This window comes from Haliaeetus leucocephalus, unplaced genomic scaffold, assembly GCF_000737465.1.
Source record: "Haliaeetus leucocephalus isolate CR32 unplaced genomic scaffold, Haliaeetus_leucocephalus-4.0 Scaffold284, whole genome shotgun sequence".
NCBI lineage: Eukaryota > Metazoa > Chordata > Aves > Accipitriformes > Accipitridae > Haliaeetus > Haliaeetus leucocephalus.
In genome coordinates, this window is record NW_010972720.1 from 7,147,621 (window position 1) to 7,291,799 (window position 144,179).

A 144,179-nucleotide genomic window follows, 5' to 3' on the forward strand; every position below is an offset into this window, starting at 1 on the left:
CTGTGCCTAGACCATCAATAGCTACAATAACATCACCGGGGCACAGGTTGGCAGCTGAAGCCTTGCTTCCAGGTGTAATCTGAAAAAACAAAATTTAACTGCTTAAGCACCACATGTACCTGAAAATTGATAGAGAAAATAAACTTCACCATGCTTCCCTATTTCTTATGGGGTTGGGGAGGGAGTGGGCCTGTAAACAACTATATGCTGGCTAACAAAAAAAGTTCTTAGTTTTGCCAGACCCTCTGTAGTTCCATTGTCAGATCACCACATAAATGCTTTATTCATCATAACTTCAAATCAGATGGAAACTATCTTCACACTTCTGCATTAAGTAGTTTCCACTCTGATTTCTGTAGTTACTGTAACTTGTCTTTGAATCTTCCGTCTCAACTGCCATTGTGTAATTTGCTTGAAAAGAAACAGTTAAGTTTTTCCCTTGCAACTCCAGGCAACAGCAGAAGAGTAGAACTGCTAAGAAATTGTGCTACTTAATGTTCATGTGCGTGATGTGCCATTGATTGGCTGATACAGAAAGCCACTTGTGGTCTTACCACATTTAAGGACAAATATAGCAGTTAGTGTGTTTCTGCTAGCCTGGTCTCTCATGTTGTGTTGCTAAGTAATCAGAAATATGCTAATAATACTGAAATGACATTTTTCTCTTTATTCTTGTCTAATCCAGACCCTGAACTCCTTGAAGTGCTTAGCTTTAAGTTGCATTGCATGTGAATAACAAGGGCCCTGATCTTTCAAGGTGATCTGTGTGGCAGAATTCATACCTCACAGAAATGTACCACTGTCAGTGACATTCACAGAACTAGCTCAAAGCTTATCTTTCTCTGCTTGCTTTTTTTGGTGTCTTGTTGGTAATCTTCTACATCATGGTTCAAATAATTTAAATGCAATACAATTCTGTTTTAAAATAACTATTGCAGAGAGGCCGTGACCTTAGATATTACTAAAGCTTGTTCTAGAATTGCAGGCCTTTTTTTCGCAAACAGGTGACTTGTCATACCACCACACCATTTAAAGAGGTCTTTGGTCACTGAGTGGGATTGAGGTCCCTTAGGTGTGTATTGCCATTTTAGGTGACCTTTGATAACCAAGACAGCAACATGAAATTGATGGATGTAGCACATAAGCTTCTGGAATTCAGCTCTTCTGAAACAGCAGAACAAAGGGGACAGGTTGATTCATCTAAAATAACACTAGCTGCTTTTTTAAAGTAAATGAATCCCAGTGTGGGGACAAAAGTGTCAATATATTCTTATTTACAAGAGCAGTTCTCTGATCTGTGCCATGTATGAAGTAAAAAAGCTATTGGAGATATTTTTTTGTCACCATGGGTTTGGCTACAGCCAAAGCAAGTGCTATCTCAATTATTAGAAGTAATTAAGTGTTATGGGGGACTGGAAAACATGCTATGGAGGTGTTCAACTCTGGTGTTTTCCAGTTTTTCAGCAGAGGCTTTTACCCCCTCACCCTCCAAAAGAATGGACTCGTGTAGTGTGTGCTTAACAAAGTCTTAAGGTGCCTGAATAATCTGTTTGAGTATGAAGCGAGGAAGTTGCTCATAAATTCTAAGTCTGAAGTCTCCAAAACACTCTGTTTCTCAAACTTCAACAGCTGTTAGTGTAAATGAACTACACTGAGACCACTTACATTACTGTAATTAGGCAGGGGCAGAGGTATGATCATGCTTCTCCCTTTAACCTGGAACGGCTCCTGACTTTGCCTAGCATGTTGTAGATGTGTGGAATGACAAACTGCAGCAGGATTCCTAGTGTTCGAGTGTGACTGTTGATGCTCTAATACCCAAAATGGGCAAACCCAGCCATTCTTGGTTCCCTCCAAGAATAACCTTGCTTGAATAACCCTTATATAGGTTACTCGGTAGATTATGCTTTTTACATGTCACAACAAAATCCTCTGCTTTATCTGTGGCATACTGCAGCGATGTACTGACGTAATGATTCTGCCTTACAAAGTAGCATATCTGTCTAGCATGGTATGTTCCCCTGCAGCTGTGCTGCTGGTAGGACCTAACCCATTCTGTGTTGCTGGTAGTAATGCACAATCCCTTGGATTTTCTTAGCATATTGTTACCAGCTGCAGCGGTACCACTATATGGTTCAATGGGGTTACCATTGTTTGGTGGGAGCAAGGAGGGAAAGGGCCAGGAGTCTGTATTTCCTATTCCTTAGCTGAACTGATTATTGCCAGGCTTCTGGGATGTGTCTGTTGGGCCTTAACACCTTGATGGGGGTGCTGAGCTCTACCTGCCCCGGCCTTCTGGGGTGCAGAACTACCTGCCCTTTCCCTCATCTGCTCTTCCTGGGCTTGATGGAAAGAGCTGGAGATCTGCTGCTAGGATAGGGTAGGAGGAACGTGGCTGGGTGCCAGCTCTTCTCTCTTAATATTTCAGGGGGGAAATCTTGACTGTTGCTTATGGGCAAGAGAGGCAGACAGACAAAAGTACTGCAGCCTACGTTTTATAGAAAGGGACCAGGTTGTGCGTTGCAAGATTACACCACATTGTGGGTATAATACTGATGTTGTGGGTACCTCAGTAATGTAAGTAATACTGTTTCTTAAGGAACTTAGTGACACATTAAATGTGTATTGTGAACACTTAGCATCGTATTATGACTGTAGTGTTTGTTGCTTGCTCACTCTAGCTTCATGAGGTAGATTCTGCGGTGCTTTGAGAAAATTTTTGCCTTTCTCTTCAGGACGTGTCTGTATGGTACACCTGTTGCTCCTGTATCCTAGGTATCTCAGATTTGGATAAATACAAGGATATATGTTGAGCATTCAGATGTTGTCAGAGACCAGATAACTATTTAACCACATGAGGGGCACTGTCTCCTATGAAAACTTTGAAGAAAACCTCTCTGCATTTGTTAATAGACTTATGAAGCTCATCATGGCACACCTTCATAAACATTTCAGGTTCTGTGTTTTCTAAAGAGAGTTATGAATGTCTGCAGAGTGGCTAGATATAAAATTGAGTTAATATAAATACTTGCATTGTGACCTGTAAAGGTTTATATTAAAATAGAACTTAAATCTAGAGTTGATAATATTTCACCCTTCCCTCCAAACTCTACAAGTTTCAATTGTTCCTGTAATGCTTTATTCAATATGACTTAAATTCCAGGATTGCATTCCTCTAAATGCTTAACCCAAAAGGTTATCTTCTGGTCAGAATAAACTGAATTATTCAGTTTCATTAAGACTAGGTTTTTGATCAGTTTAACTGATGTAATTTCTTTGTATCTATGTAAAGTTCCAAGGATTTCAAGACATTTTTTCATTATTTCTAGTTAATTCGTTGTTTCTGACCCTAATAGAATCTGAGTATGTCTATTTTTAGTCCCCTCCTGTTCTTCCTACTTTCCCAGTGATTATGATCTGTGGGTTTTGCATTTGCTTGAAACGGTCAAAACAACAGAACAAATCGCAGATGGGTTTTGGAGATGACATCTGTTCTTTAGACAGGTGGATGATGATGTCTTAAGTTGTCTGTCTCTCTTGACAAGTCCTGGTAAAAGCTTTCTCTTGTTGAACAAGGACTGTAGCCAACCAAACTCAACACCTATCCAATTATTTTATTCAAAACGTGTTTAATTTCTAGTTATTGTTTTAATGGCTAATAATTTTTTTCTTGTCAGGACAGTTAAGCCAAATGTGAACGGGCTGCTGGTGATACCTTTTACAAAAGGAACACCTAGGCCCCCAAAAGCAAGGCATATGGATCTTGCAAAATATTCACTACTACTTAAGGAGTACTGCATGAATACTTATGTAGGGACTCTTCTAAATGTATGCTTTGGCAACAAAAATATTAAACAAATCTACTATTAATATTCTTGAATGTGAGCTAAGGAAACTTAAACATGCCATTTTTCCCTATAGATACTACATTTCAAGTAGAACTATGAAATAAGATTTTGAGCATTTCTGTAATATACTAGAAAGCAATGGCTTATGTCTTGTGAGGCATTTGCTAGGTATGAGTCAATTGCAAACTAATTCATTCTTTAGAAAGTTACATTTATAGTAACGTCCTTTGTTATTGCAGTTTTAAACTTCATTGCACTTAATCTAAACACAAAGAAAATACAAACCAGACACCGCTAAAATATTTTTCATTAGAGATAATGGAAACTTTTTCTTTTGAAGGCCCATAAAAGGCAATGAAGGCCCCAAAACATACAGAGATTTTTTTTTCTTTTTAATTCAATGTTTTTGTCTCCTGTTTCTCCAAAGGCTTTGCTGTGTCCTATGAATATTTGTTATGAAGCTACATACAGTCAAATAATAGCATTCTGGTTTACTTCTGTTTAAAATAAGTAAAATATTTTATGCTTATATGAATCTGGAATAAGTGATTAAATGAAACCAATTTTTACTAGTATAATATGTGAAAGGTTGGTCCTTAAATTTTCTGCAGCCTCTTGTTTAGAAGCATGTTTACTGCAAGGCTTCACCAGTGGTATCATCCTTCAAGGCTCTTGACGTTTGTTTAATACCAGGCATAGTGTATATATTGAGTCATAGTGCAGGGCTTTTTAAAAAAAAAAAAAAAAGGCATTGGTGGTTTGGAGGCTCATGGAACACACACTCAATGTGTCTGAGGTTCTGAAAAGCAGCAACAATATAGGGAGAACTAATTCTAGTCTGATGTGCACTGAACACAATTTTCAAAACATACCAATTATCAAAATACGTATCCTGCCTTTTGAGTAGATCTATGTCTGTAAATGCAGAGCAGCAGACAGTGTTTTATATGCTCCATTCATTGAGTAACTGGTTCCTTAAATAACTTGCAGTTAACAGCTCAAGATCCATGAAAAAAGGAAGGCTTGGATTCTTGCCCTTTATTAGGGGGGTAAGGTAAATAGGCTCTTTCTAAATATGGCAGAAAACACCAAAGAACTATCTTCTTCGTATTCAGGATTGGGTAACTTTCTAATAATTCACTGACTGAACATTCATGAAAGTGAGAACCTTTACATATGTAAAAAAAGGCGCTGTTGCCTTTGCTGGCAATGATCAGGACTTGATTTAATTAAATAAGAGTCCGATTAATCTTGTAAAGTTGGCACAGAGTTTGCAAAGCAGAAACTTCCAGACGTGAGGAGCTGCTGCCAAGCAGTCTTCTCCCCCAGCGATCACAGAGGCTGGTCGTGCAAATGATAAAAGTGGGGTCTGGCCTTTAGTAGGCTCGAAAGTAATTTTCTCATCTGAATGCCTGGGGAAATCACGACAAAGATTTTCTGCAGCCAAGGCACTTGGATTTAATTTTTGAGGCATAAGTAGAAATGCTGTTAAGGTATTTTAGACCGATGAAACGATCCCAGAAACATGTCACGCAAAACTTGTAACAACTGTTAGCATTCAGCTGGCTCTCCTCAGAACTAGCAGCTACTTGCTAATCTACTCACAGCTTCATCTGCATCTCTGAACTCCAGAAAAGTAAAGGGCAAAAATCTGCAACAACTTAAAAATGTAATAACTAGAAAGGAAACGGAAAGAATACATACCCTGGTTATGATTAAGGGTTGGTTAAAATCTATTCCTCCCGAGAGCCTGAATCCCCAGGGTGCCGGTCCTTGGAGAACAACATTTTGTGGCATTGTGGACGTTTTTTTTTTTCCTTGGTTACTGTCCTTTTTTCCTTAGGTCTGTGTGAGGAGCCAAGCTGTCGGAGGAAGGGTGCTGTCAGCAGAGCACCTGCCGGACGGGGCAGCCGACCCTACACACCTCCTAGGAACTTTTACTTGTCCCACAGCTGCGGGCACTGCACTTATCCCTGCTTTTTGGGTGACGTCAGCCAGTCCCTCGGCTTCCCCACCCACAGAGGGGAGTATCGGACTCGGACAAATAAAGCCTGAATGCTGGAAAGTTTACAACAAATACTTCAGCTTTATCTGCTGCTGCAGCGTCCCCTCAGCCTGACAATCAGTAAGCTTCAGGATGCAGTGTCCTTCTGGTTTCTTAAAGCAACCCTGTTGCTCATTTGATATGATGCTGATTGCATTGCTGGTGCTTTTTCCAGCAATGCACTGCATTGCTCTTGACTTTGTACACAATTCTGTTTCATGTAAACAGAAATACCGATAGGGAGATCCCCCCCTCCCCCCTGCCTTTACATCTTGTCTTATTTGCAATGTAATAGTTTATTGCACCAAAAAGTCCTCCCAGCTCCCTTCAGCTGAGTTTTTCAGCTACAGTCACTTGAGACCATGGCATGCATCAACTCTAATGCCTTGAAAAATCTGGACTGATGTCATGCATATTTCTCATACTGAGGAAGAGAAATGCAGCATTAGTTGATGATGTCTCTTCTCCCTGTAGAAATCTTAGCTGTTTTTAAGGTAGTTGCAGATACCTTCTGTAGGTTGTTGGTGTTACTGAATAAATACTTTGTGTTCCTTTTGGTTTTCTTGCATCAGCTTGATTAGCTTTATTTGGACTTCTGCATCCCTTACATTTTGTTCAGAAAGAGATAGAGAATTTTGCAGTGATGGTGTACATGTTCACTCACTTTCTTATCATGATGTTACAGATTTCTCTTTATATGTGATATTAGCAAAGTTAATATGGGCGTGGGTAATGTCCTTTAAGCATCTCTTTGCCCAAAGTTTGGCCTGTTCTAGGACAGTATCTACAGCTCTCATCAGACAGTGTGGTGTGTTGTGTGTGGGGGGTTTTGTCTGTTTTGTTTTTTTTTTTTCTTCTCTCCCTAAATGAGTCAACAGCAAGTCAGTGAGAGCTTGGAAAGAATAAAAACTGATGAGGATATATATTTTGGTGTAACAACAGTGCCTGTAACTTTTCTAGCTTTGAGGAAAGTTTCTGGTTGGTGTTTGTGTTGTGGTTTTGCTGGGGGTGTTTTGTGGGCTTATTTTTGTTTTGGTAGGGTTTTTTTTTGTTTGTTTCACTTTTTTTGTTCCTTATGGTAGAGGATTTACCCACTTTTGTTCACTCTGTGCGCTTTCCTTTCTTACTAGCTGTCACCTGCTTAGAGTTTCTGGACTAGAGAGAGGCAGTAAGTGAGAGAGAAGAATAAAATGCAGGTTCGTAGCATTCATATAATTTCTGGTATGGATAATTTATTTATCTGTAGATTTCAATAGAAAATTGGCTTCCACCTCTTACTCTGACTTATTGAATGTCCTTATCTGTGTCCGCTGCTAATGCATACATGGTTAAAGTCCTTCTCAGTAAGATATCCAGAGTTTTGGTGGTGTTTGTTTGGGTTGTCTGTGTTGTTTTTGTGTTTTTTTGTTTGTTTGTTTTTGGTTTTGGTTTTTTTTAGCACTCTGAAGGTTAGCCTCAGAATTTTTTTTCTTGTGTTTGTCCTTTACTTATGCCTTGCTAGCAGATAGTAACATTCATCATAGGTTTTTGTATTTGCGTTCTTGTCCAGAATATTTCAAAGACCCTCTCTATCATTAGAGTATATTTCACAACCTGATTGGAATAAAATAAATAGTAGTAACTCTTTCACGGTGAACTACCAGAAAACATATCTGTATCACAGAGAGCTTGCAGTGTGACAGCTGTTGTGAGCTTGTGGGGGCATAGCTTATATTAGGGGTGTTGTGAAGGACAATAGGCACATTTAAAGAAATAATGCAAGGCAGGCGTTTAGGTCAGGGGTATCTTAATCTTGGTAGCTCAAATATTTTGTATGTTTTGAAGTTGAGGGAAAAAAAAAGTCCTCTCACTGCCTGTGAATAGTGTATATACTCTGATATGTTCTGACATGTTTTGAGGTTGATTCAATATATGCCTTCAATATATTGATGCTCTATGCGGTTCATCCTGCCAGATTATATTGTGTGTCCAAGGTCAGAATTTATCACTAAGTAGTACTTCAGTTTCTTACCTTTTCTCTTCCTCCCTGATACCAGTTTTGAGTGAAAACACTCTCATGTTTGGTACCCTTTTTTACCCCTCTTTTTTTCTATTGAATCCCATAATGTCTTTTGATTTGCAGCTGGGAATGCATAGCTTATTAGATGTATTCATTTAAAGAGTTCCTTCATGTGCAATTTGCGTTTTCTTTTTCATTGAGTAATGGCAATTTCAAATAGTGAATCCTTCAGTGCACTTCAGTAGAAAAGGATTCAGAGATACAAGAATTTCTGTATCAGGTCAAACCCATGATCACGCTCTGAGTTTCCAGTGTCAAAAATTATACTTGTATAATAACTTGTTCACTTGAGAGGTTTCTTCCAAATTCCCGTTAGTAAGTTATTGATTTATATCTTAATACACAGGCTTGCTTTTGTTTTTTTAAGAAATCCTAGGGATTGCTTAAATGTCTGTAAAGGTTGTTCATGTCTCTTTACTATTACTGAGATCTGCTCATATGTCCCTTCTAATCTTGTTAGATGCATGTAGGGGGACAGCAGACTTGACTTTTTTCTAGGCAGGCGATTGCTCTTAATTTCAGTGGAAGTTGTGTGGCTCTATGAGACTGAGCTCTGGATCAAAGATTTTTTTTTTCTGCCTGGTTTACTGGAAGGGTGACTTGCTCTCCAAGGTGCTGTTGCTCTGGACAGCAATTTCTAGATCCTGTTTTATTGATGTATCATGGGTTGAGCTTTAAGTCTATAATTCTCAAAAAAAAAAAAAAAAATTTGAAAGACAATGTTGACTTGATACTTGTGACATAGCCGTTTCCTAGTTTCTTTTCAGTGACTGCTTTTAAGAAAGTCCTTCACCCATTTACAGAGTATGTACACTTTTTGTTTTACTTCCCTAAAGCACTTCTGTTTTTTTCATACTAGACCAAAATGACGAGCTAAGCTGGACTGAAGCTAGAGCCTTTTATCCACTTAATAAAGGTATATTCCCATCAGTGAAGTAAAGGCTATTTTCTTTTCTTCTGTCTGGTTTTAAGGCATCATACATATAAGAATGCTGTCCTGGGACAGGCTTTGCTAGGCATACTGAGCAGCTTCTAAATAAGCAACCTTGAAATTAAGGATTCATTGTAATGAAACAATATGAAACTGAGTAAGGTGAGTCTTCTAAGATAATGATAGTACAGATTTCAAACTACATACCCATATAGCTTTCTCTGCTCATCACCTTGGCTTTCGTAATAGTTCTAGCTATGAAAATGGAATTTTGTAAATATGTAGCAGTGTGACATTTTGTTTTCTTTTTTTCTTGTGCTGTTGAAGCTTCCATATAAGAAAACAATTACTTTTAATAGATTTTCTTGGTTTATTGTACTGCAAGATCATTGGTTTTACAACTTTTTGTACCTGCAAATATACATCCTCTGAATTTAATGGCTGTGCTATGAATTTATGTATAAAGTAGCCTCCTCAGAACTGTAATATAGTCTCTTTGTTTGTAGTATTACTAACCATCATGTTTGAAGCAGGATCTTGCTCTTTATATTGGTATTTCATTTGATTTTTGTGCCAAATGTTATCTTTCTACCTAATGCAATCAGAAAGAGTACAACCACTTTTTTTTTTTTTTCTTTAACTGAACCAGGGCCCAGAGGGAAGTTGTGTCAACTTTATTCATATCACTCAAGTTTTGAGGTTTGGGGGGGTGGGAGCACAAATTAGGCATCAGAGTAGTAGCATGATGCACAAATTTGTCACTGCATACCATACCACCTCACTAGCTTCGGACAAACTCCTGTGCCGGTGGCATGGCATCATTTTCCCCTGGAGTTAGTGAAAGGTACGCTTCCTAACTCATGTCAGAATATTTCTGGATGTCAGTTTCCTATTTTCTCTCCCAATATGTCCCTGCCTTGATGGAAAGAAATGTTCTTTTCCTGACAATATGGCAGACTGAGAGTTGAAAACTAAGTTATAAGTAGCAAATGTTTAAAACCAATTCATCCTTCTGTAAACTCGTGGAGTGCTCTGCTTCAGGCTGCAGAACCAGAATAAACTCTGGTAGAGGCAGAAACAAAAAAAAACCTCTTCAGAGTGTGCATTTCAAGCCATAAACCTCCTGTCCTGTTTCGGATCTTACTCTCTGTCATGATAAACTGTACTGGACTAGGCCACTGTTTGTGAAGTTCAGACAGCAACAGCCTAGGATACTAAATGAAGCTTGAAAATCACTTGCACATGTGGAACAGCATGTACTTAAACTGGTTCTCCAGAGGTGAAAGGCCAGAGTGTTCCCTACTGCACAGCCTGTTTTCTATTTCAAAATACATGGGTATATGGGAAATCTTCTTATAATAAACGGTCTTATTTTAAAACAGTTTCCCAAAGCAATAAGATATGACTGTTTTTGTACAGTTTGAAGCCTTTCCTAATTGCACAGTCAGGGAGCAGGAATGGTTAATAACTTGGATCCTGGTGAACTTTTCATACCAGCTTTTGGTTAGTCTGATAAATTAGCAGTACCCTTAGTTTTTCCTGGCAAAGGAGAAATCCTCTTTCCTTTTCCTAGCTGGTATGACAAACAGCTCTGGTATTCTTCTCATGCACCTGGCAGAGAGAGGAGGAGTGGGGCTCTGGTACTGTACCCCTCTCCAGGCATTAGACATTTCCAGGGCAGGAGTACGTGGGAGGTGGAGAAGGACGTTCCTAGAACAGCTCCCCACCTACCCCAGCTTTGTAGTTGTTTCGAAACAGTGATTTGGGTCAGCTGTCCTCTCATTTTAAACTTTCTGTTATGTGAAAATGATAGCTCTCGTACTTTTCCCTGCTGTTTGGGTTCTGAGTAGCAAACTGCAGCTGATAAGCATCTTAAATTTTCTGTCTGCAGGCTCAGGAGGCCAGGAATGTTCTGTCTTTTTTTTTTTTTCTTAATCTTTCAAGAGTGATAAATTTGTTCTGAGAATACTGCAGAAACTGAAGACTTGAACCTTCTCACCTTCTCCAAGAAGCTTCCTACTTAGCAAGTGGGGAGTAAGTCTTAGAGCCTTTTAAAGCCTATGTTAAGGATCTGATCTCAATTAACAAGCAAATAAGTGGAAAGTAAATTTTTTACTGAAATGGTATATTTCAGAACTGTTTCATAAACTTCTAAGTAAGTTGGAAGTAGAAATTGAAATCTATTTTTAAACAAACTTGTTTAATTACAGATGTGCTTGTTTTCATTTGAGTTTTCATCTTATCTGGAATTTGTGTACTGATTTTCTTGTTTTCCTTTTAATTTTCAAAAAATGTAAAGGAGGAGTTGGGCATATATAAAATAATGACTAATATTTCAAAAAATCTAATGAGCATAATGAATGGAATGAGATACTTAAGTCACATTAAGGTATTGAAGGTACTGTTCACCTTCATTTTGAAAACTCATGTCTGTAACTTGTTTGCAAACTGACATGTGCATGTATTGACTTTCCATCTGTGTTGCTAAGATTGTGATTAGTGCATTGGTTACATGAAGCGTTGCTTCTGTCATAGTATTTCTACTGTGCCTTTGCCTATTTTACGGGGGTTAGATATTATTGTGACTAGGGAAGAAATTTGTTGTCCTTTATTGGTTTCTTTGTGAGCCTGACGTAATGACAGCTCATGTTTTAATTGTGGTTCCTAGCCAAAAACTAAGTTGCAAAGCACTTCTCATTTTGTGCTTAATTGCTGTACTTCTCAAATTTCATGCTTAATTACTTTTCTGAGAGTTGAAGGTTTTCTGAGAGGATGTGTTTTCCTGTTGTGTATGGAAAAGGGTTTGCCCTTCTGTTCTGACAGCCTGTATAAGTTCTGATGGAGAATGTTAAAGCTAACTGTGAGGAAGGAGTTTTTTTTTCTTTTCAGCTCATTCACTCATCAGTAGTTCTGCTCCCTTTAATAGCTACAGTCGAACGTCACCTCCAAATTTGGCAAGCTGATGCCTTATTTGGTTTAAAGTTAAAGCCTGTTTTTGGCACTGGAAACTGAATAAGTTCATTCCAAAAGAGTAAAGTTGGAATGAAGTTAGCAAGGCTCTGTGCCAGCAGGTAAGTCCAGTATGCTTCATAAATTAGCACACTGACACATAATTTTTTAAACAATATAATTTTAAATAATATAAAATTTTAAACAATATGTTTAACAATATATCTGTTAAACAACTCTCTGAAGTGCTTGCCATTCAACATTACCTGAACAAATAATGCATAGAAATTGTTAGATTTATGAAATCTATTTCATAATACATATTATAGAGCAGCATTCAGGAAGTGGTGGAAATACTTCATTAGGTGTGTAATGACACGTATCTACAAGAACCATTAACATAACTCTTCAGACACTCAGCATTGCCTCTAATAAAAGCAAAGTCTCATTTTGTATTTCTACAATAATTAGTCCTATTTCTTGATTTAATCTGTGATTGTATGCAGTTAGCTATTGCTTAATCCTTTTTTACTACATGGAAACTTTAACCTCCTTGTCTTTTCCGGAGAAAAGCTTATCATATTTATTAAAGGAATAGTGAAGAGATCAAGTGGGATCAAGAGACTTATCTCGTGTTCTTTCCAAACCATGGGGTAAAATGTGAACATTACCACTAGATATTACCAATAGCTGGTGACGATTCTTACAAATGAGCTTTTCTCTGGCAGTGGCTACAAACAGGCATGAATGTGTGTTCTGACAGCTTATTGCCCCATATACCACTAACAAGCAGATGTTGCTGCCTTGCCTGTGGGCCCTGGTAGAAGCAGGAGTGCTTTTTGGTGGCTGTATTACTGTTTGTCTGAGACACTTTGCAGTACTTGGGGTAGTTTCTCCACCCTAGACATCTTGGGAGGGCAGAGACTGTAGAGCATCAACTATTGTTATGCTTTTCCTGGGTGTGTGGGCTGAAAATGGGAGGGGTGGCTGTGTCTGTGTAGGCCAAACTAAATGTATGAGTGCTTTTGGTATGCCAGTAGTAGCTAACCATAAATCTTTTCTTGTGCCGGGTTACATGATACAAATCAAGTATTGGCAATGCACAGAAGAGAGGAGGCTATCCGGCCATCCTCCTGGAGGATGCAACGTGATGAGGATTAGGGAAACGGGCAGTGGAAGTGGTGGAGGTAACATCAGTTCTTCTGAGGGGGCATGTTAACTTGTAATTCAGAAAATAACAGTAACTTTAGGTCCTTAGAAGCTGTTGGCTGACTGTGTTTCAGATGTGACCCAGTTAGCTTCTGCTGTGTACATCTTGCTTAGACATTGATTGCATCCTTTCTTTTTGGACATGTGTTTTGTCATTGCTATCCAAGTCTCAGTCATGGGATGTGAATTACTGTATCCACACTATTCAGAGACTAAAACTGGTACAGAATGCTGTGGTATGTCCCTGCAATGTTAGTTTATAGGAAAATATGCTGTAATTGTAAATGTGTGATTTTTAATGTGGAGTGACTACAAGCCCTGCAGAATTAGCCTTCTTCTACTCCTTAACTAATCAAGATAAAAGGTAAATTACAGGAAAAGGAATGTTTGTGTGGAGATTACCTATGCTGCTACTGGAGAAGGAGGTGATTTTATTCAGCAGCACTTGACGTGACAAAAATTTCAGACAATTTTGCTAAGTTCAAGACTTTAAGACAGACTCATAGTATCATTTGTGTGACTAGAGAAACCTGTCAGGCAGAGGTAGTAGCAGTGCTACTTTAGGAAAAACTGCTTTTTGAAGAGATTAACATTTCTTCTAGCCTTTACCGGATGATAAGAGAAAGGTTACTCTTCTTGGAGTGGTAAAACTGTCAGCTCAAGATCCTGTGTATAGTGTAAGTATGTCTCTCCCCATGGAAACACTTGTGTGTGTGTGTATGTTTTCTCCCTTCTAGTTTATTTTTGTCAGTGAAAGTTTATATCTGGAAAAAGATCTGAATTGAAGTGTCAAGAAAAGAACAGTGATTTCTTGGTAAAGAAGAAAACACTCATGTTTGTATGGTTGTGATTTGTACTTTATTCCTGGTCTAAGCTTTAGCCTTCCTCTAGATGATCTTTAAAGCAGATTTTTTTCTTTTTCTTTTCCTGTCTATAATTTTAGAATTGTTATCCTACTTTTGACTTATTGAGAATGCCTTCTGTTGTAAATAAAAGCTAACAAAATTCTGGGGATGCTACTGCTATCTACAAAGTAGCTTTATGGAAGACAGAATAAGGTAGGAGGCAAAGCTGCCCATCCCGTCTGGGGCTTCTTCTGAAGTTTGTGTCAGTTTTCATTCTAAGCAGTTCTTTTTAGTCTATACCTTCATCCTCAGCTGTAAAATAGTGCTCTTTGATAGGGCTCTTCAGATTTAGCAGAACAGAGCAAAGTGCTTATACACAACTGTACTCCCACAGCATGAATGCTATTGAGAATGTGTGCCTGGTGTTTCCCTTGGGCTTGCTGCAGGTTTTTGGAGGCATGTAGGCAATAAGAGACCGTAAGGACTTGGAGTGTGGTCCGTGGTGGCTTATTCTGTATCACTGAAGTTGACAGGTTTTTATGTCAACTGCTGCCTCTGTGTTTGTGCGCATTTCTGTGTGTGAGAGAAAGATACCTTTAGTAATAGCTATTTACAATTGTTTTGTGTTAGTCTACTGACCCAAAACCTCTATCTGGGAAGCTTAGCAGGAATAACAATAAAAAAAGTTTATTCTGCCTTAAACCTGAAAGAATACATGGATTTTTCTAAGTGCAGAGCAGTCCAGGGTTTCTCCAAAGCATGTGTCAAATTTTTAGATCAATACCTTGATCTGTTTTGTCATCTCCCAAGAGATGAGACTTCATACACAAACAAATGATGAGATCACATGTAAGGCCACAATCGTTGTCTTGTGTTCTATGAAGTACTGTATTCAATATCTATTTTTCTTTAACCTTGTGGCTTGGGTTTAGCATTTTAACAGCAGTTGCTATGGAAGAGTTAGCCATGTTTATTGGGTCATTACAAACGGCAACAGCTGAAAGACAAATATGGTATTCTGTTTTAAGTATAAGGTGGGCTCGGAGCCAGAGATCAGCAGCTTCAGAATGTAGCTAGCCACAAAGCTGGATCCTAGGGTCCTGACGCACGCTGTAGTTACTCGGGCGTAACACTTAAATTTAGCTTATACTTTAAGTATTTTCCTTGTTACAATTTTGATTTCTTTCTGCTTGTTAAGAGGACACTGTCAGCTTGTTCATGGCCATGAATTAGTTTCTTAACAGCAAAAGAAAACACTGAATGGAAGTATATAATTCTGCATTTCACACCTTTTTGCTTGCTTTTGTTTAGTGAATGTAGGAGTAAGTGCACAGGTTTAAGAAAACATTTGCAAAAGTTGGCTGTATTGTGAGAAAGTATACAACTGCATCAGGGACAAAACCAGCAGAAACATAACTAGGACAAACTTCTCAGTTTTATTGATGTGTAATTACTCGATCTGAAATGGTCAATGTGAAAACTGGCAGATATGCATATACACAAACAGACTTAAAGCTGGTATTCATACATCCACTATTGCTATACTCCAGCATGTGGGGAGTTGTTATAATTCATACCATAGTTGGGAACTTTTGCTCTTGAAGTTTTCTAGTACCACAGAAATGCAGGCCAGAATTTGAGTGTAATCCCTCCACAGTTTTTCAAAGGATAATCCTCTATCTACAATGTGAAGACGGGTAAATCGTGGTATATACAGCTAGTGCTTTGAAATGTGAGTAAACCTCTCCCAACAAAAATCTCTCTGGAAATAAAGATCTGGAAACTGTCTTGCTTACAATCCTTACCCCCTCTCCCCCTCCGCCGCACCAAAAAACCTGAAAATAAAAAAACATTCAGAAACACAAAAAGAGTCTCCCTGAAGCTTGAGTTTTTCTTTTGCCTGTCTGTTGCACTTCAGCAATTTCTATTTCGCACTTGCCAAAGCTTAAAAGTAAAACTTCCCAAAGTCTCTTCAGGTGAGGGAATGTCAGGATGTTTAAACTCGGTACTCTCTAACCAACACTGTAGTTACGTGCTGTGGGAGCTGTTAGCTAGCATCCATTTTATGGCCTGATGCAGGAGACCCCTTCCGTCTTTGGAAGTTCTGGATTTTCAGTAAATGATGACCAAGATGCCACAGGTAATGCTTTTGGGACACCTCTCATAACGTTATGGCAAGAGCCAGAGCGCAAGACCTTGAATGGGATAAACCAGAATTGCAGTGTGTTTCAGTTGTGAAATGTTCCGTACTTCCACGGCTAGCTGCCTTTCCTTCAGCAGCCCTCTCGCCTCTGGGGCTGACAGGAAGAGAAAAGCGGTAGAACAGGAGGGAAAAGCAGGACAGGTGGCCCTTCAGGGCGGGCAGTCAGAGGCCCACGGAGCCTGGAGAATTTCAGAAATGGCTCGACTCCTGCTGAGCTTGCCATAGCAGTTTCTATCTTCCCCTGTTGATACTGCTCTTTTCTCTTCCTAGCCTGGTCTGACTCTAACAGTTGCCTTTTGTAAGGCTCTCCTGGGGAGGTATCATTTGTGGAAGCACAGGGTGTGTGTGGTGAAGGAAGGAGGTTGGCAAGGATGGCTCCATGAAGTAGGCCAATGTTTCCAGGGCCTGAAACAGCTCTCCCTGGTCTTGTCTGCCTCTGATGTCCCAAATGGATTGCTCTTTCTCCACCAGTAATCACCCTGCCTCTCTGGTTTTGGGTTTTACTGGGGGGTTGGTTTGGGTTTTTTTGGGGGGTGGGGAGGTGGAAGACTAACTTAACCTATATTTCTGAAACATCTGCTGTTCCTGTATCCGAGGTACAGGATGTGCCTGTGAATATGTGTCTGTAAGTGACACAATTTATTTTAATCTAGTGATTTTTTTTCCCCCCTGTATTAAGGCAATGGTTAAGACCTTAAAGGACCAAGGACCTCTTAGCATGAGTGTTGTACAAATAAGCTGCAGAAGGTTGATTCTTGTCTCAAAGCCTGTACTGTTTATGACCATGCAGTGACATAGACAAACAAAGGAAGAGTGTGTTGCAAGAAGTGGAGAGGGTTTGGATAGTAAACAGTAATTTCAGGATGCTACCGTTTATCAGTGATGTGTGCTACTGAAATGTTACTTTTCTGTAGCAGATTTAAAACCCAGCAGTTTTGTAATTAACACTGTGATGATCAGAAATTGTTATCTGAGACTGATGTAGGTTTGGGCCAGTTTCTTTCTCTGACCACTCTTCTTTAGAGCTCCTTAAATGGTAGGTACAAAAATTTTGTACCCCTCTATAGCAGTCTGCTTGCTTCAGCACATACGTATGGATTGGTGGCTAGCAGAGGGGGTTTTTTTTGTGTGTCCTAGATGTTTCCCTGTGGTTTTGATTGCATATGGCTTTCATACTTTCTGCTTCAGATTGTGTGTAGTGCTGCTTTGTGCCTTGTACCTCAGAGTTGGCTGCAGGAGCAGATGAAGTAAATCTATAAATAGTTCCTAGAACTCTTCCATGGCATATAAGTTTTGCCCTGTACTACCTCAGATGTAGTGGGCACATTCATTTGTTCTCTTTTATGGTTTTAAGGAGGGAGGGGTTGATTGTCACCTGTTCAAATATTTCCAGTTACATGTGAAAAAAACCCCCTATCTATAACAGATGAATCTGTGGTAGTGTAAGAAAAGCCTTTAGCGGGTCTTAAGCCAGCCAGTATTTGTAGATGTTTCACATTACAGTTTGGAGCGTTGACCCAGGGAAGCATGAGTTGGGTCACTGCATGCTTGGAGTTTATCTAGCAAATCACAGTGACAGAAGCAGCATGATGACCCACTTAGAACGACATGTTCAGTCTCTTTGGTGTTCCCCGTCTGTAGTGCTGGTTTCAGTTGTATGCTTAACTCTGTGTCAAGAAAAAAAAAACCTTGATGCAAATGACTGAAGGTTTGATTATTATTTTAACATGACAGTCCGTTTCCGTGGTTCTGAAGTGGCACTTGTAGAAAGTCTTGAAATAAAATGGAAGCATTTTATTTTAATGTAAGACAGCCAAAAAAGTCATAAAGGACCAGATCCTTTAAGATATTTAAATAGCCAACTACTGTTCAAATCAGTTGGACCTAGAACTAGGCACCCAAAGTGGACCCACCCTCTCTTGCAAAGGGGAACAGTGGCTTGTGACAGAGAAGTGTGTACCCTCCTTTTTGGAGGGAAGTATCAAGAGTCACTTTGTGTAACTCTCTGGTAATTCTTCACTGGTAGAATAAATAATTACATTATTCTTGGGGTATTTTTTAAAGTGGTTTACTGATTTCTCGATGGATGGAAAATGTAGGAGGATTACTTTGCTATGCATGTATGTGGGTGATGAAATAACGGCTTCCAAGTTTGTGTTGGCAGCAAGAAACATAAATTTTTGAGGTGTGAGTATCTGTACTGAGCATAAGCCTAGCAACGCATTTCTGGTTGTCAGTCAACATTTCCCCCTTGCCCCCCCCAGTGTCACTTGTGATGTAATGCCATTCTGCTGAAGCGGAACCCTCTGTGGACCCGATCTGTAATTAGATGTGACATCGCTGTACAAAGGCTGCTCAAAAAATTGCTATGAGATAGTTATTATAGGCATTGGAGCTATTTTATACTAAGAATGCTTTCTACTTTCTGGTAATATTAAGTAGTCTGTTAACACAGAACTTTGCTCCTTCTCTATGACTCTGGAAACAGAAGTTAAATACTAGAAGGCATAATTCTGTAATGCTTTATTTATGGGATTCATATGGATGCAAATGAAACGGGAACTGGGAATTTTGGGTGCAGGTGCACAGTGTAACCAACCAGCAGGATTATGCTAAAAATTGTACCTGCAGGATTGTTCAGGCTCTTCCCTGGCTTCGTAACTGCATATTAACCTAGAAACTTCTGTTATTCTTTTCATGTTTCAGAGGTGACACAAAATACATGAATGAGAGCCTATATGTCACCAGCATCACTTTCTTTGGCCTAAATAGTATCTAACTCAGGGTAGTGCAAGCAGGAATTCATTCATTGTTTTGTTTCCTTTTCAGTGGATCTCTGTCATATTCTGCATAGGTATATGTAAAAATATTTTTAATTTTCAAAGGAATGTAACTTCACTATATTGATGAGAATAACAGAATCTATTGGGCAACTTTTAGTTAGGACTTAGGAACTTAACTATCTGGCCAGAGCGGGGAGGATAAAAGTAAAATGGCATTTTTTGCATCCAGTCAAATAAATAACATGATGTTGGTTACCTGTAGAGTTGCAGAATAAAGTCTTATTAAATTCATCTTCCCTGCATTACTGTGTATGGACGAGGTACCAATTTCTACATGTTGGTCTGGCAAGTTCCCTGCTCTATGAAGTGGGTGGATTCAGGTCTTGGTCTGGTATTTGTTGGATTAACAAAGGGTTCTGCTGTGTAAACATGTTTAAAAATTGAATTATTAGCCCTTTCAATACGCTTTTGCAACTTTGGAGCCACATACAGTTTGACTTTAAGCTAACTTGCCAGTTAGGTACTAGAGAAGGGAAGTATCTGCTGTGCTGTGTAGTGGGAGCAGTTAAAGAAGTGGTTTCTGGTCTCTGCCTGCACTCATACTTGTCAGTATAATAAAATCAACCCAAACTGGACATTCAGTTGCTTCAGTGCTTCTCTCTTGTGCAGTTTTCTTTTCAAGCTAACATAGAAACTGTATTACCAATACTGTGGGACCTGTTGACTTCAATGGAGCTTGCTGTTAACAGGAGTAAAGGCTGGGTTTCGCCATGTAACTATAAATGCTGTAAGGGAATATACTTAGCAATGACCTAAGGTCCTTCTAGAGCTGCTGACTTCATGTTTCTAGCTTCCCATTGGCTCATGCGTTGCTTTTTCAAATGCACAGGAAGCACCTCGTGCTCCCATCGGGGTTCTGTACATCAGCATTTAGAAGCAACTAGTAAATACCAGGCATCGCAGAATGACAACATGCTTTGCTTTGGCACGGGTGACAATATTAAACCTGCTAGGGTGACCCTTCGCTTAGTTTTGGATATAGAACATTACTCTGAACTGCTCATACCTCGGTCTCCTTGGCTTGCTGGTGTCTTATGGGCTTTCTTGTTTTAAGAGGCCTTTGCCTCAACAGCAAATGCACGTCTTGCTGCAGGGTAGGCACTGGAATCTACTGTTTTTTACGGACACTCTGGTTATGTTACCTATTATCTGTAATGTAGCACAACTATGCAACAAACTTGACCTCATGTGGACTGACACAGACTTTTCTTAGTCTGCTAACATAGCTGCCATGTCATAGCATTAAAAGAAAATCATAATAGAAATCAAGATGCAGGGAAATTGGTTTCATACATGATTTTCTAGAAGAGTCTGTGAATATCTGAGGCTTTCAATTGATTTGTCCTGGTCTCTTCCCAGATATTAAACTGACTGGCCTCTAATTCCCCAGGTCTCTTTTCCTCTGGCCATAAAGACAAAGCACCACCTAGTCCTGCGGGGTCTCCTTCATGAATTTATAGGGGTGTATACAAGGAAGCTCAAAAAAATTCCTTCAGTCTGTTGCTTAAATAGCATAGGCAGGATTTCAGCGAACTTGGCAGATCTGAATATATTTGGTTTACCTGGATATCAACACTTCTCTACTTTTTGACTAAAACATTAACACTACAGTTTTTCCTGAAGTGTCAATGACTTGTTATTCTTACTACAATGGCCTATCTCGTCCCTTCGTTCATTCCCTCTGCAGTTAGCAAAGAGGATGCCATTTCACCCCTTAGGCACTCACACCATTAACCATCCAGAATTTCTTTATATTAGTGAGACTACATCAAGTAGTTGGTGTTAGGAGGCTAGCTTTTATAGAAAAAAGACTATTAAAGCACAGTACTTTGTAATTCTTGCAGTTCTTACAGGTATATGGCACAAAGCAGTGCTTCAGTGATGTCCCAGATCCCACACTGGGTTACCCAGCAAATGGAAAGGACAAACCACACATTCGATTGTATCTTCCAGTATTTGGTTATAGGGCTGTAAGGAGAGATGCACGTGGTGGGTTTAAGCTACCTTAGCATAGGAAGGGCACATTTACCTCAGTGATAATAGTACTGACTAAATTAGGCCTTGTGCAAATTGAAAGCATTCCCAGCACCAACAGTGTTTGTGCTGATAAAGGAGTTTACCTGCTGGAATTTTAACAGCAGTCCCTGGTCGTAACCTTCCTGTAGACAAAGTTAACATTTTAAGCTACATACTCATCTATTTATTTAGAGGTGTCGGTGGTTTTGCATTTTCCAGCCCAGCTATTGTAAAGACAAAACTGAGCATGAATCAGACTTGAGGAAATCGATGATTCTTGTGCAAATGCAGGTTGTTGTTGTGCTGCATTCTTCACTGGTAGAAATACGGCACATACAGTGTTTGGGAGAAGGCAGCCCAGCAATTGCAGCCAGTGTGGCTTGGAGCAGAAGGACCAAAGAGCTAGTCTGAGGTACCAGCAGTAACCAGTGAAAAAAAACAAACCAGAAACCACCAAGCTGTTGCTTGTTTGCTTTGCTTCTTGTTGCAGGTTGTTTTTCTTTGAACAGTTGTTCCCTGCCAGACAGAGACATTAGTATGGGGTAATTCAGTTTTTCAGGCAGAGTCCCAGGTGTAGGATGCTCCCCAAAAATCTGTTTTCATAGAATGGTTTGGGTTGGAAGGGACCTTAAAGACCATCTAATTCCAACATCCCTGCCATGGGCAGGGACACCTTCCACTAGACCAGGTTGCTCAAAGCCCCATCCAGCCTGGCCTTGAACACTTCCAGGGATGGGGCATCCACAACCTCTCTGGGCAGCCTGTTCCAGTGCCTCACCACCCTCACAGTAAAAGGATTTTTTTCTTAATATCTAATCTAAGTCTACCCTCTTTCAGTTTAAAACTGTTACCGCTTGTCCCATTGCTACATGCCCTTGTAAAAAGTCCCTCCCTAGCTTTCCTGTAGGACCCCTTTAGGTACTGGAAGGTTGCTATAAGGTGTCCCCAGAGCCTTCTCTTCTCCAGGCTGAACAAGCCCAACTCTCTCAGCCTGTCCTCACAGGAGAGGTGCTCCAGCCCTCTGATCATCTTCGTGGCCCTCCTCTGGACTTGCTCCAACAGGTCCATGTCCTCCTTATATTGGGGGCCCCAGAGCTGAACACAGTACTCCAGGTGGGGTCTCACGACAGCAGAGTAGAGGGGCACAATCACCTCCCTCAACCTGCTGGCCATGCTTCTTTTGATGCAGCCCAGAATGCGATTGGCTTTCTGGGCTACAAGCACACATTGCTGGCTCATGTTCAGTTTTTCATCCACTAATACCCCCAAGTCCTTCTCCTCAGGGCTACTCTCAATCCACTCATCACCCAGCCTGTATTTGTGCTTGGGATTGCCCTGACCCATGCGTGGGACCTTGCACTTGGCCTTGTTGAACTTCTTCATCAGGTTGGCACAGGCCCACCTCTCAAGCCTGGCAAGGTCCCTCTGGATGGCATCCCTTCCCTCCAGCGTGTCGACTGCACCACACAGCTTGATGTTGTCAGCAAGCTTGCTGAGGGTGCACTCGACCACACTGTCCATGTCGCTGACAGACAGCGCCGGTCCCAGTACTGATCCCTGAGGTACACCACTCGTCACTGGTCTCCACTTGGACGTTGAGCCATTCTGAGCCATTGACCGCAACTCTTTCTTTGAGTGGGACCATCCAGCCAATTCCTTATCCACAGAGTGGTCCATCTGTCAAATCCATGTCTCTCCAATTTAAAGACAAGGAAGTCTGCTAGAGATAGGAATAACCTATTTTCCTTAAATCTTGCTTCTATGCTCTCACTTTACAGAGGAGTTCTTGTTTTGCTTTTGTTGAAGGATTAGGGTGTGGGAACTTTTGCCAGGTATAAAGGGTTCACCATTGAGTGTTTTACCTTTGTGCTGCTGGAGTGAAGGGTGGCTCTGGTAACAGAAAAATTATCTATCTATCATCTCAGATTAGCACAGTCAATGCAGGAAGTCCATAGTATTGCTCTTGCAGTCAAGTGTTTTAGGGATGACACTGAAGTGGAACAACTGATTGCTGTGTGGGCAATGCTAGTTGCCCACCTATATAACCAGTGTATGCTTGGTGGTAGAAAAAAAAATCTCTGTACAAGGCAAAACTATTTGCATATAAGCTTGAAGAGTTAAGTAAGTGCTTTGCAACACTTAAGTAATACATTATTTATATTTTGAGAAATAATGGGGGAAACAGTTGTGTACTCCAAGCAAAATTTATTAGAAGTCTATTCCAGAAAAAAAACCACAGAGACCTTTTGCTTGTAGGAATTCAAAGTCAGTTACCTGAAAGCCAGGTATGAAAAACCTGTATTTTTCTAAAATCAGATACAGAGTAGAAACAGTACTTTTTAAATATCACAGGCAACAGATATTTAAGTCTTCAATCATAAATGGCATCAAAGATAGGTATTAATCTCACAGCAAAGCTGCATGCAGATCTAGTTTAAAATTGAAAGCCTTTGAATATAAAGCTTTTGCCATGAAATCTGCAATAATAAAGGTATGCTGCACAAAGATGTTTCTTTACCTTTGTCTTAATGACATTTCTCAGTAATAAAGACATATGTACATTTAGATTTGGCTGGTAAACCATATTTTAATTAATAAAATTTTGCATAAAATGCTATCTTACAGAATTGCACTATCCAGATGTGCTTATGGTAAATAGAGCAAGAAAAGAAAAATGCAGTGAAGTGTTCTGTATGTGAAGAGGGCAAAGATCAAATAAGGAACTTAATTTTTTTAAAATCAACAACCAAATGGCTCTGTACAAAAAAGCAAACATATGTACAAAATGCTACAGAGACTACATACATTTTGATAATTTCAATCCTTTACCCATGAGAAATGCAGTAGAAGCTTTTGCCATCTATAAGGTGCTGAAGAAACCAAATCTGAATTTTTATTTTTATAAAGCCATAGTCATTATCATCTTGTGCCTTAATTTCATTTGCTATTTATGCTTACCTTTGCTTATGGAAAATGTATGTTTTCAAATACTTGTTTCATTCAGGAAAAAAAGAAAAACCCACCTCTAAAATGTATCAGTTTTAATACTTGTGACTTTTCTGTACTAAATTCCTAAAAAGAATGTGTAACTCAGGTTTTGTTAACATATATATATATAGTGAAGTAAATCAGTACATGATACTTTTGTGAATATTTTTCAGGTGGCTATGTTAGGAAAAAAAAAAACAACCCAAACCAACAACGCTTTGCACTAACACTGTTTACTTCCTGCTTCTTAAGATTCCTGATACGTAAAAACACTAACCTCTCAAATTTCATGTTGCTTACTATTACAACATTTTGATTACAATCATTTAATGTCAGACATCAGTAGCAGGTTATTATTGTCTATGCTTATATCATTGTCTGTCTCTTCATTAAATCCTCTTTCCCGAGGTTTTATGCCTCGTGCATTTCTTGCCTTTTAACAGAAAACACTACAGCTTTATTAGGGGAAAAAAGAAAAAAAGGTTTAGCCAATACCATTGCACCCGTTCAGAACACTTGCAGTTCTTCCATTTTTTCACTACGCTTGCTGGAGATCTTACAATCACTGTGCATATGTTACAACATACAAGTGCAGGCAAAAAATTTATATTGTAATTTGTCATACATTGTAAACCAGTACAATAGGCAAACCTGTGATACGGCAAAGTGAAAGCAACAAATGCTGCCAAGCTAATAAGAATGTGGAAACTCAAAAAATTTTTTAAAATACAGTAAACAGCAACTTCCCCCTGTAGTACATGCATGCTGAAAAAATCCCATCAGACTTCATGATAGTACCACAAATGTCCAAACCCAGAACAGTTTCCCACCCTCCCATGGCAATTCATCTGTGTACCTGTCATCAGGCTTTTCCTATTGTGTTTCAAATGAAAAGACTTTAAAGCAGGGAGTATTTAAATGTTGAAATGATTCCTCTTGTTTCAGAAAAGCTTAGTTATTCACACCGTGGTCGTTGCTGTAATACTGCTGGAACGGTTTGGCGGGTGGGATGGGATGAGGATGAACTAGATGGCCTCTATCTGAGACTGCAAGCAAGAAAACAGAAGGCCAGCGTAGCATGTTTTCTAGCAGCTTTATGCAGATGTGTTGCAGAGATGCAGCATAAATAAGTAGAAAAAAAAATTCACAGCCTCTTGACATAGTTTCCAGGGAAAGTACCAAAGAATTTGGTTCTTCTCGAGGTTCCTGAAATTAGAAGCAATAGATGAAAGATGGGAATAACAACAGGAAATCGCTATGTAAGCATGGCCTTTAAATTTTTGCGTTTAATATTGCACAAACAGAAATATCTACAGTTCTTTATACTATAACTTCAAGAAGTTATTTTGAATTTCATTTGTGAGTTTTAACCAATTGTAGCTGCAGGAAGGAAAAAGCAAATAAAGATGCATATTTGATTAAATTGTTAGGCCTGATTAAAAGCTGTGCTAAAGTTTTGACTTGGTACGTAGAAATCATTTAATTTCAACAACATCAAGTCTATTTTAAATAATCTGAATTTTTGAAATGCTGGGGACTAGTTAGGTGATTAAGTTAGCCACTGTGTGCATGAGGGTTTATGGAATGATTAAGCCTAGTTACGGAATCTCTGTTTGTTCAGCAATACTTGGTTCTCACAAGCAGTCAATTCTGTAGATGTATTCATGCAATTAAGTTTTACATTACCTGGTCTTTATGAAGAGAGCCTTAATACATTGTCCATTTTGTGTCACATGAGAATGACAACAGTGCTGTACAACAAACTGGAGACACATGTCAATTTGTGTCCATCAATTCCAAAAGACAAAAGTGTAAAATTGCCTACTAATTTCAGTGGATTTTGGTTGGGATTTCTCCTGATAAAGCCAGGTTCAGGTTTATTACACTGAATACCAAAATTTACTTTGTTTGAAAGGCACGAAGCAAAGAAGACAGCAAAGGTCAGGAAAAAAAATCCACCAACTAAAATGAAAAAGCAACCAAATTAAAACATACCCACAAACCATCCATCATCACATTTTTCCATCACATCAATGACATCTCCCTCTTTGAGCTCCAATTCATCTTCGTTCCTAGGAGTATAGTTATATAGAGCCTGAAACCTTAAATAGGACAAATGATGCATTTTAAAAAGAAGTAAGAGTTCTTTGCACCTTTGCTGAAGTAAAGGAGCTGGTTTAAACATTAACTAGTAAGTAACACTTCTTGCAAATATAAGGGAAAAGGGTTTATTTTGCCTGGTGGACTTCAGGGCTAGGTACTTATTATAGTAAATAAACAAAACTGTATCGGAAAGGTAACTCATCAGACATTAAAGGCTGTGGGGACTCAAGGCAAGCCTGCTGGCTCCTCAACCAGTTGCTTTGAACACAGAATTCTAGTATTTTTGTTTTAGCATTATTTTATAGTTGAGTCACCAAAACGGAGGACTTCTAGAGGGGAGTCTGCAGATGCACTAGCCCCTTAACCTGCTGTGATCAGTACCTAAAACTGGCTCTGCCTTTAAGCTCTGGAAAGCCGAACCTAGTGTTCGCATTCTCTGCCCCAGCAGAGCAAAGTGCCGCACAGCATTAGCGAGGTGCCAGGCGTCCTTCGGCAGTCGGGTTGCCCAGGGCTCTCCTGGCTCACGCGCGCTGCCGCTGGGACGGGGGGACCTCCCTGGGCACCGCAGCAGCAACTGCTGAGGACGGGCTTGGCACTATAGGAGCTCTGCATGTCAAAGAGGTGCCCTCCTCTGTGGGGAAGGTAGCAAGCAATTGCTGTTTGGAAACATACAGCTGTAACCCCTTCCCTGGTTAAAACTGATTATATAAATATCTCTGAGACTGAGGGAGAGGCTTGAATCGAATCAGGGGACATAAGGATGGAAACTCAAAACAGTATTCAGACACCGACTTGTACCTCCACCCTGGCCAGGGGCTGCAGATTGAAGGATGTAAGGTGGATAAATGGAATGAGGTGTGAGATTACTAAATCTATTATCTTTCATTCCTTGTCAGCTTTTAACTGAGTTTCTTGGAATTGAAAGAATGGCAATAAACTCTTAATAGGGGTAACTGAAAGTGCTTGGGCTGACAGCCCATGGGAAGATTGCTGCAAAAGGCCGTGAGTTCTGCAGAATCAGAATCTGCCTTTTTTTCTAACCATCTGTGCCCCAGCTATGACCAACCACATGTAAGATGCAGGGTACAACTGCAGAAATGGTACAAAGGAAATAGTTTTAATTTCAAAATATCGAAACAAAACATAATCACGTCCTTCCTTCCCTCTTAACAATTCACTGACTTTAAAACCTTAATGCCATTACAAAACTCCCCCTTTGGTGTGTTGGTACTGAATATTTCCATTAGCTCTGTATCATTCAGGCAAAGTTTCCATGGCTTAAATGGGATGTTTATTTCAGTAAAAAAAATCCTGCTTCTGAAAGTCCCCTTTGAAAATCCTCTATACACACTGGTGCTAGGGTTAGTGTAATGATGGTCACCTTGAATAAGCTACACTTATTTTTCACATTGCTGGTTTGGAGAACAAAAAAAAAAAAAAAGACACTGTTCCAAGAAAAAAAAAGATTTTAACTTAATTTCTCATGATTGGCAGTTATCTCCCCAAATCTGAAATATATTTTAATCACACTAACAAAATGGAACGGGACTGGTTATTTAAGCAATTACCTCTCATAATTTGTGTAGCAGGAGAAAGAACAATCTGTGCAAAAAATTACATGGCAATAACATTTTCTGTCATGCTTATCATTATTCCAGGAAAACAGAGCTAGGATGATATTCCAAAACTGATTAAATGCAGCTTCCAAAGCTACAGGAGTTGCAGATGTAATGTGTCACGAATAGGATTCAAGCCAACTACTTTACTCAAATACAGTAACAAGAACATCCCAATTAGCATACTTCGTACTTTAGAAATCTAACATTAGTCATTTCTAGAGAGTCCATTTTAATAACTTCTTTGTAGTAATTTCATTCTTTCTTTGCTAATCTAAGAATTTCTTAAATATGAAAACTCCACTACCATTTATAACACTAACAGAATACATATTCAAGACAAAGAATGGTTGGTTGGCAATTTAAATAGATTTCTATTTTTAATTTTAGGAATAAGTAAATTTAGTCATGAACTATTTAAACTATATTGAACAACAGTAATTAGATGATTATTGCTTACAAAACAGAGTTAGGTGCTTCAGTATGCTCAACAAAACCAACAGGAGCTCGTGGTTTTAGTGAGATTGAAACCCAAATGTCCAATTTTCATAATATATTATCTGTGGTATAGTTATTTGGTAACTTTTTGCCCCTCTCTCCTCTCTTGCCATTTCTTCAAGTGACTAACAGGTAAACTTTTAAATATTTTTAGATGCAAAGCCTTAGTTACACTTAGGAGAATTCATCTGTTAGGGCATACTCCACTGATGCTAGAGGAAGAATGGCTACTGGTTTCAATGATCACTGAAGCAGGACCTGAGTGCAAGACTTGGGGGGGATCAAAACAATCTTACAATCTTGCACAAATAGCTTTATGTGTTTTATCCCAAGTGCTTACACTGTTTGTAAAAATAAGACTTGAGATCTAGGTTCTCCAGCTTTCAGAAAGGCTTTCTTGTATCTAATTTTTAAATAGCACGTGTAAATTACATGAAAAAGTGTGAGCCTGTGTTCCTATAATCAACATTATCAAGTTGTTTTTTTTCTCTCTATTCACATCCAGAACTGTTTCTGAATAATTTGTGTCAAGTCAGTAAAGCAGATGAGTTGAATTAATGTTAAATCTTTAACTGGCATTCTGCTGAGATGTAAAAATGGAGAGAATAAAAAAAGTCAAACTTTATTTTTACAAAATTATTATCCCCTTTAAGTATAAATGATGAAGAACTAAGTTGGCATGTCTGTCTGAATCTGATGTAAATTAAACAAGGCTTTACCCTCTGGGACTGTCTTGGATATTTTCCTACGTCATGTGGTTATCTGTAAATTTCTGAAGTCTCTTTATAATTGTACTTGGCAGGTTAACAAATTATTTGATGATGTGCCGGCTATTGCTTAAATGTTAGGTTTTGGTTTAGTAGACAAGAAGTATACTTACGGTTCCCCCCCACTGTGTATGTTTTCATGAGCAAGCACAGGGCGCTGTGGCTGAAATGAAATGATTTGAAATGTAATAAAGATTTATAGTCGAAGGTCCAAATAGCTGGATAGGGGCATGATACATAGTTGCTTGAGAGTTCATATTCTACCTTGTGTAAAACAACACTCCCTCCTGCCCCCCCTCCAACTCACAATAAATTCTTAAGATACATGGCAAGCAACAGAATCTTGGCAAGTTTAAAGATCTGATTTTTGGAGGACATAAGAAAAAATAAAACAAAACTGTGAACTTTATCAACAGTCCATTCTATTTATAGTATAGTATAAAGTTGGAATAGAACCCTTCTGCCTCTTCACTGTGAAAGAGAAATAGCATTAGAAAACTCAGATGCAACTGATGAACATTATGCATTCCTTGGGTGAAGCATATTTTTAGACAAGCAGAAATAAAATCTCCTATACTTAATGGCAGAATTTAGAATATTCATAGACAAACAACATACCAATTTACATTACACACACACAGAGTACTAACTTGGCAGGCGTAACATGCTATGCTTTAATTAATTCTGTTTCATCTCAAAGGGGAGCACAAAGCCATGCAGGCTGTTGGGAGGTAAAGAGCAGAAAGAATTTTTGAAAGAAAGCATGTAATTATGTGAAAACAACAATTAACACTTTTACTTCAGAGGAAAAAGTAGTTTGTATTTCCAGTGCAAAGCTTTATGAAAGCAACTACTCTCCTTCTTAACGGAGCATTACCCACCACTAATAATCCAATAAATCTGGATGCAATGGAAGTAAAAAATATTAACCTCCTACAGAAACTATATCTTTATTAGAAAGACATTGACTTAAACCGATTAGAATCTGGCTGGGGCCAGAAACAGTGCAGGAGCAGCTGCTCGGGAGAGCTCTTGATGTGAGCAGTGATCATGTTCTCTGTTGACTGAGGATGCCCTATGGTCATGCTGTAGAGACTGACAGTCTGATACAAGTCTGGAAACCGTATCTGTTCTGGGAGTGTGGATATCAAACGCAGCTCATAGCACTTTCTTTCATGAATTGAGTAAACTGCAACCTGATCTTGAAGCCACAGGATTTGTCTTATTGCTCCATGGTTCTCTTTTTTCTCAAGTTTGACTATTTCAGTTCATATTGCTTCAGTTTACTGTTGAAGATGATGCGGTCTTCCATGGGAGAAGGCTGTGGTAAATAACCTACAGCCTGATGATATCAATTGAATGAAAAATGCACTGTGTGTTCCCCCCTCCTTCCCCATAACATCTCCAGATGAAATTGAAGTAGTTAGATTTCTTTTCATCATGTTTATATGTGTACATGTAGAAAATATTGTGAACATTCTCCACTTCATTTTTACAGTCTGTCGAGTATAATTTTAAAAAGGTGACTAAAGATGCAGGCAGGTAGATTACAGGAATTTTATTAGTATTAATGACAGCTAGGTGGGAAAGAGGTTTTCAAAGTAAAAAAAATTTCTTTTATACTCTTTGACTCTCTTCTCTCCCTCATTTAACTCTCCTCTGCCAATGTACAAGAAAGATGGATAATTTTTACTGAACAATCCAATAATAAAGACTGCAAATCAGACACTTCAGTTCTCAGTAAACCCCCTTCAACAGTTGCCTTGTCAAGTAAGAAGAGAATATTCCACTGGGCAGATTGCTTGGTATTTGGATTGGAATCTGACCTTACTCTCTGCTAATCTTTCATCAGGTCCGTAACTGAGCTGAATGCCAAAGATAGTCAGAGATGCAAGAGAACTCAACCAAGGTTAAGGATTTTTCTTGCAAACAATAAAAGTCAATGTCCTAAACAATATTACAAATGATTTAATGCTTTGAACATATACCAAGCCAGGAAGAAATTAGATAGGTCAGTATTATCTTCTTTTTCTGCATATGCTTCAATGCTTTAAAATGTTTTATTGCTAGTTAACTACTGTAGAAACAGATGATAGAAAATCAAGGTGAGTGGAAGATTTTCAACTCTATGTTATTGTTACAGAGAAAACTTTGACGGAATTAGAATCTGGGAAAACCAGGGTGAAGTAATCTGTGGGACCTCGGAGCTTGTTCTCTATGCAAATGCATTTGTCAGTAGTACCGTGGCTGACATCAAGAAGCTTTCTCCCTGTTTTCTTTCCCTAAGCTCTCATTCCCATATACAGTGGCATTGGCTAGAATGGGGACTGTTGCAAGGTCTGGCTAATTGTGCTCAAGAGATATCATGAAATGCATCACCCTCTTGGTAGGTTGCTCTTGGTGCTTGGGATTTCTAGTTTCCAGCTATGGCTCAGTTCACTACACTATCGTGTTTGCTGGGAAAAAATGTAGGGCCTAATCCCCCAAATATTAAAAAGTGTGGAGTCAAGTCAATGGTCCCAGTTGTACACCTGATTTTCATGCACGATAGATATGCGCTTGCATATAATAGTTCTGTATAGTCCTGAACATGCAAATTAGGTGTACAATGTGCTCTTGTAGTTTTGGAATTAAATACACAAGTGCACTAAACACTGACCAATACAGTCCTCTTGATACATTGATTACATGCCATTCATTTGGGGAAACATGCAAAATTAAAATAAGGCTTAATCCCCTTTTTTATGGATCTTATTCCCAGTTGGATGTTCTTTGGGATGGTGTTGATCCGCTACTACAAGAATCCTGGCCTTCCTATGATTGATTTGTCTCTCTTCAGTAATGAAGAAAACACTGTCCCCTCATACCTGGTAGCAAACAGAGGCCTGCCAAAAAGCCAAGACTTTGAGAAGTTACACAAACCTGCATATATTAAATTAAAATTCAAATTTTAAAAAGGGAACCACCAGGAAAGACTATAAACTAAAATCAGCAGCAACAGCCATGAAAACAGTTCATCCCGTTATCAGTTTTAAGAGCCAAATGTTAAGAAACCAATGCAAAGAATAATTTAGTCCTAAACTGAAAGTAAAACATAACCCATAAATTCTCATTCTCATACAGTTTAGGTTGGTTTTTTTCGTAATTTAGATCACCTTTTTGAGTGAAACACATGTAAACTCTACACAATCTGACTTTCTTGCTAGGTAAAATTGTTACAGTTATGTTACTGTTATACTACAGATATGAAGGGAAAGGCTAAAGAGTATGACAGTCTGGAATAACAGTGCTTGGATAAAGAGGGAGAGTGCTGAGTGAACATAATATAGCAGCAACAAACATTTTGAAAAGAAGGGCATGGCTTCTAAAAACAAGAATTCAGCCTGTATACATGCAATGAAGGATAAATTCTTGACTCTTAGAAGCTGTGATTTTAATAAACTAGAAATGCTTTGAAACAGAGGAGTAATTTAGGAAAAAACAGGCTAAATATGAAGAACTTTGATCTCTCAAATCTTGTAGCACTGGAAATACTATGCAGTACTGCAGAGATACAATACACTAATGGATTTATGAAAAAAGTTTTGGCACACACAGACCTGTTGGCTTTACTCAGACATAGCACAGAAGCACAACAGGAAGAAAACACGGCATACTGATAGTATTGAGACACTTGGGCAAAAGCAAAATACTGAAAGACTAGACATTGAACTCCTTTTCTATGGAAATGCTGTTATTGCACACTGGGCATCCAATACCATACCCTGTGTGAATAGCTGTGACCTCTGACAGGTGAGCTGCAGGATCTCTTAGTCATCACTGGGCTACGAGGAGGTTTACCCATAACAAATATCTCTCTCTTTAAATTAGCCTAGAAGAACCACAAAAACTGAGTCAAGTAAGAGTTTAAGGGTGAAGCATCATGGGATTTTTCTTGCTTCATTCATACATGCAAACTGGACATGCTTTTCTTGATAACGAAAACCAATTGTGTTACAGGTGCAAATAATGGTACTATTAGTCTATGGTATTTTCATTGTTGCCACTATATCTTTTTTCCAAGGGTTTGCTGCTCTGGCACATGCCCTTACACATTACAGTTAAAAGATTAATCACACACAGTGTATGCAGTTGGAGTAAGAAAAGTTATTGCAATTGTACCCACTGAAGTAGCTCAGCTAATAATATAGAAAAGCTCAACAGCACAGAACAGAAAAACTATTTTCGAGATGCCAATGACAAATGTTGTAATTCCTTGCTGTTAAACAGAACATGGACCTTAAATTTGCATTTAGAAGGCAAGTAAATACTTGATGGAAAGTACTTCAAGGAAAGATCCTTGTTTTGTTAATATCACTATAAATCAGCTAAATAACTGTCAGAATTTGGCTCCTAAGGGTGCGTGCGCAGCAAATGTGAATTCTTAGGGGCAGGGGTGAGTTGGGGAGAATGTGAGAGGAGTGGAGTGCTGACACTGGAAACCTTTTCTTTGTTATTTGTGACTGTTTGCCAGTAGAATGTGACAAGACAGAAAAGCCCCCTCTTAGGAGCTGAGAGGGTGAATAAAAAAAAAAAAAAGGATATCAAGGGAGGCCAAGGAGGCAGGAAAACATCAGCATTTCTCCTTGGGAAGTGTCTTCAGAGTTCTTCCTTTGGAGGACACATCCCTCCCATCAACATGGAACAAAGTGACACTTCCCACCCATAGCTCCTTGTATTCTACTGCCCAAAGCCCTAGTCATGCTTTAGATTTGAGCCACATTCCAAATATATATGTACACATATGCATATATGTGTGTGTATTTTTATATCAACAAAAATTACCAAAGTATCAGTATACAGTTTCAAGAACTCTCTGAAGAACTTCCCTTCACTTGTGATACTTGAGTCCTGGAAATGTCTCATGTTCTTTCTGCTGTTGCAGTTGAGAGCAGGCTTTAATCACGGACAACATGCACAAAGAGAAGAGGATAGGAACTGTCCTTCCTTCTCAAGTCCAGCCTGTAGACTAAGGAGCAAGAAATGATGACAGCCAAAACCTGGCTACACTTACTTTAATCCAACTCTCTATCCTGGCAATGCAGTCAATGTTGACTGCTGAAAATGGTTTGCTTACACTTGGGAGGAAATAAATCTTGATCTCATTTTGGAAATATTGTACAAAAAAATCTGTCGTTGGTAGGACTGTATCTAATAATTTCAACAATTTTCAAATAGATAAGTCTGTACTGATTAAGTTTACAACGGAATCTGTTCCCTAGACTTAAAAAATAATCCAGGTTTGAAAACAATAATTAAGAGCTAGAACTCTGTAACAACCCCCACCCCAGACCTCTAGTTCTTCTCAGTACTCAGGCTCTTGTGTCTGCAAGATGGAGTCATCTCCTTGGTTGCTTAGAGTCTTCCTTCCTGCCATGCCCAGTGGAGAGCAGTACACTGTCTAGGAGGTTCCCAGGAGCAGATCTTTTAACTCTCAAAACAGGTATTCCTTCTCTCTCTCTCTTTTTTTTTTTTTTTTTTTTTTTTCCCCCGCTGGGATTAACATGCCTTGCTCAAACAAGGGTCCGTAGTATCAGGGTCACCTAAAAAGAATTTCAGTGTAGATGAGGAATTTTCTGAATTTTGTTGGTTAGGCTAAGCAAAAAGTACCTATCAAAAGGACTGCACAGCTGATAAATTATTCAAAGTTGCAGAAATGAATGCATACTGTGTTTTAACCCTTCTTGAGGTGAAACATACCTAAGTCCGTGACAGATTCATGCCCTGGAAAGAATCCTTATGGCTCTCCCCTACTTCAGAAAGAAACCAGCAGATCTGGTGGACCTTAAGTCCATTATGTCTGGGTTTTCCATGAACATACATTGTAAGATGTGGTAAATGAAAAAAAAAAAAAGGGTGTTTTTTTTTCCATAAATGTAATGATCACTTCTTCTAGGATAGTTTCTCAAACTTTTTACATGACTTGTTCTCCTTTTCATGAGCAAATGGACATTCTGGAAGTCAGCACTGGGAATTGACTTTGTCTGTCTAGAGCAACTTTCCAGATTATTCTGCCACAGAGCTGCAATGCTGACACAAAGTGTAGTCCTGAAGAGGGAATAATCTTTGTCCAGTCCTTGACTGACAGAATTGGTATTTAGAACATGACCCTCTGCAGTGGTGCTTTACTGTGAAATTTACGACTGTTCTCCCAGGCTTTGGATTGAAATTGAAAACACTTTTAAACTTAGTTTCTGCTTACTTGAATATGATTCTGTTTCTTTCAATTAAGTAAGAGTTGCCGATGTCCTGGTATGGACTTGAAACTGAGTTGAAGGCTTTCTGCTTTCCTGCCTGCTATCTCCTTAAGCTATTTCATTGTATCATAATGGTTACAGCTTTACTTTGTGTTTCGTTTGAAGAAGGCCTATCTTAATACTATGTTATTTAATATTAGTAAAGGAAACAATACACTGGAAAAGATCAAACTCAGTGTTAGCCTTGCAGTAATTTAGTATACATGAAGATTTGCAACAATCCATACTCAAGATGTGCAGTTACCTTTAAATTTGGTGAGTCTTTCTCCTGCTGATGTAAGGGTTTAGAAAGGAGAGGGGGTGAGAGGGAAGCAGTAGACGGGGATGTTGTAGGAACAGAGGGAGAAGTTGGTGCCTTGGCAGAGTGAAATGGAAGATTAGAAGAAAGGTGGAAAGGAGGATCGGAGTCTCCTGATGTTCCCACAGAAAGTAGAGCTGGCTTAAATGTTTAAGAAAAACAAGAATTGTACTATGAAACCAGCTGTGAAGGACATAAAATACTCAATAAGGAGTCATGTAACTAACCTGAACAGTCAGAAATGTGATGCTAATTTTATTATTAGTCAGTCTACTTTTCTGGATGAAAATTCTTCCCTCAGAAATCAAAACAAGTTGCCATTTGTGGCCGTGGACTTCATCTCTATTCTTAGGGTTTTCTCCTGTGTTTTTCAGGTCAAGTAACAGTAGAGGCAGCCTGCAAAATCTTGCTAATTAACTAGCTTTACATTTGGCCTAAAACATATTGTCCTAAGCATCTGATTTACACGTTTGCATGTGCCAGCCAAAGCAACTGCCTGAAGAGTCTGTTTAAATAAGTGCTGGACAGAAAAAGTCTGTTCTAAAACTTTGCCTAGAAACCACACAAACTGTGTAGCAATATTCTGCTATTTAATGGCTAGCACACATTTGGGATAGTTCAGTGTTGTACTTTCCCAAAGAGGAACTGGGGAGGGCTTTAGGGGAAGCATTTGTTTAACTGCCAAACATAATCTGATCTGTTATTATTAGTCACATTCTCATAACTACTATAAATATATCAGCTGGTGAAGTGACACATGTGAAGTACAAACCGCTGAGTCTCTGCAGGAAGCATGTCCCTCCCTCTGAAGGTTGTTCATAGCATTTGCTTGCTGGGGCCTCTGGCTCAAAAGGGGTGGCATGTAATGGGCCAGTGAGGAAAATGGTTCACTGGCTTTTCACATCAGAAGCTCGATGGCAGCTAGCAAGGACAGAAGGGAAAGGACCAGCAGAATTGATACACTGTAGAACTTACAATGGTGTATATGCCTGCTTCTGAGAAGGGACTATCCCCTAACACTGGCAATTTTTATCGAATACAATAGTATCAAACTGTGCCTGTGCGCAATACAAACGTAAATACAAGAAAAGGCAGAGAGTAATTATATGGAGTAAGCTATCTGAACACAGAAGCCAGGTTTTTCCAAAATTGAAATACCTTATCAGTATTCGGTGAAGTGTATCCTTCATAACATACCATGGAGTCTCCTCCACTTGCTACTGGGAATTCTAAATTGTCTTGTCCCAGATCCTCCTCTATATAGAGTCTTGTCAGTTCTTCTGTTGTGTCTTGTGCTCCTCTGTAGAAATCTGGTTCTTGAGGCTTTGACTGATCCCCTGTATTAACTGACAGATCTGCAGTACAGATTTCCTCTTCATTTTCAGCAGTTGCAGCTAGCACTCTGGAGACGGAACCACCTTCATGTGGCGAAGGGATGTTACAGATAGCGCCAACATGTTCACCTTCTCTTGTAATATCTGACAAGTCTCCAGGTACTTCGATAACTGAAGAGTCAAGTATACCTCTCAAGTCTTTATCTTTTCCTGGTTTGGTATTGCTGCTGGTATGCTTACATGCTATGTCATGAGATGAGCTGGCTGAAGATGAGACAGAGGTAGACAGAAGAAAGGACAGAGGAAGAGCTGTAGGAGAGCTGAGAGAGACCTCTGTATTTGGAATAAAGTGATCATCCTTAACTTGGACAATGCTGTTACCTGGGGAGATTGCTACAGATCGGGGTATTGTTAATGCCAAAGAATTGAGTTCTTCTAAGTCACAAAGAAAACTGTCTGGAAATGGTGGAGGAGGTAAGATGCACACGCTTGAAGGTGAGAAACCAACAGTCCTTGAAAACCAGTCACTAGTGGCAGCCTGGAGAATCTTTTGATCAGTGTGTGACCAAGAGGAGGAAAGGTGTCTGGAAAGTGGGGACAGTGCTTGGGGAGGCAACTTCAAAAATAAGAAAAATATGGGAATTTAAATAAATAAATAAGCACGACAGAGAACCAGGGTATGAGTAGACTGGAAAGAAAAATGTCTGTGCCATCATCTGGATTATAGGGTATCATTTCAGTGAGCACGGGTGTCTGAAATCATTACTACATGAATCAGAACAGCAGGAAAGACATTTGAAAAATGAAACTGTATCAGGTTCTGGCTTGTGGCTTAAATGTCAAACATTAAGACAGATCTGAATCATTACATTCATGAAGGCAACTTGCATTTGACCTGCTAAAGTTATGTTACTTATGGTGCTCTGTTATTGAGCCTGTCACAGGTTATTAAATCATACAATTAATATTAATGTAATTTTCCCCAAACCATTACTGATACTTTGAGAATAGCATTTTCAGAAGTACAGTTCAGGTGTCATTAAGTATTTCTTTTAAACTACAAGAACTAGAGGTGATTTCTAATTATCCTAATGTTAATACTTCTACTTTTTCTTAGTACTTCTGAGTAAATGTTTAAGAAACATCTTTAATACATTGCATACTTTTATTAAGGCATGAGCAGCTACAGAATGCATTTTTTTTTTTTCAAAAGTAACCCTATTAGTTCAAAATGACATCAACATTTGTGAAAGGTACATTCAATTCTAATTGAATGTAGGCAGTCAACAATGCTTTTAAAATAGTGACAGCACAGTACACAGCAGTATATTTTGAGTACCGTTACATAATATTGATTGAAGTATCCTTCTGGTAAAAGAAACGTCCTTTTGTAAGAATGAGAGACTGGTGAGTCATACGTACACAGCATCAGTAGATATCCATTGCTTCAATAAATACTGAAAATGCATTTTTGTTACTATTAATCCTCAAAATTAAAATTGAGTGAAAAATATTTTGATCTCATTGTTAGAATTATCCAGAATAATTAGATGTACATCTCTCTAAGTAATCTGGACTACTTTAGACTTTAAGTATTACTCTAGAATAGGAAAATAATTTCAAAAGACTAAATTAATGTCGCAGAATAGGAAGGTTAATTTACTTACCTTCTGCTTGAGTTTTCTTGAAGCAAATAGCTTTATTTTATAGTTAGGAAAACCTTTGTTACAGAGTCTTCTGTACCAAAGTAAACAGTATAGACTGACACAATGCAGTCTGCTAAAACATAGCTAGGCTGTTACAAGCAATACTTAATCTCTTTCCCTCAACTTTCCTCTTGAAGAAGGGCCTCTAACCTGTGGTTTTAAGGTCAATAATACTGCTGAGGAGACATTGCCGTTTTTAGTTTCCTGTGACTACAGGCTGCACTAGAGCTAAAGATATAGATGGTCTAGGCCAAATTAAGGAGAGCAAAGCTTGCTCCTGACTTGTGTTACTTATTTATTTTCATTGCCATTAGGCCAGGGAAGTTTAGTGCAATTGCTCTAGCACCAGGGAGTGATACGTGCTAAATAACTCCAAAAGAATAGGAAAAGTGATGTCAGTAATTGTGGTAAACTCCAGAACACCTTCAGGACTGCTAAAGTCCTTCTAGTTAGTCAGGAACAAGATGTCTTCTTACATGGTATTGACATTTCTGAATATAGCTGAATTCAGAAACAAGATGTCTGCTTAGGAGTGTCAGTAGAAGCTTTTTTTTTTTTTTTTTGTGACTTACGCTAGAACCAGATGATTGCAAAAGTTTCCTATGTTACAAAAAAGGCTTCTTCCACTTTCCTCCCCTAGAGAACTAATTTAGTAATAACTAACCTAATAATAGTGGCAGGACAGTTCTGTAATCTGAATGCAAATGCTCTGAAGCATCACCTATGCTCTACAAAGGTTATAGGGGTTGCACAAACACCAGCTTTAGCTGCAGGAAGCAAGCCTGCTCCATAGAAAATGGGGAGAGAGGCATCTCCAAATAGAGAGAGGCAGCTCCATAATATGGAGCACCTAAGCTGCCTCATACTTTTGACTTGGCTTCAGGAACCTTTAGGTTCCTGTAATAATAAGGGGCCCTAGCTTATCAATACCTCAGTCTGCAGCTACAGAATTTGATGCTACTTCAGTTCAACAGTTTTGTCGGAATGGAAGAGAGAGGAGCTAGTTCTCTGTTGTGACGTGTTCTGGAAAACCAGACAAGACCTGTTCTAGCAACTGTCCAAAACCAGTTAATATTGTTTAGTCATAAGCAGTATTTTCAGACGCCACTGTTGTCTATAAATGACATCTTTTGGTAGCTGTCTCCAAAGCTGCAAATAAATGTGGAACTTCTCTCAAAGTTGAAGCACGTAAATGAGCACCAGTATGCAAGTATATGAAAGTAGAAAAGGGGACAAAACCAAGTGAAACAAATAGAGATTAATAGCAGGATAAGAAGTTTATAATTGCACACAAAACCCACTGCCCATGCTGAAGAGATAAACAACAAAGGTAAAGAGGAAGATTTAGAAATGTTTCCATCTTGAGTGTTCAAAATCATCAATAATATGTTAATGCTAATCACAGTTTGTATGCAGAAACTTTCTTAGTTTCTATCACTGCCAAAAAGGTTATGTTCTCCGCACAGGTGACTGTGAAATCTCACAAGTGAATGATAAATTGGAATACAGGAAATCTTTTTGCAACATCCTGTAGTATGATTTGTGGTGGTTATATAGCCTAGGAAGGAAAAGAATTCAGAACCTACAATGGACATTTGGTGTGAAAAATTACAACTATAAAGGTCTGAATCAAAGTTCATTGACAACGTGATGACATTTGCCTCACTACTAAATGAAACAAAACTGTCACTGTTGTACCACTCCGAAGAACCTTGGTTGTACCAACAAGCCTCCTTCTAAAGTGTGAATGGCAAAAGGAGGAAGGTTATAGTACAGAAGCATTAGTTGCTCTCCTTTACTTTGAAAGGCACAGAACTGGTCTCTGCAAGTTGTGTCCCCACGCAAACTGCCCTCTCTTGCCCTCTGCATGCTTATGGGACTGCAGGCTTTTAGGACAACTGTGTTATGGGAATTTCTCACATTGCACTACGAAAAGTCTGCTAGACATATCCTTAATGCTTAAAATGCTCAAATTCTGTCTAAGATTCCCAAATAAATTTTGTTCTGTCAGCTTGATTCTTCTGCCCAAATTTTGCCTGGCCCTACTCTCAATAATGTAATAGCTAATGAAGAAAAGAGCAGAAGTCCCGGCAGAATGTAAAACACAGACTCGGCTATTAAAATACTTTAAAAACAAGTTAGTAATGCAATTCTACCTACGCAGGAAAGAAAATGTAGTGTACTTAATGCATAAATAATGTATTATGTTATCAAAAAAAACTGAGGTGCTTCTAAGCCCACTCTAGGGGTGATAGCAAAGAAAAAAAAATCCTTACCTTTGTTGAACTTAAATGGTGTATTCTATCACTAGAATAGCTTTGGGGTATTGGAGGATCAGGGTAGTCATCAACACTTTTTGATGCATTCTTTTTGATGACTTCTACATAGGAAACAGGGAAGATGCCTTGTCTGTTGGTTCCTGGTATTTTACCTTCATACCAGTTTTGATCAACTCGCTTAAGAAGAATTACTCTGTCTCCCTGAAATGCATTATGAAAATGAGTTATCAGCAGATACATTGTAAGTTAATTTTTTGAATAGTAGATATTATTTTAACACACAGTATTATTTTCCCTGCAGTGCTGTTTCCCATCAGTCTTGAGAGTTGTCTCCATTTTCAGATTTCTCCTCCCATTTATAATAACCATGTATACAACTACCATTCCAGCAAAATGGGGGGCTAGTCATGGACTGCAAATGCTATTCTTTTATCAGAGGGGAATCTCATGTAGTCTCCTACTCTTGGTTGGGGCATTAACATTAAACTTTTCTTTGGAACATAACCTGGTCTAATTATTGGCCAAACTACTAGCTAACACCCTAACTGGAATATGCAATAGTGACTGCTATGCCCATTTTTCCTTAGAAGTGATAAAAGTTAAACAACGAAATCCATGCAAGTGCTTTGTTATCAGTAAAACTGGAATAAGTGGAGGTAGAAAGTTAAAAGATGAGTTCATGGGAAAGATGAGAGAAGGAAGTGCTTTTCCTGTGTAAAAAAGATGGGCAGTAGCTCACTTACTGTTTTTAGAGAGCTTAACATCTGAAATGGAAAATAGCAATTTTCTACTCAACCTTTTCTCTGTAGTGAAACTTCATGAGCTACCCACTTTGTTTTACATGATGTGCTTTTTACCATGTGTCTTTATGTAACAAATCCTTCCCTATTAGTTTTGCGTTCTCTCAGGTTTCTGTAATTTTATTTCTGTAGTTGATTCGTGGAGTACCCAAAAATGATCTTTAGTGGGATGGAACAAAAGAAAATCAGTGCAAGGTAACTTTTGAAAACAAACCAAAACTGGGCTGTCAAGGTTATGACCACCACAATAAGCACAAAAGATAATTTTAAGAAGAAATAAATCATCAAACTATCCCCAACCCCTAGTTCTCTAAGTTCCCATTCCTGATTTTTTTGGTAGACCTCTTTGATGTTTACCAATCTCAGATGAGTGGAAAACCACCCATTATCTTCAGTGATGCTTGATTAGGCTCTAGATCAGCATCAAAAAACTGTATCCTTACTCTTATTTCAAAAGAAAAACAAACCACTGGATAACTTCTATGAACTCTTAATTCTTAAAAAAAAGGTAAGAGGCAGAACTTCCCCACGGATAAAAAGTATATATTGCTTACAACTAAGTATATAATACCTGCAATAATAAAGTTCCTCTACAGTGGTAATATTCCAGTGTCTCACAAACCTCAGTAATTAAACATTTATTTTGCTCCTGTGCAATAAAGTATATCCACCAGGATGTGCATAGGAAAGATAAGAGAATGTTATAAAAGCGGACTGTTATTAAATGAACTATTTGCAAGAACTGGTACATTCACAAAAATGTCTCTGAGCCTTTTTTTCTGTATCTTCTATTTTCTGTATTTTTCTATTTCTTCTATATTAAAACCCTTACCATGATGATTGTGACAGCAAGAAATAATTATTTAAAAAAGGAATGGATAATTGAAGTGAAAACTAGAAATTTAGGTGGGTGGTTAGCAGATGTTTGCATTTGTCAATCTACCACAATCCAGTTTACATGCACAACATATTTAAACTATTTGCAGGTAGCTGTGAAAGACCAAGCCAATAAGCTACTATGTTTGTACTTTCCTACTATTACATTGCTTCGTGCATAGCAAATATTGAATGCAGAGTGCACCAAAGCACAGTATTTACCTATATACTAATTCTGTGTAGCAGTAGACACTATAGCAATATTTTGATAAAGATAGTTCTAAACTGTACCTTTCTAAGCGATAACTCCACATTTGTGTCTGCACTGAAATTATATTTGGCAATAGCTTCTCCAATCTCTCCAATCTGTGCAGGGGGAGGTGGCCTGGCAGGCTGTGCTTTTTCTGGGGGAGAAAGTTTCTAAGGAAAAAGAAAAAACACAGATTTTCATCATTCTCATGCAGTTTGTGGACCTATTACCCAAACTAATTCAAGGAATTAAAAGAGAGAACAAACCTCGACATAAGAAATTGGGAATATTCCAACTCTTCCATGGTGCTCACCCTCATACCAGTTTTGATCAATTTTCCTGAGGATATAGACAGTATCTCCTTTCTTAAAGGACAGCTCTCTGTAACAAATTTATTTAGATCAAATGTTTACAGCTTTACATTTAACTGTTCTACCTGCATAGTTTCTGAGATCTTTACAGTTCAGAACTGAAACAGAATGGAACAACTAAACATCTGAAGAAAAAGTGTCACAGCTGTGGTACATTTACCAGTTGATTACACCATATAAAATGAAATGATTCACATATATGGATCCCAAGTACTATCTGTAAGTTAGAGAGGCCTGTTTTACACTGATTCCAAGGAAGTATTGCTAGTTATTAACAGAACACTTAGTATAGGGTCTGCATACAAGTATCATGTCTTTTAGATGGCCTGTTTAGATGCTGTTTTTATGACAGGCATCTGAGGGGTATTTGGTGTTCCTTATGGCATCAGGAGGGAAAACTACAGAATATATCCCACGTCTCTGTGGCCTATTACTACCTTTTTGCAGCAGCACAGGTTGGTGTGCTCCTGCTCTACACATTTTTCTTTCAAGTCAGCTGTTCAGAAGCATGAAGAACACAGGATTATGTTCTCACCATTTTTGATACTCAGGGCCTGTGATATGCTTAATGTTGGATACCAGAAAAGGGAATTATCCAAATCATTAACAGTATTTTCAGATCCTGGCCTGCGAGTTCATTGCTGTATCATCCATTTGGGTTTTCAAGAGCTCATCTGCTGTTCTGATAATTCAAGTTGTGAGTTTTCCACCAGAAGCAGCTAATGTAATTCTAGTGTCGATGTTTGGCCATATGCTAAAAACTGTTTAAATGCCCCGGATCATCAGAACAACAGCAGGAATGAAATACAGGCACTCTACTTGGACTCTCTCGTATCCTAAAACAGTGTTTCCTGATTTTGTTTTTCTTAAGGGCCACTGTGGTTTGTGTTGGTATTGGACATGTCACATCCTGCAGAAAGCCTGTGTGTGTTAAGACAGACAGGAAGATGCTGAAGCATTATACATAATTTTGATAAGCACACTATCTATGATGGTATTTTAAGCAATGTACCTTGTGTACCTTAAATACAATTCACAAAAAATGAGGAGCATTCAGTAGGTGACCCTCAGGACCCATGCTCTAGAAGGCTGAAGATGCACAGCCATTCATGTATTTAAACAAATACAACACAGAATATAATAATTGAAGACATTTTTATTACAAAATAACTTCTCACACAGTTTGCTAATGCAGAGACTACTGTGACAGTGAGCAGGGTCCTCTGCTGTTGAAATTGGCTAGAACAGCAGTTAGCTGCCACAAGTGCTAGAAAAAGTTCTGTTGAATTAAGAATTCTTAAATGAACAAAAGTCTAGTACTTACTTAGAAGTCTGAGCTTTGAAGTCATATACAGCTCTAGCTGGCAGTTTCTGAAAAGCAGGCAAAGTGATTAATATATTCAGGTAGTATTACTATATGGTAAACATGTTTCAGCTTTTAAAAGGTGACCAAGATCCAAAAAGAAAAGGACGTGTGCCTTACAGCAGTTCCTGCAGTAAGAGGCAATTAAATACAGAGCTTCCTTTTTCAAGGCAGTTAGGTGTTTGGGACTTGGTATTTTAAAAATATTCTATTTTAAAAAGAGAAACAGCAGCTAAATTTTAATACAGACTGCTTTGCAATTTTATGTTTAAGAGAACTACAAAAATAAAAAAAAAAGATACCTAAATGCCAATGTGACTTGCAGGCAACTAGATCTCTAGGTACAATTGAAATTCACATGCTTAATATTCTCTAATACTTTAGATGCCTCTTCTGTTAAACTTGTTATCTTCAGGCTAATTTCAGCTGCAAATACTACATCACATTTTATATATATGTATAAAGGAAAAATTACTCTGACAGCTGGAAAACGTTGGGAATATTTTAAATTTGTGAGTCATCTGTGCAGCTCTCTTGCTATCACAGGCAATCACATCATGTCATTCCTTTCATTTATTTATAAAGTTCTATCACCAAGTATCTGTAAGCTCAATACTGTTTCAAAAATAAAACTGTAAAACAACCCTACCTCTCCTCACCTGTGTGGTTGACAACCTTCACTGCTTTCAAAGCTGTGCTGAAAACACGAACTGTCATCTGACCCAAGAGCCTCACTCATCTAGTGTTTACCTCTGACAGACAACCAGCACTACATACTTCAGAGGAAGGTGCAAGAAATGATTAGCAGTATTACGTGAGGATATTTAGTGAAGTGATCTAGTCTTTCTCTGCAACTACCTGCACATATGAGATTGCTACATTTAAAAAAAAAATCTCTCTAGGATATACTAGTGACTAGAACAAGCTGATAACACTATTTCTGAGAGATACTATTTGTAATGATGTAAGGGTGCACATCTTTCTGTAAGAGGAATAAAAAGGAACACTTGTACATTTTGCATTTTACCTTTCTTCCAGGCCAGATGTTCTCAACTGGGTTCCCTCCCTTCTGGTCATCTAAAGGCTAGCAAATTTAGCATACCTAGAGCATTGTCTTCGCTATAATAAAAAAGTCCCCAAAGTTATTACAGGGATACTGTTAACATGCATTTTGTAATACTAATACAATTTTCCATTACAGGTCTCCTTCAAATAAGATAGCCTAAATTTAAAAGCATTTTTCTGTTCCCTGCTGTTGTTAAAAATAGTCTTTTAGATGGGAGGGGATATTCATACCATCAACTGTAGCTAAGCCCTTTTCACTCTTTCCTGATTTTGGTACAGCTGGTACTGTAACTACTAAAGCAAATAATGGAAGAAGGGAGATAATGTTAAAAGAACAGTGGAGCTGATGAGCTGATTAAATACAAAATTCTTTGAAATGTACAAAATATACTGGAAATAGAAAAGTGTTTCTTCTTTCTTTTTAAATTACAGTGATGTTAAGAATGGCTTGTTGTGTAAGTATTTTACGTATTTTCAAATTGAAAGATGACTTTCAATGTCACCAAATTCTTTAAAAAGAACACACAATATGGCCTCTGGAACTTTTTTAACCTTTATTTCGTAATAAGCAGTCTTTTCTTGAAATCAGACTCTTAATCGAATTGCAGCAATATAACCATGTCAGTGGGGTGTAAGTGGATCTGAATTCAGATCCTGTAACCAGTTCTAACCTGTACCACCATTTAACAAGGTAGATGGTCCAGAGCAAAAACTTAAATATTAGCAATTAAAATATAGTACTCTCTTATGCTGCCATTGTTTTGTGCAATATTTTAATAAAAATCAATGGAAAATGTTAACAATCTATGGTCTGTAGATGTTGGTTAATATAAATGTACTTACTTTATGATTGAATAAAATCCCTGAAGCCTGTTTGGAGAGCATTTATAGTTCTAGATCTAGAAATATGCTTAAGATACTGATTGATATACTCCATTTTTCTGTGTATACTTTTCAGTGATACTTTGTGTTACTTTAAAGGTTGTATGCCTGCTTCCATTTCTTCTTCCAAAGCATTAATAAAGCAATCTGTATATAACTACAATCACCAACTGTTACAGAAAATAGAGACTGCCCTTAGGATAAGTGGTTTTGTCTAACACACTAACAGCAGTGTTTGTGCTTTTTCTGAACAAAAATAATGGTGAAATACAGATGTTCTTTGTTTCGGTTTTGAAATGACTGAGGTATCTTCTGTGCAATGCTCTGGTTCTCAAGAAAAGCCTTTCCCCAGTCACATCTGCTATTCTTCTTTGTCCTAATCACCCACTCCAGTCAACTTTGACAGAGCCTGTCACTGACTAGTAAACTTAAGTCCATTATCTATTTAAACATAAATAGAAGATACAGCTTATCTTAACACAGCTTGATATTCTTTCAACTTCTTGAAGTACCAATCTCCTTAATGAAAAAGAAGGATGCTGTCTCATCTGATGATATGATAAGTAACTGTTCCTTTGGTCTGTATCATTACAGTGTCTTAAAACCAACACAAATCTTGCCTCAGATATGTTACCAATTTTCCATATGGATATTCCTGCATTATTTATTGTTTCACTACCTCTTTGTCTGTAGTTCCTCTTCTCTCCCTTGGAGTACATCGTCCCACATCAGTGAAAGCAGAAGAATAGCTTCCAGGAGACTCCTGGTCTACTGAAAACAGAAACTATGTGAAACTACAATAAATTAAACAAAACCATTCAAATCTGTGATGCTGCTTGGTTTCATTTAGGAGAGTGAAGAGATATTGAAATCTATTATTTTACCTTCAATAGAAAGAAAAGCACATGATATGATGAATAAAGTGCACCTTTACAGAAAAAAAGAGATACTAACTCTCAAGCAAAGGGAAAGGCTGACCTCTGATCCACAGCAGAAGAATACGTGAGAGAGGATCAAGCGAGCAAAATTATGCCTCACTGTACAAAGGGATGCCACCCTACTGGACCAAGGGGAAGACATGACAGCAGTACTGGGACTTCACAAGGTTGCATGAAACTGTTTTGGAATGCCAACAATATGAACACATAATTACATGCACAAAACATGATGAAAGCATGCTTCAATGAGAAAACAGTGAAGAAAAATTGTTTCCTCCTAAGTGATCTAAGATGCATTTCTACTTTACCAGGGGCACGTGTTAGGCAGCACAAGGGAATTTAAAAGGATGTTGCTTCATAAAAACAACTCTGTTTTAAGAAACGGAGTACAAATCATTAGTCACCAATCTATGTGGCAGATTTTCTCTAAAGCACAGTTTACTGATGGTGTATTATAGTATGGTGAATAAAATCAAGATCTTACACTCTTTATAGCTCTGCAAGTTGCCAATATGAAATGAAAATGGAATTATTTCAGACCAGAGGATGAAATAAACTGCCTCTTGACTTTTGAGATTTACTATTTTAGTCTCCTACTGCCACAGTAATACCTGCTAGTGGACACATATGACTGATATTTGTCTTCCTTTGACTTCGTTCACACAATCTGTTCTTTACCAAGCCCGTACATTTCCACAGAAGTGGAAAAAAAAGAACTGAAAGCATCTCATCCGTTATGTTGGGGTCTTACAGAAGAAGGATGTAAATAGTCTCCAGAGGGCTCTGTTGGCCAAGCCACAAAAACTTGAGGCTACTGATAAACACAGTGAAGGCAGAAAATGAGATAATTGTATTATTTATATCATTGGTTGCAAGCATGTCAACACCAACAAGTATATTGCAGTCCCAGTTCTGGACAGCTTTCTTGATATGGCCTGTGTCTGTGAAAGAGGATCTATGCTCACTGTATAAAACTAAAGATATAATGCCTCCAAACACATCTGGTTTGTTTTGTTTTTTTTTTTTTTCTTTAAACTCTAGCAGAAAGAGAAGGACATGGGAGGGAAGGAGTGAAAATGCAGAAGCTTTAGGAAGAACAATTTCCTTTGTTTCTATACAGCTCCTTATGCAGTCAATATTGTAGTTTTCAGTGTTTTTTTGCTATGACTGTGGGGTCTCTGTGTGGATGGTGGCTGTTAGAGACACACACAGATCCAACAAAACATGTAACTTCATTAGAAGTAGAGCGCAGCCGTGACTGGTGCTGATAGAAGTCAATGGAATATTCTGCTGTACTCATTCTCCACGCTACTTTAGGGATATTAATGCTGACAGACTGTACCACTTTCTGCATGCCAGGCTCTTTCATAGCTGCAGAAGCTATTAGGAATCCATGTTTACTCTGCACTGTGGATTTCCTTATTATCAGGGACTGGAAAATTCTCATTTAGCAACTGTGATATGTGACCAGTGTAATTTCCAACAACTCCAGTCTCATTGTGTAGTACTGCGTGCCAGGGTTAATCATCATCAGGCCTCAAGATTACTAATTCAATTCTGAACTGCATTTTATAGCTTTTTTTTTTTTTTTACCAAATTCTCTGTTCTCAATATGTGTATTTTAACTAGTTGAGAAGAGATGGTAACAGCATCAGTTCTGATTTCTCTTGAAATATGTATTTGCTAGTGTGGTACTTGCAAAAGTTACAGAAAAAGATGTGAGGTTAAACATAAGTAAGATAGGCCTGATCAAATATTGCATAACTGATATATTAAAGACATTCTCTCTTACATCCATTAGTGATTTCAAGAATAGCTTTGTAATGTCATTAAATTCTCAAAGATGCTCTGTCAGAGGGCCGTATGTCTAGAAGCAGAACGCTTTAACACAGAAATGTTACCATTTAAAAAGAGAAATAAATTACAGCCTTGCCAAAGACATTAATCTAAATCATCTAGGATACACCTTTGTGCACTCCTGCGATGAATCTAGTTTGCTTCTTCTAACATTGCAAGGCTAAACTTTAAAAACATTTTAAGCTCAAGCAATTTTTTTTGAGAAAAAGAGAAGCAGAGCAACGAACAACTCAAAGTAGTAACTTTAAAACCAGATCACTGTCAAGACAGACTTTTAAAAAAGTTATACTCACCCTGACAATTTCATTCAAGTTTTGATTATTGAGAATTTCCCTTCTAAGAGGAAAGGAAATTACTCAAAACTTCATAGATATATTAAAGTTCTATGAGAAGAACTAGTTTTACTGCCACAGAAATTGGAAATTGCGTTGTTTGAACGGTGGAAATGGAAACTTCCTAAAATGACCTTAAGGTCTATTCACAAAAAGTAATATAAAGCAGTAGAATTAGTGTATTTTCATTAGAAAACAGAATCAAGCTTTCTATGATACTGGCAGAATTAACAGCAGTTTTATCACTTACATGTAACAAAACTATACAGTACAACATGTTTTAGATGCAGATTTTTTTTTAAATAATAAAGAAAGGGCTATCTGCGTACTGTTTTCTGTTTGACCAGCATCTTATGATGCATGCATTCACTTTCTGTAAGGTCATTTTCTGGGGGAAAAAACCCACATTGCTTAATTTAATAACAACACTGTAATTTATAGCACTAATAATCTTTTAGTTGAAATACACCATTACTTCAGTTGTCCAGATTACTGTATTTTGTGAATAGACAGCAAATCTATCTATCCTCATGACCTATGTAAAAATGACATCCTTCATTAAGAATTTTGTGGGATGAAAGCTTCTTACAGATGACACAAATAAAAATGGAATGAGAAAGGGTGGGAAATACAGGGAGTAAGGCTGGATAAGTAAATCACAAGGATAGAGGAAGAAAGTTAATCCACCTTGGAAACACAGTGCGCTATCATTGTTGTTAGTTGCGTCCATGTCTGGAAAAGAGGCACTAAGAGGTAATCTTCCACAATCATTCTGGTACAGTGGGCAATGGATAGCACCATCTTGAGGCAGTGGATGAAAAGGCTGGTGCATGGGACTCCTTTTCAGAGCTTTAAGAGATGAATTCCTTTCTGGAATGTCTGGAAGCAGCTCAGTAATAAGTCTGTGTAATATACTGTTGTCAGGCAAGCTTCCCCGTCTTTTTTCAGCTTTAATTTGGTCACAGATGTCTTTAAGTGCAGAATCTAGTGCTTCAAATACAGATGACTTGCATTTTTTCTTTTCAGTTTGTTTTTTAGGAGCTGCACTTTTTTTCCTCCGGAAAGGCACTGGACTGACTAGAAATGCTATCTTAGAGAGGCCAGATTCTGCTTCCTGTCTCCTTGGATCTTCAGTGGTTTCTTGTTTAGCCCTTTCATGTTTTAGCATGGTGGTGAAGCGGGTGTAGGATGCTGGGCATCGCCCTTTGCAGGAGCTGATGAGATGCCGGTGGTGGTGGTGGTGGTGGTGGTGGTGATGGCCTGATCCATAAAAGCTTTCAGATGACGTGAAGGAAAAGTGGTCAAAGTCACTTTCACTACAAAAGGATGAACCCTCTATCTGTATAAAGTCACTGAGGTCAGAAACCACTCCATCTTGATCACTGTCTGAAAAATCCATATGCGATCGTTGTGGCTCATCACTGGTCACTTCAATATGAATTGGCACCAGGGTTTTAGACTTGTAGCTCCGTTGTACCTGAGAGGGATGTCTGCCTTGATTTTCTTCTTCCAGCAACGATTCGATAGAAAATCGCCTCTTTGGACATAAGCCATTTTTAGGAGGCTCTAGCGTAACAGCTGACAACATTTCATCACCTAGGTTCGGCATTGATTTTGACTTCTGAATTAACTTTTCAAATTCCGATATTCTGGTTGGCACCATGTCTCTGGGCACCTCTTCAGTAGAAGACTCTCTCCAGCCTTGAAGAATACCTTTGTGCTGTTCTTTTTCATACTGCAGTATTCTGGACTTCACGGAACAAATCACCTCAGAATTCATCAAGTCCTTGCGATTGATACGGTGCATCTTTTTGTACATTTTTAGGAAACCTGGGGCATCATGTGCAGATCTGTGACGAACTCTTGACCTACTACTACCACGGCCCTCAACATATGGGGAGGCCCAGTTCATTGAGCAAACTTCTTTAGAGTCCTCCTCACATAACAGAGAGCCCATGCTTTCAGACTTGGCCTGTGCATCAGGAAAGCTATCGCGATCATCTGTTAACAGATCATCACAGCTACGAGATTTTCTCTTTGGAGAAGCAGTTTCTTCTGTGCTGCTCCAGACTTCTGCATTTTGACGAGTCATTTGCCAGCCATTCTTATAGCTGATTGCCCTTCTTGAATCATTTGGAACAGCTAAATGTTGTCTGTAAGTGCTACAGTAATCTAATTCATTTGAGGTGTTGTGGTTGTGCATTGAATAACTTAAAAGGGATGGATATACTTTGCTAATATCCCCACCTTTATAATCCATAGAGCAGCATGGTAAAAAAGAGACATTGCCAGAAATTAAAAGATTCAGAAAGTTGGAATTAACATCAGTAAGTATTAGAAAGACTAGAAAAGAGACAGCAATTAATGCATCCATCAACTTAGGCCAGTACATAGGTTGCTACAGCCTGGGGTAGCACAGCTAGTAATTAAGTTATTTTCCAGCTGTAGAAATGTACTCATGATAATTTGAACATCAAAAAGAATTCCTTATGAATTATGGAGATGTTACCCCCCTGCATCCCCCACCCCCGCCAAAGCAATGTAAGAAAACAAGCATTAACATTGATTTTGAAGCAGGTCAACAGACAATAAAAGCTGCAAAGAATTTAAAGATGAAGCCAAACAACAAATCTAGACCTCAGTCAAATACTGACTGTTCTACCTGTGCATTCTGAACGAAGCTGTTCAGAATTTTTGAGCTGAATAATGCTTGGAGAGTTCGCAGCAACTGCATATTCTAAAATAATTAAGATAAAGAGAAATCTTTATATAAGATCAAATGGGAAACTTCTCCCAGTTGTTCCTAGGTAGCCTGTTCTTTCCCTGTGTGATAGCACTGAAGGGCGTGCTGTTTTCTACAGCTTACGGAGGGCAGAACAAGGCGGCTGAGGAACTGCTATACAGGTGTAAAGGAAGATGTATCAGTTTACTGAGCCTAACCAGCATGTAGAAGAAACAATAACCCTTAGACTGACTTCTAGAACAAAGCCTGAGTTTTCAAGCAAGTTTTAAGACATATTTTTATGCGGATGCTAGATCTAGAAGTCACTATGAGACAAATTTGAGACTGTGGTCTCAAGTGGCAACATTCAGTTCAGGACTCATGCTTCAAACAGCTCAATCTGCTTTCTAGAGCAATCTGAATCTGGATCAGAAACTGAAACACTTGAGTTCAAAATCCATGCTGATCAAACAGCTTATAGTGTGCTGCTGCTTTGACAAAATGGTTAATTCCAAGAAAAAGTAACATTCTACTAGGTTTCATAATGCTGGGAGAGAATGGAGTGAGACAGCTAGGTCACCTTCCAAAAGTTAATTAGCTGTAGTAGATGTTCTTAAGGGAAAGAGTTTCAAACACAAGAAGTGTTTAAGTCATGGTAAGTGCTCATTATCGGTGGTGTAGTCAAAGGCAAATGCAGGTAAATGGATGTCCTGGTTTCGGCTGGGATAGAGTTAATTTTCTTCCTAGTAGCTGGTACAGTGCTATGTTTTGAGTTCAGTATGCGAAGAATGTTGATAACACACTGATGTTTTCCGTTGTTGCTCAGTAGTGTTTAGACTAAAGTCAAGGATTTTTCAGCTTCTCATGCCCAGCCAGCGAGAAAGCTGGAGGGGCACAAGAAGTTGGCACAGGACACAGCCAGGGCAGCTGACCCAAACTGGCCAAAGGGGTATTCCATACCATGGGACGTCACATCTAGTGTAGGAACTGGGGAGTGGGGGCAGGGAATTGCTGCTCAGGTACTAACTGGGTGTTGATCGGCGGGTGGTGAGCGATTGCACTGCGCATCATTTGTACATTCCAATCCTTTTATTATTGCTGTTGTCATTTCATTAGTGTTATCATCATCATTATTAGTTTCTTCTTTTCTGTTCTATTAAACCGTTCTCATCTCAACCCACGAATTTTACTTCTTTTTCCCGATTTTCTCCCCCATCCCACTGGGCGGGGGAGTGAGTGAGCAGCTGCGTGGTGCTTAGCTGCTGGCTGGGGTTAAACCATGACAATGGAGTTTACCAACTTTTCACTGCCTGGCCTGGTACACCAAATGGATGAGTTTACCCACTTTTTAAATTACTGCTGTAACATTGGGTTTAAAATACATTTGCTCCTCCATCACTTCACTCTTAATATTCCTCCCTGCTTTTTTTTGTCTGATGGATTCTGCTGCAGCCTGGATATTATGTTCTTTTCAGTGGGAATTTACTTTTACAAAGGTTTATATAGTCCCTAATACAGCTATAGGCTGATCAGCATAGCTACAAAATACAGCAATTAAATGAATAATAGTAACTTAAACAGGAGACATATTGTATACAATATTCCTCTGTATATTACTTCCATCTTAATTTTTACTGGAAACCTTTTGTCTTGCTAAAAAACCCCCACGCAAAACCCCAAATCAACACCTGATTCAATTATCTCTTTTTCTAGAGAGACAAGGAGAACAGTAAGAGAGTGGCCAGTTACTTGGAAAAAGAAGCTAATTAAATTGTATGTGCTGTACTAAATACTTCAAGGATTTATAAAATCAAAAATCAGACTATGGATGTTTGCTTGATTAAATTAGGTCCTGATGACTGACAATGTCTAAAACATCAGCTATAGATTTGAAAGGTCTACTATCCTGGAAACACATCTTTAACCTTATATGCTATTTGTCTTGATTTACTTTCTGTATATACTGAAAACAGTTTCAAAATCACAATAGTAAGAGAGTAGTGGAGTTAATAAAACTTTAAAGGTTTATATGTTGTGGTACAAATCATAGTCTTCATTTAGTCAATTTTCTTTTGTTGGAATAAGGAGTTGAAACTCCTTGGAAAATCCTTGTAACAAATCCAGCTTTTCAGCTTAAAATTAAACACATAAGACTAAACAAGTTAGCCTTTCATGAAAGGCCCAAAGCAGTTGCTTCCTATAGTAAATCTCCCAGTGAAGTGCACTGAGCAACAGCAGACAGTTGCATTTACTACCAATGTATTGTACAACACATCATCAGTATTTTTCTGCTAACAAATATGATCTCCTCTTACCTTTTGCTCTTGATGGAGAAGAAGGAGATGAGCTAGTTAAAGGCTTTCTAAGGGTGGTATATGGGCCTTGCATATCTGTACGGCCCAGGCTAGGCCTGTTTGCGTTCTGATCACTGAGCACCCTCTGATGACTTACAGCAGGTTCCGACTTCCTTCTTTTTCTGTAGTCACTTGCAGTACTTGCAGAACTGCAGAAATAAGCAGTATTAGCAGCAGTCTGAGATCAGAATTCAGGTATTTAAAAAGTAAGCTCATAATTATGTTATTGGTTTATAGATTAAACAATGCCAGAACAAATAAATCAAAAACATGTAAAGGGGAGAAGCACTGGTCTCAGACATCTTACAGCATATTTCAGAGAGAAAAGCCGAATTTCTTCACCTGATTGTTTTAAAGTTTTATACAAAATTGCTATGTCATTTTCATAGTGAAGGCTTTGAAATAAATGCATCAAGTTTTTTTACACTACTGTTTGGTACTAGAGGTTCAGTGCAAAGATAGGAAAAAGACAGAGACTGAGAACAGATGAGGTAGCATGCTTAGGGAAACGGCGCTGGAAGTGCTGCAGGCAGTAAGGTTAAATGACAGCTGCAGTCGAGACAGAAGCTCAAAGGTGTTAGTGGAAGGACCCAGAATACAGTATGGTTTAATTTGAATGTGAACAATTAGTCCTTGTAAAACAGAAGTAAAATCTACACTTCAGTATCAAAATACGAACACGCTCTCCATGCATCTCTCCAGTTTGTCAGTAGCTCGCAAGGTGAATGTTAAAATCTGACTCTTTGCAACATCTGCCGGTTTCAGGTCACAAAGAAAACCCTCAGCCGGTATAATCTGTGTCTTCTGAAATCATATATTGTATTTCTTACCTAGAGGGCCTGTCCAGGCCTTTGTCTGTTGAATAGTGATGATATAAGGAAGTCTGTGAAAACAAATATATCAATCTGTTATATGTCTGTATTTGAAAAAAGGGGTGACAATTTCTGCTTATCATGTTTATGCTTAGTTACTCTCTGACAAATCCTATAAAACAGCCTATGATGATTAACATCCTGGGCATTCTAGCATAGATACTGCAATGTTTCATGAGAACAGTTAGGCAGTTTTTAGAAGGCATCACTAGATTTCATTTCATATTCTACTTCAGTAATGTTTTTTTCTTTTGAAGCACTGCTAAATAATGATCCAGAGTCACTCTTCTCTATACCCTTTTCAAAAACAGATACAGAACAGCTGAAACAAACTTCTGCTATAAAAACACAAAACTGAAAATAATTCCTTCATGCACAAGTGACGTCTGCAGAGCTTCTCCTCCCCCCCAGTTACTCACCAATATCCCACAATCAATTATAGCCAGAAACTTTTGTAAATCCCATGATGTTTGTGGCCAGTTGCTGACCACCTTATATTCCTGGTAAGAACAGTTCTTATCACAGAACATTAGTCGTTGCTTATGGAGTTATGGAAGTAGCTACTGCATGAACCCTGGAGGATGGAATGGTGTACTGCTCCATAATTTTATTAATACAAAGTCAACCTTAAATGACTACAATTTAAATCAACCATTTCATACATTTAAAGCCTGTAGTCAGAATTAAGTAATACTACAGTTCTTATAACTAGGTATGAATCTAGAATGAACTGCATGGTCCCTGGGGTATTTCTTCATGGGTACAAAGCAGTGTGGTTCAAAAGTTAAACTTGAAACAAGCTCCTGGCATTTCATTTCAGAGTCAACCTGATGAACTAGAATAGAAATAGAACTATCATACAGATTTGTAAGCTGCAGGAACTAGTTTTCTCTCTACAGAAGCCTTCTAGACTTTTTCTCCGTATGGAAGAATCTTTATAGCCTTTCCTCTGTACAGAAGGACTGCAGAAGTAATAGCACCCATAGCCTGTGTAAGTGCTTTTTTTGTTAGATATTCTTTTTTTCAGTGATTTGAATTGTAAGTTCATGAATAGGACTTCACCCAGATTTGTTAACTTACGTATACTTCTAGAAGTCACCTGTAGTCTAAGAATATTTGGGAACAGATTTCATGGGACTGTATACTTTAAATGACATTCTAGAGTAACTATTTAAACTGCTTTTACATATGGGGCACTATAAAGACAATATGATTGTTCAGTTAGAGTTCATTTGTCAGTAGGCTTTTTTATTTAAGATCTGCATCATATACCAAGTGATCCCATCAGGACATTAACTAAAGTTTTAATTTCTGGATTATACTGAAATTTATTACACTGTGAGGCAGGGAAAACCACACAAACATGATACAACAAGGAACAAATGTTATCTAAAACTTGAGCTAAGATCATTCCAATTTTTTCAGTAATTTTTAACTGTAGTTTAATTTAAATCACATTAAAAATCAGATAAAAAAACCTTCTGGCTTTTGGTAAGAATGGCAGCTGAGATATAAATGATTAAAAGATGTTAATAATTCAAAGACTTTAAAGTTACTTTCCAGAGAAAATAAGTCCTCTATAACTTATTTAAGGTGATCTCTGCATAGGGTTTCAAAATGTTTATTTCTTCTAAAAAGAATGTTCTTTGCTTTGTGGACAAGTATTCAAGTACTTCTTCTGTGTTACTACTTATTACTACTATTATTCTCACCGTTAAATACTGTTATGTTCATAAGCTCCAGTTTGGATCAGAATAACATGCTGTATAAACACAAAGGTAGAATCCCTTCCTCAAGTGAGACTACAAATCTGATAAGTGATCTATAAAGAATATGCTCACTGAAAAAAACAGTAACGTAAACCTGACCACTAGAAATGGCAGAACTAGGTTCCCGATACTTCTCTCAAGTCATACGTGGCTCAAATTGTAAAACGCTGTAGCCCAACTAGCTCTAACACGGATTTCTATTAGATTAAGCATTGTGAGTATGAGCTGTATCTTATTAGTAGCGTTTGTGCACAGCTCTTGTTCCTCTTGATTTCAACAGAAATTTTGACGGCAATGAATTTTGAAAACAACATTTTGGTTGTAACATGGGCAAACAGGGTTACAGCAACTCTGATGTTTCACCAAGGGACAGCATAGGAACTGGTCTGTAATTGAAGGAATTTAGTTTCTGGCCTATTTCAAGGCTTGTTGGTCATCTCGGACAGTTCAACGTGGCATCCCACAAACTCTCACACGCTTTTCATTTTGGGGGAAATCTCAAAGTAAGCACATGTCTAGGAAAAAAGGAAACCCAAGGTTTTGGTTATAACTACTTCTCTGTTTTCTTACAATTTATTTTGAAATGGACTACTGGACTAAATCATGAAACCATGAAGATTGTTCCACTTCATTGTTTTAGTCACTTATGTGTTTAAACTTGCTAGTCTTTGCCTCAGTTCAGAATGGAAGCAATGCAAGACTTGGGTAATACCTCTAAGAGTCACGTGCTCTAGGAGTGATGCATCTTTGCAATTTAAAGTCTCTTTTTTAACATTCTGTCACCCCATTAGAGGCAAAGCTAAGGCAGTTTCTCTGCTGCTGCTGCAATTCTTACCTGATGGATACTGTTCAATTGTTCCTGTCAGAGCTCAATTAGCCCCAAACCTCTGAAACGGCTTCCAAACAACAAATGTCATTCTATTGTAACGTGCTACATTGTTCTGTATGACAATATTTTGTTTTGTAATAAAATGGGAAACCAAACAAATAGATTTGCTCTTTTTCTCATCCTTATCCTTCCACTGCTGCACAGGATCATGGATTTTCAGGTTGTGGAAACTGATGCTCTACTTCTGGCTATATACAACTGTGCTTCAGTGACTTACGCTATGGACAAAAGAGGGGAGCTAGAAATAAAAGCTCCAAAAATTACTTTAGTGGTACGCTAAAAAAAAAGGGCTACTTGTCATGCAGTCATTTTCAGCTCATCCAATACAACCTCCAGACACATTAGAGGAGACATGATCTCCTCTATTCATCTGCATCTCATTTACAGTAGAGAATGACATACATGCAACCCACAGTGTGTGCACTACAGTAGGAAGGAGAAAGTGGCATTAAAAAAGTATCAGTGGCAATATGTCCACCTGCTAGGAATTACTATTGTGTTTATTCTTTGTAAATTAACATGTCCTCAAGCAACACTCATCTGCAATTTCCAGCCTGTGTATGAGAGATCGTCACACAATCTGGGAATTAAGCTGTTACCAGGAGGAGCAAGGTAGCGGGACGTAGACCCTGTTCTCAAGGAACAGGGAATTGTGCATCACTGATGTCAGGAGGATGGCGCTGTCAGTGGGGCAGGTCTGCTGTAGCAATGGCCTGTTGGAAGACTACCAACTGATCACGTGCCCAGCTTCTCCCAGTGTTAGGTGTTTTCATCAGTGAAGGTTTGCCTCACTCATACAATGATGTATCTATCCCTTTCCCAGGCAGGTTTCTGTGCAGTGGTGCTCCACAGATGCTTTTTTCCATGATGGGAGAGTACACAAGACTGTGAAATACAATCAAGTTTTATCACAGCATCTGATTTTTATTTGCTGTATTTGCTAAAAGGAACCTATTTTTCTGCAAACAAATGTGAAGGTATTTCTTACAAGTTTCATTTTCCTAGCAAAACACAGATTTCAAGGTTTGTTTTTTTTTTTTTAATCTTCTATCATTGCATTGTTCTTAGGTGATAAACTATGTATGCCGCTTTAAAATAAAAACTGATTTGTGGATTTGAATGTGAAGAACAGAAACAGATACTTATTGACTGAAGTATTTTAAGTACTGTAACCTAGCTCATAAAGTCAATGGACACAAGCATTAGAGACAAGGATGCTGTGAAACAAAACCATACCATCTGCTCTGGGAAAGGAGTAAAGAATCAAACCTCCTTTCCACAGGCAGATTAAATAGAAGCCTGTGTTTTGGAGCCAGTTCTGTTAGGGAGGAGGTGTGCTGATGATGATCAGATGTTCTCAGACAGACAATAAACCTGCTATTAGCACTTAGGAAATTATCCCTATTTTATTTCTCAGTATTTGGAACGTGTATGTCACGGTGAGTGCATTATTGTTCACCTATTCTGTCTAAACAAAATATCATGCTATTTGTTTTTAAAAATATATTCTGAAGAAGGTATTTATTCCTGACTCTTTACTGTCCATACGGTTCATATTTTCAAATTTTCCCACCACTACCCAACTTTAGTGATTTTAAGATAAATATCTGATATTATGAGGTCTGTCTGCAATAAAACCATAGAACCCAGCCAGCAGAGTTGCTCACACCAAGAGCTAGTATAACCACAGTTCTCCTTGCATTTCTACACAACAGAGTGAAGCAAAGGTCTCAGGTCTGTGTGCTTCCCTACACTATCCACAAAACACACATTGAGCCTGTTCTGGAAAACACCAGAGTCTTACTTCAAAACTGGCCACAACTATCAACCTCATCTTCGTTGACCATTCACCACCACCGTCCAGTACCAGTGGAGGAAGGAAACTCGCGCTCTGTTAGAGCTGGTGCAGGAGGTGATACAAACATTGCAGATTAATTGTCATTGTGGGGTTTCTTGCACAGGTGCCAACCCCTTCCATTAGAGACTGGACCAAGACCATCTGTCACACGATACTGGCCAAACAGCCATAAGGCAGTGATTACTTTCCACCACTTGTAATGGCTCCATGGCTGTACTGATCATGATGTAAATCCCAAGGGCGGTGTAGATCCCCATTGCCTCCTATGGAAGTCAAGGGGTAAATCAGACAACTGAAAACAAACCAGAGAGAACTTCTTTATCCACAGCATTCCCCAGGCCATAAATAGTGTGTTAGTGATCAGCCTAAGACAGCAAGAAGTGTATGTCATGCCAAAATTGACTGCTGGGTTACTATATGGCTTTTGCTTTCCGTCCTTTAAGATACTCTTATCACCTTGAATGTAACTTGCCCTTTTGCCTTTCCTTTGATGCCTTCTTTGAAGTTTTTTCTATATCAAAGATACTGTATGTTGCATATTCTACAATACTAATTTTTACCACAGGTATACATTATCATATATAGGCTGTGTGGAGTTTGTACCTTCTACCCACAGGTAGAGCCGCACTGATTACGGCATATAGAGGACAGGTGAATGCAAACAGTGGATATGGTTGGTTTTTTACTGCTAAGAGTGGGTACCACTGTTTGTAGCTGTCCTGTCAGCTCTTGGACATTTATTGACCCATGATCCCTCCAAGCCACTTCCAGGTGGCCCAACAGAACAAACATATCTTCCCCACTCCCCCATCTCCAAAGCTAATTAGGCATCTTCCAGAATATTCAGCAGTGCCCTCCCTATATGGATAAAGGCTGCCTGGCAAAAAAATTAAATACTGGAGACAACCACCCCAAACTACCAAATACAGACTTTGTTGAATACTTTGATTTGGTTCTACTAAAAAACCCAGATGTTTTCATGTATCCAGGCTTTAATGGCAACTGAAAATGAAGTTAGGAAAAGCAGACAAAAGTTGTAAACAACAAACAGGCTTATTTGCATGATGGTTCTAATACTTTAACAAGTTACTTTGAATATTCTCCCCCCCAAGAATATTTAATTTGCTGCAGTTTGTGAACATGACTCATCATATTCAAAGATTTAAAGTTTCAGAATAAAAGATAAATGTCTTTGTAAATTAAACAAAGAGAAAACCACTATTACTTAATAGTCATTTTACCCAGACCTACTGAGCATGATAATATTTCAAATAATCATGCTAGGGCTTTTAAATTGTCTTCCTCAATATATAGAGTACTATCAAATATTAGTGAAGGCCTAGAAGCTTCTTGTCTCAGAGAACTGGCCCCAAATTTCACAACCATGAAGTTTTTCCGTATTTATAGAGCTTAAAACCAAAGCAGAGTAACTTGCAAACAGTTAACAATTTAAGGCCACAATTTGCATTTAATTTTTTGAGAGACTACTGAAGATGAGAGTGAATCACAAATACAAATGAAGTAAAGCCACCATATGAAGTAAAGTTGTCATTACAAGATTCACTGACTTTTCCCCTAACACTCTAAAAATGGGGAGGGAGGGGAGAAAGGTGAAAGCCTGAATCTCTCCCACTCAGAGTAGGGCAATGACAGCCCACTACCTGATCTTGATGCATTTTATTTGGAATAACGACAGTGACTGTCAATCCTGCAGCTAAATTTACAACAGGATTATTAATTGCTCTTTTACGTAATTAGCAACCTTAGACATAATTACTTAATTGGAGAAATGATAGCTTAGCCACAAAGGCTTTCACTTGACATACAGAATTTGCAGACAGATATTTAAATAAAAAAGTACTACTGTGCTGATGTATTAATTGTGTCTGAAAGCAATGCACTTGCCCAACTCTGAAGAAGTGGGAATTTGTCAAAGAGTTAGAGACACATGGGCTGTTGTGTAATTCTGAGTGTTAATGTCTGAGAAGTTTGGGGGATAAGGACTCACAGTTCCTAGGATAATAAGATCAACATCCAAATGCACTAGTGATCTGGAAAGATATGAAGACAAAGATACAATGATTGTGAATTAGAAATGTCTCACAGCTATCAGAAGGAAACCACTAAATTTTAACAAACTTCAGACATAAATGGCAAGCACGCCAACCCTTCTTCCCGAGAGAATCATCTGAACAAGAATCATTCATTTACCTCATTGGAAACACCAGAAGAACTGTCTTGAACATAGTCCAAAAGCTTTTTAGGTGGCTGCATCATAAAAGCAGAAGTGTAGAGATGAAATGGAGTAGAATCAATGGCAGCAAGGAATGAAACGTGGAGAAGGTGACACAGTTAGAAACTAAGTGTTGACAATGTCAGATACAAAGAGTGACACATATGGGCAGAATGGAAGGAAGAATGTGTTACAATATTTTTCAAATTATAAGCATCTTAATAAAATGTTAGTAACTTTAGGTGTTAAAATTTACAACTGGAATGGTTGAATCAATTCTAGCAGTTTTTCATACTGATGAGACAGAAGAGCGTAAAGCATCACAGTTATGTTCTGCCGGGGAAATCTCAATATATTTTATCTTACAGGAGACACTATTCTCAGGTTATCATTATCAGTAAAATATTGTTGACATATTGTTCATCAGAAGAATGTATATGGACTGCTTCTGCCCACCTAGAGAGAGGAATGACAAAACAGCTTGAATGGCTAGATAAAAAGACATAAAAGGTAATCAGTGAAAATGTGATACATTATAGACCACTAGACAACAAATTAAATCCAGGTATATTTAGCTATTTTTTTTTATTATTTTCAGGTGGTATTCAATGGGTAATTTTTTAAATGTTATGATTAAAAATGTTTTAAAAGAATGTATGTGGTTTGCTTTCTCTTCTGCTCTCCCTGAAGTAGCTGGGAGTTCTGATTTTGGCTTACAGCTAGCTACAAGAAGGGACTAAGGTACCTGGTTCCCAGAGTGCTCTCCAGGGGCCTGTATCAAGTACTCGGGCTCCTCGGGCAGTCCGGCATGTCAGTAATTAGCATGCTGAGAGGGGCTCTGGAGAACTGCTAGCTAACAGGGAAAGGTAAGAATGGGAATGTTTTAAATCCTGATACTCTCAAGCTTAAATGCCATGTCTATTTGGGATTTTCTGCCTGCGGGCAGGTGCTTTTGCTTTTTTTCCTCAAGCTGCCCAGGATCCTGGGGAGCTATGAGAATACTTAACCAGACTGAGGGAATGCTTGGGTTTACTTCCCTCCTTTTTCTGAGGGGATTTGAACTCCTTGTCTGGAAAGTACTCTAACCACTGTGTTAGACATTCTTCTGGGATGAAGACTTTTGTTATCATTTTTCCTGAAGATGTTAGAGTATACAGGAAAGAATTTGAGCTCCATGGAGCCAGGGAGGGTGTGTGCAAAAAGCATGAGCAGGTGTATCTCCAACGTAGTTGTTAAGGCACCGTGCAGGGAGGTGGTGAAACCTAGTTCTCAGTCTCGCTTCGAGGACGTTGCTGTTTTATCCTTGTATAAAAAATATAAACAGCCTTTGGTGCCTACATGCAATTAAGCCTGTGGTATTTGCAGAAGGGTTGCAAGTGCCTAGGCAACCAAAGGTGAAAAACTGAGATATCTCTGACGTTTAGGTGTTTCAACCAAATGGAGCTCTCAGGTTTATAATTTTAAACTTAAATGCTTGCAGTAGGACTAAGGTAGCATCTGTTTGCCCAAGTCCCTTTTTTTGGACCTGGCCATTTGTGAAAATCGGAGCAGAACTGAAGTCCGTCTGTTCAAGCAGGTGCCCAGCTTGAAAACAGAGCAAACCTGTATCTCTGTGTTCAGGTACAAAATACGTATTCTGCACGTATGCATATAAGAGAGGGGAAAAAAGGAAGAAAATCTCAGTATTTACTGCCATAAGCAATTTGTATATGGTTGTGTGCATTTAAATTTAGACACATTCCTTCAAGTAAAATATATGATTTGTAACTTAGCATCCCTAACACAAACTGACATATTTTTCTGTTCTGAAAGACTGTTCAAAAATAACCCAGCCAAATGCAAAAGATTTAGGGAGACCAGTAAGCATCCCTGTTTAATATGCAATTTGTCTTGTTCTTAAATATTTACACACTACTATTTGTCTAACATATAGTCTGTATTAAAGCTAGTAAAGCCACTACTCTGGCAAGTTAAGGGTCCACTTGAAAAATAATAGTCATATGTATGAGATGACTTTACTGACCTTTCTCAAAAAAAAAAAAATCATATTAATTTTACTGGCATATGTTTGCTGAATTTGGTAATTTGTAAATTCCTCATTATAAAACTATTTTCCCTAATGTTTAAATATTAATATTCTGTCCTCACTTACCGGGCGTCCAAACTCCAGTTCTGAAAAGAATTTATACCAGGGTTCGTTTTCTAAATCTATGTCATCTGGGTTTATGCGATCAGTCTGGAGCAGTTGTGAAGGAAAAGGGAAGGAAAAGGCACACACTGAGCAAAGTGCTAGAAATGCCATGTCACTTTAACAACACACACACACAAACACAAAACAAATATGGGGAAAGGAATGGAATAAAATCAAAGAATGAAGATGGTAATTAAGATAAAGACTATTCTTGTTCAAGAGCTGTCATTGCCTGGTAGCTTTAATACTTTTCTTTTTGTTGCTGTTATTCCAATGACTAGAAGATGTTAAACATTTTAAAATTACTCTTTAAAAGCTAAGAGAGCTCTTTGACCACTTCCGTAAACATCACTCTATTACTTAAGTACATTTAATGCTATTAAAGATTCCTTGTTAAGAAGATGGTTTAAATGACTGTAATCTTCAGCATAGGCAAGAAATTGCCTATCTGATCAGCAATAAAGACATAACTTTATCAGTATTACTTTTGGTCTTTCCTTGCCTTCTCACAAAGCATGTTAATTCTGGATCTTGCTGTCTTGAAGCAAGCACTGAGCAGAGATAAGGAATATGCATCATGCAGACATGACTATATTAAAAAGCCACTTTAGCATATGAAATGGAACTGGTATATTTTAAATCCTATGGTCAAAAACAGGGAACAAAAAATTATGCATTCCATAATACTCGTTTTAGCAGTATTTTGTAATGCTTTATCTCCCACAGCCTTGTTGACATAATGAAGCATTTTTTTCCACAGTGAAATACATTGTTTTCATCTGAAAATTCTCACAGCAAAGGGATAAAGTCGCAACTGAAGATAGCATTAAGAAAATTCTTCCATGAACAGAAGAATAATTGACAGATTTATTCAAGTAGCATGAAAACACGACAGTGCAAAACAGTAGAGCTCGCAATGGGATATCTAATGAACTGTAAACTTGGCTGCATTAATTATTTTCTAAATAGCTCCAGTCCTTTGTAAGATCTGATGTAAGCTGTCATGCAGCACAGAATTACAGTGAACTGTTGGCTTAAAGATCTCTGAAACAGAGAAAGCCTCTTGTTAAAGATATTTCTGAATTTAAAATTTGGTCCTCCACAACTGTAATTATCAGAACTTAGACACTAATTATGGTGTGACCTAGAAAGCAATCCTCAAAGATGAAGACAGCGTCCTGCATAACGAAAGATACTGGCGATTAAGTATGTAACACTTTTTCATCCTGAGTCAAGCTGTCACCAATACACCAGAGCAATCACATACAGCTATTTCTGTTTTCTGCAAGAGATAACACCGTGCTCTTGACCATTTCAGGTAATTAAACATCTTACAGCACTTTTCTTGCTGCCTTTGATGTTACTGGAACAGACTGCCAACTTTGCTCTATTGAAAGGTCAACAACCCTTTTGAACTACCTTGGTGCTCTCATATCTACGAGCTGTTCATGCAATATCTGGGCACCAACTGTTGTTTTACAGATTTATCTTCACAATGTCCCTTTCAAGTAAGGGAGGTATCATTCCTGTGAACAGAGTGGGAAGTGAATGCCAGGGATGAACAACTTGCTATGCTCCATAGCAGGGTTAGGAAGTGAAGCTGCTCTGGAGCGTTGCCCTTACACTTCCACCATCCACAGCCATAATTCAGCACTACTAATGACAACTGTTTCAACTCAACTATATGTACCCATGTCTTTAGTAGAAAAGCACCACTGAAATTAGTTTCATGAACTAAGATTTGTGACCTTAATAGAGACTGTAATTGATTTAAGAAAAAACACGTGATTCTGTTCTACAGAGAGGTGAAGGCATGAAGACAAAAAATGACAGATTCACAATGCAGAAGATAACTTCATTATATATCAACTTGATTCCCATTACAGAGAATGCTTGGCATATTCAGAATTTTTTCCTTACGTTAAAAAAGATCCACAATTTAGATCGGGATAATCTGAGAAGACAGTACTAAACAATTGCTTTTTTCATCATTTCTCCAAACTCAGTTACAGTGTGTTGAAATACTTACAGCATGTTTTCATCTTTATATTATACCAATGAATTTTCACAGAAATCTGAATATCCACAATTGGTTTTATCAACATTAAATAAATAAGTAAATAACCCCCTTGAAATGCATATGGGTGTTGAAATTGTGGAGCTGTTGGCAATACAAATCCAGGCCTACTGACATTACTTGCTTGGGTAGCAAGCATCAGCCTCGTGAGCCTCAAGGTCCCCTGGACAGCAGCAGCCCCACACCTACGTATTGATGGACCGGTGTCCTTTCTTGCAGGGAGCCAGAACACACCATCAGACCAGCTGGGCTTCCACCCAGCTAGCCAAGGAGATAAAAACGAGAATGGGAGTTGGCTCCCCTTTTATCTTCAAATACTCTTTCAATTAGCTGAAAGCTTAAAAATCCCCGCATTTCTGCTTTTAAAGAAAAAGCTAAGAATAGCGTATTTTATGTAGTTTCTAAGTTTTTGAGTTCTCCTCATGTAGTAGCGTGCAAATAAAATGAGCGTGTAAGGAAGTGTGTAAAGCTAACTCCATGCATACAAATCCTACGTTGATTTACAGCTTGAACCGCAGAGGGCAGCAAACAAAAAGAAACTGAGCACTGAAGTCTGCAAGTTCACTGCTGCCTGGCAGTTCTAGAGAGGACTCTGCATTCCCCGTGCTACCAAGATCAATAACGCAGGCAATCGATTTCGCTTGCCTTTCGGATTCAATTTTGCTGATGGACCTTTTTCTATTATCTCCTCTTCTAAGAGACTTCAAATGAATGAACAAATCATTTTGATTTAAAAAACTGAACTCTGCTTGGTCTCACAAAGTAATAGAAACTAAAAGCAATAAAGTAAATTAAATTCCCTTTTTATGACTTGTCAGTCAAACCAAGTCACGTTCCTATACTCTATGCTTCATGTAGTCATTTAGTAACATTTTCATTACTTGTTGAAAATATACTACTAAACACCAGTAAGTAACTTTTTGCCATTTGCATCAGATGGTCAACATATCACTGCATCAACATACTCAAGTATAGAAGAACACTGTCATTTAAAAAATTACATCTGTAGTGTTGCATGCAGCTTTGCCTGTGCTTGATTTGATATACACAGCTAGACATTCACAGGTAATAACCAAAAATGTGCATTTAAACTGGTGAGTTAAATGGTTCTTACAACAATCTGCATGGTCAAATTAATATTTTGCATTTGCAAGTTCAGACACGATACTGAGGCCTCTTTGGAACAATGGACTGAGATGTCTGTTGTAAATTTGGCTTTGGCATTTCATTAGCTCTAGAGTTTGCTTTTGCTTTTCCTTTTTTCGGACTACTTTTAAATAGCTGTTGTAGCTCCAAGTCCACTACCAGACTGACTTAGTCTCTCCATATCTTTATGAGAAGACATTTTTTTAATGTCATATCAAAACATACCTGCATGTAGAATTTCTGATTTCTTTTTAAAACACACTGAGAAATTTTTTTTAGTTGACAAAGTGTTACTCAAGTAACTCAACTAGCACCAAGCAGAATATTCTGATAACCAGCTTGAGATCTCAAAGGTGACCAAACTTGCATATTCTAAAGAAAATTTCAAATTTTCCACTACAGTAAAAAAAACCCAAAACAAATCAACATATGTACATCATGGTGCAAGCCCAGTCTATTTCTGGTATTTGACAAAACAGTAATGTTTTTTAACTTGTACTCATCATGAAATCCTGTTGCATATAATCTCAGTAGAAAATTTGTATACTGAACGTATATAAAAAAAATCTAGAACTAAAATTTAACCTGACAGTTTTATCTGACTAGCACATGTGTACTTTCATGTTTAGACTAAAACACCTAATGAAAATAAAGGCATCCATTGCTTGTCCCAATTTTACAAAGTCTTTCCTTACAGCAACACTAAGATTTTTCCTTACTTGCTTTACTGCAGAAATAGAGAAATGTACACATATGAAGGAATCACTTCACATATACAAGGTTGAAGCTAGTAAAGAATAAAAATTTAACTTCATATTCATACAAGTAAGATTAAATTATTACACTGCAATTTACTTATTCACTGAAAGTAAACATCCATTTTAGGAAATAAATCCATGGTTCAGATGATATTAGAGAAAAAGAAGAGTGTTTTATTGAACTGCAGTCATTGGAGATGGAAACATACATCAAGACAACTTATGTATCACCTTATCAGTGCTATGTTATTAGAATAAATGGTAATGTTTTATGGGCTTATTGAAACAGGAAGAAAGGAGCTGCCACATCATTGCTTGGAAGACTATTCAACAGCTTAATGTCACTTACTTTTAGTTGTAGTCTCAAAGGACCAATCCTAAGCCTCTCCTTTTTGTTGATGTTTTATACTCTTACAAATTGCAGAAGAAAACACATTAATTTCCTGTTTCATGACATAAGGCTGCTACATGATACTGCAGCTTGAAATTACACTCATCTTTTTATATCCATAACAAAGATAATCATCCATCCCTAACCAATCTATCCATTTAATGTTTATTACTAGGTCATTTTTTTTTAGGTTTATTATTTCTCACATTCTTTTGACCTACTGAATAGGATCTACTGAATAATATTTCCCACTAAATGTTAGTTTTACATTGAATCTCATTTTATAATATTCTTCCCATGTTTCTGATCTCCACATTAATCACAACTGGTTCCAATGTAGTACCTGCGTCAATAAAGGAAATGCTTATCTTTCAAACCTCACCTGCCCTGTTTATTATCATATAAGGAAGCTGTAAGTATTTCTTCTTCCTTTTTTTTTTTCCCCCAGATCATTTTGCCAACAAAACTGCAATCCTGTAGACATGGAAATGATTTAATTTCAGCAAAAAATTTTACGATTTGGATTGTTGGAGAAACTCTCTTTGACTTTTTTGGTTTTGGCAAAACTAATAAAGTAAGAATTTCTAGTTCAGGTGCTATAAATGTCCATCTTTCACAATATTAATGAACTATATTTATTTTTATATTCCATATTTTGATTAATATTTTCTTTCAGTATGATCAGAACAATTTTTCAGACATTAAAAATCAAATCTTTTGAGATTATCAAGATGAAAGACTTAACTCATGCAATACTGACACAGTTGAGAATTTGGAGTTTTCATCTGAATTTGGAACTAATGCATCGTTTTCAGATGTCAGCTTTTCCTACGCACACAGAAAAATCTTGTGACCTACTCTGCTGATCTCCCTTTAAGAAGTTGTGAGTTTTGCTTTCAATACCCCATTCAACAAACACAAGGAAAGCAAATGCTTTAGTGAAACCAAATCTTTTTCTTTTTGTAATACAGTCCAAAGGAAGTATCTACATACATAAAGCTAAACATCATCTTTATCAACAGCAGAAATTCCAGACTGGTAAAACTTCAACTATTTTTATATCAGTTAATAACGTTACACTAGTGTCAGCCCAACTTTTATCTCTTGTATCCTACATTAATCCCTGTTTTCTGATCTTTTACAGCTCTGAATCGTACATAAACATAAAATCTCTTCATTCTGTCCACAAATATTATTTCCTCAGCTTTTAAAATTTATTCTACAAAGAGATATTTCCTTGTATTTACATCAGCTAAGTCTAAACTTCTAGTCTGAGCTTCAGAGGATAAAGTGTAATCTTGTCCTTGACTGATGCTGCTCAGTAAGTACAACGTGACTAGGGGTTTTCTCCGTGAAAATATATTAAGGACCAAACAAAGCTCAAAACCCAACCTCTTGATTGAGAACATAAAAAATAAAATGCATAAGGAAGTTAAAAAAAAAGGATTCAGGAACAGTCAGCAAAGCTCACTTTTTTTGTCATTTCATTAGTTTGCTAAAATTGAAAAATTGTATCTATGATCATTTTCATTAGCACTGCAATTCTTATATGAATTGTTTTTTTCATATTACATTAGTAGAAAATGTAATTTATTAGAAAAGCAAGGCCACTCTTGAAACATCACTGTAATTTTCTTATTTTTAACTTGAATCTGCTGTTATTCTTTGGCATTGGAAAGGCTGGTAAATGACCTCACTGTGTATAATGCAGCCATGGCAATCAAAAAAGTGCTCAGAACAAATGCCATCACCTTTTAAATAAAGTTATTTGTTAAGTTCATCTTCACAATAAATACTAAATCCCATTTAATTATATTGATTAATTAGCCATTCCTACAGAAATGCCAATTTCCTTTTTGAAAAATGCATCAGTTCTGCAAGAACTTAATTTGGCAGAAACCCAGCTTAATATTTTCTAGCTAATGAAAATTATAGTCCTGTGAAGACCACAAAAACGCAAGGGAAAGGTGCTTAGTACAGGTGTTTCACACTGTTGACATACTACATATTCTGGAATTCAATTATTTCCTTAATTTATTTTAAATGAGTAAAATAAATTCTGTGTACAAGCATGTAATGCAGTAACACAGAAGTAAATAATAATCCAGTATTGATTATATAAACCTCTTCTTTAAAACTGACTCCCTCAACCATTTCAACCTCAAAGTAAAAGACCAAGAAAAGAAAATACTGCCATTGATACATAACAGTTTTCCTAAAACAAGGAAGTATTGAGATAGCACAAAGGTAAATTAGAAAGGCTGGGTGAATGTGTCTTTCAGCAAAGGAAAACTTCCATTAATGGTCATTTTGCATGCATTAAGCATAGCTTTATCAGACATGCTTGTGAAGAATTCCATAATTGCAATCATTATTCAGAAAGCAGGAATAAAGACTTCGAATTATACATTAATGTATACTCACTAATCAGAGAGTAATTGAGGCTGGAAAGGACCTCCAGAGGTCATCTAGTCCAACCTCCTGCTAAAAGCAGGTCTAATCAGATCAGGTTGCTCAGGGCTGTGTCGAGGTGAGTCTTGAACACCTCCAGAAATGGAGATTCCACAGCCTCTCTGGGCAACCTTGACCAGTATTTGACCAAAATCTCCTTAGTTGTACAATTAGGCACATCCTGAAAATGCAAATAGTTTATTTTTATGCGCTAATTAATCAGATATCATATGTGCTGTTAATAATACTGAAAATGAGTGCTGGAGATGCATGCCAATTAGAAAAAAGCAGTTTCCATTAATTCACAGTTCTGTTCATCATCCATTAGGTTTGCACAGTGGTGGTTTGATTTCTTGGAAATACCAGAAGATCTAAGTTTAGCAAATAAGCCAAACCCACATTTTCAATACAACCGTCAGGAATGAGCAAAGACAAATTGCTGCAAAATCATATTTGAAAAAGGACCTTCAATATTCATCTAAGTAGTTATATCAGTAGTAAATAATAAAAAGATGACCTTTCACCAAACCTCTTACTTTATTACCTATTTCACTCACGTGTCTTACCGGTCTTTCATGTTCAAGGATTGATGACTTTCCCGGCTCATATTCAAAAATACTTCTTGGTTCAGAACGGAACTTGCGGGTATCAACCTTTCTGTCAGGGGGATCCCAGTCATTTCTAAATAACAAATACAAGCAATTGAGTTAATTTACTGTCATCGCCATCTGCTTTACAGCTCCATGCTAGAGAAACACACAAAACCAAATTAATTTCAGCACCGTTTCTCTTGCCAGATTTCAGTTGTGAAATGTCTGGCCTAGCATCCCAATGTTTTAACCACTATATCATCTATACAGCAGGTATATTCAGTACAGCAGGAATAATACTAGGGATGTCCAGCCTATGTGATAACTCACACTTTTGTTATAACTGGTAGACCAGTTTAAAAACATCCCTGACATACTGTGTCAAAATACCATGACGTGCCTTCTCAAATTGCAAATTTTCTATACTTGTTTTATACACTATACCAATATAGGCAAGTGGTAGATATTTTTGGTATCATACAGTAAGATAGCAAGTCCATATTGAAAAAGTTACAAAATTTTCTGAGACAAAAAATGAGGAATTATTTTAAAAGACAGTGTGAAAATCTAATAGATGCTTTTTATCCTGATCTGTAGTAGAACTGCTCCTGAATATCCTTGTAAACAGTATACTGTTTCCTTGGAAATCTGAATAGGTAAACAAGAGCAAGAATTTGGCAGTTGACTTTGGGAGGGAAATGTATCCATTTTCTCTAAAATTATAAATTTGCTTTAAATTTAAAAGTGCTATGCAAAGAAGTAACCCCTACTATATTTTTTCTGTAATTTACCATGTTATATTAATAGCTACCTACACATTTTGGGGGGATAGTTAGCTAGTTACTATCACAGTGAGAGTTACCTTTTCGTGGCAGTTTTTGTAGTTACTACTCACATTGCATTTGGAAAACTGTAGCTCATACATCTTTTTATTTAGCTCTGTGTAAAATGACCCACTAGTAACTCAAAGAATGGGGGAAAGAAAAGGGGAAATCCTATCAGCTGTTGTCTACATTTACAATAAGAAAGAGCATACACTGATTAAATTCTATCAGTTCTATCAGCCTTTCTGATGTGACTTGGTTTGATGTGACCTGACATAAGGCACATCACGTGCCTTAAAAAAAAAAAATCTATGGGGTAGCTTTTGTTTACAGTATGTTTGTGAATGCACAGACACATCTATTTATAAAATGCCCTACATTTCAAGGGAAGTAGTTCTACATGTCTCTATTGTTTACTTTCACTGAGGCAAAAATCAGAGCAGAAAAGGTTTTATATTAGGTATTTTTTGAGAATGAACAGGAAAATGGAAGTGTTCTGATCAAGTTGCATTATCCTGCAAGTCACTGAAGAAAAAAGGATGCTACTAAAATTCTGACTCACACTCGGTTCACTTAATTTACAACATGTAGCCCGTAATCCCTTATGGACTACGCTAATGCAAACCATATCTTGCCTCCCAGTTATAAAACTGTGATACATGTGGACCTAAGCCTCTTATGTGAGATTTTAAATACTCAGGCTTTATAGGCAATTAAAAAAACACTCTCCCAATGGCAGGAGAAGACTGACAAGCTATAGTTGTCAGCAGCAGGCAAAGCATAACTAACGTGTTTGGCATCCCCTGGCCTGGAGAACATAGATTTCCACTGCCTGTCTTATCATGCAGGAGATTAAAAGGAGAGGCTACATAAAAATTCAGTGCTGAAGCAATTATTTTCAAGCTTGACAAAAGGAACGGTAACGGGCCTCAGTTTCTGTGACCAAGGCAGTTGGCTGAGCACAGGATGATGACTCACATAACTTCAGAGATCAAAGCTAAGCAGATGCACATTTTGGTACCTTGATAACAAAATCCACACCTCCGTATGACTTGCTAACAAAATTCAAATCTCATGGCCTTTGGGAGGTAGCCCAACTCTAACCCCTAGCATTTCCTCATGATAGCCTGCCTTCAGCAACCGGAGTAGCCAAAATCAGTAACCATTGAGCAATCTCATTTTCCTCTGCAATATGTGTATCAGCTGGATTACCTTTTGGATTGCCACTATCTACAAATTTTTAAAAAAGCCATAGTCATATTCTTAAACACTTAGTGTGCTCTTTTCTCATAATCTTTTATGCAAACTGCAAATTATTTGAAACTGCTTAATATAATTCAATTCCTACATACAAAAACGTTTACAATGTCCAAGCTGACAAAATGGGCAAATTCTGTTTTGTTGCTTGAGTGTAACCAAGAGAGGTGGTCTTGTAGCCACAAATGGAACAGAAAATGACCCTTTTCATGTATAAAATATATACATACATAGATACACATACATATATAAAAGTGTAATAACATAGTATTATATTAACATGTAGCGTTCATGAATGTAAACACTAAAGAAAAAGCTTTTTGCTTGCTGAAGAGTCTACAGAGTTTGTGCACAGGGCACTCTGCATGTTTTTATCAGAAGGATAAGCATTTCTTTCCTGAGTTATTAAGTATTAACATCTTCCAAACTGGACTCTAACCACTGGGACCTGGTTTTGCGCAGCAAGTTTGAAGCTGGAAAACCATGAGAAAACTGAAATGCTCCTTTAATCTATAAACACCTTCTTGGTCTACCAAAATGGAGATGGAGATTTTAAAAAATGGGGATGTAAAGTACTTCTGAGTTCTGGGGATTGACTGCCATGCTCTTACAGTTTTGCTCTTCCTTGAATTTCAATTTACAACATCATTCAGATCCTTTCTCTTTGCTACTGGATACCATAAATGGCGTTTCCGACTCAGAGACTAACTATTCGGGACAGGTGCTAGAGCATGGACTGTTCTGAAACACAACAAGCAGGACAAATGCTCGTGATGGTATCACTTGTAAGAATAAGCACTTCTTTAGCACATTGAAAAAATGGCAGCACCACACGATACCTACGCTACTGATAAAGATTACCCCTCATCACTTGACTGTCCCTTGAATAAAGCCCTTGAAGTCATATTATTCTATAGCTGCTATTTTTTCCTTTGTGATACCCTGTAACTGGATTACTGTACATACCAAGAACACTTTTTGAAACTATGCTAACTTACTTTTCTGGGGTAGACCTTTCCCTCAGACGATGTGGTGGTACTGGAGGTGGCACATGTGGAGGTGGTAAAGGGGATGAGACCTTAAAGGCATCAGAGCTACTGTCAGAAGCGCTTTTAGACAATGGTCTGTATGTCTGCGTCTTTGCAGCTGGGTGTGCTTGAGCAGAGAAGGATGGACTGTAGCTACCTAATATAAAACAAACCCAGAAACAGTCACAGCATGAGAATGAGTTTTAATAAAACACACCACAGAATGCTACAAAACCCCACAGTTACTCAATAAAGCTGCACGGTTACAAAAATATGTAAATGCCTTTTTAAATGTACGTTGCTGTATACTATGTAGCTCATTAGAATCTTTTAATATATTTTACATAAAAGTAGAAACACACAGATAAAGTGCAGTATAGTTAAAATAAATTAATGATTAATCTGAGGGGGTGGGAAGTTAATGGCTGTATGTATCCATCAGAGTTGTTAATGACAGCCTGTTATTAATCCCCAGGCTCATCCTGCCTCTCAGTTCTACGTTTAGAAGGAAGAGGCAGGAAATGCACTTTTTTCCCCCTTGTTTTAGTAATTATTGTTAGTCTAGGACAACTAGGCAATAGCGTATCTTGAAGAAGATCACAAGAGTCCAAACAGATCTTGAACAACTGACCCACAACAAATGCTCTCAACAGTACACAAAATGCAGTATGAGAGCATGTCGAATGCGACAAACAATGAAATGGCAAAATTTTGAAAGGTATTTTCACAAAAGGCACTTCATTGGGGTTTTTTTTTTGCACATATTGTCTTTCACACTTTCAGTTTTGTTCTTTTAAATAATTTTACCACATGGTTATAAACTTCTGAAAGACACAACAATTATATTTCTATTAGAGGAATATGTCTGTCTTGGCGCTAAGTAACGTCAACACCAGTGCTTATAGCAAAAATGAACAAGATCATAAAACAGAGTCATCTTTATTAGGCACTCTTACTGCATATTTTAAAATGGTGTTTTCAGTACAACCTTTTTGTCTTCCCATCTATGTAATTAGCATTTGTAGTTTCACACAGTAACTCCTGTTTCATTTTGCTAAGGAAAGGCTGCCTTACTCACAATCACTAGTGAAAATAAATGCAACATAATCAGAAACTACAGTATTACAATGTATCCCATCTGCAGTAAGAGGCCCACAGCTGCAATTCATTTCTGTGGTAAGAATGAAACCAAAATTAAACTTTGTTTCATTTGGGAAAAAAGGGCATGAAAAAACACCAACTGAGATCAAACAAGACAATAAAAAGTGTTTATATAAGCATTATAAAACCAAGCATGAATAGTTAACTATCCCTGTTACTTGCTGACATTAACAAAAGACTCATTTTGAAGGAAGGGAATAATTCCTACCAGTACTGTATGCATATGCAGTATTATACATGTCTGTGTCGTCATCTACAAAAAGAAATACACAGGTTACGTTAGTGCAATATATGCCAGTTTATCACAGCAACGCAGCTTTGTTTTTGCAAATAGAGACAGAAGATTGGTAGGCAATCAAGTGCTGGCTGTATTTCTTTTCCTCATCTCAGAGGTGTTTTCTGAAGACTCTCTCTTCCCATTGTACTTACCATAGGCTATTTTTACCATCTTGTTGGTAAAATGGTATGTTCTTGTCATGTCACCCATATTGTGTACTTGCTGGTTAGCACTGAATTGCACATTATCGCTTTTTGTCTGTTCTCCTTTCTCCAGGCTCAATTTCTTCCCTTTGTCAGCAGCTCTCTATTAGGGACTATTAAGTTGTTGTTCCTATCACAAAAAGCAACCTCAAATATCTACTACGTGACTAGTGTTCAAAATAGATCCTGTAAGCCAAAATTTTCCTGCTTACATTTTTAATTCTCCCACTAATTCTGTATGACCATACTGAATGCAAGCCCTACCTCAGGTGAATAATCTCCTTCCTTCCAGAGGTGTAATGAGCATAATTGCCATTTATACGGTTTCTTGACATCCTTGGTGACAATCATGATAAAGGACATGAACTCTAAAGCTAGTAATGTCACCAAAGCTCCATTTCAACAAAACCAAATAAGACATTCTATGAGAAAAATGCAATTCAGACACAAAATGTATCCTCAAAACAGTCTGCTTTCTAGCCCATGCTGTTCTAACACGAGCTCTCCAAAAGAAAGCTGCTATGTCGGAGATTTACAGCAGCCAATTTCTCATCCCTCAAACTAGAGACAAGGATCACTTCACTGAGCTCCCCAGTGACATGGAATCATACTGGTTGCATACCTATTCTAATCACTTCAATTTTTATTTCGTTTTAGTAACAAAATAAATGCATTAGAAATTTTCAGCCTTAGCAGAGGAAAATAGCTCGCTCTGCAGTGAAATCTATCATCCAATTTGCCCATTTGATTTGATTAATTATCTGACACTTGGTGAACACTTGTATTTTCACATAGCAGACAATCAAAATACAGAAAAGCACATTTTTTTAATACCACTGAGAACCACCCAGCCAAGACAAAAGTATACTTACCAGGCTTATGAACCATATGGATTTGCTTGAACATTGTCTTGTACCAATCCTTCGGCCTGTCAACTGTCTAAATAAAATATAGTTTTAGCCATTAACAAAAAAAACAACCCCAAACCTGTGTGCACAGATGTGATCAGACATTTAATATTATTCTAGACACAAAATCTATTATCTGTTTTCCCCTATTTAATATAATCATTTTCATACCATCTATTTCAAATGGTGGATTTATGCTTTTCATCTAGGAATTCCTCTAACGCATTCTGGAAAACACTGAAGACTGAGTCAGCTCTGGACTTTGATCTTGGAGGGTACAATGGTTAGGAGGAACGTAGGAATTAGTGCCAGATCAAGAGTTTATCTTCTTAGTGCCCTATATTTGATGACAATGAATGCTAGATACTTTACAGGAAAATACAAACACCTTAATAATTACAAGCATGTACGAAGAGATTTTTTTGAACTCCTGGCAACTTAAAGTGTCTTCAAAATGTAATTTTTAAGTAATGCAGAAAAACTCGGGAATACTACCAAGAAAAGAATTAAGACAACACTATATTTAAGAGTTAATGTTTGGATTGTAAACAGACAGTATTTCCTTTTATCAGTTTTAAATTCCCTTTCCAGGCAACTTAATTTTAACTTATTTTTCTATTTTGAGAAAAGCGAATACAATATACCTTTCAATAACCACTCATTAAATTATACTTATCCTTACTTTTGTAAACTAAGCAATCCCAAAGTTCCCAAACTCTCCTCATATCAACACTTGCTCGTGCTTCTAATTATTCTTTTCTCTTACCCTTCTGCATTTTCTCTTTTGCTGCAATTTTCTTTGAGATAGGATGATAGTATTTCAGAAAAGGAGATAACACAAAGGCAAACATGTTTTCAGTATTATTATTCTTGGATCCTAAAATTTTACTTGTTCCACAGTAGTCAGAAAAGCAAAAGTTTTAATACAGACGTACAAAATTATCTTCAAACCTCATGGTGCACAGGGACAATTCGAAAGACCCCTCTTGATGTGCGTTATCTTGCATTACCTAATACTAAATCTGCAATCACTCTGCCCACTCCTCTTTACCATGAAAAGTGAAAATCCACAAACTCTTCTCTACAAAATAACCGTCAGATCTGAGTGTGTTCACCTGGCTCCATGCCATCTTTACTGAATCACACTTTTGCCCTAAATACTTGTTACAGTTACTGTACATAATTAATCTGTTTTGTTAGCAATGGTGAGCTCTTACTGTAAGGGACTAAGCAGAAAGTGCTCCCTTCTTCTAAGGAATCAATATGAGTTCCCACAGAGTTACTACTAAATGACATACTAAAAAAAATTGTTTAAAAGAAGAGCTGACAGTCAACTGAAGAACTCAGGGATCTGCTGGGGAAGAAAGACATTTAAGCGGCAGGTGATGGTTTTTACCCAGACCTGCTTGCAAGAGATGAAGGAGATACAGTTTTGCATCAAGATCAGATGCCTTCCCCTACCTACCAGCATTCCTGACTTCTGCCAAAGGGAAGCTATTCAGAAGCAGATTTGGACCATTTTAACATTGTTTCCCTAAGGTATTAAACATCTATAGTAGCAGAACTCTGGTAAGAATAATTTAGCTGGATTTGAAACAAGTATGCTGTTTGGTGCTCCAAGATCATGTATGTTCAAACATTTACAAGGAAGTTCAGAAGGTCTGAAAGAATTCATGCTGATGGGCATAACCTCCATGGTACTCCACATTTCCTACAGCACTACAAACCTGCGATGGTCCCATGATACTGCAACTGCCTTTCTGATTGTATTGGGCCAAGAACAGACTTCCAGCAGAGCTAAAATCAGTGATAGGTGAATAGATTGGAAACTGCATAAATGTTACTGCTATGACCCCACTGTTTGTCAAGAGACAAAGGTGCATAGATATCTCTTTGCCAAATCCTCCTTATCAGTCAGGTCCTCCACAAATCAACAGGAGGCTTCCACATATAGATCAGGTATGGAGAAGCTCCCACGTGACCAGAAAAGAAGGTCTCCCAACATCTTTCTGGACATTTGAACGCTTTTCTCTCGTCATCTCCCCCTTAACCCCCACCCTGGGGTTTAAAGCCTCAGCCAATAATTTGGCTTTACATTATAAACCAGATAGGATTAGTTAAGGAATAGAATAAATTAATTTAAAAATACATTTTCTCAATTTATATTCACTAATCCCACATACCAACACTTGTTTGAGGAATTAGCAGTATTCACATTGTACCAAGCCATTCAGATGCCTTCCTGCTTTGCATACATTATAGTTGTTGCAATTAAATTTTGGAACATGGTATCATCATATGTGAATGAACAATCAGCCAAATAGTGTGAAGAGGACATAAGAAGTATCTGCAGTTGGTACTTAGGAGAGTCCATAAACATTGCAGTATTCTAATAATCCATCAGAAAGTATGCAATTAAAGGAGGCATTTATGACTTTCGGTGGACCTTCTGTCGTTTTTAATTCTAGCTGAAATATTACATCACAAATTATGGAAAAGAAATCTGGTGGGACTTGATTTTTTATTTTTTTCCATTCTTAGTAAATAAAGGCCTTTTCAGTCTACAGATTAATTTTGATAGTTAGACATGAAGCAATCATTTTGGATAAAGTAGTGCAGTCATACTGCTTTCTGTGACTCTGTTTTTTCCTTTCCTAGGACCCTGTCGGTGGTAAACTTCGGTGGTGCCATTTGACTGAATGCTTTTCTGAGTGAGCAGCATTTTACCCTCTCTCTTCCAAAGACTTCATTTTTAATGCCTTGGAATTTCACCATCTTTGGGGCAGGGCTTGGCATGGTGGCAAAACTTAACAATGATCTGAATTTTCAGGCTTCAGACTTGCACTTCCCAGAGCTGGCAGGAGCTCAAGTGGTATGGAGGGAACATGCTAACATGGGATGGAGGTTCTGAGAGAAGGGAAGGCTTTACAGGAATCCTTCCCCTCTCAGCAGCTTTGGACAGAGAGGGTTTGCAGGAATAGAAAGAGAAGAGAACATCACTGCTTTCCTTGGCTAAACAGCTGTCACAAACCATGTTCTGAGAGTAAAGACAAACTTGGAGGAGATAAGCACAGCTTGAAACTCTCTCTACTCCTGAAAAGCACTCCAGAACTGAAATACAGATACTCCCAAGTTCTTATTTACAAGCTTACCTTTGAGTAGCACAGTGTTTTGGAACACAGCGTGTATGTTACCTATCCCCCATGAATCTGCGTTTACTGCTTTTTTGATAGATAGACTGTTGGCATTTTCATAAAGATGGAAGAATAAGAAAATTTTAAACTTTGCATGCAACGATAAACTCAACTTATTCAAAAACTTCTTTCTCTCTCCAGATGGAGTGAGGCTCAATTTTCTGGGAGAAGATGCCTATTTGGATTGCTCACTGACCTTGGAGAAAGAGTGAATGATATATCCTACCTTCTACTGTTCATGGGAAATGCAGTTACAGCACTTTTGCATGTTTCTGCATAGTACTGCACTTCTGAGAGGTGTCAAGGTGCAGCATATTTGAGTCTTTTGCTGACAACTACACCACCTCTATTCTTACACAACTGGGGTACACAGGGCTCAGATATACCCACGCACATTTAAAAGGTAATCTCAAATCAATATCTTGAAAACAATCTGACTTCCAGGTAAGTCCTAAGGAAGCAGAGTAAGGACACAAAGTGGCACACGAGACACGCACTCACACACGCATGCTAGCATAATCTTTTAACTCGTATCTCATTGTGAGAATCATTTCTATAATACTAAGTTTTCAAGCTATAAGATATTTTGAAATTGAAACATAAAAAACCCCAGAGCAAATCCAGCTGAAAAATGTCCTAATTCAAATTACATTATGTTTTTAGGAAAAGATCTGAGAGACTCGGACCATACAATCCAAAAGTTAAATATAGGCTGGCAGATTGCCAAGTCTGTTAAGCACACTTGAGGGTGATTTCTGTTAAAATCTTAGATAACTGGTATGCACCCTATTAGATCAATCTGCTACAAAAAAAAAAGAACAAAAATAATTACTTTATCCTTTATAAAGCATAGGGACATATTTACTTAAAAAGGGGGTAGGAAGCTAGAGCATTGTTGCAAAGAAATGTCTTCATTTTTAAAAGACTCTGATCGTATTACTTTTTACATCAAAAATAAAGCAAGAAATGCCAGAGTTTCCCCCCATTCTTATAAAAATCGTCCCCATCTTACCACTTATTCTGAATTTTTCCTATTGCTTTTCTCCATCAATTCCTGATTTCCCCCCTAATTTTTCAATCCATTGAAGCAGTTCTTGGCAATACAACACAGCCCCATATGTCAGTATTGGCAGAGAGGATACATCCAACAGCTGCTACCTCCTTGCACCTCCCAAAGACTTCACCTGCAAGGGCTCTGCCGCTTTCATCCTGGCTCCCACTCTTCTTACTCTTTCTCCGTCTAGCACAGCACTTCTTCTCCGGCTGGGAAGGCCAGTAAGCACTTCCTTTACAGACCTAGCGCAGCTGCCACTGTCCTCTCTGGACCAGCCAGAAGAGGCTGCCCTGACAGCAGAGTGGAAAGAATGCTTCAGCATAGTGAAAACAAAACTCTTCAGTTCGACATTCTGGGACCACTCAAGCAGCGACTAGTGGCAGATGATCAAAACTGGGCTAGTCACAATGAAAGGGCTTCCACGCTATTCGTCTACGTGTCACTCAAGGGCACAATGATTACATATTGCACTTCCACGAAAATGCTAGTCACTTAGATTATTATCAGAACAAAACTATTCATGTCTACACTACTCTGATTACATGAGAACCACTGCCCCCAAAATGCAGAAGCGTGAGATTTTTATATATACATGCACATACGTATATATGTATACTTACATACATGCATACATATAGTATGTATAAACTTTATTTTAGAAATAACAAAACAAATGCAATTACTGCGTATCTCCAAAAGGTAAGAACTACAAGAGGAGCAAGAAAGACACACAAAGTTTTGGCTACTTCTAATTAAAACTAGAAACATGAGGTTGCCCAATTATGCTCCCATCAGCATTCTCCTTTTCCGTCAACACACAATATTATATTCATGAGCTCGCTGATTACGCACACTGTATTCCACATTATATAAGACTAGAAGAATGTGAAAAACCCATTACCAACAATTAATTCATTGTATGAGTTCATACACAGATTCCCCAGAATTTCCTACCGTTCTAATTGCTGTAGGGATTCCAGATTCATCTACCGGGCCAATCCCTGCATAATGTGGAGCTTTAATGACTGTAATTTTTTTTTCTTCTTCTGAGGATCTACAGATTGGTATTGTACTGGTGGTTGTGGTGCTGCCAACAGTCTGAACATGCTGTGAGTATGTCTCTGTGGACTCTGTAAAGATAACATGACAGAATATTGTATAATGACACAATAATCATACTTGGCAGTTATAACACGCTTCCCCATTTCAGTATGCTGTACAAAGACTGACAACAATCTTAACTGCATATATATACAACACTTCAAAAAAAAATAACCTTAGCTGGGGCTTTGCCCTACTTAATATTACATTAACAGAATTATTAACTTATTTAAGGACCAGACAGGCTATTCAACTCAGATCTTCTTAGATTAGAGGTACTTTTTCACAGCATCTTGCTCACAAAAAAAAAAAAAAAAAAGAAAAAACCCCCCACAAACCCAGCAAAAATCTATTGAGAAATAGTGGCAGCAGCCTTTTTCCTATAAATCAGACTCTTGCGCCTTTTCTATCCATTCCTTGAAACTAGTGATATAATTTCAAAACTTCTCCCCTCCCGCCCAGTCTAGCAAACCATAGAAAATTGATGTTCTGTAAGCACAGCAACAGATTCCAAACAGCCCTCCACAAAGGCTTATATGTTATCTGTTTAGAACCATTGAGTTTTGATACATGAATATTTTTAAAAAACAAATTCCAACATACAATTTTTGTTCCTCGAAGTTATGTTTGTACATATAATTCATAAAAATGGACCTCAGTAACTTGGTATCTGTAGAGCAATGTGATGATCCACCTACAGTACTTTAGGTGAATCGTGCAGGCTGCTACTGGTTTGTGGTGACTTGCAGTATTTCTACCCCTCTCCCCCAAATCTGCCTTTATAATTAATGAAATTAATATGTCACTATTACCATTTCCCTCTAAAATTCAGAGTCATTTATTTAACAAAAAACACCCCACTGCTGGGATGTGTCCTGTGAAAATTTGTACTGCTGCAGATGATGTACTTCATTCCCGTACACAGGAAAAAGAGCCCTACTCCTTCATGCAGCACACTTCAATAAATTAGTGGGCCGCTATGACAAAGCATTTTTTTTTTTTTTTTTTGCAAGAGCAGGTACAATGCCTGTGAGACATTTCTACTGCAGGATAAATGAATATAGGGAGTAAAAATAAATATTCTAACACTACAGGTGAAGATCACAATTGCCTTTCGTGTGACATTAACATCCGCTGATTCTCCTGAAGCAAAATATTTGAATTGTAATATAAATCAGCAAAATAAGCTCTTGTGACTGACAGCTCTAAGTTTAATTGAATATTTCTGCTCACTCCTACTGCAGAGAGCTGGATTTGGCATGGCTATTTTAGCTGTTTACTCAAGTTTGAAATTCTGTAAATAAACCAGTGCTACACATATATGGTGAGGGGCAACTCTGCGTGGCAAATGCCTGAATATTTGGGCCTTCTTCCCAAAATGCATGATGTTAAATTTAGAAAACATTTTGGATTTGATCTTTCAGTCTTCATAGGCCTCAAACTGAGGCCATCAGTGGGATTTTTACGTGAGCAAAGAGAATTAAATCAGGCTGTTATTGTGGAACGCAGAACTTCAACATCATACAAAAGTAAAAGTCATGGGAAAACACTTCACTTATTTTGGGTGTATCCAAAACAGAATTGATAGGCCTTTAGATCAGTGAACTGGAAGCAATTAAAGAATCTAGAATTCTGTGATGTGGAGAAACCCATATATACAGTTTTTGTCCTTATTGCTATGATAAGAATAGCAGCATTTGTCTAAGCCGTAAGTCTCAGAGCGAGAACTGTCACCTAATAACCCCGCATGCGCAACAAAAAAGTAACCCCCAGAATCACATTTAAATTATTTTGCATGTATAGTCTTATCTGAACATGCAAAACACTGGTAGATAAAGCAGCAAGCAAATGATTGTTCTGGCAAAACTGGTTTATACTGGCAAAGTGCCTTTCTAAGGCTGGTCACATATTAAAAAAAAATAATTAACAATGCCCTACAAAAAAACCCAACCCATAGACAAATTATAGATTGACATGGCTTTAGGTTTTTAAAAGCCCAGAGCCCCTCCCTTTGTTGGCAGTGTTTCTACTGAAGATTACAGAAGTTGTGGGGAGAACCAATGTACAAAGTTAGCCCTTGGTTTCTTAAAGAAGGCAAAATCTGAAGGGGCTGCACAGGTTGAGCTATTTTGATATATGCTCTTTCCTCAGTAAAGCTAGTAGAAAGGTGGCAAGAGGTCACTCTTGCACAAATAAGTAATAAAACTTAATACTAACTCCAGTTCAGGATCACTACTGTATCTAATAATAAATGCTTTTTTTTTTTATTTTATTTTATTTACTTCCCAAGGTAGATGAATAGACAATACCTTCATTATGGATGTGAAGCACTCTGCAATTGTTTGCAGTCTTTGCCACATGAATTGGAATATGTTGTGTAATGTATAAAGCAAACGTTCTGTGTGAGGCTTACCCATCATCCTGCCATGCTGCATGATAACAATGTTGGAATTGAGTGAAGCTGGTGGAGGGTAAGCTGAAGAAGGGGAAAAAGGCCTTTGAAAATGACTCACTGGGCTGGCAGCAGTGCCAGAGTTCCCATTCACTGTGATCTGAGCCTGAGAGAAACAAAACAATATGCCATTAAACTACACACAAAGCCCTCCCACTGCCATCCCAAACAAAGAGTAATGCAAGACTGTCATCCACACAACAATTACCAGTTGTCAGGTACCTAGCCATAATGGCATCTGCATTCACTGAAATACAAAACTCATCACAAGGGGAGCAGAATGTGTTCCTTATATACCTGGTACCTCCCCCCTTCTCTCCTTGTATGTGCTGTCTGTGAAGCATGCTGAAGTCATGGGAAGGTGACAGAAAGACCACGGTCAAGGCAACGAAGATGGCACAGACAAGGTCTGCAGCAGTCTGACAGCAATATAAAACGAAGATGGCAGTAAAAGTTCCTCTCATTGTGCAACAAAGACTGCCTGCCACAGATCACTCACTATTCCCTTAATGCACATGCTCAAGCCCTACTGATATTAATAGGAACTTCTGTGCAGACTGAAGGGAGAAGTCTCATTAAGATTAGCTAAAGAGAGTGAGCCAAAGCTTCTTTAAAAATGGAAGCCAGCTGGAGTGATTACGGGATGCTGATATGTAATCTATCACAATAAAAATAAATAGCACCAGTGAAAAAAAACCCAAACCCCACAACCACAAAACAACAGAACAAAATCAAACAAGTAAAATGGGAAAGCTAAGTAAACTGGCAGTATATAGCAGCATCACAAGCCATCTAGGCTTTAGTCACAAGAGGTACTTCTGAAACAATCTGCTTCCCTGCCCCCAGTTTAGAATCCCCACATCTGAGCTGTAGCACTTTTATGGGGAGTATTGCAAGGATTAAAACAGATACTAAGAAAGCATTGAATGAAACACGTGGGTAGTGAATATTTCAGCAGAAAAGGGAGGGAAGCTCTCTGTAACATCTCCTTTAATGCAGAATGCCTCTTTAAATCTGAACAAAATCAGAAGTGCTACAAATTTGCTCAATTTTATAGAACAAAAGAGAAGAACTGAAACATGCTGTAAATGTAAAACATGAGACTATCTGAAGCAGCAACGCATAAATAAAAAACATATTAAAAAGTATGTTATTTCTACATTTAAAAATGAAATGGTTCATGACTTCTTGTATACATTTGTATTTTGGAGATTACTGATCTGATTTTAAATTTTTAATGTCTCTGCCTCCAATAGCTGAGAGAGTAAAATGAATTCTGGCTCCTATGCAGACATCATGTGAACTCCTAGATGAATCCAAGGCATTCTCATTTTAAGGATGCCTGTTTTCAGAACTGAGCTGAAAAGTTTGTGTTGTGGTGACGCCTCCATTAAAACTTCTGTGTTTAAACGTTTCCTCTCTTAATGAAGTCAAGAACCAAAATGTAAACTAAGTTGGCTTTTCTCACATCATCCTCCCCTCCAAAAGAACTTGGAGCTGTAGGGAATACAAAAGCTACAAGAGCTCAAAGATAGCATTTCAAGAGGTATGAAGCCACGTTTTCAGATCAGGTTCCTAGATGAGGCCAGCCATTTCTACCCTACTTCAGGGATTCACCCATTCTCTTTTCCTGCCTATTGTCTTTTTGGGAAAGCTTGTTTCTAAGGAAGACAGGGTGCAACTACGTCCAGAACCTTACACCTTCTTACTCATTTACTATGGCTTTTGTTTCTCTGAAGAGAGGAGCAGAACTAGTGTGAGTTCTTTGTAAAGTGGAAAGCTACTCCTATGAATTTCTGTAATAAAAAATTAAGATATTCCTGTGATGGGCTTTACCAAATAGCTGGGTTAGACAGTAAGGCTCTTACACTAAGTAGTACACAATATAATGAAAACAAGACCCACACAAGTAGCTGATGGACATCAGTCATAAATGTGTATGCGGCGGGTCCATATATGACATTATTGGGTTTGCTTCTGAAAGTTTTAGAGAGGATATCAGCTCAGCTATAATTTCTTAGTTCCTAATGACCTTCTCTTTGAGGAAAGTTTCTGTGAAGGTGGTTATTGCATTTGTTCATCTGATGCATCTTGCACTGGTGAGAGGGTTAGCTATAAAAGATAGTTTTGTGAAGTTTCAAGTTCCAAGGGCCTTTCCTGCCCTTGGAATCATTTGAGAACTACTGACATTTCAATCTGAGAGTGTGATGCTTTAGTTCCAAGTGACAGAGTCTGTTCCCAGGAAGTAAAGGAAGTAAAATCTTTAAGATGACTATTTGTGAATTAGACCTTTTACTTTCCTAGGTAATTTCCTTTGTGGGACAATAAGATGATACAGAAACTACTTCACCAAAACACACCTATTTTCCAGTTTAGTGGGAAGATAATCCTCATCTCTTTCTGTTGTTCATTTCCCTAGGCTCCTCCATTTATTTTTTTTTCTCCAGTATACTTCACCTGTGCTCCACTGCTAGCAGAGCCATCTAATTCTCCTGCTAGGTAATCAAACTCTTGTAAAGATTCCTCCTAGGTACCATGTTTACATTTCCTTTAATTTGCCTGAGCATCAGAAAAAGCAGCTCTCTCGACTTCTGAATCACAGCAGAGAAAAACATCTATTTGAGACTGGAGCTGCTTTCTAACTTTCTGCTGAGGCAGGCAGCAAAGGGACAGAGGTCCCATTATGGAGGTCTGAGCAGTTTTGTGCAACAACGCTGCACAGCACACCCCTGGCCTCAAGACGTTGAATTAGGCTAAAATACTCAGGATCAATTCTTGCAGCTTGAGACAGTCCTGGAACTCGGGAAAAGGCAAAAACCTAATGTGTACTTCCATTTCCAAGTTTCCATTAGATTCCACAATTTTAAACTACATAAACAAAAAGAACCCACAAAAATTACTTTATAAGGGAAATGTTCATAATTGGAATAGAGTCAGAAAAAATAGTTTCCAAAACCAGCTCTTCTCTGATTTTAACTCCAATTCAAAGCATAAGCCCAAGTAAGAATTAAAATTCTCATGCTTCAGATTTTCAAAGAATCTGTAATCTGTGACTAAAAGTATGGCCAATTAACCACAGTTTTATGTTTAGCTCTGCCTTTTGCCTGGAATATTTTACAATTTTGTTGATTCAGCTCTTCTTGATGTTTCTTCTTCTCATAAGATGTGCTGCAAAACCTTTTTGCCTAAGCTCTTATTAAGGACCTCAAGAATAAAGAAACAACCCCAACGTCTTTGAAAGCGTGGTTCTGTCTTATGTGGGCACAATGCTAGATGGCACAATCCTGTATTACTTTTATTGTTTTCTCAGCGGTTTTCATCTACAAAACCAACAGGACTCTCCTTTGAGAATGAAGATCACTATAGAAGTAGAGCCACTAGCAGCACACGTGTGTGTGCCACCAGCTTCACCATCATTTTCTCATTTCACTGATAGATTTATAGTCATCTCACCCTCCTCTACAGAGGATGGGAGACAAAGACTTTTCTACACTGTAGAGGTGGGTCTTGCCAGCAGTTTAACTTCTGTGGGGCTCTTAGGACTGTTTGGGCATTTATGTCCTTTGGTGGGAGACTCATCCTTTGTCCATTAACGGTGAACAACTGCTATGCTCATCCTTGCGATGTCTAAGAGAAAAAGTGGCAGTCAGATCTGACCATACCATATACCTCTACAGGGAGACTACCCGAAAAATGGAAGAAGGAAGGATTGTTCGCTTCTGCTTACAAAAATGGTGCTCAAAGAAAACAAACACAGTTAGCTAATTATTTTAGGTTAGAAGAAAATATAAATGTTCCATGCTTCCCATAGCTAGTAAATGGTCACGTAGTGATTGTGCCTTATTTACAAAGACCAGTCTATATTGATTACGGTATCTGCTTACAACTACTGGGCTGTATGCAGATTCACAGTACTGATTCTTTAAAAAAAAGAAGTTTCAGAGCTGTGTTACAAGACTTAGGAATGACAGCTTTTACATGCCTGTTATTAATATTATTTTTTTAAACAGCATCCAGAGCCCTGACAACAGATCGTTGACATTCCAGGTGACTATGCGCAAGTTTGGTCTCAAAATACTTTTTATAAAATATACATGAAACTTTAAAAATACATACACTGTTTGCTCTTTTCAGACCTGCAAATGATGGCATACTGAAGTATTTGTACAAAGTTTGAACACTGTTGTGACCCAGTAAAACTTTGGTTTCAGAACATCTCTGTTTTGTAATTCAGCAATGAATTGCTCTATCTAAATGAAAGCTTTGTTCTGACTCATTTTAATGATGCAGATAATCTCAAAAGAAATAAGAAGTGATCTGGATTTGACCCAAATTCCATACCTTCTTTCTACCATATGGGAGTGTACTAAGGTACAGAAAAGTGAATGTACATATAAAATGTCTAATAGCATGCTGTTTTTTCCCTTGACTTAACCAAGAGAAAAATAACAGACACTTGGGTACTACAAGATTACTTATGAAGTTCACTCCTGTAAGAAACTGTGCTTAGGAGAGGAAAAGGTTAGTTAGAGGAGAGAAAAACAGTTTCGTGCAGTCAGTGGTCATGGCTGGGGAAAAAAATGCGTTAAATATTGCAAACATTTACTATGAATTTACAAGTTATACTACTGAAATCTGTACCTCAGTATAACCCCAAAATGGTGGTAGCCCAGAGGCTACAAACTCCACAAACCTGTACGTTGCTAACAATATTTTAAACAAATCTCTTAAAACTCTACAGACCGCTTGCTTTTAATGCATTTGGAACAGATATTTATTGAATTTATTTTCATTTATTTTAAGCAAAGTGTTTGATACACCGTAGCTGACCATACAACTGTGCAACAACTTAGTATCATTTTCTTATTACCAAATCTGCTATGCCAATGATTTTTTTTTTAAACAACTGCTGCAAAACATACTGTCAGACTGTGAACACAGAAAACTACTAATGGCATACTTGTCTGTGTAACAGGATAACAGACAAGTTTGAATTCTTTTCCCCTTTGACAACCTGTTTGAACAAAATGGAGGAGGAAAAAAGGAAGCATAATTACATGAGAAGTGGCAGCAGTGTTGGTTAACGTGGTGCCATCTGACACAGCAGACATCTGGCTCAAGGTTGGGGAAGGTGTTTCAGAGCAGTCAGTAGTATCATAGCTACAAGTCTGCAGCTCATCTAGAATGGCTGTGGAGGACTCACTCACTGTGCGGGAGGAGCACTCACTCATGGCAGAATCTGTGCTTACAGAGGCTGTTTCATTCCTGTGGATAATACCTTCAGAAGCTAGGTATGGGCATTTATATGAAAACTGTGAAAGGGCTGGGGTTTTATAAAAGCGTGAAGGCAAAAAATCATCAAGCGTTGGCAAAGAATATGGTACTAGATGGGTGCCACTGTCTGGTGAGAAAGAGGCTCTGTTAACTGGTACCACAGGAGGAGGAAGAGGCAGTGGAGAAGCTTCTGTTGCTGTTTGTCTGTGTGTCTGTGAAGCATTTACCTCCATCACAGGGGCAGTTACTTTCTGGTTTCCAAGCTGAGATTTGAGGAAAAAAAATAAGAAAAGAAACAGATTACCAAATGAATAAAAAACTTTTCCCTTTGCCTCTTGCTGTGTGTAGGAGAATTACAAAAGCGTAAGTTTTTCAGCAGCCCGAGGAAGTTCACATTCACATGGATTAGGAAATGAATCAACCACGCTCTATATTAAAGTAGGAAAACATGAAAGAAATGAATGCATCAAATACTAGTGGAAGCAATGCCAGAAACCATAGTGTGCTGGGGATGAATATCCATAATGTACTGCATATATTAATGATCTTAGTTGTGCATCGAGAAGGTTCACACTACTTTATACTTCACATAACTATGAGGCTAGAGAATGTCATGTTCATTTTGTTTGTAAAAGGAAAAAAGGATCTGCAAGTCTAATCTCTGTAAATGTTGCTCTCTTTTTTGTCAAGGGGCAGGTATCATTTTGAAATTAAGTGTAATATACAGATGGGCAGGAGTGCAAGCTAAATGGAAACACTAATATTGAATGTTCATATGATCCGCAAGCAATAGGTTGGGGACTTTTTTGCCCCTTGTGACTGAATACATCTTCTCCACTGCCTCTAATAAAAATGTTTGGATGATCTTAGAATTTCCAAGCACCCTGGAAGCACCCTGTCAGCCTACTGGATAAGGTGTACGCATAGCAGCCTTTTCGACATTAGAGGACACAAGGATAGTTAGGGTAACTGGTATAAATCTGAGGAACAACAAAGACTGGGAGCACAAGAACAGGACAGGGATGACTTCATACTGAAACAAAACACACTAGTTGTTTGGCTTCAGTGTAATTCCTTAAAAGTATAAGGGAACATCCTCATGAGAGGGCTTCTGAAAACTGCCACACCATATATGAGCTTTATGTTCTGTTATTTCAAATCAGTCACAGGACACCGGGTTTAAACTAGTCCTGACACTGGCTTTTTGCATCTACAACTTGTTTTTGAATTATAGATACATGGAAAGCATGTTGCCATCCAATCTTCGTTAAACAGCTGCACAAATTCTTCTACACTGCCTATTAGCCACAAGCTTTCAATCCATTCCTGAAGTACATCAAAATCCTGTCTACTTCAGCACTAATGGTTTCATTCTTGATAGGGCTGAGGAACTCCAGAATAGCTGCAGGGAAAGAGCATTTACGATTTTAAATTTATGTAAAATACAGGACAGTAATATACTATATGCAGTAATTACTACTTAAAAAAGCAACATTTACTCATAGATATCACATTGTTACCAATAATATTATGGTTATTTCCTATGCTCAGAATAGGCAGATGTCTTTAACTCTAATCATTCAAAAAATGTTTCAAGCCATCAGATTAAAATGCCATTTTGGCATTTTAATACAAAATCTGAAAATATCTTCTAAAGCCCTTATGGAAGACTTGGAACACAACCCAGTTTGTGCTACTTATGAGGTCACTGGGGGTCCAGTTCCATAATTCTTGCTGAAATCAACTAGAATTTACCCAAATAACCTTACTGAGGTCAACGGGACCATCCCTATGAATAAGCATTTCAGAAAAGAATCTTAAGCATGTGAACAGATATCCATCACTTGTTCCAAATGGTTCAAAAGAACTCTTTGGCATTACTGGATCTCTGGGGTACACAAAAATAGCCAGAAGCTGCTGTTAAAATCTGCAGTTAAAACACTGATGAGACTTAGTCAAGCAGCTTAAAATCCAAATCTTATTCACAGCAATGTTTCAAATCTACAACTGAAAAAAACCCCAAAACCTTTCCATAGAGTAAATCTGAACAGATTACTTCTTAATCAGAAAATCAATGATTGACTGTATGACTGTAAAAGGATATGATTTTTAGAGATAACTAATTTGACAATGGAAACCTCAAAAGAACAATGGAATACTATTAAAGTAATTTCATGAAAAGCAATCAAACGCAGATGTGAAACAGCTGGTTATACAGCACAGTATATCAGGTGTTTAAGATGTGTGCATTTACGTACACATATAAGAAACAGTAATTTCACTTCACAGATACATAAAGGGAAGACAGAACCATCATTCATGATGAATTTCATCATCCATGTCATAATTCAAGATCTCCAGCAAACGACATGAACCAGGAGATCATAATGCAATTATGAGGCAGAGCCAATTTCTTGAGACCAGCTATCCTCTCAGCATCCCCAGAGGAAAAGTTACATATGACTGAGCCAAAATATGTAAATTGATCTCTAAATTGTTAAAATAACAGGAAATTTTGGAGACTTGAGAAACCTAGTAAGCCTTCTGGCTTTGAACTGAGAAGATTGCCTGCATGCTTGAGAAAAGAAGGGATGGACAACACAAGAACAGATATTCAGGGTGCATCCAGAGAGCTAGTGAAATTGAGTTCTTAAAGAATTAAAATTCATTGTGTTTGGCAAATAATAGCTGATTTCATCAAGCCAAATTCTTAAAAAGAATATAAAGTTATCATTCTTACAATGTGGGTAGAAGGAATGCGGCAATTCTAGGTACTGATTCCTAACATGAAGTTTCTCAGCTTTGTAGAGTAAAACTTAAATATTCTGCCTAGTTCTAGAATTCTGTCATAGGTACAACCATCACTCTGGGAAAGAGTGGCTGAAATGGTGATTTAAAACAGCATTATTTTTGAAAACTGATTACACCATTTCAAAAACATGGAAAGTTGGTAATCTTTAAACAGATACATTTGGCTACTACTAATCCATATTTTTCATCACTGCAAAAACTATGAGAAGGACAAGGCTGAATGCGTTCCAGAAAACTTTTAATACCAGTTCCATTCAGTGTGCTTCAGATTAGGTTTGTTATTGTTATAGCACAAGAAACGCTAGCAGAAATCAGGCGGATTAAATGCCAAACAAGTACTTAATCAATTAGAATGATGAAAAACTAGTTAGACTACATAATTATCTTGGGTTGTGGAGCAACGCTTGAGAGAGAGAGAGAAATGTCATCACAGTCCTAAAGTGAACTGAAGGTCTGAAGCGCAGCTTCCTGCTGGTCCTTAGAAATGTTCACCTTCCATCAAATAGTAAAATGTCAGGCCTGAAGAATACAATTGCTACCCAATTCACATGAAGTAGACATGTGACCCTAGTACGGGTTTCAAAACCAGTCATCTACCATTTTAATGCAAGATCTGTGGGGAGTGATGTGAGATTGCTAATGACACCAAAGTGCTGGCCTTGCTTCAACAGTCAAGACACAGATAAGGAGACTCAGAGATAACTGAATAAATCCATTTTGTTAATACACAGCAGAGTTTAGTAGTCAACAATCAAATTACACCCATACCCTTGCACAAATGGGTAAAAATACCTCTGGTTTTAATTGTTAAAAGCTGATGTCAAAATCTCCAAACTGACACTGCAAGTTATATCCTATGCTCACTTTTACTACCTAGTCTTCTTATTCTAAACTCATTACAAGGAGGTGGAGCTCAGCCCTTGTGTAAAACCACGCTAGTGATACAGAACTTAAAATGAAAATTATGTGCTCGATTTTGCTTGCCATCTGTCCCCCAAACATTGAAACCTGTCTTCTCTCCCTTCTACATCACTCAATGTATTGTCAATACCTAACAAACAGTAATGTATTAGATAAAACAATTCAGAAACAATTTTTCTAATTTCAGGGTTATTTTCCTTGATTCACTTGTCTGCAGCTATAAGGCTGGCAAAAGAAACACTTTCATAAACATCTAGTAGCATAGATTTTATTCCTCCAGGACACCAGGACTAAACCAAGTGTTCACTCATCTATGGAATTCAAACAAACAGGACAAATGTTTTGCATCCTCAGTTTTATAGAGCAGTATCTAGAACAAGAGGATGCTTAGGTGTTTATTTCAGAAGATGCAGCTCAGAATTCTTCATCAGTTTATAACTTTTTCTTATTAAGAAATTTGGACAACAGAATTTACCTCCATCAGTCTCATACTAACAAACACTAATTTCTCTGCTGAAATAATTAGGTTATTTCTCCCATATCTGCAGTATGGTACAGAAGAGCAGCAACTCTCGAGACTATAATAATGAAAAAAATTTGAGTAACTTGAATACTTCTCTTTTCATATATATTTTTAAGGGGTTTAACCTTTCTCTGAGTAGGAGTGTTTAAAAAATGTCACTTGGTGAGTCATAGCACACTTCTGCTTGCTCCTAAAGTTTCAGCAGATAAGCTCTGAAATGAAGCACAAATAGGAGCACAAACATAACAAGATACATTAAAGAATACTGCAAAATTGTTATGCATGAACTTGGAGCATACAAGCTCTCTTTTGGCTGTATTTTTCCAGCTTTGTGACATAATATAGTTGTACGTATTATTCCCTACACACGTAGATACCCACACATGCACAGTATTTCTCATTCACCACATCTTAAGAAGTGATGATTAGCCAATCTTACCTCATTCTCCTCCACATACATAAACCCAGATGCAGAGGGAGAGTTGTTTGTTCTTACAGAGCCTTTCTAAAAGTATTTGATTGGATTTTGAGGGTTTCTGTGGTGGCTTTGAACATTGCTGGTGGGTCAGATCTGCAGTCTAAGACCATCCCTAGAGGATATAGCTTAACATAACACACTATGATCTCCATATACAAAAGTATTTTAACTGCTGCACAAAGACCTGTAGCGCTTGCAAATCTAAAACAATTTAAAAAATGAAAGTACTATCATGCATAGTATACTGAAAGTTAATTTGTCTGTGCGAGAGAAATTGTGAACTTTGCAAATACCATGAGATACAGCACTAAGGGGGATCATAATTTTTAGCATTAGTTAGAACAGTTCCAAGATTTCAACCAGAGATGAGAGTCAGAAAAGAAATCTTTTTAGACATATAGCTGTAGCCTTTATTGCTAACTGTAGCCCATGGCATCTTGGCTTTGGGACCTCACCTGATGCAGAATTTTACACCACCTCACATGCTGATTTGTGCTTTCAGCTATGTGTTTTCAGCTATGTGTTTTAACACAGAGCTAGGAAAACCCACTGGTTCCATGAGTCGATTGTGATGCCAGATACACCTCTTCATACTAATGTTTAGAATTTATTTCAAAGTTGAACATCAGGGAGGATGTCAGCTGAATTTTGCAGGCAAGAGATCAATAAATGGATGCAGTTTGAAAAACTGGCTACATTCCTTAATGATCCCTGTGATCAACTGAAATTTTTATCATTTTATTCAAAGAAACCCAGCTGCCAAATTTCTGATCATTCTTCCCACACACTGAAACCAAGGTGAAGGCAGAAAAATAAGTGTAGAATTGCCAAACAATTCACAGCTACTTTTCTGACTTTTGTCAGCTCATAGTGAAACTAAAACAGATTCTAAAATAAAAAGAAATTGAAAAATTAGTTTTGACTTTTAAAATTCTAAAAAAAAAGTAGCTAGAAGATAAATTATTTTTAGTTATTCTGATTAGAGTTTGAATATTATTCTGGATCATAAAAAAAGGTATTTCCCCCAATTCTTGTTAGCTGTCATAAAATCACTTTCTGTTTGAGAGACACTTTGATTTATCTAAGCATATATAAATGAATCTTATTGCTAACAGGCTGAACAACTATTTTTAAATGAAAAGAAAACGTATGACACAGAAAGTGTATTGGCCACACCTACACCTGTTCTACTATCTGACCGTATCCCTTGATGCCCATATTTAAAAGGCTTGCAAGCCTGCCTCCTATAATCTTCATACCTACCCTCTCTACCAGAAAAAGCTCTTGCTCAGCCTTCATTACTGTTTCTGACATGATTTCTTTACTGTGGCTCTTGCTTGAACTGACTTGTTTTACTTGACAAAAATCACTGTTTCTTCTCAAGGGTAAAGCGACTTGTTTTTCTCAAAATATTCTAAATTCTATGTAGCCTAATAGAAGCGTTTAAGATGATAGTTTTGTCTCTAATCTTGAAAAGGACAAATGTGATTAATTCTTCACTGCTCCCATTTGTTAATGGAGTGAATTCAGAAGGAGCATTGCAAATTGTTGCCGTGTAATTTCACACAGCTTTGTTCTGATCAAAATTTTTATTTGGGAGTTTGAAGGGGGGAATTGACATATTACAATTTGTAAAACTATCCTGTAGCTAATGCAGATACTTGTGGCTTCCAGAGTAAAGACTTGGTTGAATGTGATGCTTTAAGGGAACCACAGTCTGAGAGAACAGATGTGTTACTAGTATTGATGATAGGGCTGTCAGCAGACTTTAAGCTTGCAAGATTGTGCCATATTTACTTCAGAGTAGCCCCACTGATTTCAGCAGAACTAGATGAACACAAATACATCATGATGGGATCCTCACTCAGACAAAGCTTTGAGGCAGATATGCCTAGACCTATAGCAATCCCTACCTCCAACTGAAAAGCTTTCAAACTCAGATAAGCTGTTATATTGGTAGACATACTAGAATAATTAACTTTTTAAATAGAAAAATCTTAATGTGACTAGGTAAAGCAGAGTAGAAATAACAAAGTTTGTTCAGAGCTCTCCTTTTGCCTAGTATGTATTTGCTGCTGCTTTATTGCTCCCAGGCTTATTTTATTTAACTCAGTAACTTTCTGAATGGCTATAAATCTTGCTCAGACTCCTCTGGTCCTACACTGTGTGCTTGATATACCCATTTCTCCTAGATGACATCAGTATAGTTAACAAAGAATTCTCATCTCAGTAGGCATAGGGTATAGGGGAAAGAGGGACTAAAAGTTCAGTGCCTTGTGATGCTTCGTGTAGAGGTGGTTGACAAAAGATTTTACCAACCCATTTTCTTTAAAAAGCGCTATTGCACAGGACACATAGGAGACAGCAGTGATTAGCCTTGCAGAAAGCACTGACTGACAAAATATATTTTTGGTGGCCCTAGAAAACTGGCAGAACTGCATTTATAGAAATCCCCCAACCCCACCATTTTCTATCCATAGTTGATCCTTCCAGCACCTGCGGCAGCATAACACTAATGCAACCCCCTCTAGGAAGAGCCACTTAAGCAGATGCATCACCTACAATTCACTGATTTCCTATTGTGCATTTGCACTCTATAAAGTGCTCACAGAGGAACAAAGAAGTCAACCTTCTAGCTCAGCTGGGTTAATGTTTCTTTTTTTTTTTTTTTTTTTTTTGCAATAGCCTTCCAAAAACTTCACGTTTTGTTCAGTTCTGTTTTGATGTTTTGATCCATGTGATAGGTAGTTTTACCCAGAAAACACAAGGTCTAACTTTGATAATGTAAGTATAACTAAACAGACGGTTATTAAGTGATTTATGAATGATCTAAAATAAAAGATGGAAAAATTAAATATACCACATGGCATTCTGCAGCCTGTGAAGAAGGAAGAACTGTAGACTTTTGTCCCAAATCCTTTGAAGACATCTTTGAAGTGTCTGGAGAAATACTAGGTGGATGTTCTTGGATTTCAGGCTCTGCTTTATTGTCAGGGATGGGAGCTATCTGAATGGAAAGAGACGCTGTGTGTACCTCAGGCACAGGGTTACAGGCAGGTGAGACAGGCCTTTGTGGAAATACTGGCACTTCAACAGGCTTGAGCTGTTGCTGTGTATTACAATGAATGCTACTCGCTGGGTCACGTGTCCGGGTTAATTTCAGGGTCGATACCCTACGTTTTTGAGACTGTTGCCTTTGGCCTTGATGGAGAGTAGTACTAATACCAGCTACTGTGCTTGTGCCTGCACTGGAGATTGAGGTCAGTGGTTTAATGATTTTTTGTGCATAGGACACACTTGTGTTAGATATTTGAGAAGACATTGTCTTCTGGACAGACTTCTCGTTAGTGTAATAGGCAGTATCTGTGGGAAGGTGTTTAGCTGGACTGGTTGTTACTGCCTCGAGATTAATTTCATTCTTGTGATTAGTTACTCTTGCTTTCCGAAAGCTTTCTTTTCTAGGGGGTGGCAGAGGTGCCTTATTTGCCAAAAGCATCCACACACAGCAAAATAACATTAAAGAAGAAACAGAAAGAAAGTAAATGTTAGCAGGAGATATAACTCAATTTGACTTTTATCTTTAAATAAAGAAACTAGCAACTTAAGGGGCTTCATCCCAACATTACTCAATTCAATTGAAAATTGAATTGGTCAGGTTCCCACCACCTTTTGCTGTGCAGGACTGTATGGCTTGTGTTTAGAAAGCCAGATGTTCCATTTGCTCAGAGTAAACTGGGATCAGAAGGGAGCCCACAATAGTCCATTTCCTTTTAAAAAAACAATTATTACACTGAATAAGAATTATTACTGCGAAATTGTTCAGATATGTAAGTAATTTCCAAAATGTACTCCATGATCTTAGATAACAAGCTATTATTCACAAGTAATACACATACATAAAACACACAGAATTGAATTAAAATAGTAACAAACAGTATTGACATTTGTATGTTAATCTTTTTTGGACAGATAAATATGTTTCCAAGTTAAGTGGTTTTTTTTTAATGTGCTCTAATTATATTGTTCTGCAAAACAGGCAGCAACATTGCCTACCTTATAATTAATAAACCTTTATCTTCAGATATTATTTTGATGACTGATGCATTTCTCCAAGTGTAAAATACTAATAAATACTCTTTGAAGTCTGACAACACTCCTAGAAAGCTTTTATTGGTGTATGACCTACTTTTATTTAGCTGGCTGTCTTGTTCATTGAAAGCAATTTCTGGTAATTAACCTGGAGGCATACATCCTCTGTGGAGTATACTTTATCTATGCAGTAGAACAGTTTGTAACGCCCCATATGAACAGGTGATTTGCACTATCGGAAAGACATCAGGATGATGTTCCATTGAGGTATCACATCTATGTATGCTCTCCCCCAAGAACAACCCACACACAAATACCAAAGCATGAAACTTGGTGTGTTCAGTTTTACCTGAGTTGGTGATTTTTTATCCTGCAGATTTGGCCGCACGCTCCTAAAACCTTTTGCTGTAAGAGATGAACTGCTAGCATCTCCATTCAGTGTCTCTCTACTTCCATCATTGTAAGATCTCCAAGCTTTTGTGAGGAAAAAAGAATAAAATAGTTTTGGTTTTTTTCTTTTGTGATTAGTAGATCTCTATATTGCTATCATCATAGCAACTCCGCTATTAAACAAACTGTGGAAAAGTTTAGCTACTACACAACTGACATTGCTGCTGGTATAATCATGGAAGTTATAAGAACAGGGCTAAAGCTACCACTTCACAAAATATTTATCTTTAAAATTTAGAAAACTCAAGCATTAACAATACTGCCATTTGATATCTCCCCACAACATTCATATATACTATGGATTTTAACCTTGGGAGTCCTTTTGAGACATTGGTGCTTCAGCCCCCATATAAAGCAGGCTGAAGTACTTCCACAGATTAGGTTCTTGAACTTCACAGCTGCATCAGCTTTTGAAAAACATCCCAGCTTGCTTAAAGTTAGTTGGTCATGGCAGTTTCACCAGATTTCACCACAATACCTGATTAGTTGTTCCAATAATGCATCTTATTTCCAAATCTGAATGACCCCTCAATTTTCCAACCAACTAACCATGTTTTGTCTCTATTCTCAGAGCCGAAGGGCCCCCAGGGCATTGTCCAAACATAGAGGAAGATACTATCCTACCTCAACAAGTTACAGATTTGAAGACAAAACATTGTAAGAGGCTGGGAAAAGTAACACATTATGTGAGCAGGTTGCTAAGTGAGGTGGGCAGAACTTGCAATCCTGAGTAAGGGAGTAAAAATAAAATAGCAAGTGCCACTGAAGCTAAAGGTGGCAAATTAGCAGTCTGTATTCTCCCACACAATTCATTCTCTGACAACACATACGGTGTTATAGGAAACACTGCTTTCAAATGAGACCTGAATTTGAGGTCTTAACCACTTGCAATTATTATTACAATTTCAGTGATGCTTTCCTTAAAGAATGTGGATATATGGAGTAATGAAATCAAATAAATGGAAGATTTTTATAATTCATCCACTTACATGGTATTACACGGATGCATAAATATCAGTGTTTTATTTACCTGAATCTGGAGACTGAGAATCAGAGCCTGAAAAAGAAACATCTAATATTAATTTGTGTCAGAAATAAAAACATGACACAACTTGAAAAATATTATGAGTCCTTTTGTTCAGTTACCTAATTCCCTCCTGTTATCTAAGCACACCTCAGAATATTAGACCATAGGTAACTGTGCAATGTTCATTGCACAAATTCTACAGGTTATAGTGTGCTGAGAGTTACTGTTATTTAATCACTGCTATTTCAGACAGCCAGTAACAAAGAAATACTTGCTGTGGGTTTTTTTTCTAGTAAATAATGTGATATACTATCATCTAAAATCTAGATAGCAAAAGAAATATCATCCCTTTAAGATGAGCTGGAAAGGTTTAATCTGAAACCAAGAAAATGCCTACAGATTCTGTCAGGATTTTCTCTCCCCCTTCACACCAGAATGTGTGATGCTTTCTTCATCACTTCAAAGCAAAACACAGAAACCGATACATACATACTGCCAGCACAGAAAAGATTTTAAATTCTGGTGGTTTTTTGAATTACTTGTAGATATATTAGTGGTTTTTTCTCCTAAAGAAACTAAAATAACAACATCTCTAAACAAATTAAAAATATTTTAAATGTACAATAATTATAGTACTAAAAGCACTCCTTATCACTTGCAACAAAGCAAGACATTAAGAGATATGTATCACATGCTTAAGTGATAAAAATTTGTTAGAAGGGTTGCTAAGAAATAAGAACCCAATGTTTTCTTAAGTTTACATACATGCAGTAATCCCAATAATACTTCCACTATCCTTACAAAGAGTAGCAACCAAATTTTTAATTTGCTTCATAAATTCTAACAGTTCTTATTCCTGGGGATTAGTCTTACCCTTGAGAAGATCTACAAAACAAAGACTTTATCTTGCAATTATTTTCTGGATCATTCTTTGTTCACCTTCCTGCATTATGCTTGTTTGGTGTGAACACTGCATGTTCAGATTGGTGTAAATTAGTCTACATCACTCAAGATTCCTTACTGATTTATACGTACAACTACCTAATTCACCAGTGAACCTGGGCAGCTGATATCCGTTAAGATTAAATTTTGCAAACCCAGACATGAGTATTGCTAAGAAGCTGTTCTGCCTGTGTACTGAATATTCTGCATGTTTTTATTGTTTTAAACACTTTTAGGAAAACATGCTTGATAAATTTTTTTTTAAAGTTAATCTGGCTTCTGACAATCATTTTACAATAACATTCAGATTCTTTTCCTTTGAGAAGAGTTTTTAAAGCAAGTTGCAATAAACAAAATTTGTAATAAACAAAACCTACTTTTCATGCTATGTTATCTTGAAAAAAAACAAACAAGGGACATAGCACTCAAAGGCAAAATTAATTAATAAATAACTGATTTTTCCTAAGTCTTCCTAATTTTTTTCATTAATGGCTACTAAGCATATGCAGAGAGAAATTAAGACCACTTTTTAAAGAGCATTGTAGAAGTAACAGACCTGTCAGTGGAACAGAAAATACAGTTACCCTTCTCCTTCTTGCAGAGTAATATTGCAGGAATGTGTAACACTATAGAAAAGCCATTCAGGAGTATTATCGCACTGGTTAGGGGTTATACCTGAGGCCAATAGGTTTGGAGAACTCTGAACTCTCTTCACAGCTGTTAATGTGACAGACATTGCAGCACGTTTGCGAGCACACCCACCGCTATCTGGAAGCACAAAACAATACAGACAGCAGCCCCAGACAAAGGGAGCAAGCACATGCAACATATCACAGTGTGAGATACACCAAACATATGTGAAAATAAGCATGCAGTTAGGGAACTGCTGCAGGAACGTGTAAATTTACAAGTTTCACGGATTAGCAGAACACATAAAATTTCTCAAGCTTTAAATAACAATAAACCTCACAGAAAATAAGTAAAGAAAGCAATATTTAATAGTTAATCCACTAGGGAAATATATACATTCTGTTACCTGAAAGACTGCTTAATTATAGCTAATTAGTAAAAAAACCCAAGTAATCAAGATGAAAGATTAAGCATTCCAGAGTAATATTAATCAGTAATCTGCACTGTAAAATAATTTCATTGTATGCATTAGAAAGACATCATTCATAAACTAAGCTTATGTTTGATCAGCTGACAAAGTGCTTTTGTTCAGTCTTTTGGATCCTTTAAGCTCAAGAAACAAAATTACTAAGGATGCCATAATTTTTTCGTTGTTTTGGTGGAACACCCTTGCTCTTCCTCCCCCTCTTCTTTTTTTATCTAACAGAAGATTAAAAAATATATGTCTGGAACCCAATAACATCCCGAGGGAATGACTAGAAATTTAAAATCACTCTGAACAACCAGGAATGGAAAAAACCTTTCTTCTGGACCTTGCATGACTCCTTTCTTTCCTCAGTCTCTACTCTTCTCTCACTTGGAGCTCTCATTCTGTTTTATAAATACTTTGTTACTATTAGAAGGTAGCTTTCCCAGAACTTAGCTTTTTAGCAACTCTATCATAGTTGTAAAAGCAAGTTAATAAATATTCTTCCTGACTATATTTAACTAGAATATTTTTCTGCTCTTTACTATAATAATTATTTTAATTTTCATATTTGATATTACTGAAATTTTATACAGGGCCCCACTGAAGTAAAGAAGAACCAGAACTACAATAGAGGCCCTAACGGTTTTTATATCTGCGTCCTATGACAGGGAGTTTTATAAAATTATGCTTAAGGAAGATGTGCAACCTATTAGTAGAAAGTATTTCCTATGATAGCAGTAATTTGAGCCACAGAGACATCTTTAGCCCACACCTGCAAGAGAAGTGAGCTCCTGGTATTTCTTTGCCCATTCCAGTATTCCCCCGAAATAGCAGAGCCCTCTGGCCACAGGTCTGGCAGGATATGCATTAAGTAGTTGTTAACGTTGGCAAGCATCAGAGCCACTGCCCCAAGTTTAAGCAGTTCCAAAGACTGATTGCCCATTCCAAGTCTCAAGGCAAAAGGCCAAATGATTTCAGTGAGCAATAGTCAAAAGCAATGCATCACCCACAATTAATTACTGGTGCTGTACATGTGAAACAAAGACAATGGCTATCAAATCTGCACCTTTGTTTTAGTCTGCCTATATAAATATAGAATGGCAATGGTAATTAAAACCACATTTTCCATTCTTGCATTCCCTCCCCCTGTGACATACACCAGAAGTAATTCCAAGGTGATTTGATGATGTGTTGATATTGAGGTTCTGTTCTTATCCGAATATTGGCAGACTTTTAACAACATACTTTACTTGATTAATACAAGCTAACAGGCAAACAGTTTTGTTAGAAGATGTTAAGATGTTTGTCACATCTTTTATTCAAACAAAGTGACGCTTTATTTGTATTTTTTCAAGAGCTACCTTCCTGAATTTCAGGATAGAGAAACTGAAGTGGGAGGAAAGGAAGACGACCAGAAAACTGACTACAAATATTTTATCATTGTAACTTCAAGAAATTCGGCTTCAAATTAGTTTTTAATGTAACTGAACTGAACCAGAGTTTTATACTTAGTGGACCCATTATCTAGCAAAGTGTTTGACATGACTTCACACAAGATAGCTAAAACAGATGTTGTAACTGACTATATACATATATGCATACAACATTTACCCCTATATATAGAAGCCCATACCTGCAATAACATTCTCAGTATCTGTACAAAAGAGTCAATTAGCACTCAGTTAAGATGTAACTGCACAAATATACTATATTGAGTTGTGCAAAATTTCTAATAAAATATGAATGTGTGTGGGCAAGCACATATTTATGCATGATGGACTCTGTCTTCCCATCTTTGTTCAGGTCAGGCTCCCATTAAGTTAAGGGCATCATATCTGAATGAGGATCAGAAGAATCTGCACGCTGCCTCAAAACAGGCAGTTTTCAAACTGCTTCCCTAATCTCCATGGCCTTACACAGCTGAACTTCATGAGGCTTATCCCAGCCTGTATTTCTTTTTCATATCTCTATCAAATTTCCAGCAAATACTAACTATATTCAATCAGATTCTTGAAGTCCAAATGACACCAAAAAGCTCTAAGTCTAGAGAAGAGAGAACTGAAAAACAGTAAGGGAGGCTGAATTAATGATTATCTGCTCATTTCACTTGCAAACTATAAGGAATTAATATTGCACAGCTTTACTCAAGGAACAAATGAGGATATGTGAAACAATTCTATACAAAATGTATGCATTTATATAAAATGAAATGTGCGCAAATATGTATACACATACACACAATTCTCTATTCGTTTTGACATGACAAATTCTTCAGGAGTGAGAGTCCTGTCTTCCTAGGTATTGTTTTAACATTGAAGCAAAGGAGACCCAAATCGGCTAAGGTCTGCAGGCAATAATAGAATGTGAAGTTGGGCAATAATTCACAATCAAACCAGCTGCCTAAAATGCGAGTCCAGCTCAAATCACGACTTAGCACAGTTGGTGCCTAGATATTCTTCTGCAAACCCTATGTACACCCATCAAATCAAGAGAAGACAAATAGGCATCCTTAGCAGGTCCTGAAGAAAATGAGGGAGACGGGGGAGGTAAGGATTATCTGGTGAGACATGTTTCTGACAGTATCTTGCAGAGCAAGGGCTATATAGGGACGAACTCCTGAATGCTAGGATCAATGTTGTAGACTTACTTTTAAAGAGAGAGAAAAAAAGAGCCACTCACTGACTGGAAAAGACAGGCAAGGTGGTGGCTTGCCCTCCAGCTAGGAGGATGTGTGTATCTGCCTATGTACCCTAACGCTCTCTGCAGTGGGGCTCTGGATGCTCTCTTCCTCTTGTTAGCTCACCATTCAGCTCCTCTCCCTTTGGCAGCTCCTCTCCTACAATTTTTCTCCTCAGCCTTTCTCCATTCCTCACTTCTCTCTCCCTCCCATAGTTCTGCTTCTCTCCACAAATAAGTACTTTAACCCTGCCCCCTAAATCTGCAATCCCAGCAACTGCTCCCACTACAGACAGCATCACCCTAAGTGAGCTGTAGCTCTATTTGACAAATAGTCTATTGGTCAGGTCCTGCTCCAAAGCAGAATGGAGCCAATTCAAAACACCACCACTTTCATTTAGGAACATGGGGTGGTTTTTCTTTGAAAAGACTGTTTCAGAGAGTCAGTAAAAGCAGTGGCATAAACCAAGTTGGCAAAGATGAAAGGACGGTGACCTCTTGTGAAGAGATGAGAGAGAGCAGCCAGGGGGCAGGAAACTTTGAATAAGCTCTTACAGCTCAAAGAAAAATGGCACCCATACATCATGTTTGCTGGTCATTTTATTCTATCCACTGTACTTGTGAACGGTATCAATTTCCACTTTGTCTGCACAGTGAATTCAAGTTTAGAAGTCTTTAGATCAGGGATTCTTACTCCCTATTTGCATTCTGGCCTTCTGAGGCAAATATATAGTGCTGGATCCAACAGTCCAAGACAGATGAAGCTGCTGCCTCTCTATGTCCCCAGGTCCAACCAGTAGTGAGTCTGGAGATGTGTTCCCAGCAGACACAAGCACAAGAGCACATGTATACACCACATACATACATGGCTGGCCACGGAGATCACAAGGCTCTCCTGGGACAGTTCTCAGAAGGGCCTGGACAAGGGAGGCCCTTGTACCTCCCTTCATTCCTTGGGACTCCTTAATTTGGGTTCCTGCCTGCCCTTGTGCCCCATACTCCTCTAGGCTTGTGGAGATGGGTCTTTGATGGCTCCTGTGATGGGCCCGGCAGTAGCCTGGCAGTGCAGGCTATTATTTGGGCTTCCCCTCCTACCACTGTTTCTCTGAGCTCCTTTGTGGGTGTGCAGACAAGCTTTTATCACATATGACTACTTATCACATACTGACATTGACTACACAGGTGAACCTGAACCTACTATTATTTGGTTCTTTGATGCTGCTAAATTACAATAAATAGTGATTAAAAAAGTAAACTTTTGGTAGAATGCCTGAGACACTCAAGCCCATCTAATTTGCTTTAGTGATCTAAAAGTGGCTTCACAATCTATTCAGGAACTCTGCAGGGACTCAAGAATTTCTATTCTTGTCTCCCAGACAAAATGTAAGAGATTAGTCCATGTGATGACTTCCATTAATAATTTTAACAAACACAAAATATTTGCAGTCTTCCAGAACTGCATACTTTTTCACTCTTGGCTGCTCTTTATGTGCTTCATCTAATGCAAACAGCTAACTTGTTTAATAGTTTAAAAATTAGATGCATTTATCAAGAATTATCTGTGTGAAACTCAGCCAAAATATTTACGGATAGACACTAAGAATCTGTTTTATCATATTAACTTGTATCCATTCATTATTCCTCAATGCAATTACCTCTCCCCCAACATCAGCTATGCATGCACATATGTAGTATAAACAATAAGCACATTTATCCTGTGTTTTAATCTGATGTGAGCTTCATGGGTAGCTCAGGTTTTCTGTGACTTAGTTTCTCAAAATGTCTCACCAAGTTAATGATGTTCATCAAATCTGTAAAGTACTTGAAGTCTTGTTGATGAAAACCTATATATAGTTTAAAAAGACTGTTCTGTTGATTATTGCTTAGTCTGGGTTTAAAAAGGCACACATTCTATTAGAGTACTATTTTTAAATTATGACAGCATTTGAACACCAAAAGGAACTATGAGCCAAAGTACCTTTGGTACTTCTGAAAACCTCCCCTATATCTTACGTCTATTTCTTTGCTTTTGCTAATATGTTTCATTGCTGTATGCTGTTGAATATTCCTTCCTAACATGTGGTACAGAATTAACATCAAATGCTAAAAAATCCTACCCATATATGGTAGAGTATTGAAACCCAAAGCTCTTCAAAACATTTTCTCTGTAGACAAAAATATCTTCCACAGGGTTCGCCGAGACAGACTGCCAAGTCCGCAGCCACAGGGAACAGTGGATTAGAGGAGCCCACTCTAAGCAGTAGATTTACTTTTTATTTTTAAAGCTGCATATAGACTGGCTTTGCCACTTCAGGAGTTACTGGTATCAAACTAGGGTGCTCATTTATGTGCAAGAGTAATAAATGAAATGTATATTTTTAAACCAAACTAGTGGCAAGTCAATTGTATCTGATAACCTCCAAATGCATCATGCACAAATTCCTGTTGTAAAGCAGTGAAATAGGAAAAAAAGGGGGGGGGGGGCGCACTCATTTTATGTTCAAAGACAACACAGTGAAGAAAAAAAAAAAAAAGAGAAACTAGACCAGAACACCATGCAGAACAGCTTTCACCTTAGTCACTCTCTTCCTTAGTAAAGAGATGCCTTATTAACAGATAGGTGCAAGATGTTCACTTATACACCCTACCCAGTGGATATTTTATTTTTTTTTTTACAGTTAGGAAACAATACACCAGTAGAACTGACAGATAATGCCACGTTTTTTGTCAACACCTCCTTTTAGTGCAGCTGGTAACATGCACATTAATAGCAAGCACACACAAGTTGAAAAATGTTCTCACTGTGTAAGTGCAGAGTAGATTACAGTTCAGCTTAGAACCATGATATCCTTAGGTAACTGGAAAGGATTTCAGGTGTGTTCAGGTCTTTTAAGTCTGTTTTCAAGGCTCCTGTGTGATCAGAAGACTCCCAATCCCCAACAGAAGTCATTCAGCCACATAGAATACTTATATCTTACATCTATTTCTCTCAAGAATTTCTAGTTTACATTAAAAAATCTTAGTACAACATAGAACAAAGCCATACTTCAGAGCTGCAGTAGCACAAACTGGCAATTTACTGCTCTATCTGCATTTTTCAAAGTAGAGGCTATAAAATGACATCTATCATAAGATTTTAACTCTCACGATTGCAATGCACAATGTAATCACAGTCAAATGCATGATGATTAGCTGAATTACTTCTGAAATTACAGTTCTATGAAGTAAGCAGTATTTCAGTACTACCTTAATTATACAGACTGACATGTTTAGGAAAGACATCTTCACTAAAAATGCAAGAGGATAGGACGAATTTCAAATACTATTTCCAGAAATGAAAAAAACACACCACCCTGGTTAGCATCTGTAAAAACAATTAAGAACAACCAAAACTTTGGGAAAAAGCCCACAAACTCAACTGAGAAATTTAATTTATCCTACTTATTACATTTACAAACATAGAGGTTTCAAGTGAGACAATATATTTGAACTTTGTATTAAAAAGAGCTGTCCAAGAACATGGTCCTACTGAGTTCCAGTCATTGTCTGAGACAACAGGAAGCCAGGAAGCCTGATTAGTACAGTGGTCTAGATAATGGCAACCTATGCCACGGAAAAACTAACCCCTTCAATTTAGAGCGTGCTGCTGAAACACCTAAACTGGCTTCAAAGGTAGTTCAGGTCCTCAGGTCCCACATAACACATTTTGCTTATTTCAGGTTGTCATGGCTGTTGTCATGGTGCAGCACTACAGTCAATGATAAAACCAACTGGTTTGGAAAGGATAGATATGTCTATCCTCACGCCACAGTTAATCTGCAAACCAGACAGTTCGCCCATGGAGTATAAAGAGTTGACTACAACTGAAAATCTACACCTGACAGGAGTGAGGCCAGGATTTCACCAGTCTGCTTTCGACAGGCCTGTTCCCACTTCCAGCAAAACCAGCAGCACTATCTATTGAATTCAGTGACTCAGGAGCAAATATTAGTATGTTGTCACAGATCATGAAGATAACTTCCTATAGAGTACTTCAACTGGTCAATACATCTATCACAGCAACTTAAGAGAAAATACAAAGTGCTCTAAGTACAAAATAGTTATTCTCATCTGATTAAGCAAGTGTAGCTAGTAATACAGGGTAGTATTTATATGCCCTTTAATTTAACAACAGTAGAGAATGAAAACAAAGCATTTTTAAAGCATGTGCGTTTTCTTAGGAAAATGTGATGCTTTAACATTGCTTTTCCATAGCTGTTATGTCCTCATACTACGTATTTTTACATAAAACATACACATACAAAACTGATACTTAAGCGCAGAAAGCTAAACATGCATGTATATTTCACATATCCATATATATCCATACATAGAAAAACATGTATGTAAATTTTATATATGGAATACAAATGCACAGAAGCAGACATACTATTAAAATATCTTGCTTAATTTGAATTCAGCACCAACTAAAGTACAATTTGCTCATGGAAATTTAAATAAATTTGGGACCTTCTCTGCTTACTAAACAACACATAAGAGTAAAGAAAAATCTCACAGAAGCAGCGTACCTGTGTTCATTTTGACACTGGGGGATTTGCTATAAAAGTCTTCAGGTTTCCTGTGGAAAATAAAACGATCTATTAATTTGCACAAGACAAGAATGTGTGGTACAAAATGGCAGCAGGACTTCTTGGAGGGGTGGAGAATCACTGTGATACAAATCACAGTCCTATTTTAACACAGCTTTAATTAAATTGGTACTGCTTGTCCTTCCAAAGTTAAAGATGAGCTGTCGCTTCCATTATAAGCTACTCTATTTTCAAGTGTTTAGTACCTCTGTTGTAAACATTTGCTCTGGGATAAAAACCTAGTGATTGACTTTTGGTCTTGAAACTATAAACTAAAAATTACTCCTGTACAGGAATGGGGAAATATTTTTAAAGGCTGCTTATAAGCTTTATTCACTCCATTGTGCACACTGAAAGATATAAAGAGTAGGTCTCTCCAAATATTTTTTAAGCAGCCAGTTAGCAGGTCTTTTTCAACGGTTTATAAGCAGGAAATGTGGCTGTTTTCATCCAGTGATTTAATGTGTCTCTACAGACAACGCCAACACTCAATGTTGCTCACCATATTGCTATGCACAGAACTAGGGTATGTGTCTTAGCATCCATAGGAATCCACTTCAAAACTCCTGATTGAGTCAACAGGTAGGGAATCAAGTCACTATACATCAATGTGCTTTTTAAAGGCAATAATTTACACCAAAATAATGTAAAAAGCACGCAAACATTTAATCTCTTTATTTAGATATCCCAACTCTCTACAGTACTTACAAACAAACTAATAGTAATACTCCACAAAACCAAACTACAACTGTAGAAAAAGCATGACATCCTACATTAACAGGCAACTTTAACCTACTGATGGTATGTCACAGGACAAACTAGACAGAATTTTCTATCTACTGACAGTTTATGTCACAGCTTTGTCTTAGGATCAGGAGCTTTAATGGCTCTTTTATTCAGGCTCTTTTAGAGATAAAAAGATAAATGCATAAAAGGTTTCCAATGGCATTCTGTGTACTAGCCAATCTCAGCTGTACTGTTACATATATGCTGCCCACTGTAATTTACTAAGTGGGCAGACACACTGGAGGCCAAAATACCAAGGGCTAAAAAAAGTCATTCTCCCTCTGCACTGTTCCCACATCAAGTTCAGGATAAAACAAAGGGAAAATCAGAATATTTAATATAATACAACTTCAAAACATAAATTAAAAATATAAACTGCCTGACTACATTGGAAGAAGTTGGAATGTGTACAGGAGGGTCCCTGTTTACAATGGGAGACTCAAGATACTAATTAGCACAAGTAAACAAAATATTGAAACAGAATTCCAGCTTAACTCAGCAGGAACCCTGAATTAACTGTACCTCTGAGGCAACATGCATACTGCTGTATTCATCATGAGGCCAGATTCTCTACTGCTTGAAAAACTTACTGTTTTTTTTAAAAACTATCTGAACTCTGCTGCTATTATTCAGTCAGTTTTGTGACAAAAAAGATGCACGTTAAGCTTCTTGAGAACTATGGAAACAGATATGGGGCAGTGAATAAAGTTTTATTACATTCTTTTTATGCTGCAGCTACCTCTGAGAATTTCTAAAAGATCTTTTAAAAATTAAGGTAAACTATTTTATTAATTTTTTGATAAATTATCTTTGAATGAAATCTTGGATTTCTATAACAGCTACAGAATATTCTTAAAGCCTCTAATTCCTACAGTGTTTTCAGGGTGCTAGAGGAGACACCATTTTCAAGCCTTCTTTTTAGCTTGGAACTGAATCACTGATGGTACTGCATGCAAGCTACGAAATGCAACATGATATTTATTTTCAGACCCAACAAGTACAGAACTCTTGGAACACTGCAGAGCCAAAATGATTTCTAGCAGGTGGCTTTGATATATTTACAAGAAGCATGCTTAACTCTTACTCCAGTTTTAACAGACAACACTCAGTTTTAGCACTACGGCTTTGTCCTCCTAAGAGTTTTTTCCATCTGAACAGCTTAGGCTGCATTGCTGACACTCAGCAAAGGATTGCATACAAACCACTAACGTTTCCACATTAATCTCATTTTGCTGAAGAACAAATTAGTCTTGCATACCTGAAAAGTATGCATCTAAATAAGGCAATATAGATCACACTCATGCAAACAGTAGGCCTTGCATTTAAATATTAAATTATTTGAAATTCTCTGCTTCCAAGGAGCTGAAGTAGCATTCAAATACTTAATGATACTGGCAGTATGATCCAACCGAATGCAATGAACTTAACAGTCATATGCCTGAAAGCATTTTACTCAGCATTGTTTCAAGCAGTCTTTAAGATCCTTACTTCAAGAAAGTGCGTGTGTGGGGCAGAGGTGGGGGGAGCAAAGGGGTTTTTTTGCTTTGTACTTCTGTTCCTACTTCATTGCCTCCTGAAAATTGTTCTTCATGAATGGGTTTGTAAGTAGCTCTAATATAAACCCCGACAGAGGAAAGATGAATGTTCCACTGGAAGCATCAGACACTCTTCACTGCCAAAAAGGATGCCCGATGATCAGCTAAGATACTCTGCTCTTAGATAGCTAATGCCGCGATGGAAGGAATACCTGTAATTATTATGCAGACACAAAGCGCTACTGGAATGCATGAGTTTGCAAAATCAGACTGCTGTTCAGTCACCTAGATCAGGCAGGTTTTCTACTAAGCTCACATCTGATTTTAGATGCTGAGTTAAAAGAACACTAAGTTTTACCTAAACTGCCTAAACTTTGCAGAGATCCAGGATTAATCTTCATGACATTCTTCTATAGTTGGCTTCATCTGGCAGAGGTAATGCAGTAGGACGTGAACGACTGCACTAATGCACAGAAATGGGTGTGTCAGGTTGAATGCAGCTGCAGTTATAATTGCTACAGTTTCACTAAATTAGTAATAGATATTGCCATGTTATTTCTTGATAACTCCCTGTATTTCTTGATAACGCTACAAAGATTACCTCAGCTCAGCAATACTTTGCATTGAGAGGCGCTACGGAAAAGACTTGAGGGAATCTCATTGACACCTGCTCTATTTTCTCCAAGAGACCCTGATAGCTTGTTGTGATTGCTGCTTCTGTTCCTGGTAAGTTCTGAAGTGTGGGGTGCTGCAGGGAGCCATTCTGTCACCCCTTCTGTTCCACATTTATAGGGAGCTATAAAAAGGGTTAGTGAGAAGTCAAGAAAGGTTTCCCCGCCCTCAGTTTAGTCATGAATACAAGACCATAATCAAGTCAACTTTTATAAGATGACAGAGATCAACCAGACAGTATTAATTGACTAATGACTTTTTTTTAACAGATTCTAAGTTACCTGTTATTTACTCTTGCCATTTCACAAAAGATATTATAAAAAGCAGGTTTAAAATGTAATTTGCTGAAACAGTATTTATATTAATTTTAAAGCTAATTCTAGTATGTGCTCTTCACAGTTACCATCCTTTGTAATGAATTCTACCCCAAGGACCTTTGGTGAGAGGAGCAATTGGCTTACAATACAGAGTGCAGATGGATCAACAGCAGGATAGATGTGTGTGTGATCTGGCTGGAAAGTGATAGATTTTCATGGTCTTAGGTAGACGGCATTGCCCAGATATTTGGAGAGGAGAGCAGCTTTCCAGATTTGCGTGAGAAGGAGCATCAGACTTGCATTAATGTTGTTTGCCAGTTTCACAGTTTGAGCTAGAGACAGTAATCTACTTGAGAAAATATCTGTAAAATTAAGGAGACAAATCAGCCTGTGATTTTACTCCAAGGATTGTTTATTCAGTCAGTTTAAACATGGCAGGTAATCTACAAACACATATTTGTTACCAGGCAGGATTCTATATCCTAATTTGCACGTGGTAGTAAATTCTTTTAACCCAAATCATTAAGACTCTGGAGAGCATTCCTGTTCTCATCTCTGCAACAGGCCAATATACTTGAGATACCAACTCATGCATTCAGCGAAGGAGGGGGGAAAAAAGTATGAAGCATTAGTTCTGGAAAATGGTGAAGGTGACTATTTTATTTCTCTGTTTTTAAAAGAAAATGTTTCAGATGTTTAGCTGTAGCAGGGTGACTATGGCAATGAGAATGCAATGAGAGCTTGACAGACTGCAAAATGTTTAGATTGTGGCAACAGTGACTCACCTGAAGAAACAACTGTCCCAAAGCTTCCTTGGGAGCAGAGGTCTCTCCTTTTGAGCCCCTAAACAGAAGGAAGGCATATATACCAATGTATTGTTTGCATGAAAAAATGTTTGATGGAGCACAGGTAGACGGTGCTTGTAGTAAAAAAATTGAGAAGGTACCAAAGAAGGCTCCACCATGTTTCAATTCATTAATATGCAACAAAATGACAAAATGGCACGGAGCCTGTACTAAGATCCAACCACCAAGGCATACGCTGAGCATACGCTTAAGCATATGCTTTATGTAGGCCCTACAGACCTATTTCTAGGCTTAATGTTAAACGTAAGCATAAGTACTGTTTGTCCCAGATCACATTGCCTCGCCCTATAAAAAGCTGAATAATCCACTTCTAATTAAAGTGTTTTCAGATAGACCATCAAAGAACAAAACACAGGCAGACAATTGCCATCATAGTTTCTGTAATTTTAATTTTTAAATTTTGCTTACAGGACTGTGAAGACATCATAGAAAATCATAAGGTAGTTTCTATTCATGACAGTCATTAAGGTAGGGAGCACTTACAGGAATGCTGTGGTCAAACTTAAGAGCCTGAACTTGACAAGCGTATGTGAAAAACGTGGCTGTCTGAAGGCAGGGGAATGTATCTGATGACTTGGGAACTTCTTTCCAGACCTTGAACTCTTTTCCTAATGTAATTTTTCTGAGAATGCTATAAATGCAAGATTAAGAGACAGTGCTAATACCTCCTCCTTTCCCTCTGTTTCTTCATGAAACTGAGAAAATTAGCTAAATATCTGATGAGAGAGGAAAGCAAAGACTACATGTTTCTAAACTGAAGGTTTCTTACAGCAATATTCATTATTGCATACAGCATCAGTACGAAAAGTTCAAACACTTGTATTTAAATCGGTATCAACTTAAAAGTAAGTCTTTCTCCCTAGAGAAAAACTTGAAGCTTAAAATTTCTCCTGTTGTAGCATAATTTTTACTAGATATGTATTCTTTTGACTAGCCATGTACTGAAAAACAAACTTAAATCAAACTTCTGCACTTAATTCTAAGTAAGTACTTGCTGTCATCTCAAAACACCTCTCAGATGCTTCAATATCAGAACCTCTTCCTGAAATGTAACTGCAAGTATAGTAGGATACCAAGAAAGTTGTTCAAGCTGACAACATTTTGTACATTTTACTGGTTATTTTTACAGCTGCAAAAGGGAGTGCAAACTGCTGCTTTTACATTCTGCATCTCCTTAAAGCTCTACCAACTAGAGGAAATTTTATTAATAATTCCAGTCATGCTTGTAGTGTTTGTGACTTTTTTTCATTGTTTTTATTGCTTAAAATAAAAAAGTCCCATTAACTCCTGACTGCAACTCACATTTCTTACCCTTTTCTCCAGGCATCTACTACTGTTTTTAATATTAGAAAATTGTAAATTTCTAGCCTTTAGTGGTGGTTATTTTCATTCCCTGCTTGTGGCTTCCTCCTTTGCTGTCATTTTACAGGAACTGTCTTTGTTCAAATTAACTCATTCTGTAGGCTGAAAATGATTTAAGATTACTGTATGACAGCATGTCACTGAAGTAGATATGCAATAGATTAGTGTCCACAGACAAAATTACAAAAAAATCCACCTTCAAGACAGAGTGCCTAAAACGCACTATGTATCTTCTCAGTCCTGGAAGTTCCCTTGTCAGGTAAGCTTAGATGTTACAGGTGCACAAATAAGCCCCTGTCTGTTAGCCAGAACCCATACAGGAGATGATTGCCTGTGGCATTCATTTACATATTACTTCACTTTGGGACGGGCAGCAAGGCAGTTCTGCTCCGGTACAGATGCTCGGGAAGAGATTTCAACACCTGGAACCCCAGAAGACAGTGGTGTTCATTGTGCCCCCAGCTTAGTACTCTGGTATACACAACTTGACCAATTTTCTCCCTAGTGTAACAGGGAACTATGTAGCACTAGCAACACACCAGCTTTCTAGATCACTCTTTGGAAATGTAGAAGCTAGTGACAGAAAAAAAAGCCTGATGAGGAAGTGTCAACCATTTCACCAAAGTGAAGTATCTATCTTCTAGTAAATACAATATTTAGCATTGGTACCCAGAATTCACCCAACTGTCAATCTTTTAGACATTCTTTAAAATTTTACCTCACATTTTTATTTCCCAGAAAATCCAAATATTCCCAGAATTCTCCAACTTTCTCAAGACGTGAACAACAAGCATAGTCAGAGATATGTTCCTGTTTAAAATCCATCATTTGAGGCTTATATTTGGGTTCATTAGCCTTCAGTAAATACCAAAGACATTAGGAACATAAGCAAGTTTTAGTTTCATCACTCATTTCCAGGACTTTGCAAATTACTGGTCACCTGAATACTTCAAGTATTATAAAATTTTCCATGTTTATCCATTATGACAAAAAATGCATTCCTGCTCCTTTCTACTAGGTATGTATTATTTATCAATTTGAAACTAAACATGCCCAAATCTCCACCTAAATAGAATTCTTTCCAGTGTTTTTTTTCATGAGTCAATGCTACTCCCAATATAATCAGTGGGTATAGTGTTCATTCAAAGAAAAATCCTCTTGTTTCCTTCCACTGGTTTTGTCTTAAATATGAAAATATGCTTCCCTGAACTACAGTTACATAATGTTACATCTAGCTGAGTCAGACCAATGTGTGGGGTGATATAAGACTCCTTAATATATTCTTAGTGAGTATGCTGAAGCAGCAGGATTTGCTTTTGAACTTTTTATAACATGCTCATAAAGACAAAAAGAATACCTATAACTTAAAAGATTAACTAAGAAGATATTCACTGGAATATTTTAATCCTTATTATTTTCTAAGGTAAAAGTTTGATGGGATCACACAGGGAAACTTTCAGTACCCCTACTAAGTACTTAAAACTTTCAGCCAATTTTGGCTAAGTTTGACAGAGATGCAGAGGTCTCAATAACATCAAAGGCTTACAAGTTTCATGAGGAATTCCCATGGAGAATACAGACCTTATCAAAGCCAAACAGGCAATATATCCTAGTGTTATTAGAGATAAGTGAATTCATACAGGAAGAGTTAGGAGCTGTGTGTGGATAAATGCACATACCTTATGATCCCAGCCACAAAACTCCCCCCCCCCCCCTTTCATTTGCCTTGTTAGACACCAGGCAATCGACAAAAATAACCTAAAGATTTCTGCTGCCTAAGAAGGTGCAGACTTGAACCCAAGCTCTTCCCATTATGAAAGCATTCGTGTCAAGCTCTGCATGGATTCTCTGATGACTAATATAATTTGAACTCACAGAACAGCCTTGGTGTGATTCAGTTCCAAAGGGGGTGTCAACATCAGGAAGTAGGAGTGACTTTCTACAGCAAAAGGTGTTGAAGCCTGACATCCACAGAGGGGCTTGACTTCAGATCAGCAGTACTCTGGCCCTGCAGACCAGGTGCCTCTCAGCAGAGGAAGCCTGTCAGGCACCTTCCTTGAACCCATCTTCCAGTTTAGCTTTGTTGATTGGTATGCAGATCTACCCTGTGAACCCACAATTACATGAACCAGAGAGCAATAAAATGGGGAATGATCAAAAGATTTTAGTACAGATTAAAGAGCATAGCTGTGAAGCAAAAGCTAGAACAGATTTATTCACTGTTGATCTGAACAGACATAAGGTTTCTTCAGTTGCGCTGCTTGAGGAACTACTTGTAGCCTTTCAATCTTCCTACTGACATATACCAGACTTTAGTGACAGAAAGATCAAGTAACAGTTAAGTGACACTGTACTCAAATATAAACAAGTAAGACTCATCAAAAGTCACAGCTGCCTCTTGGAAGAGTAAGTTCTTTCAGCTTCTGTTAATATTAAGACTTCGATACCTCGATACCTAAATCACTCGGCATTTACAAGTTTTCAAAGCAAGTCAAATGCTTTAAACTTCTATCTTCCCTCCCTGCTATAAAGCCTGTCTTATACCATGCTGTTTATCTCATTAACTCTTAGCACATTTTACCATTTCTGAAGAATCTTAGCATTGCTTTGTATAACTGTAGTCCCATTAGAGATTTAACTGCAGGAAAGAAAACATTTAGCAGCAGCAATACTATGTGCTCTCAAAACAAAGGAAAACTCCTTATGTACAACACATGAAAAACTGAATAATCAGCTTCGCAAGCTTGCATTTGCATGCTTTGCTGATACTATATTTTGCTGTTTCCCAAGGGTCACAATCACGAATTTTCATATCAAATAGCTTCACTCCCCTTCTCCGTATAATACACATAACACAACTTCTACTGTTTACAACACTAGTACGCACACTGTGCTATCAGCTCGTTTCATACCTAATGAAGTCCAACAAGCCTCAAGGTTTTATGCAACAAAAAAACCTACGATTCTTCTTAATATAAACAGCCAAAGAAAGAACTACTAACCATTATAATTGGGAGCACAGTTAAACTCACATAATTAAGAACTGTTAATATTAGCTACCCGTACCTGCTAACTGAATTTCGAAAGTTCTAGAGATTTGGTTAATTTCTTTAAGATTGGATGCTTATCTTTCTCTCTCCCTCTCAATTCTTAATTGTCCACCAGTACATTTAAGACTTCTGGCTCATCTTTTACTGACCCTAGAGCAAGTCAGAAATAGTACAACATTAAAACTCACAAAGGTTAAGCAGAATGGTGTAAGAACAGTTAGGAGAGAAGGCATACAAAAAGGTTCCATCTTCACAGAAACGTGGGAAAAAAATAATTTTTAAATTGGGAAAAAAATTACATTATTTGACAGAAACAGCTGGAAAGAGAACAAGCAAGCACATGAGAAATCTAAACGATACTGTCTGATATCCAAGGGGCTGACAAATGACTCAAAGGCAAACGTGAATCTACAAAGCAACTTGGAACACAATTAAGAACATGAAAGAAAAAAATATAATAGTTCTTTTCCACAAGCCTTTCATGCAATTGCACCTCAAAATTATATTAAATTGTCAATCCATTTTATTAAAACATATTGCAGAGATTTCTTTTACTGATAGTCAGTTATCTGGCAATTATAATCCCAAAGGCAGACTGTTCTAGCATTCTTTGTTCCGATCATGAAGCAGGAGTCACTGACATAACCTGGAAAACTTGAGGACCTTGGGGGGGAAAAAAAAGAATAAAAAAAAAATCAAACTTTGAAAGGGAAATGGAATCTGACTATACAGTGGGAGAGAAACTATCAGACCCTTGACTGATGGTTATCAAATTCTGTTGCTGAAAACCACTCATGGGAAAAGGTCCCATCTTCTCAGAACTGTCCAATGATCCACTAAGCAAAAAGATCAGGAAAACAAAGAATATCTATATTCCCATTTGCTGCAAGTTAAGATATGTTTGCAGAGGGGTGTTCATGAAATGGGTGCACTATTAAACCTATGAAACTTACAGCCATTCTCATGGCTTCACATGCCAATCAAACCTACTCGTATACCTGCAAGATGAGGCATCAGACCTGCTTATTTTTATGAATTCTAATACTTTCCCTGTCATTTTAACTTTTCAGTGACATTTCAAGGACAGAACTTAACTACTTTTTCATGCAGTCTTACTTACATGCTCTGAGGCTTCTTTAGGCCAGGTGCCATATGGTATAGCAGATTATCCCCTGTAATAGGGCATTAACATGTGGTTTCTACACCTGGCTCTGCCATTGATTTTTGACAGATTTCACCTTTGTGAGTTCATCTTTCTCTTACCCTGCTTCGTCACTTTTGGAGAGGGACTGTCTCCACTCAGCTGTTTCCACAGACATAGCAGGATGGGATCCCACTCTGCTAAGATGTAGCCCTTCCTCAATGGCTGGAGGCTGCTTTGTACTAATACCAATGAACATTGATTCCTTGTATTTCAGTTGTTGCCTTCATCTATAACTTTTTCATTTTAGATTATAAATTCTTGGGAAAGGAGACTAATTTAGATCTGTCTCTGTATGCTTTAGAGAGTAATGGGATGCTAGTCCTTGATTAGAAGTCCTTAAGCACTGTGATGCATATATAATAAGGCACAGTAAAAAATACTATAGCAAACAATGTTAAGTTAGGAGATATCAAAAGATCAGCCAAACCAAGAGAGATTGTTTAACCAGTGAACATGAGTTCCATGTGTTTGCAATGGTGGTGAAGAAAGCAACAAAGAAAACCAGTAAATTCTAGGAAGATTTTTTTAGAAGCGTTCATCAAATACTATCAGGAAATGTCTGAAGTTTCATTAACTACACCTGTTCACCCTTTTGATCACTGGATAAATAGCAGCTGCTAAGAAAAGACATTAAGGAGTTGATAATAAAATCACTGCAAAATTCTACAACCACAAAACTGTGCCAACATCATTGAAATAAAACTTCAATATAAACAATTTTTTAAACTAGTATTTCCCAGGATTATTACTATTACAGTTCTTTAGATAAGAATTCATCAAACCTTTACCTACACAGTATATGGTTTCTACCACAGAAATTGTTATCCGTACAACCATACAACTGTTATCTATTAGAATTTATGAAGATTGTTATTTTCTGCCTGCAAGGAGCATTCATTTCTTTAACAGCCAAATTGACAATTATCAGATTTAACTTTAGTAACCAGAGGATTGACTTCCCCTCTCTCAGTTTGCTCCAGGAATTATGATAATATATTCTTACTGATGGGGTAAAATACTAAATTATTTGGTTAAATATGTTAATCACTAATCATGCTATTTCATTACCCCTTGCTCAGTTCATGCTTTTATACGCACCTATCTGAACATATTACTCCAATACCTGATTTTCCAGTGTGGGGATAAAGCATTACCCTGTGACTCTCACTCTTGTTATTCTTCCTGCTCTTAAATGAGAAAGAAATCACTCAATGCATTAGTTCAGCATTCCAGATAGTGAAAGTCAGAAACAAGATCATCCTTTATCAACACAAGACTGCCTCTTTCCAGTTCTGGCTGTATAATAACAATAGGTTGAATGATAGATAATTCTATGAGCCATATTTTACATTCATAATATCCTCAAGAACATTTAAATGGAATTCACATTCAGCTCAAAGAGGACATAATTGTACTGACCACACACATTCTACAAAATTACAAGACCTATCTCTAAGGAATAATACTTCTAAGACTTTTTTTGAACCTAGCATAACCCTCAGTATTTCTTAGTGAGAAAATGTGCTCAGGGAAAACACATACAGAAAGTACCTGTACATGTACATACATACCCACATGCCTGTATCTTTCACCTGCAATCTACACATACACGTAACTTTTAATAAACTGCAATTAAAGAATTTTAATGGTTTAACATAAAACTTCTGAATACTTAAAAAAAACCCAACCCACAATTAATTTGCCTGTGTACAGAAAGAATGATGTTCTCCCTGTAAGGAGCTACACCATGCTTGACCATTATCCAGCATGCAGCCTCAAACCTTATTTATAACTTAGTTTGCCTTAAACATTGATCATTATAACAGCTATGCATGTCAAACAAATTAACCTTGGGTAAGAAAGCCACTGTACCCTCACTGAAGTGATAGACTGAAGATGAAGATTTCAGTAACTTTGGGTAACTGAACTGAAGATACTTTGGGTCCAGCTGGTCAGAATACTTCGAACATTAATAGTCCTAATCAAACTCCCCCTTCATTGCAACTGTGGGCACACATGCTTAGCTTTCACAGATCAGAGGTTTGTGCCAGGCATGCAGCCAACACGGAACAAAGTTAGGAATCACCTGAGAGGGGCCTGGGCACCCATACAGCACTGTCAAGCACGGCTACACAGTGCAATACAAGCTGCCTGCCAGCCAGGCACAGGTGGGAGCTTTCCATGCTCTTCCACAATAATGTACAGCACCCACTACCACAGAAATGAAGCAGCAGGGGCACAAACCAGGATGAGTGTTCAGTCTCCTACTTCATTCCCTACTACCAACACAAACTATGTCAGCAAATGGAAGAAGGATCCTAAAAAGTCTACTATTGAGTCCATTCCTTACCCAAACCTACTCCCGCATCCCATGAGGAGATCCACCTTGTGCTCTGGATGAGGCCACAGATTTGCAGAAACAAGCAGATATACAAGTACTGAAATAAGTGCATCCGCAGAGGGAACAAACTGAAGCAGCAAAGGTAGCTTTAACTGGCATTTCCTACCCATAGCCTTCACAAAGCTAAGGTAATTATTTCTCATGTCGCCTTCTAGATTTTCTTTCCTTCTGAAAGGAAAGGGAAATACTGGAGTCTCATTATTTGGCACCACAGGGACACCTGAATCACTTTTCTAGAGTCACTAGACAAATCTCCACCTTTTCAGGTAAGGAAGTTAGGCAGCTGCAGTAAGCTTTCAGCTCTCAGCCCCAGATTCCTTCCTAGCCAGTCTTACCTTTTGTCTAACTCACTTAAATCCCAGTCTTCCTGCCACTACCCCCCAAACCAAACTTCCCCTTCCCCTGCCAGAGGCAATTTGTCACAGTCTACTGCTTTTATTCCCTCAGTCTTCAAGCCAGGCAGCCTTTTCCTCTGCAAAGATTGGTCTATGGCGGGTCTGAGAGAATAGCAAACACCATCACCTTATTTTCAGCTTGCTCTAGCATTCATTGCAGTAGCAACTACATGAATAGTCCCACTCATTCCCTACACTACCCCTGGCACTTAGAAGCATTCAAGTACTCAATTCTAATTTTCTGTTCATGTGCGACGGGAATGGATTTTCAGATATTCTGCTTTTGCCAAATCTCTACTGAGCATCTGCAAACAGATTTTTTCAGTGGCACACAATTTTTGTAGTGGGAGATAAAAGTCACATTCCTAACAAAGCTGTGTTAAAGTTCATGACTGTATTCCACTCACCGAGTCCAAACCTTGCTAAACTATAGGTGACCAGAATTTTTAATGTGAACAAAACGATTACATTGTAGAATCATGACCTCCAGCTTTTGACAAGAAACTTGAAACAGGGTCTTAAAACAGGAAATGACAAATGACTTCGTTAGTAATAGGTACTATCAGTCTACTCCAGCTAGTTTACAGAGGTTAATAATGCAGTTCTAAACAAAATGCTTGAATATTTTGAAGTTTTAAGACAAGGTTTGTTTCATTAGTATGATATGTTGCCTGTTTTGCTTTCTAAACCACCTAGTGAAATTTTGCCAAAGGAATGTCCCCAGGAGCGCTGACACCAACAGGAATCCTTAATTGACTGAGTGCGTTTAGTACTGCTTCCCAAATGAAATGTTACTTTGAGGTTATCAGATTAGTTTAAATATACCTACAGCAGCCCCAGTTCTAACGCCACCACAAGTGTTATTCAGGGCTCGTTGTTCTGCATTGCAAGCACCACTCAATTCATGGAGTGCTAGCACATGACATGGTATGTGTTTCACAAAAATGTGTAGATCAGTTACATGCCTTGCTGTAATACCAGTTATTCAACCTCATCAAGTGCAGCGTGAGTAACAAAAAGAGGGTAGATAACATAATGGAGCATGACAGAATATTTTCTTTCATGAAATACCCTTGAGTTTACTTAATATAATTATTAAAATTATGTCCTCAGTTTAATCTGGTGTACGTAATATTTTAATGCTGTTTTTACAGCATTAGGCTTTTTTATTTATTTTTTTTAAATTGGCCACAGTAAGTGCCATTCCCTTCGCAGATGTTCTCACTTCCCACACACTTAATTATAGTTTTATAACTACAGTCACCTACCATATAGTGCACTGCAGTGTGTCATTTTAAAAGCCACTGTTACTTGCTCATTAAATTCCTCTATTATATAGAGCACAACTGATTTCAACTGTATGCCAACCCACACTCACGTGACAAGGAGACAGGCTTCAACTTTAACACATGTATTTCACATGCATGTGTACAAGCTAACATGGTGGCACACTGATTTTGTTCAGAAATGTTCAGAAGAAGAAAATATCATTAAGGTAAATGACATTCTATGATTTTAATTAATGCACCGGTTAAGTGGCATAACAAGTTACAGCGATTTTTCCTCTGAAGAGCTATTTCAAACAGCTTTTAAAATGGAAATTTAACTGTAAATAAATCTCTCTATCAAGAAACTAGAGAGACCAAGCAAGATGGGCAAGACTGTTACCTTTCTATTGCTTTCACCTCCAACTGTACGAAAATCAGAAGTTTTAAACAGGATTCATACTTTCCTTATACTGATCAGTGATGGGAACAGTGTTTGCTTCAATACTGTCACGGCAGCCTGTCACCTCCTCCTTTCAGTTTAGCCATATGAAAACCTATGAGATTTCTGTCAGGAAGAAGTGTTGGGGTGCTCTAGCAGTTCTCTGTTTGCACAGCAGCTTTCTGGGGTGCTTCTCAGCACTCAAATTACAAAGGATCTCAAGCTGAAGCAGCAGCCCAGCGATCCTCAAAATGGAGTACAGCATCTTTAGAGTTACCGTTTCCAGATCTTTCTGCAGACAGAAGAGTAATGCCAAGATTAGCAGAGGTAATTGGTAAATTTTTGATGATCTTGCAAATGGTGGTCCTATATAGGAGATTGGTAAATTTTTAGACATCTTCTTAAAATCATGGGGCTATAGGCATGAAAATATGGTAACCGTGGAACTCATCAATAAGTTATACTTCTGCTTTTTTATGATTTTTATATTTAATAGTCTGGCTTATAGCAACATTATTTAGAACTTTGTTATTTCACAATCACTCAATTCCAAAAATACATTTTTGAACTTTATTTGCATTTAAAAATGCATAAACATTCACATGAAACAGTAAGACAGAACTGTATGGCACATGGATAGAGAAATAAGCTTCTCCTTTCTTAAAGGATCAAACTAATTACTCAACATTTGAAGGACCAACATTAAATCAGATCTAAAGAATTTAGAGTGACTTAAGTTACTGATATTTCACCTGAATTTTCTGAAGGAAAGGGAAGATGGTTTAAAACCACACTGTACTTATTTTTAAAAATCCATCTTTTTCCTCCAGTAAAGAAATTATGCTAATTAGTCTTGAAGTTTCCTGAAGTCATGAAATGGCTGTTTGTAAAAAGCTGTCAAATTAATAAAGTTAATGAACTGAAAACACAATTGCTTTTTCATTCCTTACAGCAGTTACTGGTGCAGCTTGCTAAACACAGCATACAAGAATTCAGAAGCCTAAAAAAAAGGAATTTTTAAAATGTAAAAAGCTATTTTAATATCTCCACAAAGCCATCACCTTACAATTGGTCCCAGGTGATGTAAATACTTCATCTGAAGATCAGTTAACATCTGACTTAGTAAGATGTTCTTTCCCACATTTAAATATAATGGAATCAGAGCACTTCTAATAAAAAAATGAGCTAATTCTGAAAGGCCATGCATAAGCGAAACACTGTACGTAGGAATCTATTTGCTTTTGAAAGGAAATTTTTGACCAAGACAGATTAATGTTCTGATTTCTTTTTCAAATAATTAAAAATGAACTTATCTACTTCTTGAGAAACTGTTTTAGAGAATAAATGACCTGTATTATTGCTGATGCTAGTTGTTTCTTCCTATTCTACACTCTTGCTGTAATTCTCTACTTCCCTTCTTTCAGTGCTATAATCCTATTCATACTCAGTTTTCACCAATGCCTCTAACCCCACTCCGTCTCACTTTCCTGACATCTTATCCTCATTTCTTAAGACTGATCTCAGATAATTTTGCTCCTCTCTACTTGCTTTAAGTACCATCAATGGCATGAGTTCAGCAGTTCCTAAAAAAAATCCTTTCATCTCAAAGGTACAGCTGTGAACATCTCTTTACTTTCTGGTACTTTGGCTATAATTTCATCCCATTCTGCCCTACCCCTTAGAAGCCTCCCTGTCTTACTCAAAATCCCTTTCTTATCATCTCTGTTGCTAAAGAATGGACGCTTCTTCTTTGTGAGATTATTGCTAACGAACACTATGTGTATCACCCTTGTAAATTTGATGAGGTCAGAATTATCATCCAAAACCAATGTTTTGTAGAAAAACGCTGTTTCATAGAAAAATTATTGTAAAAAAGAGTAGCAATTCCGGAAAATGGTTTTGCACATAAGTTGTGAAATTGTTGAGAGGCCCTGTTTTCACTCCTCCCCGCCCCCCTCCAATGTTTGATTTGCTTAGGAAGTCAGGAAGACTTCCTGAAATTTCAAAACAAGTCCTGTAAAGCAAGGTAACAATTTCCCATGCAATTCCACTCAGTTCTGTAGCTTTGCCCTATGATTCACCTCACCTGAAGTACTAATACAGCAACAGTACCATATCTTCAAGCATGTTTTAATGTAGCATTAGCTACCTTGGAGAAATCACGTGAGGCAAACACCAAATTTAAGCGAAAATAAGCTTTGTATTTTACTCTTACTCACTTCTGCTCTTTACCTTTTACTTATAATAATTTCTACCTCCTTGAAACCAGCTGCTTGAGATTGTTTTTTATGTTCATACTTCATTTTTAAAGACCTTCTACACTGCTTCCACCTGTGGTATACCATTTTGAATTTGATATTTTTTGATACAGCATAGCAATCTAATTTAACTCATTAGTTGCTTGGGGAAGGGACGTCTGCTTTCTATGCATTTTCTAACTCATTTGCAAGTATCTGTCACACCGTTTTTCAGTGTAATTATTTTATTATTTCTTACTGAAGAGACACATGTGCTCACTACTTTACAGAATAATGCAAAACTGGCTGTCTCAACACAACCCCTACAATGAAATACAGTACAACAGATATAAAAATTTCTAGCAAGAATTATTTATCGCATAGTAAGCCAATGCTAACACCACAGAACAGTGAGTATTTTGAAAATCAACATTGTCACTCTGAAGAAGAAAAAAAAAAACGGGGGAATACATGCATTTTTAGTTTGCCTTGACAACTGCCAAATTTGATCCATTAGTCATACTGTAAAAGCAAACAACAGTGCTGCATAAAACTCTTACTGTGGCGTGAAGACTCAGTATTTTAAAACATTTGTTCCATCTTATTAAAGACATTAGAATATGTGCCAGATAAAGAGAATAATACTTCCATCTTTTGCAATTGTTAAATAAGTCATTATGGTGGTAAAGAAGTATACTGTACAACCAAATATATAGTCAAACTTTCGTGCTATACACAAACGTTTTGCGTACTAAATTGGACCACAGATCTGTAAAAATATGAGAAGTGGGTAAAAACTGAGCAGAGGATAATAATTTGTTCCAAATTTACATAAACTATAAGTAAGTACACATTTGAAAATGAAACCATCAACAGCTCTTAGAAATGACAGTCCAGATGCAAAACCTGCTGTAAGAGGCTCCTAAGCTACTGGTAATTGGAAGTTCATGGGAAATACTGGTGAAACAATCACTTCAACACTGTCTTACACCTACCTAAAACACTCACTCCTAGACAAAGTCACAGACACAGTAGATGAAATTGATCCAAAGCACCAGCATTCTTGCTTGTATACACTGATGCTTGTTTGGAGTTAAGTCCTACACCTTCCTCACAATGAAAAGGATGGAAAAGTTTGTGTTTCCATTTTACCCTTTGGCATTCTAGGATGGAAGCACTACAGCGATAAGAGAGAATGAATTTGGTTTTTATGCTTTTATTGGGGGTGGGGGAAGGGGTGACTGTGGAAGTCATACTAAGTTCTCAAGTCTTTCTCAATGGTTGTCTTTGTTCATTTTAAACTTCTCTTGATCCTAGGTGAAATACAGCTGCAGGACAGATCCCCTTAATAGACTAAAGAATTGATTCACATAGCTTCAGCAAAAGGATCATGCATATTGAATACACATATTGCCCTTGAAAAGATGCAGCAGAGAATCTGAGAAACTTAGGGTTCTCTCCTTTATAATAAGTAAACAAAGGCAACAACAGCCAAGACTACCTAGAACCTATGATAATGGGAAGCAGGCTTTCTCAGGCTCCATAAAATGTTCTCTAGTGATCAGGTCAGTGAACTTACTGTACGTCCTGAGCTTTCAGAAAGTGAACCAGTCAGTTAATCAATTTTAAAAAATAAAAAGGGCACAAAATCAAGTTTTACATCAATTGTTTTAGTGAAAACAGTCTTTATGTAAACAAATCCTTCCCCTTCCTAATGCTAGCATATCTTTAGCACCAGTTCAAGGCGCTGGGATTTATTAATTCATTCTCCCCACAAGAAAGCCTGCAATTCTCAAACAAAAGTCACATTCAAGAACACTCCATTACTAGACATGGTAGTAGATGTGGTTACACCCTTTGTGGATGTGTAAGGAAAGCTATAAGCTGGAGCTGTGCTCTAGTGCAGGACTGCTCCGTACTGTCTTCAGCTGAGTGACATCAGCATAAACAAAAAGTAGAGTGGAAGATAAGGCTTTATGAATATATCAGCAGTGAATTATTAACTAAGGCCATGCCATCCAAAAAACACTGAATTTTTATGAAGTGCACAAACTCTGAAACAGCAAATGCTTCTGAATATTAAGTGAACCAGAAGTGTAGATTTCAAGAATGATTATCTGCTCCCTTGTGCCCTTGACACTCCTATTTTATATTGAATATCCTATTGTTTCTCATGGCCTCAGTGCTTGTTGGCAAATACAATTCATCCTTCCGCGTCATCCAGCACCTTTAGAGACTGGATGATTTGCTTCAGTTCAGTAGATTTTAGAAGTACTGATACCAGATGAAACTATGACCTAGTTAACGAGCAAGAAAGACAAGTATGTACCTCAGTGATATCCTCCATCACAATTAAGTGGCTGTAGAAGGCCGCTATTATCCACCCCATTTCTAGTCAATATCAGGCAAAACTCTTCTAAATACCAGCACCTGGACAAAAGCTGCCCATGCATACATAAAACCTCTTCATTTCCATAAGCATATAGAACTAAATGCTGCATGTTAGATTCCTCCAAGGAGAAACCTTGCACTTAGTGTAAGCATGCAGCACCAAGTCCTCTACTTTTCCACTAAAGCAGTAAGGAAACTGTGCTTAAACTTGATAGCCTCAAAAGTTTTGCACAAGAGTAGTATATCAGCCTTGTCTAAATGGTACCCAATCAATGCTTAAATGAATTGAGAGTAAAAAGTAAGTCATCAGAGTTAATAAATGTCTATTTGGATAATAGCAATAAGAAAGAGTCCTACCCCAAACTAAAATGAGCCATTGTCTTTAACACTCATATAAATTTTTCTGTTTGTCCTCTAGTGGCAGCTCTTTATCTTCTAGTCTTAGAAATTATGAAGAATGTAAATACTTCCTGCTATTTCCTCAGCTCTTATAAACCAGTGCAGTTCAACTGAGGTCAAGGGTGTCCCTTTACTCTAGTTTAGGATCCAACCCCTTAATCATCGCACATCTATTAAAAAAAGTTTCAGACAAAAAAGCCCTATGTAAATAGACATCACATGCTACAGAATTTCCTTCACCACTTATGACACTGAACATAATACAGGCTTTCTTGTTTTTTAATTTAAGCCTTAAGAGACTACGGAAATACAAACTACTTCTATGCATTAATAAGTCATCTCCAAGTACCCACTGAACTACATGGCTACACTTAATGTTCATGGGTAAATCATAATTTGTAGTGGCCTATCAACAGTAATGCAGAATGAAACATATTGTTGTATTACCATACAGCAAACGGAAGGTGACAGAACAACTACTATGGTACAAAAGTTCTACCTTTCTGCCTATAGAAAGCAGATACAAGACTTACATGAAATATTTTGAATGCTGCCATATGAGTGAGGCCTTGCTTGCAGAAGCATCACAAAGCAGATGCAAGCTGTTCAGTGGCTCTAAAATAATTTTTGGGTTTTGTCATTTCACATAATTCAAAATTTTGGTTTGTGATAAATACACTTACAATAAGGGACCAGCATTTATCTTAAATTCTCATACACAGAGCATGTGCAGTATTTTAATACAAGATCTATATTCATTTTTATGCAAAAGTCTCCAAAGTATCACCTTATTATGAAATTCAAATGACCTGTGACAAAAATGCTGCAAACTATCAACCACTATCAGAAAGCAATTTTGTCACCTTTTTTCCCCCTATGCATCAATTAAGTTTTTAGTATAGTTTACAAGAGCAAAATACATTGTACGAATGTACACCATGTACATGTATCAATGATTATCAAATCCATGCAAATTTCTTATGCTGGTATAATCTTTTCCTGTTACAGAAATACTGTTCTGTACTGCCAAGTATATCTAATGGCTTATATCTACTGGCTTCCCGACTTCACATGAACACAGCCTGATTCGCAGGCAAAGCATTTTTGTTTGTGCTATCTCAAAGCAACAAAACCTATCACCCCTTTTTCTGCACTAAATATATAATTCCACAACTAAAGATTTCTATTCTAAAAGAGCAAACAATGCAGTTTTTAACTGAATGCAGTGAGCACAGTTGTAGAAGTAGGTACTTGAAACAGGTGACCAAGGCTCCTGCATTGCTGTGTTCCATTAACTTCTGCGCTCTGGAAACCTAACCGTAGCAGCTTATTTTAAGGAACTTCACCTGTACTTTTAATACACAAGTTCACTCTTTTTAAGAGCTAACTGTTATCAGTATATCTATAAATCTGAACCAAGTCTTGAGGACTTCACTGGTAAAAACATTATTTTACTGAAGCAACCAAGACTGATCTTGTTCCCTGGTACATAAACATCACCACATAAGCAAGTAAAAAGGACTTCCCCCCCCCGCAAGCCTTGTTCTAAGTCACGGGAGGATGAAGAGCCCCCCGCCCTCCACTGATCTCCATCTCTTATCTATGAGAATTTTTGTACTATATATGAGCTCATAAGCTACTGGAGAAAGTTGCCACATCAAAAAGCCTCATAACATCTACCAAGCTAGAGGACTCTAAGAAACTTAAGATGTAGAGAGTCACAGAAAAACAGTCCTACCTTTGTCAAAACAATACCTTTGAAATTTTTCTAATAAAAAAGTTACACACCACAGGACTTGTAATTCATCCCCACAGTGGCAAGAAGGTTATCAAACTACTTGCTTCTTTCTCCAAGAACGCTAGGCTAGGTGAACATAAACCTAAGTTATAGTGAATTGCTACACTCCTACACCTCTCAGCTAACTACGTTTACCAACTATTTCATTTCACACAGCTTTGCATGTATGACTTCTACACAAAGAGGATGGGCATTAACACCGATAAGTCACACTGTTTTCAGCCACTACTGTTTGGCTGCTGTAGAACATTTTGCAAGCTGCTGTCCCACACAGAGCAGATTTCCTTGAAGTACGACAGCAGGAAACAAAACTGGGTGTAGCTGGACAGGCATTCATTGTTTCAAGCTTCCACTGGATGCAGAGTTAGCAAGTCGTTCAGAGGTCAGAGCTGTCACAGAGTTCCGCTAGCTGCCCAGTGCTACTCCATTGCGTGTTTGATTCATCTTTGCGGCCATTATAGCTGTTCCAGGCAGACAGACATAGGAAGTGTTTAATAACAGAGAAGGCAAGCAGTAGTTTTATAGAAGTCATTTTCTCTGGACTGCTTTTGATGAGACTTTTTAAAAGGCATTTGAGAGGAGCCTGGAAAATTCTTCCCAAGGGAAAAAAGTGGTAATTTTGAGACATGAACTAACTTACAGTAGTCACAAGGGACAATATGGAGCACATACTAATGAACTTTTCACTGTATTAATTTAGACTGCTAAGGCTTCCTTTAAACAAATCCTCTGTAAAGGATCTCAGAGTAAATGAAGCATATGGTTTTAGGTACAGGACTGCACCTCAGGGTACCTGGACCCATTTCTCAACGTGAGAAAAAAGAGTCAATATGAACCCTGGCAAAGTGTCATTTTGCTAAATATATGAAACAAAATATTCTGCAAAGGAGCAAGAAAAAAAGCTTGCCAGAAATTTTGTATTGAACTTTCTGGAATTTCATGTACTTATGGCACAAAAAGACAGGTTACCACTCATAAGTTTGGCTCTTTATTAAAAAAAATAAACATTCCCTGAAACTAAGCGCACCTGTTTTTTTTTTATGGGTCATTAGGCACCTTGGCAATAGTACCAAACAAATTCAAGTTCATGGAGGTCACCAAACTCAGGAAGTTGCTGTTAAAGCAGAGGGACCTCTCAAATGCTGGTGAATAGCCTGATAGGAACCTCGTGAAATTCAACAAATACAAAGTCCTGCACCAGGGATGGAATAACTGCATGCAGCATGTACAGCTTGGGGAGGAGCTCTGCAAAACATGATCCAGGAACCATGCTGGACATCAGGCCGAACAGAAGCCAGCTGCATGCCTTTAGAGCAATGAGGTCTACCTACATATGAGCTATGCTAGCAAGAGCATGACAAGCAGGTCAACAGAAGTGTCATTTCCCTCATATCATGTCCTGGCGAGGCCACACTTGCAGAAGAGTCCATCAAATACTGACCACCCCAGTACTAGATAGGTACTGAAAAACTAGAGTGAGTCCAGCAGAGCCTGGACTAACAGGCTCAGGGCATGGAGCACAAATCACATGCAGAAAGGCTGAGGGAGCTGTAGATGTTCAGCCTGGAAAAGAAAAAGCCTGGGGGATCTAACTGCTGTCTTCAATCACTTAAAGAAGAGCTAGAAAGAACACAAGAGCCAGAGTTCTTCTTGGAAAGGCCAGTGAAAGGACAAGGTGCAACAGACATGTTGCAACACAAGGGATGACGAATATTGTACTTGGAAAAGTGAGCTTCACAAGAGTAGGGAAGCACTGGAACACGAGCCCACCCATGCAGTCTCCATCCTTAGGTACAGTCAAAGCTGAGCCACACAAATTCTTGTGCAGCCTGATCTAACTTCAAGATTAGCCATGCTTTTATGCAGGAGATGGGTCTACATGATGTCCAGAGGTACCACATGACCTAATTTATTCTATGACTGATGTGATTCTCTTCAGGGTTCTAGTGAAATATGCAACTACTGTTGAGTGTTTCACCTTTTATTTATTTTAAAACATATAGTCCAAACAGAATTTAATCTTATTAAATACACAGAAGGAAACCCGTTAAAATACAATAGTGAAATATTTTTACTGTTATTCTTACCTCAGTTTTAGATGCATGATTACAAGAATATCAGCAAGTACCCTAAGTGTATAGGTCAGTTTCAATTATACTTCAGCTCTATTCACAGAGAAAAACCTTTTGAAAAAAACCTTTGATTTCACCAGCCATTAGGCGAACTTAACCGATATCTTCTGAGTAGTCATTTGAAATCATGGGGCTTCGGGAGATCAGCAATGAGATGTACTAATAAAAGTTACAGGTTGGGCCTACAGCCACATTTTAACTCTTCTGCACATTCTACCTTTGTGCTTTGGAAATACAGGTGGGAAGCCTGTCTGAACTCAGGAAGTTCCAGAGCTTCAGGTTTGAACAGCGTTACTCTGCACATCAAGAGGAAACACATAGTGTTAAAAACAAGGGTGGTGCTTTTTTTTTTTTCCTTATACAAAGCAAAAGACAGCAGGAGTGGAGTAAATGGCATAAAATGACCTTGACGATCTCACCAAGAAAATGGCAGTCAGAAATTAACGACCTTCAGAAGAAGAATGGGTTTAGCCATGCCCTAAAGTGCATCCCAAACAACTGCATTGTATATCATCAGTAGAGTGAAAGTGAACATTGCAGAGGTAAGGGAGAATTGCATTTTCTGTAGCTCAGCTTTATAATATTATTTTTCCACATTGCATCTACAAGAAATTGTATTGGGATCTGTTTATAGTGTGTTCACACAAAATTTTAATATGCACAACTTCATTTTTGGCACGAGCTTAAGTCTACGGTAGGTAAGATTTTTTTTTTTTAGAGCTGTTTTTGCATTGGCCAACAAAAGTTCCTACAGAGATGTCCCTGAAAAATCACGAAGCAAAAGACTGAAAATCTGTGATTACAGACTATCTTTTTGATAAATGATTACTGGCTTCTGCCAACATATACAATCCCACCTAGACCAATGTGAGCCTTATAAGAATTCTAGTATTCCAGCCTTTCTGATAGAAAGGCCATACAGGTGTATCCAGTCAGAGTAAACTCAGAAGGATTCCCATTCTCCCCTGTAAAGATACATACAAACATTGGCCATGCTTACACACTGGCAAATAAATTTTGAGACTCGTGTTCAACAGCTATAGCTAATTTAATACCCACCAAAGCTACCACATCACGTAAACAGCTCACAGTGCAAGTAGTAACACAGAAAGGCAAATGGCCAGGGATATAAAACTGTCCTAGTTCACTTTTCGCTATACACTTTCACTGGGCATTTGTGATGAAAGGAGCTTGGTTGATTTTTGACAATGACTATTTTCTCAGTTTCTTAATAGAAGTAGCAAAAAAACCCCACCCCACCCATTCATAAAGTGGTAGCTGAAAATAGATACAAGGCTTGAGTCAAGGCAAAACATGAATAAAACACAGGCCTGAAGTTGTTCTCTTCATTTCAGTAAACACATCTAAAGCACTTATTAATTATGAAGCTAATTTTCCCTTGCTTTTAAGTGAGTCCATTAAGCCTGTTTTTAATGGGGGAAGATCACATTTTTTCAATCTGCTAAAACAATGTTCCAATTAAGATTAAGGGAAAACTAAACACATCACAGGTTATCACATATGTTTGAAAGCAGCAAAGACAGAAATAGGTAGTTTAATTTTTTTTTCCTTTTTCTCAGCAGAATTGTGAAATGCTTTAACTCACAGTTCCTCTACCCACTAGCTGGGATCAGTTTGCTCATTGATGTCTCACCTAATTGTTTCTTTCATGGGACCTATTTGCTGCCATATGTTCAGCCTTCACATTTGCATTCTGTTGTGACTAAGGTTATCTCTCTTCTGAGAGAGGGAAAAATTAACATCCAAAGGCCATCCCAAATCTCCTTGGCATCTCTATTTTTAAATCTATACCTAGCTATCTAAAAATTGGTGGGGAAGCAAACTATTACAAGGAACGACACTCCAAGATGTCAAATGATACATATGAGTATTATTTGTTTATTATGACTTAAGGGTTACTCAAGTACCTTCCTAGGATTTTCAAAAGCTCATGATCATTGACATGAATGGCAGGTAGAAAGATAGGCACCTTTTGAACATCCCATTGTGTGGCTATCTGTGTCTTTACCTAATTACACATCTGGAAATAGCAGTCCCTGTTTATAGCATTTCAGAATAAACCTTTGTGAAACCTCAAATATACCACAGGCAACTATCAGTAATTCTCCAAAGTTTTATTCTGTTCTTGGGCTGTCTTCTGAACTGGTCTCCCTAAAAAGCACAAAATCATACTTGGTACACATGCACTGATGTATGTGCAGGGCTGTGCGTGCGGCAGGAATCATCAGCTGTCAGCCATTCCCTGTGCAAGGACCAGGACTTCCAAAGTCCAGAGACTGTCTATCTGACTCCCCAACCCTAGCCCAAGGGAAACAGTACTATGACTGTACCTTGCTATTATTGTACTGGCCAGAGATGGGAGAACCACATATCTTTGCTAGGTCCAATCTGCAACAACTATTTGGCTGAGAACCCATACAACACCCCATCACATGTATTCTGTTTTTCTCTTCCAGTCCTTGCTAAGGCCTTAAGAAGCAAGTTTAGTTTCCATCCTACAATTCTGCTGAATGTACTTTGAGATCCATTGCTGTTCCTCAGTCTGGAGGTGCTTTCCCCATCAAAAAGTAAAAGCTACTATTTCAGTAAGTATGCTACACACTCAGCAGAAAGGCAATATAAAGAGCCCAAGCATATTTCACACCATTCTTTCCAACTTTTCTCTTCTTCCTGGTATCATGTGTTGCCATTACCATCTCACAGTCGTTTAAGGCTTATAACAGAACATTTCCACCTGTGCACACTATCTTTCTCTCATTCCCTTCATAACTAGGCTACAGCTAAGTCTTTACATCTCTTCCTTCATTAGGCTGACAGAGAATAATAGATTATTTCAACATAGCCTGTACTCCCTACACTGAGCCCCTCTGACTTTCCTGAAATTCACTATACTTCTTTTAGGTCCTAAGTTTCATGGTAAAGGTACCTCAGTAATCACTCCTTCGGTTGCTCTCCAATTCTGACTGAAAATGTGCAACCTCCTCTTTAACTATTTATCCAGTTTTAGTAACTCACACTGATGTTACCAGTCACAGTGATGACAACATCTTAATTCATTTAACAGCCTCTTTCACAGTAACTGATGTTTTGTCTGTGCTGGATTTTTTTTGTAAATGGACCACGCTTTTTCCACCTAACACACAAACCAGCCATGTTTTCTGATCAGCTCCTGTTGAGGGGCATACTAGAGTGGACAGTGTTCTCACCCTTTGTCATGTTTTCACACAGCTGAGCCCAATAGGGTGCTGATGGAGAATTAAGATTCCCAGAAAACTCACCTTAAGAAAAAATAACATTTGGAACTTGCTGATATAGGTAACATACACCCAGGTACTGTAGTTATTAACTAACCAGATGTAGGTCTGTCATATTGCAATATAAAATATGAAATAATTCATCAGTATATACCAAACATTCAATTCTACCAGGATCATCAGATCATAAAACATATCATAAAACTATAAGCAAAGCACCTCTGTTTTGAATTTTTCACAATTCCACAGTCACTGCCAGCATGATTAGTTCTACTACCCAGGAAAGAAAACCTTTTTTTCTATTTTCAGTCTTTTTAGATCTAGATCTCAGCACCTAATTAAAAACAAGAAAAATTTTAGGCAGGCTGTTTAGAAAGGCCTTGTGCTATGCAATTATCTTTTTAATGGAAAATTTTCAGCAGGGATCCCTTGTCCTTGGACTAGTCCTGCGAGTACTACAAATGCCTACTAATACCATGCGTGTCTAATTAGATGACTGTGGGACCTATTCAGAAACATCCCCAGCCCGCATATGTGCAAATCGCTTTTTGTATGTAAACAATTGTTTCATGAGATTCATTAAACCCTTTCATTAAAATCTTTTCATCCTGCATGTACTAAAAGGAAATGTTCAGATCATACTTGAGAAAGGTATATCAGAAAGTCCCAGTCCCCCACAATTTTAAAAGTACACACTTACAAGAAAAAGCAGGGAAGCATGTTTTGAATTTTTTCTTTCTCTTGAAAGCAGAAATTAAATCAATGTAGAGGAAGGCCACAAGGCACCAGAAGCAAGATTAGTAGCCATGCTAAGATACATATGTTTACTATTTTATAATTTGTTTTCCTTCCCAGAGTAAATATTGAATCACAGAAAAGGTATTAAATTCCAAGTACTACAGAAACACTACAGTTTCACCTGACTTTGCCTCAAATAATGGAATAATTTACAACTGTTGTAGCAAATTCCAGACTTTGTTTCACAGCATACAATCACTTCACCAGACATTTTCCATAAGCAAGCATTGGCCACACAATGCAATGCTTTCTGACACACTGGCGGCCAAGGAGAGGCGAGCTGAAGCGAAATGCAGCAAAACACTGCTCCTGCCTTGTCCACAGCCTGCAGAGCTCAGGCAGCACAATACCTAGGTGGATTATCTCCTTTCAAAGGCATAGGAGCCTCAGCTGATGTTAGTGCTCTGGCTACAGTCATCTTCACTGAAAATCCACACTCCCCTAACAGGATAGGTAGGCAAAGAGGGTACTTGAAAGCTGGATGATAAGACAAGCCTGAAGCAAGTCTCCTTTGCCGTCTTAAGACAGATGAGGCTGTTATACATCTTATAAGCCATATCTGAAGGATGCAAAGGTCCCAAAATAACCTTTGATTTCCACAGGGTCTCAAATGAGGACACTAGATTCAAGGCTTTGTCCTAATACTATGTCATGCCACTTGTTACATTATGATGCCACAACATTACAGTAACACCACAGTACTGAGGCTGCATCTGTTCTGAAGCAACAGCAACAGAGTACTGTCTCGGGCTTTGTGCACCCTCTGTTAGGCATCTTGTGGTCCCACTGTGGCTGCCAATTGTTCAGGCACAATACATGGAATTTGGACACAGAATAAGAAGGCCAAGTGTGAGCTTTGTTGCCAAAGTGGTAAATAGAATCAGCAGCCTAAGAACTGTCTACCTATCAATTTTAGCCCCATTAAAAAAGCTTAGAGTGAAATAAGAATAATCATTCCATATGACACAACAGTTTTCTAACATAAGACAATCTGCAAGAAGTTGAGAAATTAAGAAAATCAAGGTGAAGAAAACTACTGCCTTCAGATAACTTTTTTTTTCTATTAACAACAGTGTCGATGTATTCCCTGTTACAGACATGACTATGGTGTGTTTAGTAGACATGGATGCTGTGCATACTGTGGAGGAATTCAGTTTTCTCATTCAAATACCTGAAGTTGTAATATCGGCTAATACCAGACCTGTAGCAGGTTTCCACTCTTCACCTTCTCATTTTAAAATATTAGGGCTCTGATTCAAAAGTCCTGAATATATGCTCATAAAATCCATGGTCTTCTGTGAGATATAAGCACTGATTTTCTGTATAAGGATGGGATTATTCCCAAGCTAGAACTAAGCATGCACTGTAGAAATCTGCTAGATTTAGGCCTAAGGAAAAAACCTCTTCTTAAACATATTTCCAGCACTGATTTTGCATATTAGAAAGCAGATATGTTCTTCTTGCGCACAGTTAACTGAGCACAGTTAGCTTATCTTAAAAGCAGCCTAAACAATTTTTTGGCTACTGTAGGAACTGGAAAAGCAGTTTTAACTCTGCCGTTTTGCAATGAAGTAAGTTCAGGGGTATTTTTATACTTTCTAGTTTGTCAAGCGTTTTATACACACTATTCCTTTTCTTTAATTCATTCCAAAAATGTCCACTCCAAATTTTTTTTCCATATCTAGCCACAAGATGTTGTTTCTTTTCTAAGAATAAGCAATATTTCAGTTTACAAAAACATCAGTCAAACTCCTTGACATGAACATATCTTTATATAGTAAAAGCATTCAAAGCCTTCTTGTCTGGTATGTGGTTACAAAGGGGCAGCCCTATCAGGGCTTTGTAAGGGGAACCTATAAAGTCAGATTTCCCTACATACCTGATTGGTCATACTTACAGAAATTTCCAGTGAAAACCACAAGATTATTTTCCCTTTTGCTTCTTTTCTCTTTTTTCCTGTTTGCATTAAATGAGAATTCTTTTATATCTTTGACCTCTAATATACTGAATATGGTTGCTTATGCAAAAGAATCCTGTTGATACCATATTAAATTTGCATTTCCAGCTGGAGTCAGAGGATTCAGCCATCAAAATATTAAAAGTTGTAGCATCACATGAGGTGGGGGGAGGGAGCTTGCAAATTAGCTGTCAAGTTGAATAAAAAGAATAATTTAAGAAGATAGCAGTTACCATTTGATACTGCATTACAGATCATGACTTATGGTAAAGATTAAACTATGTTAATATTGAAAAACTGCATCTATTGCAAAATAGAAGCAATTAGAAAACCTAAAACAAGCCTAATGCACCTCTGAATCCAGAAGGGTGTGACAGTCTTTCTCTCATAGTAATAAAAATGTAATGCATTAAAAAGTTAGTAATTTCTTTTAATGCTGTTAAACATTTGGCACATTTCACAGCCTAATAAATGGTTTCTAAAGCCAGACATCATGCATATTGTGGGCTATTTATATGTTTATAGCTATTCTCTGCTGACAAAGTACTACTAGTAGTTTTAGAAATGAAGCATTTAAGATACACAAGAAAATAAAGGAAAATTATACCAAATACTACATAGACTCTTTTATTAGTATATTTTTGCCCAAAGGCTCTCAAACACAAAACCCTTTGCTACTGGTTTGCATGGTTCTGCCTCACTTCTGTCTTTATAAAGTACATTAAAGGTTGTATTTATGGTAATAGGAAAAGAAGACAGCAGTTATAGAAGAAGGTGCCTGGCTCATTTGAAGAGCTGACAAAAAAAAAAAAAAAATCATTTTCTTCAGACCCTCTCCCCACCTTATTTCACACACAAAGTATCTGTAATACCAAGAAACTCACATCAATGACAAGGTGACAAAATCTCAGGGCTGAACAGGGATGGCTTGCTAAGATTTAATATTCTCTGTCTTTGATAAATTCCAAATGCCAGATTTTGTTGATATATTCACTTTTATCCAGCCTCTTAATTTGTCCTTCCTATCTTACATACAGGAATCGCTCATTATACATTTAAATTCCATGCTCTGTAGACAATTATATGTTGACTGCTATTTCAAGTTAAAAAAATTTTAGCAGTATACTTTTCATGAGATGAGCAAGCATCCTGATGGCTCCAAGAACAGACACCCCTCCCTTCCTTTACCCTCTGCAATGGGTTAAGTAACAACACTTATAAAATATAGATGATGGAAAACTCAACCCTTGAGAGAACAAGATGATGGTATCATGTGCAGTATATAGTATGTGTGGGAACAATACATATGGACACAGCTCATTCTGTATATTTAGTATTTATGTATTGCATACAAGTATTTCACTAGCTGCTCAAAGAAGAGAAATCAAAACAAAAGGGAGTGTTCATTTTAAAAAAGGAAAACAAATACTTATCTATAAAGCTAAAAATTGGACAATTTCTTGTGCATCAGCTTTTGAAACTGGGGGTAAGTGGTGGCTTGAGCTTTTATATATCTTCTTTTGGTACTGCCTTCTATAACTGATCAATGTCATGAGTATCAGATATGCTTGCAAGAGAAACCAAGGGGAACAAATACATAGAAAACCCCTTGCTCAATAAAATCAAATTCAGAACACAATAGCCAACAAGAGTAGGCAGACAAGTATTTGACTAAACTTTAACTAATAGTAACAGAGATATAGTGCTGTCTGTTAATGTGACGGAGTACAAGTAAATTCTCTTTAATGAGAGATGTGTGTGAGTGCCAACACCTTCTATCCAATTTCTTGCAGAATTCCCAGAAACAGCAGAACAGGGATACAATCTTTAGCCTGGGATTCCAAGTCACCTGAAGAACCCAGAAATACAATAATTGTACTGCTGAGTTTAGCGTATCCAATTGCCACGGCATAGAAACCTCAAGCTGGCATCACTCCAAACTCCCAGGTTTCTAAAGCATACTACAGCATAAAAGATAATTTAATCCCAAGAGTAGCATAGTTCCAACATTTTACCCAAGGACATCTTACTAGCTCAGGTATGGTGCCATGTTTACACGTTGCCTGTTCTAGAACTAGCACAATTCCACACTGCTTGTTCAGGCATCTGAATCCTCATTGCACATACACCTTACTTCCATAGACTCAGAAATTTCAAGCTCACTGTCCCATCTAGTTTCCCCTATAGAATACAGCAGAGGCTGGATTCCTACACTGCAGTAAGTTACAGCAGCAGTGACTTGGACCCTGGCTCTGTAACATTTTGGAAGCGGTGTGGACTATGTCATACAGGGAAAAGTGCCTCTGTACCCTAAACAGTCACAGTAGACTAAGAGCAAAAAGCACACTAATGCATCACAGCTAAATTGTAGAGCTCCTTTTTGTCTTCATTTACTTTTTTTTTTTTTAAGGCTAAAGATGCAGATGTTCAATGTCTAGCCAAATTCCTTACTAAGACTGTAGAATCAAAGGCAAAGCTATGAGTTTGGACAAGTGTTTTTAGAACAAGCAAAATCCACAGCTCACCTATCTTCTTGCACTGCATGACTTTTTGAAGCCAGGGAAAATTATGCATCTCCCTGCATACAGAAGAAACACCAGAATTTGTGGTAATGTAAACAAGCTCTAATTGGATGATTCTATGGATTCATAACAGCAAGATTTCATCTTAGGGCTTTAAATTTGGTCTCCTTAAAAAGTATAAATGAAACTAGTTTAACAACTATATGCAATATTCACTGTAGCTGAATTAACTATACGACTACAGCATCTACACGCACCTTGCAACTCTAAGTATAGAAAACACTTATAAACATTTTCCAAGGGAAATGTGCATATCAGCAGTATAATAAATCTACACACAGCATACCAACATCAGATTTGCCTGAAAGATCAGGACCATGGTCATGACTTACCTACTACGATGTACGTGGTATTTTTATTCAGAAGACAAAGCCACATGTAGCACGGCGTTGGAGAAAAGAAACTAAAACTCTCCAGTTGCCTTAGGGAAATCTCTGGATATAATCAGGAACTCTAATTGAGGTTTTAACACTTTTACAGGATAGAGTGAGTTAACATGTCACATATCTTCCAGACCAGGGACAACACACAATCACTAACACTTGATAGCTCACACTCAGGTGAGAGCAATAAAATCTCATGGGATGGTTAAGCTCAGGATTAACCTCTCTTCTGCCTCTGAAGTGCTGAGAGATAAAAGTGGTAAAAAAAAGTCAAAGTAATAGGTCACCTAGTGAACTGGTAAAAAGAGTAACTGAGAATTGCTTTCAGTTGCTTTTTTTAGAAGAAAGATCTCAGAAAGAGGAAGAGGAGTAAAAAATTCGCTAGAGTGAAAGAAATCACAAATTGAAAAAGCCAGATTGTTACAAAAGGGGGATACCAGACATCAAACCTCATCTAAGACAAAAAGATGGCTGGGGAACAACCTGATGAAGAGGCCAGGCCTGCAGACATTTTGGCCAGATTTATATATTCTTGGGCTATGTCCGCACCCTACTGAGACCAGGAACCATTTAAGAGCATATTTAATGTCACATAATGGGATATAAGTACAGTAGTATACTAAGAGCCTTGGTAGAGCTCTGCTGCCGTAGCACTTTCTGGGAAAATAACAGAAGTCTACACATGCTCAACAGTTATCCCTGAGAGCATCTCAAATACATCCAGTTGGGCAAAAGAGTTAAAGCCATTGTCTGCCATGAAAAAAGCACAGACCTAAAGCTTCCACCCAGAAGGCAGTGAGGTGTAACACCTAAAACAGAGGCAAAAGCCACTGACATTACCTGTTACTGTAACAAACTCCAAGATCTCTACTAACAGCACAGCTAAGGTCAAAATACACATTCCATTCTGAAAATGGAGACAAGAAACACACAGAGGAAGATTTCACCTCTGGATTTTTTTTTTGACTGATCTACTAGTTTGAAAAGGAGATTAAGAATCAAAAGCATTCACACAAACTGAAGGGAGGCATGTAAATGGATGCAAGTTTTTTAAAAGTGATTGTCTTTACCTTCTTGACCTATATAACTTTTGAGTGCTAAGAATTTAAAGTTAATTCAGCTATAAACTGTGGTATTAAGAATTTTGTTTGAAATTATATATTTTCATCATAATTAATGTATTACCCTGTCATTCCAGGAACAGAGGCATACTTAAAAAGATCAGTATACTTTATTCCAAAACTATCCATATGATTTGCAAAAGTATCTCAGAACTGAACTTGTAAAAAGACTGGTTCAAACAGTTTTAAAGTTTTACAATGAATCAGCAATTTCACATGAAAAGGAGAAATTAAAAGTTAATGCCCTACTTCAGAGCTGTTCCCATTGTTTATTGTAAGTTATGAACAAAACTACGACAGATATAGGCCTCAATCTTTAACATCAAAGTTGCTCTTTTCCCCAAAATTTGAAGAAACCTCCTTTGAGATGACCAGGAAGTTACCCCACGAAGGTAAAAGGCATTTCAATGAACCATATCTTGTCAGAATCAAGTTTTACTAGAATATCTAGCATACGATTGCATCTATTCCATTAATCACTTGAAAGGATTGTCTGATCATCTCAATTTATATGTAACTTGCCACCAAATGGTATTTTGTACAGTAGCAAATAGAAATGTACAGTTG

The 144,179-nt window shown here is 37.8% G+C and overlaps 2 protein-coding genes across 7 annotated transcripts in view; both read right to left on the minus strand.

The window, feature by feature from the left end:
* Positions 1 to 5,768, minus strand: part of PDLIM3 (PDZ and LIM domain 3) — a 22,686-nt gene extending 16,918 nt beyond the window's left edge. The window contains exons 1-2 of one of the 2 annotated variants that reach the window (XM_010570020.1): positions 5,553 to 5,768; positions 1 to 79 (exon numbers count right to left, since the gene is read on the minus strand). The exon at positions 1 to 79 is cut by the window's left edge and continues 73 nt beyond it. In XM_010570020.1, coding sequence (XP_010568322.1) covers positions 1 to 79; positions 5,553 to 5,645 — 172 coding nt within the window. In that variant the 5' untranslated portion in view covers positions 5,646 to 5,768. The remainder of the gene's footprint in view (positions 80 to 5,552) is intronic. The other variant, XM_010570021.1, reaches the window with a different exon arrangement.
* Positions 5,769 to 24,062: 18,294 nt separating this feature from the next.
* On the minus strand, positions 24,063 to 110,194 carry SORBS2 (sorbin and SH3 domain containing 2). 5 transcript variants are annotated; one of them, XM_010570022.1, is made up of 21 exons: positions 110,185 to 110,194; positions 102,517 to 102,609; positions 100,903 to 100,929; positions 99,772 to 99,896; positions 85,288 to 85,432; positions 82,728 to 82,903; positions 77,490 to 77,556; positions 76,346 to 76,390; positions 74,947 to 75,133; positions 71,844 to 71,958; positions 55,473 to 55,525; positions 54,604 to 54,791; positions 50,254 to 51,813; positions 47,119 to 47,207; positions 44,454 to 44,500; positions 43,025 to 43,139; positions 42,800 to 42,928; positions 40,830 to 41,033; positions 29,033 to 29,082; positions 25,931 to 26,037; positions 24,063 to 25,141 (listed from the first exon to the last, which is right to left on the minus strand). In XM_010570022.1, the coding sequence occupies exons 1-21, from the start codon at positions 110,192 to 110,194 to the stop codon at positions 25,080 to 25,082; spliced, it is 3,594 nt and encodes a 1,197-aa protein (XP_010568324.1). In that variant the 3' UTR covers positions 24,063 to 25,079. The 5 variants fall into 5 exon arrangements, with proteins under 5 accessions (XP_010568324.1, XP_010568327.1, XP_010568328.1 ...); XM_010570025.1 differs by lacking the exons at positions 50,254 to 51,813; positions 110,185 to 110,194 and adding an exon at positions 62,242 to 62,298 and having other exon boundaries at positions 102,517 to 102,577; XM_010570026.1 differs by lacking the exons at positions 50,254 to 51,813; positions 76,346 to 76,390; positions 110,185 to 110,194 and having other exon boundaries at positions 102,517 to 102,577.
* Between the last annotated feature and the right edge of the window lie 33,985 nt (positions 110,195 to 144,179).

Excerpts from the sequence above, each read along its gene's own strand:
- SORBS2 (XM_010570022.1), bottom strand. Across the intron at positions 76,391-77,489 it reads CCATATGGTTCATAAGCCTG|ATGACGACACAGACATGTAT; the intron begins GTAAGTATACTT and ends TTCTTTTTGTAG. Across the intron at positions 55,526-71,843 it reads TCCTTGAACATGAAAGACCG|ACTTCCTTATATCATCACTA; the intron begins GTAAGACACGTG and ends TTGTTTTCACAG.